The sequence below is a fragment of the Cygnus olor genome, chromosome 3, assembly GCF_009769625.2.
Source record: "Cygnus olor isolate bCygOlo1 chromosome 3, bCygOlo1.pri.v2, whole genome shotgun sequence".
Taxonomy (NCBI): Eukaryota; Metazoa; Chordata; class Aves; order Anseriformes; family Anatidae; genus Cygnus; species Cygnus olor.
Genome location: NC_049171.1, coordinates 11,050,176 through 11,194,354, shown reverse-complemented (window position 1 = coordinate 11,194,354; position 144,179 = coordinate 11,050,176). Strand labels below are relative to the sequence as shown.

At 39.8% G+C, this 144,179-nt stretch overlaps 1 protein-coding gene and 2 long non-coding RNA genes across 5 annotated transcripts; all 3 read right to left on the bottom strand.

Moving 5' to 3' along the window:
* Window positions 1–37,553: 37,553 nt before the first annotated feature.
* Window positions 37,554–73,329, bottom strand: LOC121068182. 3 transcript variants are annotated; one of them, XR_005818681.1, is made up of 5 exons: window positions 71,521–72,136; window positions 63,997–64,133; window positions 63,054–63,151; window positions 38,885–38,984; window positions 37,554–37,867 (listed from the first exon to the last, which is right to left on the bottom strand). It is a non-coding gene; the product is annotated as an uncharacterized LOC121068182 (long non-coding RNA). The 3 variants fall into 3 exon arrangements; XR_005818679.1 differs by lacking the exon at window positions 71,521–72,136 and adding an exon at window positions 65,352–65,670; XR_005818680.1 differs by lacking the exons at window positions 63,054–63,151; window positions 63,997–64,133; window positions 71,521–72,136 and adding an exon at window positions 72,299–73,329.
* A 328-nt stretch (window positions 73,330–73,657) lies between these two features.
* Window positions 73,658–82,170, bottom strand: OSR1 (odd-skipped related transcription factor 1). Its single transcript, XM_040553020.1, has 3 exons — window positions 81,827–82,170; window positions 75,532–76,224; window positions 73,658–74,942 (listed from the first exon to the last, which is right to left on the bottom strand). Exons 2-3 carry the CDS (start codon window positions 76,176–76,178, stop codon window positions 74,807–74,809), a joined length of 783 nt encoding a protein of 260 aa, XP_040408954.1. The 5' UTR covers window positions 76,179–76,224; window positions 81,827–82,170; the 3' UTR covers window positions 73,658–74,806.
* Window positions 82,171–83,117: 947 nt separating this feature from the next.
* LOC121067997 lies at window positions 83,118–85,719 on the bottom strand. The gene is made up of 2 exons (XR_005818550.1): window positions 85,027–85,719; window positions 83,118–84,010 (listed from the first exon to the last, which is right to left on the bottom strand). It is a non-coding gene; the product is annotated as an uncharacterized LOC121067997 (long non-coding RNA).
* Between the last annotated feature and the right edge of the window lie 58,460 nt (window positions 85,720–144,179).

Genomic DNA, 144,179 nt, shown 5'->3' with positions numbered 1-144,179 from the left:
CTTTCAATGCAAAATAAACACTATATTTGGATTACCTACCCTGATTTTCAGACCAACTCTAGCCATAAATCTAAATGCAATTCACAATGCAAGTCATGTCACAGTACCTCCTTCTTGGCTTGAGCCCAGGGGTTCCATGCTAAGTGGTTGGTTAAGTGCTTTGCTGGAGCAGAGCCATGTTGCTCTGCACCTTACCGGATGCAGCCCCAGATGGGTATGTGTGTATCTGTATACACAGGAACATCTCTGAGGTCATCAAGGAATTAAAATTAGACAGTCCACCTACCACAGCCCTTTGAGCTGTGATCCTCTCAAATTTTACAAGCTAAACAGGATCAAGCTGGGTCACATAAGAATCAGAGATATATAAATATCCCTAGAGGATGCAGGGAGTGATTTTAATGATATAAAAGATAGCACTTTTTCTCAATGCACTAATACTGAAAGATAAGTCAGATCCCCCAACCAATTGTGATCAGAAAAGAACCCACAAACTGTTGAGGAATGGGAAAAGAAAGAATGGAGATATGCTCATTTTAATGTCTTAGCAGGATTCTGTTAAGTAAAATTTGCTACCAAAAGTCAAAAATAGATAAATGTTTTCCATTTTATCAATCAGAACTAAAAAAAAAAAAAAAAAAGTATTTGTCCAAATTTTGGTATAACCTTTTCCCAATTTTTTTTATAAACAAAAATATCATCAAAAAATATATTTTTAATTGACAAGCAAGCATGAAAAATGCCCTCATGTATTCATATGAAGGAGGGGTGAAAGTCATCCCAACTCTAGTGATAGTCCCCCCATTTCCAAATTGCTTAAATGAAATAAACAGTATTCACACCTTTTGGATCCAAAGAGTATGCACAACGGTGTTGGGCTCTTTTCAATTACTGAATTTTATTACTTTTTATTTTTAACTTTGAAATTGAGCAATTTCAACGCACAGAAGCAGAAGTCTCACACTACATTTATCAGGTTGCAAGTTGTTTGGGGATACCATCGACTGGAAAACACCAATGCACAGCACCGTATATTTATACCATGCAATACAGTCCAGCCATAAAGATGATGTCAATTTATTTAGCCACAAGAAGCCAATATTTTTAACCATATATATTTAATTCTTCAGTAAGTGGACAAAGAAGGTTCAAGCAGACAGATCCAAGGCTCAGAACCCAAGGTTTGCCACTCACTCTTGACACATTGGGTTTTCTTGCTGGCACAGAGGACAACAGGTTTCCTAGCACAGGCCTCTCCGCTGAGCACCTAGGCAAAGCATGCTCCCTGAAACGTCTACCCAAACCCAACTGCTTAGAATGCAATGCCTCTCTGAGGAACTCTTCAGAGGGGAAATTACAGCAGGGAGGAAACTTTGATGCTTCTTCTGACAACTTTTCAAACAACAGCTTTGGTTTGTAGGCGAGCGAGAGCAGATCAGCATTCAGAGTCTGTGCAGTTCTTGCACGCCGCATCTACCAGCGCCATCTGGTGATGTCTACAACCTCTCTCCTCCCTGCCTGACCGCCCAGGTGAAGGTTTCTAGACTGCTTTCCTCCAACAATATTGCAGAGCTGGGAACAGATTTAATTACACTAAGTTCTATAGTGGACCTAAATGAATGAATATGGTTGGCTGCCAGATCTGTCCCTGCTGTTTTTTGTACCATCTATTGCAATCTTTTTTTTGTTTGTTTGTTTGTTTTTCAGGAAAATAGTGTTGGCAATATATTGCTTCCAAACTAAAAGAAATAGCTGACAGAAATGCAGAAACCCATGATAAATTAATAGCAGCTTATCTTTATTCTGGATTTAGAAACAAACAAACAACAACAACAAAAACTGCAAATGGCTGCCCAGTTCACTCTTGAACATGGAAAGAAAAGGAAAAGCCCCAAAGACAAATTTATAGTCAACTCTCAGGAAGCATATGAGAAGGCCAAACATATCCTGAGACTAGATCATGCCTCCACTGCATGGAAGAACATTCAGCCACTGATCTCGGTGTGAGCTTGTGGGTTTTGGGAACTCCTATCTTATCACTGGTGTTAGCCACAACTTAGGGTGGAGTGGGCATGGATATCCATGTGTCCCTGCAGGAAAAGAAAGCAAAATCTGACTTTGCAGGAAAAAAAGAAAAGAAAAAAAAAAGAAAAAAAAAAAAGGGAAAAATAAAAAGGGTGATGAAGTGAATGAAGATTATACTATAATAACACAAAGAGCTGGATTTCATAAAAGCATCAGTTTGTAAGTTCAAGGCTTGAAACAAGGCTGTTCAGTATAGCCCAGATACAGCTCCAAAATGAATAGTAAGGAAAGGGCATGATCTTTGCATCTTTGCATTTTTCTCTCTCTGTTAATAAATATTGGTATGTGGAATATAAACCTGGGAGGAAAACAATAAAAAAAAAAAAAAAAGACATAACTGCAAAAGCAGTTTCTTAAAAACATTTATCCACCTGGTATACACATAATAAAATCTAAGTTCAGTGGAATAAATTCATTTTAAAACAAACTATCTGTGCATTCAGGTGTGTTATAGGTTGTCTTAGATATGTAAAGGAAGAAAGCTATTTTCAGGGAACCAAGACTTGCTACCTGAAACAAAATAAAGAAATACTGTGGAAATCCCCTTTAATTAATCCAAGAAGGCATAATAGAAATCATATTTATCCATGAGATTTCATTGTAGAAACAAACACTAAAACAAAAACAAACAAACAAACAAAAAAATCACCAGAGTGTTTGAAGCATTGCCTGATTAAGTCCACTCAGGTTTTCTAATATTTAAGTGTTCTTACTGTGAATGAGTAATACAACTCTGACAAAATATATGAAGAGAGTTGCAAAGTATAGCTTCTGATGAACATGTAAACTGCATCGTACTCTCGGACTAAAAGTTGGAGATCTGATCCAGTTCACCTAAATAAACCCTGTCTAAATGTTCTGGGCTTAGTAAAGCAGATTTCCTAGGTTAAGTTGTTATTTTTCCAGAGAGTACATAAGTCACACAGACAGGCTCTCCCTCTAGAGGCATTCAAATGCAACTATTCTTACTACAGATTGTACAGGAAACTCAGGCACTTCTATTAGGAGGCCTGGCTACCTCGAATTTAGGAGCAGGCTAGCTGACAGAATTAAGAGAACCATGAAGAGCAATGGTAGAATGTTCCTGAAGAGCTAAAATGACATTTTAGTGCACAAGTCATAGCTTGTTTGCAAACACGTTTCTTCACTATGGTAACTCAAACATGGTTGCGTGGGACAAGGGAGGTAGGTGCTACAGTACACTCCCTTGCAAACACCTTCTAACTCCTTTCAAAGATCTTTTGAGGTCTTCAGAAGGAAATGAGATGAGAAAGGCAAAGTATTAATTTCATTCTTTTGGCTTTGGTTGAGACTATTCTACTAGGCTGAAGCTCATTTTACCTTCCTGTAGAATTTGTACAGTTGGTCTGTGGAAAATCAGACTCCAACTGTTTTCTAGTCTAACCTCTGACATTGGTGATATTCCAGTCTTACCTGTTTTCTAGTGCACGCTGGAGTACTGCAGGCTGCCCTTCTCAATGACATGCAAGGAAAATTAGATTGTTTTCTCTTGTCCATTTTTATTAGGAAAAAAATACAGCCCATCATGATAAATGCTTGACATTTGTAAACTTTTTTTTTCTTTTTTTTTTTTTTCTCAGTATCTATTCCAAAGGTTTTTCACCTCTTAGCACTGATTTTGTGTCTTTCCATAGGTGGTTTGTGTATTTTATTTTATTTAAAACCAAAGGTGTGGGGTTTTATTTTGAGTATTTGTTTGTCTGTTTGTTTTTCCTAGGCTTCTTATCATTGAACCAGTTGAGTCATGAAAGAAAATCCCTGAGACATCTGAGGTGCATGAGGAGACATCTGAGGTGCATGAGAAGCCACCACTGCCCTTCTAACTCTTTCTGCATCTCTGTATAACTGCAGTTTATAGTTTGTGTGGGGCATCCTGCATTAAACACATTTATGTGAGTGCAGTCCACCTTTGTGGCTGCTAAACTCAGTGTAATAGGAGGTGAAAGATTCTCATTTTGACTAAGAAAGCTGTCGTTACCAATGATGAGTATGTCAGTTCTGGTGGTCCAGTTACACTGATGTGTTGTGGCTTGCTGTTTATTGCTTCTCCAGGAGACAATCTCCCTAGTTACATTCTTTTTCTAAATTTCTTTTTTTTTCTTTTTCTCTTTTTTTTTCTTTTTTATTTTAACTTTTACTCCATTCTTTCAATGAATGGTTTTACACTAAGTATATATATATAGAGAGAGAGAGAGAGATTTTCCTATTTTTAGTTTCAGTAAGAACTGTAGTTGAAGTACTTTAGATAGATCATTTCACAAATGTCAAAAAAAAAAAAATCTGCCTTTTTTTCTGATGGGTTTGCGTTTCATGGTTTGCTGACATTTTTACATGAATGATACAAATGTTGTATCATGAGTTTACTCTTGATGGTTGTTATAGAATCTACATGGGAGAGAGACATCATGAATATTCCAAAGTGAGAAAAAATTAACTATTAGGTATCACAACTCTTCAGAGGAGAGAATCTTGTATTCTCCATTAACTAATTATGAGCACATCTCAAATGAAGCTTTTCTGTGGTGTCTAGTTTCATTTTCAGCTGAGTTTGCACCACAGCCTTTCATCAGCAGCATTAATAAGGCCTTTCTCATTTACACAGCTGTCTGCCTTCACAGTGCATGCTGGAACTTCATGTCTGAAAGATATTTGAAATGTGGAAACAGTCAGCAAATTCAAAAGTTATCAGAGGGGCATCATCAATTACGCACACAGTTACTCACAGGTTTAGGCAACCCTAAAGTAGTTGCCTAAGCTGCCGAGGATGTCCCTGGAGAAGTGTAGGAAACCCCAGAACTTAAAAGGGAAATCCCATGGGTTTAACACCAGAACTTAAAAGGGAAATCCCATGGGTTTAAGCTTAAAATATTCCTACCTCACTTTCCTGACTGGGCAATGTACAGATTTGGGCTTTTCCTGAGGTGTCTGTATTTTTATAGTATTATCAGTATTAGTAACTTATAGTATTTATAGTATTATTAGTAATATTTATAATATTACTAATATTTAATGTATTATTAATATTAAATGCAATTGCTTATAGAATTATTTTTGTCTCCTGCCTCTGTAGACTTCTAGTCTGTTCTAGTTCTTAACACATTAACTTCAGTTCCTCAGCATAAGTGAGGCAGAATTTGGACTGTATTGGCCTGGATCACTGTGTAAGGAAGAAAAGCATCATGTCCCAGCAGCAAACATCTCTGGCAGTGCATGAGCGATAAAATTTGCAAAGTGCCTATGGGAGTTTTTTGGTTAAGAAGAGAGCTGGCTACTACTTTTAGATGCCTGAGACTCAGGCAGGAGTAAAATACATTGGATGCTGCCACTTATCGCTCAGGAAACCAGTCTAGAAGTATTAGTAAAAAACTTATGTTCTACGCATAATAAGCTTTTATCAGATGAGTGAAAGGCTAACACGAAATGAATGATGTTTTTTGAGAGAAACTATAAATATAGAGACTGATTTGACACTGGCTAATGACACATCTACACTGGGGAACATCAGCATGGCTCACAGCATAAGTACTAGCAGACAGCTAAATCCAGCTAAATAAGCATCTAGAACCAGATTTCCCTTCACGTGCTAAATGAGTACATTTCATGAAAGAATAAAGGTGGAAGAGGCCTAATGAGAAAACTTACACTACAAGCCAAGTATTTTGGCTGAAGACATTTAAGAATGCAGTAAGATTATCATTTTGTGACTCCCAGATTTCTGTTGTACATTTGTGTTAAAGTAATCTCTTTCCAGATGATGTACATCTTTTGTTTAAAATCGTTTATGGCTAATTCTTTTTGATTCACATAAGGATTTGAATGAAGAGAGTAAGTAGAGCTGAAGAAATCTTGTGAATTCAATGTCTAGGACCTTTTTTTGTTTCATTTTGTTTTGTTTCCAGGGCAGAGGTTTCCATTGTTTGTATGATAATCTATCTGGAACAGCAGAAGGTGCTTTCAATGAATGAACCACCTGTGCAATATTATAGGAAACAGAAGAAAGATAGCTTTCAACATTATTTAATTGGGTGTGGGGAGGAGGGAGAGAAGGTAGAAAGGCCATTTATTTCTTAGGTAACTGGATGACTTTCTGGGAATTGTTTGGAAACTCTGGATACAGATATGCTATATTATTTCCTCTCCATGTGCACATACAATGTCAGTGAGAATGTTCAACTGGTTCTTCTGTGGCAAAAAGTTAAATTCAGTCTTCAGGCAATCACATTGTTCCTACCACTGAAAATTCCTGTCATTACATGCTCTTGTTTTTGCACTCTGCTGGATTATTTTTAGAGCATAGCAAAAGTACATTTCCAAACCTAAAGTTACAACTGCTCCCTTATTTCCTCTTGTTACCTTTCTCACCAGCTGTTTCTCTTTCTCTCTAGTTCTTCCCTTCTGTTGCTAAGAAAAAAATAAGCTGAATCTTCTCCCAGTTACCTTAGATGAATAAGTAGGCAGGTATCAACAGCTATCTACATATATCACAGAATCACAGAATCACAGAATTGAAGGGGTTGGAAGGGACCTCGAAAGATCATCGGGTCCAACCCCCCCTGACAAAGCAGGTTCCTTAGAGCAGGCTGCCCAGGTAGGCGTCCAGACGGGCCATGAATACCTCCAGAGAAGGAGAATCCACAACCTCCTTGGGCAGCCTGTTCCAGTGCTCCGTCACCGTCACTGTGAAGAAGTTCTTTCGCATGTTGGTGCGGAACCTCCTGTGCTCTATCTTGTGGCCATTACCCCTTGTCCTGTCCCCACAAACCACTGAAAAGAGGTTGGCCAAATCCCTCTGTCTCCCACACTTCAGGTATTTATACACATTGATGAGATCCCCTCTCAGTCTTCTTTTCTCCAGGCTGAACAGACCCAGGTCTCTCAGCCTTTCTTCATAGGGAAGATGCTCCAGGCCCCGTATCATCTTTGTGGCCCTCCGCTGGACTCTTTCCAGGAGATCCCTGTCTTTTTTGTACCGTGGAGCCCAGAACTGGACACAGTACTCCAGGTGAGGCCTGACCAGGGCAGAGTAAAAGGGGAGGATCAGCTCTCTTGACCTGCTGGCCACGCTCCTTTTAATGCACGCCAGGATCCCATTGGCCCTCTTGGCCACAAGGGCACACTACTGGCTCATGGCCAACCTGTCGTCCACCACGACCCCCAGGTCCTTCTCCTCAGAGCTCCTCTCCAGCAGGTCTTCCCCCAGCCTGTACTGATAGTCCCGTTGTTCCTTCCCAGGTGCAGGACTCTACACTTGCTCTTATCAAACCTCATTTGGTTTCTTCCTGCCCATCTTTCCAGCCTGTCCAGGTCTCGCTGAATGGCAGCACAGCCTTCTGGCATGTCAGCCACTCCTCCCAGCTTCGTGTCATCGGCGTACTTGCTGAGGGCAGACACTATTCCCTTCATCGTCGATGAAGATGTTGAACAAGACCGGACCCAGCACCGACCCCTGGGGAACATCGCTAGTCACAGGTCTCCAGCCGGACTCTGCGCCAACGATCACTACCCTCTGAGCTCGGCCAGTCAGCCAGTTCTCAGCCCACCTTACTGTCCACTCCTCTATCCCACACTTTCTCAGCTTTGCTATCAGGATGTCATGGGAGACAGTATCGAAAGCCTTGCTAAAGTCAAGGTAGATGACATCCACTGCTCTCCCCCCATCTACCCAGCTGATCATGCCGTCATAGAAGGCAACGAGGTTGGTCGAGCACGACTTCCCCTTGGTGAATCCATGCTGACTACTCCTCATAACGTTCTTCTCTTCCAATTGCTTGGAGATGGCATCCTGAACAAACTGTTCCAACACCTTTCCAGGTACAGAGGTGAGACTGACTGGCCTGTAGTTTCCCAGATCCTCCTTCTTGCCCTTCTTGAAGACCGGAGTGACATTGGCTATCCTCCAGTCTTCAGGCACATATAATGTGAAGTTATAGGAATAACAGGAATAATTCATTTTAAAGGAAGACAAAATGAAATATTTTCCAGAATCTGTTTAAAAAGCTAGGTTAGAATGCTTTTATTTGGCTTTTGTTTGTCCCTTAAAATCAGCAAATAATAAATAGTAAATAGTAATAAAATAATAAAATATTGAAAATAGTTTAAAAAGATACAATTTAAGAAATGATTTAAAACAATATTTAAACAAAACAAAACAAAACAAAAAGAAGAAAATCGAATGTGCAATCTCTTTCATACCAGAAAATATGTACAAAATAGCACTTTGATTTTGTAAATAGTTTTAGTCAACCACCATTTTTGTGTGTTTATTCCTGGGTTTCTCAAACCTCAGTTGCTTACCTATGGCTTACTTATTATTTAATATACCTATCTTCAGAGGAATGAGGGTTTTTATCCCTCTAAAACTTAGTTAAACCCTGAGCCTCCCAAAGTCAAAACAGAGAGCTTTGTTGACTTTAGTACATCTACATGATGTGTAGTTTTTAAAACTTTGAAAAAAAAAAAATCTTTCTGTTGTAATTTTACTCTTTTTCCTTCAAAAATATATAATTTATAAAGCAGTTGCTATTGCTGTGCTGGTTGAAAAAAATCTACATTTCTCTCTTACTTTCCCTCCTTTTTTAAGCATGTGAATTAGGACAGTTGAGACTGCATATAGTGGTATGATTTCAAACTAGTTAGTGCAACGTAGGCATTTTTGGCAAAGCATTCAGGTAGTAAGCTCAAGTTATTATTACTATTGCTACACATTGGTCTGGTGGCCAGCATGTGCACTGGGGAAATGAAGGGAGGAGTAAAACTATCATGGTACGTGACCCCAAACCATACTTTTGGGGAGGGACTCTTTATCAGGGAGTGTAGTGACAGGACAAGGAGTAATAGCTTTAAACTAAAAGAGGGTAGATTTAGATTAGATATAAGGAAGAAATTCTTTACTCTGAGGGTGGTGAGGCACTGGAACAGGTTGCCCAGAAAAGCTGTATATGGTCCGTCCCTGGAGGTGTTCAAGGCCAGGTTGGATGGGGCTTTGACCAATCTAGTCTATTGCGAGGTGTCCCTGCGCATGGCAGGGATGTTGGAATTAGATGATTTTTAAGGTCACTTCCAACCCAAACCATTCTATGATTCTATGATATGAGTATGTTCCTCTAAGTACGTCAGAGTAGAAAACAGCAAGGGAGTCAAACATAAAGCCTATCCCATATATACCAGGAGGGCTGCATTTGACTTCATTGTAGTTACTTCTGATTTACTCAAGTGTCAGTTGGAGAAGAACCACAGCCCATGCTTTAAAATGTTTTTATATGCTCCTCTGAGTACAAAACTTGGAGAACTTTGTGAAAACAAGCTACTGTTGCTGGTTTGCCAGGTAGGCAACCTCTCTGAGTTCTGGCTGAGAGCTGGTCCAAATAAAATGTTTCTCACAGCTATGACTGCATTGCACTAATTCAACTAGAATCAACAATTACATCAGAAAAATGTGTTTACTTTGGTTCTGGGCCATAGAAACTGGGCCCAAATGTGATGTAGAACATATGCCTGTTGTTCTTATAGGGACAAATAATTTTACAGGTGGACCTCAACATTCCTTCCTTTTGCTAAGTATACTCCCTCTGGAAAAGGACCAGGAATACTGTGTTTATTATTTATGGAATTATACTTAAAATTACTTATTTAAATAGGCAGTGTAAACAGTAACTCCAAGATTAAAAGTGATCAGAATAAGATTTTATTTCTCTCTTTGTTTACAGGTACGTGACCACGATCCTCACATTAAATATGCGTCTGCTTATATAGACAAGAACTGAGATCCTTGCTTACAATGGTGTAAATCAGGAGTAAAGTAGCCAAAGTCAGTAGACTTACACTCATGTACAAATAGCATGGTGGAGTTGGAGTTGGACTCTATGATTCTTGTGGATACCTTCCAACTCAGGATATTCTACGATTCTATGATTCTAGATTACAATCAGTCTTGTTCTTTGTTAGCAAACTCATCAAAGAATCGATCCAGACAGCCAAAAGTGAAGGAAAAGACTGTTTAGCCAGACTGTTGGTTCAGATGTCATACAATATCATTTCAGTCTAGAAGTTTCATCTCTACTGCCAAGGAAATTAAACAGAAACATTACATGATTTTTACTTGCCTAAGTTTAGCCATCTTGTTCCAGTATTGAAGTAGAGGAATTATAAATTGGAGTAATGTTTTAAAATCCTTGACTTAAACTATCTGAGAGCACAGGTCTTTGGTTTATTGGTAAACTTTCTGTCATTAACAGAGGTGAATGTAAACAATCTGTATGGGATAAACTTTACAGAGTAAATATAAACCACTTAGGGGATACATCTGAATAAGGTATGACATGTACTTAAGCCATTATAATACAGCAGCTTTTATTCACATGAAATAACAAACCACTGGATTCTTTAAATTTTATCTTAAAAATAGAATGAGTGATTTAACACTGAGTAGAAGTGAGTCTGAACTACTGCCCACACTTATCCCAGGCTGGAGAGGTTTTCTAATCTGGAGTTTTGGGTTTAATCTATTCAGACAAAATAACGAGAGCTGTGCAAATTAATGCTACATCAAACTTGCATCTGCCTTTTAACTTGGGAATATGTCTATTAGACAGAAATAACAAATGGGGATGTTTAATTATTATCAATGCCATCAGCTCATACAAAATAAAGCAATAAAAACCCATTTAAGTGAAAGAACTGACCAAGCCAAATTGTAATAGGGACACTTCTGAACTTCATCTAGAGCCTTAAATTCAAACCAGAACCTACCTGAAGTTCCAGAATTGCCAGAAGAGAAGCTGAAAGCAGAATTTCTGATGTTTCAAGAGTGGCTGCTTGCATATTTTTTTCCAACCCCACAGTAGAGAGCAAATACATTTAAATAACTCACATGGGCCTTCATGCTTTTGAGGTTCTCCTAGTTCTCCCACATGTGTAGATTCCTTCCATTTACTTCACTAATCATGTGCAGTAGGATCTTAATGACATCACTAGTATCATAAACTAAACGGGGGAAAGTCATTAAAGTGCCCAAAGTGAATTTTAAATACTTACCATTCTGTCCAGACCAAATTCTAATTTCAGTTATACTGTGCCTAGCCTTCATTCCCTAAGCAGTTGCATTTCAATGCAACTTGATTTTAAAAATCTTTTCACAAACTGCTCAGGAGCACTTCAGCACTTGCTGAAACTGATGGAACAGTCATGAGGGTTTTACTGATCTGTAACTAACATAACAGGAATGTGAATTTTTTCATTGATTTCAAATATTACCACTTAGGGATATCCAATTTTAAGATGGATAAGAACCTTTTCTTTCTTTCCTCAGAGAAAGAACTAAATATCCAGGGAGAACATAAACTGTTAAGTCTCCTTTGCTTAAAAATCAGAGCTGTGCAGTCTCCAGGTGTGCAGTCAAATAAGCACTAACATGAAGGGACACTTCCGAGAATGTTGTTCTTCCTGACAGAAGGTGAACTGAGATCCTCCAGTGTAAAGCACGAGAGAAAATCAATGTTTTCATAACTTATTTGCCACCTAAGCTGACTTTTTCTACATTGTATGAACTGCAAAATGGCTTACGTGTTGCTGAAAATGTCTTCATTCTATACATTAATGATAAAACTATAGTAAATGATGTTTGTGTGTTTTTATTAACCCTTGAACTGCTGCTGAGCAACGCATGTGTTTGAACAAGAGTTGAAAAGCTATTAAAATATTTGCTTAAATACTCTACTACAGCCTAAGGATTGAGCTCCAAAGCCTCTGGGATTTGTAGAGACACAAGAAAGTTAACGGAAGTCTGGGAGAGGTGAGTGAGCTGAAGCATACTCCCACAAAATCCTCCACCTCCCTTATCAGCTTTAATAAACTTGCCTCCTACTTTCTGCTCTTGAAATTCAAAGAACACATGCAAAGAATTCACAACTATGTAGGCTGTGTTCACGGTAATCTCATACTTGCTGTATAAACATAGAATCAATTAAATGTCTCAATCGTTTTGGGTTTGTTTGATTTGCTCCAGTTTCACACTTCCAGAGTCTACTGCTTTCTGTAGATTATAGTACACAAAAAGCAAGTCACCTGCATACTATGTTAAAAATTATATGAACTGGGGAACTATGATAATACCTCTGATTTCCTTTATTAAAGTGAAATATTTTTCCTCCTGTGAGACGTATCTTTTCTCATTTTTGCATTTCACATATTTTATCCAGGATTTATCTCATGCCAAACAGTAAAACTGTTCTCAGAATACTGGCTATAAACCAGTTCACTCAGTTCTCCCTTCACCTATGCATGAAGTGTTTAATCACTAACATTCAAATGTTGGAGTCCCATCTGGTCTCTCTGGTTCAATAGATATTTTAATTTTTGGCATTCAAAAAAATACAAACAAAGAAACAAAAAGAAATACCACCGCCAACAAGAGAGATAGAGCCTGTGACCAGGGTTAGGATGCTCATGGATAAGGTGGGAGATGTCATTCTAGAAGCCCACAGGGTGAAGGGAAACCTGAACCTCCTATGCCAGGGGGACACAGTCACAGCTGTATGCATGGTAGGGGCCCTTGTTTGGAGTTCTGAAGGAAGAAAGCCATAGCAACAAGCAACATTTCGTTAAGATCCTTCACCTGTCAGAGCATAGTGGTGTGCTCTGAGAGGCCTTTTAGCATTGTACTTCCCAAAGGATTTAAGAACAGAGACACCTTACTTCTACAGCTTAGATAAGTCCAAGCACTAAGTAGGTGACAAGCTACTCAGTGCTGTCAAAACTGGGCTAGTTCTCTGTGTAAAATCAGCCAAAATTCAAGCCCTAGCATTCATCTCACATGAATTTAGACCTCTTCAATAGATGCCTTCAATGTAGAAACTGACACCTCAGCCAGTCTCCTTCCAGATCTTTTTATTGCCAGTAAAGTCTTATCTGACCTAGTTTAGATATTTACTTTAGGATGAGATGACTGTCACCCCAGATGTGACAGTTTCCCTCCATGGACAAAAAAGGAGTGAGCTCAGATACAGATTTCTGCAGTGCAGATGATTATACTTGGTCAGATGAACCCCATCTCTGTATCTAGAGAATGTTGCACCTGGAGGCTTCAAGATGACCACTTTTTGAATCCTACTTGTGTGTGGACTTGATGTTTAATCCTTTATGGAACATAAAACCTGACTTCCACTAAAGTCAGAGCCTTAAGCACCTTTGAAAATATTAACTTTCTTTTTTTATGGTAGGAGTCACCAGGTGGTTTTGTTAAACATAATCTTATACATTCCTTTTTAGTCTATGAGGAATACATGCACTCTCAAGGAATGTTGTACTGTTAGTTTTTGGTGATTCAGGTTTATGGGGGAGCTTTTGTAAACAACCAGAGAGTTCAGCCTATCTTATGCTCTTTGATTAGATCCAGTTCTTGGTGAGAATTATTTCCGGAGAACTCAAAAGTGGCTTTTGGGTTAAGACTTCTAAATAAGGTTTTGCCTGCACGTAGTCTGTGACCACCTATGTTCAGTGACTATTGTATACAGTATAAATAAATGATTCTAAAATATTCTACATCACTGATTTTTCCCGATAGGAAGATGACTTGCAAGCCTTAATAATCTATCACAGACAAGAAATCGTGTAGTATTTGGGGGTCTATCCTTCCTTTCCCAAATGTGCACAACCACCATTAATTTTCATTGAAATCACTTGAACTCAAATACAAAATAGATGTTAATTTGGGATGCAGTCATTTAATATGAGAACCTTCTGAGTCTTAGAATGAATCTGGGTTGCGGGTGGGTTATTTGTTTGTTTATTTTATTTCTTAATTTATAAAAGGGATGATGGCCCACCCAGAGGAATTTTCCCATCAAAATAGTATGAAACAGAATAATGGAATGCAAGATTGATTAGATTGTGTGCTTGTTGGCAATGCATGCATGTACGTCTTAATCTTAATGGATCATAAAAAAAAATCCTTTCATACGTACCATAATACATGTGCTAACTTGTGGGTTCCCAGCCAATTAAAAGAAATATTCTATGATTTCCAGAGATGCAGAGTAAGAATTTCATACAGCACATAAGTGGGGCCTCTGTTTAAATGCATAAAGATAATTTCTTAATTATGACAGTGATACTCATTAAAAAGCTTTCCAATAGTACATGCAGTTCCCACACTGGTCTCTCTCCCACTGTCTGACAGACAGACAGCTTGGTTACACATGCTCAGAAATGAGGGTGGAGACCCAGATTCTTGGCTGTCTTGAAGTGGCCACATCCTGCCATCTGCAGAACCCTTATGCTATTGGCTAATCCAGGGAAGAATGTTTCTGAGGTGTCTTAAAATATTCCACACCTCTGTGTCAATGTTTATGTAAGGACAAATATTCAAATGATTTCAGGGAGCCAGAAAACAATTCAAAATGTTAAAAGAAAAAGAAAAAGAAAAAAGAGAAAGAGAAAGAGAAAGAGAAAGAGAAAGAGAAAGAGAAAGAGAAAGAGAAAGAGAAAGAGAAAAAGAAATAAAAGAAAAAGAAAAAGAAAAAGAAAAAGAAAAAGAAAAAGAAAAAGAAAAAGAAAAAGAAAAAGAAAAAGAAAAAGAAAAAGAAGGAAAAAAAAGAAAAGGAAAAGAAAAAGAAAAAGAAAAAGAAAAAGAAAAAGAAAAAGAAAAAGAAAAAGAAAAAGAAAAAGAAAAAGAAAAAGAAAAAGAAAAAGAAAAAAAAGAAAAAGAAAAAAAAAGAAAAGGAAAAAAAAGGAAAAGGAAAAGGAAAAGGAAAAGGAAAAGGAAAAGAAAAAGAAAGAAAAAGAAAAAGAAAAAGAAAAAGAAAAAGAAAAAGAAAAAGAAAAAGAAAAAGAAAAAGAAAAAGAAAAAGAAAAAGAAAAAGAAAAAGAAAAAAGAAAAAGAAAAAGAAGAATCTAATTTTTAAGACACATATGATTGCATGTATATTTAGTGGAGAAATTCATAATGTTTCATTTTCCTACTCCCTCTCTCTCCCTCTCCCTCTCTTCCCCCCCTCCCCCCCCTTCTTTTAAAGAACCTTGGAGTTTCTTCTAATAATTTCCTCCTGTTTGTTATCTAAGAATTCACATTATTACTTTCCTACTTTTTTTTTTTTCACCTGCCACAGAGTCACAGAATCACAGAATGGCTGGGGTTGGAAGGGACCTCTGAAGATCATCTAATCCAACCCCCAGCCCAAGCAGGATCATCCAGAGCACATTGTGCAGGACGGCATCCAAGTGGGTTTTGAATATCTCCAAAGAAGGAGACTCCACAACACCTCTGGGCAATCTGCTCATGTGGTCTGTCACCCTCACAGTAACGAGGTGCCCCCTCATATTGAGCCGGAATCTCCTGTGCTTCAGTTTGTGCCCGTTTTCTCTCGTTCTGTCACTGGGCACAACTGAAAAGAGATCGACTCCACCCTCTCAACACCCTCCCCTCAGATATTTATACATATTGATGAGGTCTTCCCTCAGAAGAAGTTGCTTTTGCAATCCATTTCATTTTAGACCTCAGGCTTGGAGCTGGTGTCTTACACCTAAAGACCTTCTGGGAAATAGCACTGTATTTAATCAAAATGAGCCTGGCCAAAAATCCATAGACAGTCTCATCCTGCAGATTATGGTTTTTGTGCCATTTTCGTCTGGGAAAGGTTGATTTTGAGGATTGACCTTCATTGTTTCAGAAGCTAGTATTTTCTCAATTCACTGCTAATGTTGTCTACATAAATTTTGAGTATTCCATTTTGATCAAGCAAAATTCCCTCTGAAATACATGATGTTTTTGCTTCAACAGGTACCTTTGAGCAAGACCCTTAATTAATCAGCACTGACATTTACAAGAATCACTGATATCTGCTATACCAAGAGACTTGGTTTCACTTCCCAGAGGTGAGAGTATAAACTTATTCCATCATAAGAACTTCTGAACACTACCTTTTTCTGTAATGTAGCCCATTTCTTAATGGAAAAATACTAAAGAGCAATGAGTAGTTACAAAATGGCTCGGAAAAATGCAATTCTTTAATATATATATATATTTTTTTTTTTTTCTCTCTAAGGTCCACAAAACTATTTTCCATGTTTTTAAATGCATGCACCTCTTCTGGACTTGTATTACAGTCTATGCTGTAAAGTTGGTTTGAAAGTTACCTACTTAGACTACATTGGGGTCCATTCTGCAATGATTGTATTGCATTACAATATTTTTTCTTTTAATACTAAGGTGGTTGCTGGAAGAATAAAAGCATATACAGATTCCTTAATGTTAACTGAAGAGAAGTGAATAAAAATTACATCATACAAAGTGATCATTTAAGGGTTATATCTGTTGGGTCATAAGCTCCAAGCCATTTCTGAGTATCTTTTGGAGTAGTGCTAGATGTCCTGGGCCAAAACCGTGCCAAGAACTGTGCTTATAATTTAATAGTAGAAAGTAAAACCAATTATTATCATTACAAATAGGTAATGCCAGGTAGAACATCTGTTCCCCAGTTCTAGCTTTGCAAAGAAAACAGCCTTATCTACAAAGAGAATTATTTCTGTAATTAACTTTATTTTCTACAACTGCTTGGGGAGGGTCACAGGCTGCCTCCATAACCTGGGCTATCAAAAAAACTGGAGATCCCCAAATGGACCATCTCTCTGAAGATTTGGAGGTTGGATCTTAGATTTTCTTAAGTCTTGACTTTCACATACCTATGTGACTATCAGCTGCCAAGACTTCATTCCCAACAGGAGGATTTGTATAAACTGCAGGCTGTCCAGGATGCCAAATTCTGGGACAAATTGCTCCCTTCAGAGAACTTTTGGATAGGACAGAAACAGAGGAGCCATGATTGATAATTATATTAAGAAATAATAAGAATAGTTTCTTGGTTGTTTCAGGCTAATAAGTGAAAAAAGAGACTGGTAAAATGTATGAAATCTGAATTGCACCTTCTTCAAAAATAATCAGTAAAAGGAGGTCAGGTGTCCACAAAAGGTTGTGTCGGGGAAAAAAAAAAAAAAAAAAAAGCCATTGGGGCCAAGGAACATCTTTCTTTCTCACTTACAGCCAACCACACGCTTCAAAATCCAGTGATACTACGACTACATCTTCTTTTGCAGCTGCCTATATGCTGTCGGCCAGACAATATATCCTGTAGGGTCTTGTAGTCTGAGTGAATTGTGCTGCAGTTGCAAAGCTCATCCCTTTTCATCTGAATGGTTTTTTAACAATAGCCTCTTTTCTCCCCACTACCCAAACAGCAATATCTATAAACGGCAAATTCCCTTCCCCTCCCTACAAAACCCCAAGGTATCAGAATGAATGCAGCACACATGGTGCTAAGTGTTTTAGAGCAAGAACATGCCTAATACATGCAAATACTGACATTAACCATTATGAACAGACATGATTTATATGCCTGTCAGCAAAACATCAATCATGACAACAGAGAGTCAGCAGCAATATCAACAACAGTAGCAGGAGTGGAGGGTCAGAGCCAAGATGGGATGGTCCTTCCTGGCCACCCAGGGGGAAGAGAAAGAGATGGATGAAGTAGTAGGAATCCCAATACATTATCTTTTAGGGAAAGGGATGGTAAATTTTAAAGCATTTCTCAAGCTCAATGTCTGACATTATTTCTTTGTTAGACGTATAAGAAAAAGATAACCAGAGGGGACATTTGGAAATGCCATCAGAGAAAGGATCTGGACATATCAAAAAGACGAGAGTTTTTTAAAAAAATGACACCGAAGGTATTTAAAAGGATCTTCACAGGAGACATTTTGAACAATGGGAGCTCTGATTTACAGTACAGTACAGATGGCAAGTGTGTTTAACTGTGAAACTATTCTTTACCACTGACACAGAAACCGGAGCCAAGAAAGAAACTGCATCAGAGCTATGTTTGTACAGATTGATTGTACAGCTCAGAGAACGTAATATCTAAGACCATTCTTTGATAACTAACTTTGGCTTCTGAGTAATCTAGAAAATACCAGATCAAGCTAAGAATAGGAGTGGGAACTTGTATTTGGATTTTTTTGGACTTTTGTTGCTGGCAGAAGAAGGCTGAGCAAGAGTAGATGTTGGCTGAGGTGTCAGTATGAACAGTGATGTCTTCTTTAGATATCTCAGGCTCCACTTGCTGTTGGCTGGGACCACTGGATAAAGATGCCTCAATTTTGCTAATAAATTGATACAGACGGAAATTGTCAGCCCTTTAAAAAATCTATCAAGGAGAAATAGAAAACAACACCATATGTATTAAGAATAATTGATTGGGTGCATTTGCTTTCAGATGGGACATACAGCAGAAGTGTTCAGTAATTGTTTATGATTGCCTAGCAATGGGTTGCCTGTCAAATTTACAGGCTCACATGAATGCAGGCAGCATCTTGTCTCAGAACTGGATGGAATGTAGATCAAATGATGAATAAAACTTTTGAAATCAATGTCAGATTCACTACTGACAAGAATGAGACCAGAATTTCATCTAGTTTGTTTCTCCATTTCATGATGCAAAGAATTTGGTTAAAATAGAACTTTGCTTGCATACCCTCAGATCATTATCTTAGAGCGACTGCAGAAGCTGTTGGAATTCCTTACTGAAATAGCACTAAACGCATCATAAATGGATTGTGAACTGCTTGGAGAGACATAGAAAATATAGATATGGAGAAAGGCAAAACAATGGCTTAATTACAAAGGAAGAGAAGAGAATACGAGATTCCATTTTCTGAGAGCAGAAATATCCAAATTCTGCTTTGACATTATATCTTAAGAAATATAAGCAAGTGGAAAAGCAGGCCAAAGAAGGAAGAAATTGTGATCAAGTCACACAGTGCCAAAGGTCTAACACCATATGCTATTGTATGATGCCAAGTATTTTAGAGTTGTTTGATTGATTTATTTTTTTATTAAATATTGTAAACCGTTAGTGACTTTCTGGATTTTGCTCTAACCCTGACAACTGTAGAGCATTTCATGATACTGGATGACAGAGATCAACAAAGTTCAACTGCACTGTTTACACCCAGTATCCGCTTGTTATATACTGTTCTGCAACCTTACATGATTCAAATTAATCCATGTAAATGCAAAGTAAAGTTGATTTCTGTTTCTGTATTCCACTCCTGAACTGCTCTTGAATGATGCGGCACATCTTGATGATTGCCAATGGCAAGATCCATAGTTTTTTAAGGCTACAGGGAATTTTAACTCTCTATTACTTTTTTGATAACTTCTGTTTGCACTAGTGAATATCTCATAGCCACCTGGATCTAATGGAAAGAAATCTCAGAGATGGAGAATTAATGACTTTTGCATGTAAATTTGTTCAAATGTTTAACTGCCTCCATTGTTAAGCCATGTGCACCTTAGTTGATTTGTCTATTGGACTTCTGAGGCACAATTCTCTACAAACAGGATTAGGAATGGAATCGTTGGTGAAATAGTGCCAGGAAAACACACCATGTTGTCAACTCCAATCATGAAGAATACTTTTTTGCCTTGTAATATTCTCAACAGACTTAATAAGAAGTTAACTTAAGCTGCAGTATGATTGCCAGTGCTTCATTTTATTTTTGATTGATCTTTTCTGAAGATTGGATTGAATTAACAGATTCTTTTTCTTAATCTCTTACTTTTTTTCTTTCTTCTTTTTTTATTTTTTTTTTTATTTTTTTTCTATACCTTCTTGGAAAAAAATGCAGATTTTTCCAGTAATAAAATAGTTTCTGTTTACCAACTGAAAGACTGAAAGATAGTTTCTGCTAGTTTAAGTTTTACTACTGTTTTTAAGACTTTCTGGTAATATTATTATCGATCAGATAGTACACCCAGGCAGATTTCAGGGAGTCCTATTAAAACAAAATGTCATTATTTTGCATGCATTCCTCTCAGAAATTTTGCCCAGGTAAAGTGCATGGGAAAGTGAACTAATTTTAACCCTAAAATAAATTTCTCTTTTAGATCAGGAGTAAACCATGTATAACAGAATTTTGTTCAGCTCTTTGAACAACATGAAAACTGAACGTTTTTGGTGTTTGCTTTATTATTATTATTATTATTGTTGTTGTTATTGTTATCATTATTATTATTTATGTGTGCACAGCAAGGTTTGATACTTTATCTATGATTTAACACTCCAGAATCTCAAGGGCAGCAGACTGATATTTATGCTCGTTGAAAAGCAGCATTGAATACTTAGAGACATGGTGACGTGTTTTGATGCAATAAAAACTTTTTTGGACTTTGAAAGTCCACCAGTACCAAGTCAAGTCATTTTAATAGTGATCAGGAAGGAAACATTCTCCTACTGGCTTTCATGACCCAGATAGATGAGACAGGATCACAAAAACAAAACTCCTGAAAGTATGTCTCTAACTCCACTGTAGTGCTAAAAGGTTACCTGAAGAAAGAATTAAGTAAGGTTTTGGGTTTTGCATCCATTTGTCATTTCATCATCCTGGTTTCATCACAAAATATTCAGTATACAATTCAGAAGCCTGAGTTCTCAGGAACAATAGTTAAGGAAGGAACGGCAAAGTAGTAATACAGCTATGTTGGCTGTATAATAAACTCACGGTCATAACAAACCTATTATTCATGGGTCTCTGCACCATGATCTACGTTGTGGACTAAAACTGTAGACCAACTACATCCAGCAAAATTTATTTATTTTTTTTTTTAGGCAACAAACAAGCCGTTATCATCAGTAACCCCATCCTACATTTAAGATAGGATCCAGAAATCAAATAGATAGATAGACAGACAAACAGATGGAAGCATACAGCATCTAAATACTCAGTGAGTAACCACAGCTCTCCCCAACTTTTCACCTGTTCCAAGTCAAAAAAATACCCAAGGTTATACATCACAATTCTGCTACGATGTGAGTTTCAAAGAGTTTTGTAGCTGAACCCCAGTTATAAATCTATCTATTGCTTCCACTCTGCCTGTCCTGCCTCCTTTTTGCTCTCTTTCATAAAACTGGCTTCATCTGGAGTGTATATACACCTCAGTTGCGAGGCCTGTCTCATAGGTTAGGAGCTAATTCTTAGGTTGTACTTTTCTAAGTCAGTTATGTCTTAGGAGTCACAAAAACATACATTATACAGTATTTCCAATATTATACAGTAGTATTTCCAAATAAAGTAGCTAGATTAATGTAATCAGTTGAGCTTTTTTGCCTAAAAAGTTGAAATACCATGCCACACCTACTAGTATTAACATGTTTTCCTCTTTGGTGAAGATATTCTGAAGACCTAAACTGTCTACAGCTGTGGTGATGGATCTGTCAAGTGAAATAGAAATACAAACACCTTCTTCTAGAAGAAAAAAAAAAAAAAGAAGAAAAAAAAGAAACAGCCACATTTGTCTATAATATTTAACCCCAATGTAACTTGCTTTGCATAAAGGCAGCTGCCTAAGGCACCTAGGAAATATAAACAAAGACTCTTAAGAAGGCTTTTCCTCTTTTCTGTCTACATTACAATAAAACTCATTGTTCAGGATTTTTAATGTTAAATTGTTCTGGCAAATCCTCTCTTACATACTTTGAGACTGAGTCTAATAAGCTACTAATTCTTAACAAGGAGATTTTCTCTTTATTCAGTATGTATGAATATTAACTCTCATCAGTACATAAAGAGTTTTCCTGTTAAGGATTAATTGGTTAAAAATACCAACAAGCTTTCTTAAAGCAAAATGAGGGGTTGGTCCTTATAGCTGCAACTGGGAACTATAAAGCAAAATAAAACTCCTTGTATCTGACTGTTGTCATTTCTAAGCACAGACATGACCAGGAACATTTCTGTTTTCAGCTACACCAAGTCTGAGCACTTAGACTCAGTACTTATATCTATGTTATATTATATATGAACTATGATCTATGTTATATTATATTATATTATATTATATATGAACTGATGTAATCTAATGTTAGTCATATTTGCAGAGGTGATGCAGTTCTCCGAAGAGAGGAATCTTCATGAAGGGATTACAGTAATGAGCCATTTTGCCTGCACACTGTTTTTGAAGAGATAAAAAGAGATGGAAAGCACTCTTAGCCATTTCTTTTCCTTAACATATTTTAAGCTTCTTAAACTGCAGACTCAATATGGCTACAAAGGATTCAGGCTGGGGCCTCACTCAGCTTACTTTGTAAAATAAATATAGGTAGAGTCAGACTGAAGAAGAGAGAGGGAGAGGAGGGAAAAGGAAAGGGAAAGGGAAAGGGAAAGGGAAAGGGAAAGGGAAAGGGAAAGGGAAAGGGAAAGGGAAAGGGAAAGGGAAAGGGAAAGGGAAAGGGAAAGGGAAAGGGAAAGGGAAAGGGAAAGGGAAAGGGAACGGGAAAGGGAGGAAAGGGAAGGGGAAGGGAAGGGGAAGGGAAGGGGAAGGGAAGGGGAAGGGAAGAGGAAGGGAAGGGGAGGGAAGGGGAGGGAAGGGGAGGGAAGGGGAGGGAAGGGGAGGGAAGGGGAGGGAAGGGAAGGGAAGGGAAGGGAAGGGAAGGGAAGGGAAGGGAAGGGAAGGGAAGGGAAGGGAAGGGAAGGGAAGGGAAGGGAAGGGAAGGGAAGGGAAGGGAAGGGAAGGGAAGGGAAGGGAAGGGAAGGGAAGGGAAGGGAAGGGAAGGGGAGGGGAGGGGAGGGGAGGGGAGGGGAGGGGAGGGGAGGGGAGGGGAGGGGAGGGGAGGGGAAGGGGAGGGAAGGGAAGGGAAGGGAAGGAAGGGAAGGAAGGGCAGGAAGGGAAGGGAAGGGAAGGGAAGGGAAGGGAAGGGAAGGGAAGGGAAGGGAGGGAAGGGAAGGGAGGGCAGGGAAGGGAAGGGAAGGGAAGGGAAGGGAAGGGAAGGGAAGGGAAGGGAAGGGAGTAGGGAAGGAAGGGAAGGAAGGGAAGGAAGGGAAGGAAGGGAAGGAAGGGAAGGGAAGGGAAGGAAGGGAAGGGAAGGGAAGGGAAGGGAAGGGAAGGGAAGGGAAGGGAAGGGAAGGGAAGGGAAGGGAAGGGAAGGGAAGGGAAGGGAAGGGAAGGGAAGGAAAGAAAGGAAAGGAAAGGAAAGGAAAGAAAGGAAAGGAAAGGAAAGGAAGGAAAGGAAAGGAAAGGAAAGGAAAGGAAAGGAAAGGAAAGGAAAGGAAAGGAAAGGAAAGGAAAGGAAAGGAAAGGAAAGGAAAGGAAAGGAAAGGAAAGGAAAGGAAAGAAGGGAAAGGGAAAGGGAAAGGGAAAGGGAAGGGAAAGGGAAAGGGAAAGGGAAAGGGAAACTTGACCTGCTTAATCAGCACCTATGCAGAGGATGCTGGCAGCTTTTATTGGACTGTAATGTCCATACCTCATTGAAGATAAAAGCAAGAGGCTTTAGTGTTGAGTTAGACCTCCTTCTGCATTGAGCTATCTGCCTGAACCATGCTAAGCCTTAGAACTGTTTACTATAGCTGGATCTACAATACGCTAAGCAGTAAGATGCTGGCACAGGGTTCACAGTCTGGTATGAACACTAGGAAGCCATAGCAATATTGGTCAGTTCTTCATAACTTTGTTTCCCAAATGTTCATAATTAAACAGTTTTTATTTAAGTAATCAGCATGAAATCCTTAGCTTTGTTTTTTCAACCGATATTGTGTTTATGGAGCCAAATATTGAAAACTTTGATACTGAATACCTTGTATGTGTTAATTTTGGCAACCTTTAAAGATTCTGTAGATGCCTTGCTATGTTACCACCACCCACTCTTCAACCCCCCTGGCCATCAGGCCCTCCAAACCACTGGGACATGTTTCTCTTTTAATACTTTCTTACAGTATTTCTCATGAAAATCACAGGGAATCGTGTGTGATTTCAGCAGAGTGAAACTTGATCTCAAAGTGTCTGTAGGACCAGAAGTTTTTAAAGAAAACATTTCTTAAATCTTGTGTTCACTGCTGCTTCAGCAGGCCAGTTAGACTTGATGGGAATTCTAGAAAGCTGTCGCCAGGCATTGCAGCAGGAATAGCAAACAAGGCCCAAAGCAAATAAACGAATGGGTAAAGTGTGGCCATCCTCAGAACCTTCTCACTGATGACCTTCTCATCTTTGCACAGGGATGGTGGAGATACTGGATGAAGGGACTCCGGGTTAATTAGATTTGACATTAGTTAACAGCAGCAATTACTAGAGAGTAATTAATCAGGGAAAGTCTCCAAACAGAAGGAGAATAAATAAACAGGCAGTAACATTCTGATCCATTTACCCCCTTAGATAAGGATGTGCCCCAGGTGTCAGGCTGAGGTGGGAGTAATCTGTCTTGCTCAGTTTCTCCCTGGAACTTGGGTGACTCTTCACACATCCATCTTCCTTCACATAGAGACAAACAAGAATTCACCAAGCCATTAACAGCACAGTTCTTACAAAAAGTCCAGATAAAAAAATAATAATAATAATAAAAACATTAAAATTCCTCTTGCTTACCCAATTTCTTATCCTCAGCCCCCCTCTTTTTTAAAGAGCTCTTCAATAAAGTTATACTAATGCAAGTGAAATCACTTTTCTGTTTTCACTAAGCTAACAATATCCACATTCCAGTAGTGGTGGTTTCTGCATCTACAGGTTGATGACCCGTGATGACTATGGGTTTGAGACCATCTAAGTAGCCCAAATGTGCACAAGTCCAGGGGATGTGATAAGATTATCCTGAAGGAACTGGTGGACAAAGTTGCTAAACCACTATCCATCATATTTGAAAAGTCGTGGCAGTCCAGTGAAGTTCCTATTGACTGGAAAAGGGGAATAACCCCATTTTTAAAAGAGAAAAAAGGAAGACCTATCAGTCTCACCACTGTGCCTGGCAAAATCATGGAGCAGATCCTCCTGGAAACTATGCTAAGGAACATGGAAAACAAAGATGTAATTGGTGAGACCCAACATGGTTTCACTAAGGGCAAATTGTATCTGACAGATTTGGTGGCCTTCTACAGTGGTGTTACAGAACTGGTGGCAACTGACTTCATCTACCTGGACTTGTACATTCAATAATCTCCTGCACAATATTCTTGTTTCTACAGTGGAGAAATATGGATTCAATAGATGGATCACTTATCAAGTAAGGAATTGGCTGGAAGATTTCAAAAAGTTGCAATCAACAGCTCAATGTTGAGACCAGTAACAACTGGTGTCCCTTAACTGTCTGTACTGGGACCGGTATTTAACTTCTTTGTCAGTGACATGGTCGTTGGGATTGACTGCACCCTCAGCAAGTTTTCAAATGACACCAAGCTGAGTGGTGCAGTGGACACGCTAGAGGGAAGGTATGTCATACAGAAGGACCTGGACAGGCTTGAGAAGTGGGCCTGTGCAAACCTCATGAAGTTCAACAAAGCCAAGTATTAGTTCTTGCAACTGGGTTGGGGCAATCCCAAACATGAATACAGGCTGGGTGATGACTGGCTTCAGAGGAGATGGACTTGGGGGCATTGGTGGACCAAAAAAAAATGAACATGAGCCATCAATGTGTACTTGCAACCCAGAAAGCCAATCGCATCCTGGGCTGCATCAGAGAAATGTGGCCAGTAGGTCAAGGGAGGTGATTCTTCCCCTCTACTCCACTCCTGTGAGACCCCACCTATTTTGTCCAGTTCTGAGGCCCTGAGAGTAAGGTATGGACATGTTAGAGTGAGTCCAGAGGAGGGCCACAAAGATGATCAGGGAGCTGAAGCACCTCTCTTACAAAGACAGGCTGAGAGAGTTGGGGTTGTCTAACCTACAGAAAAGAAGGTTCCAGGGAGACCTTATAGTGGACTTCCAGTACTTAAATGGAGCTTTCAGGAAAGATGGAGAAGGATTCTTTATTAGGAAGTGTAGTGATAGGACAAGGGATAATGGTTTTAAACTGAAAGAGGGTAGACTTAGATGAAACAATAGAAAGAAATTATTTACTGTGTGTGTGGTGAGGCACTGAAACAGGTTGCCCAGAGAAGTTGTGAGTGTCCCCTCCCTGGAATTGTTCAAGAACACTTGGCCTTGGTCGAGGCTGTGGACAACTAACAGGAGGTGTTTCTGACCATGGATGGGGGGTTGGGACCATATTACCCTTAAGGTTTCTTCCAGCTCAAACTATTCTATGATTCTATGATTCTGATTAAAAAATAAATAAAAAATATTGTGTTGTGAATAGTAGCCTATAGAAATAGAATAGAATAGTTCAGTTGGAAAGTTGGAAGGGACCTTCAAAGATCATTGAGTCCAACTGCCTGACCTCTTCAGGGCTAACCAAAAGTTAAAGCATGTTATGGAGGGCATTGTCCAAATGCCTCTTGAACACTGACAGGCATGGGGCATCAACCCCATCACTAGCAAGCCTGTTCCGGTGTTTGACCATCCACACAGTAAAAAAATATTTACTGATGTTCAGCCTGAACTTCCCCTGGCACAGCTTTGCATCACATTCCCTCACATCCTATCATTGGTTACCAGGGAGAAGAAATCAACAGCTCCCTCTCCACTTGCACCCCTCAGGAAGTTGCAGAGAGCACTGAGGTCACCTCTCAGCCTCCTTTTGTCCAGACTGGACAACCCAATGTCCTCAGCCTCTTCTCAGAGGACATGCCTCCAGCCATTTCACCAGATTTGTTGCCCTTCCCTGGATGTTCTCAAGGACGTTAGCATCATTTTTATATTGTGGAGCCCAGAACTGCATACAATATTTAAGGTAAGGCTGCACCAATGCTAAATACAGTAGAAGAATCGCCTCTTTTGACCAGCTGTCTACATTTGGTTAAATTCACCCCAAAATGTGATTTGCCCTTTTGGCAGCCAGGGCACACTGGTGGCTCATGATGAGCCTGCTGTTGACCAGCACCCACAGATCCCTTTCTGCTGAGCTTCTCTCCAGCCACTCATCTCCCAGTCTCTACCTGTGTCAAACATTACTCCATCCCAAGTGCAGCTCCTGGTATTTTCATTTGTTGAACTTCATGCATTTGCCTGTCACCCAGTCAGCATGGGCAATTCAGATGTGAAGATTCATTCAACAGTTAACTAGTATCGTCTGAGTTTATGCACTCTCCTGCCAAGGAGTGCAGTAGGGCAACTCAAAATTAACTCATCTTTTGAACAAGTACAGCATTTGATCTGTATGCTGACGCACTTTTATAACCTAGCAGATAGGAAGAAAAGGAGTGCTAGTATGAAGACGGAAGGATATCTGAAACATTAAATTCAGACTAGGATGCTATTTAAATTATTTAGGTTTTGAGGTTCTCTAAGTCAGTGGAAGGAAATTGGCATCTCAAGGTGTTTAAGTTTGACATTTCAAGTAAAATAGGGTGTATGCATCTGCCTTGGACACTGTGACCATGAACCAGCTGGATATGGTTAAGTTACAAGTCACTTAAACTTTCTGAGCCTCAGTTCTTCATTTGTAAAATGGACTAATTGCATTCCACACTTAAAGAGGAAGTTGGATTACTGAAAATGCAGCAAAATGTCTGAAGTTTTCAGAAAACATAGTAGTAAAGATCATAAAATTAGAGAAGATGGTGGCTTATTGTAGATGCAAAAGGTGTCTGTGCATATGGGTGGAGTACAATGAATAGACAACCTTGATGGTATGCAGAGCAAATCACAGCATTTATGCAGAGCTGCATTGTGAGAAAAAGGTCTCAACTTCAAACAGGTTTGGTCACAGCAAGGCATGAACTTGACTGTCCTCTTTTTGGATTCCTGTCAATGTATCAGCAGGGTGCTGATGCACAGGGAGACTTTACTGACTTCCATTTCCATGAGCATAGCCATATCTGTCTCACTCCACTGCATGATTGGAGAGCGGGACATACACAATCAACAATCATTGATTTTATGATTGATCTGTGGTTTTAGGTATAAAACACTGTGAAAGAGATGGCTTGGAGAATTCTTTGAAGTAAAATTCTTTGAAGATGATTTTGTTTTCTATTAAGTGCACTGTAACAGAGGAAAAAATGAACTTTCCTTTTCCTACAGCAGTGCAAGTTGACACTAGGCACAAACACAAAGCTCAGTTTGTTGTTATTTAAACTTCTTTAATCCTGGCTACTGATGCTTGTGGAGAAGGAAGGCACACTTGGAGAGAAGCCATACTTTCTCAGATTGATTAAAAACACCTTTTGAACAATAAATAACTTTAGGGGGCTGACCTTTAAATGCAATGATACTGCAGAGTTCTGCAGTATAAAATAAGATTCCTGTTCCCAGCATTTTTGGACGTTGACTTATCAACTACTCTTTTTGACAAGCTTCCGGCTTAAAGATCAGTTATTTACTTCTTGTCAAACAAGTATGCTTCCAGTAGACTTTACAGGTTAAAAATATTCAAGAGAAACCAGCATATCTTTGCTCAGTGTGTGGGTAACTTTGGTGCTGTTTGATCACATATAGATAGCACTGGATAAATTGCTGGCATTGTTTCTTGTCATCTGATAAAACAGGGCAATAAATTTTACTGCAGGTTGGCAGCAGGAAGAGCTGCTGCAGGTCAGGTCTGAGGTGAATGGTACTTTTATAAGGATTGAAGGAGACAGTAAAAATTAATCAGATTGAAGGATCTGTAGTAATCAGAGACTGCCTAAAGCCAAGGGGTTTGGACCCAGTTTTTTTTTTTTTTTTTCTTGAATAATTGGTTTCTAAACTTGCAGTGAGAATGAGATTGCCTTTTTCTTGATCTGGTTTCATAACTGGTGTCTTCCACATTCAATCCACAACATCCATCAGTCATCATCACAAAAAAAAAAAAAAAAAGGATAAAAAAGAGACAGGATAGCAAGAAAGTGACATACACAAACAAGGAATAAGGAAATCCAATGTGTATAGACATTACCTTACCCTGTGAAAGGATCTCACTCTGCCAGGATCTCACTTGCTTGAAAAGCTCGGCTGCATAAATAAGGAGTCTTCAAATGAAAGATATTGGTGTTTTCACAAATGTTCGCCGGCTGTGGGTGCTAACCTACTGTTACCCAGATGCCTACTGAGTTCTGCTTGCTTCTTTTTCGCAGCCCCACATAAACTGATATAAAAGTTATTGTCAGAAAGAAATTTTAATGTTATTTCCCCTCAGTCCTAATGTATCAAGACCTGAGAGGCCTGAACTAGCTCAGCTCTTCTTCAGCAAGAAGTTTGCTGAAGCCTTTGTGTTTCTATTTAGACACTCCTTTAGCACACAGTTTCCATCATCAGACCTATTGCAACTTAGGGTGAGGGAAGGAAGGACCTCTTATGCTTTTTATGAGTTTCAAATTGTAAATGAAAACATTGATCTCAAGCTAACTGTTGAGTTCAGTGTAACCTACTCTCTCTGCTATAGATGAAAACATTGGAACCGCAAATGTCTTCTATGGGTTACCAGGTTCCATTGCAGTTTATAAAGAAAACACAAACATCATTAAAGCAAAGCATCTTCTTCAAAACTGTTTATTCAAGCTCCCAAGAGTCCTCTTCAAGACCACAAAGAGAATCTAAATTTCAAAGATTAAGCATATGAATTCCAACCTAAGAACTCAAATGCTGCAATAGACCCATTGCTTCTTGTAAGGAATGCTGTTTCACAGAACTGGAGAGCTAATTTGAGCCTTTCAAATGGACATAACACTTACTAAAAGGCAGGCAGAAATTTAAATCCTGTATCAATTTTGTCTGTGTGACATAACTCAGTAATGAATCATTAAGTCTAGAATACTTCAAAGCTAGATCATTATGTTATATACCTTGCATCTTCATAATTTGCAGTGTTCTCTGCCTTTGCAGAGAACAGCTAATAAAAAAGGAAAGTATATCTGTAATTATTTCAAACTTTGACTGAATGATACAGGTTCTCATCCTAGTCTAAAAGAATTTGTAACACCAAGCAAAAGCAAAACTTCTTAGAGTGAAACATCACAGATAAGGGGGCAAATGCATGTCATCCTTGTAAACATTCTCATGATGCTGACGGTAGACATTTTCAGCACTTGGCACAAAAAAATGAGCTACTCTAAAACTGTGATCTGCATTTTCTTGCATACATAGCTGGTGCATTTGAGATAGACACCCTGAAATCTGTTTAATTGCATTAATTGCATTGAAGCATATTTCCGAAGAACAGAAAGGCTATCTATGAAAAAGTTATGTTTTTATGAACAGGATAGTAATTTTTTTATGTACTTCTGACTATTTCAGGTTTACAAAACCACCAAGGAGCCCCATGCTCATATCTACAATGATGCAAGCTTCAAATCGGACCATTTAAAAGAATGTGAAAGACCAGAGTCCTTGAATCTCGGGTACATTGCTTGTTACTATAGGTCTCTCCACTACACAACAGTCCTCTGAAAGCTCTTTACACCCATCTGAAATTTTGCATTATGAAAGGAAGGAAGGAAAGAAACAAAAAAAAAAAAAAAAAAAAGGCTTTTTTTTCATGCAAATATCTAAAATATGTCCAAAAAAAAATAGTAACTTATACTTTTCAGTATTATGATTTTAGATACATTCTCACTTCTCATGAAAGAAGTACATTAATAATCCCTGAAAGCAAAATTCTGACCAGGATGTTTTGAATTTTAATTTGCATATTTTATTAAAATAGAGAATTTAAATGATAAAATAAATATACTTTTTTTTCTGAACTAAAATATTTCATACAAGTTTTTTTCTAGAAATTCTGTGGTTTGATAGACATTCTGTCTACAAATACATGAACTCTACTTTTGTCTGGAAGCTTTCAAAGCTAATCAAAGTTCTGACATTCTGAGAAATTAAAAAATGAACCTCACTTAAAAGGGGTGTGTGTTAGAAATAATTTGTATAATTGTTGTTATTTCAGCCAGCATTAATCTTCATCTTCTTGAGCTCGAAAGCAATTCAGTCTTTTTCAAATTACAGGCAAAGTCATTCCCTGAGCCATGGCTCAGATGTATCAACTTCAGAATGAGGATGTTCTAATTTGAATGTGGAAAAAAACAATCATTACAATAGCTATAAATGGAGGATATTCACATTCATCCCCTTTTGTGTTGATATCTATAAGGCCTACTAACTAGAATTAAACATATTATTTACTAAGTGAAGTTATCAGATTTGCCCACTTTTCTGTTCTCTAAGTGTGCCTTGATCGCTGAAGGGGGGGGGGAGAGAGAGAGAGAGAGAGAGAGAGAGAGAGAGAGAGGGAGGGAGTGAGAGAGAAAAATATAGACTTTTTCTACAGTTAGTTTTAATGACTGGAAGTTGTTTGTGTAACCCTTGAGAAACTTGCACTTTCAGGGTAATCAATCTATTGTTTGGTGACCCCATGGCAAGGTGTTAGCCCAAGGTCAGTGAGGACCAGGAGGGCTGCCAAAAGCTCAGCCATTTTCAGTGGGCTGTGTGAAGCATCCAGAGAGGCAGTCCTCATTCTTAGGATAAGAAACAGTATGGTTTCTATTTCTACCTCAGTGTTCTTTTAATACTACCAACATCTAGGAAAAATGGTGGCTTCAGTCCTTGGGGCCTTCACTTCAATATTTGATTCAGCTCTTTTCATATCCCCAGATAAACACCAGTTCCAAATACTAAACGATTTTCAAGAACCTAATGCGATAGCAAATTTTGTTCACATAACTTTGAAAATCTGCCTTTTTAAGCTCTGTAAGCTCAAAGATTTTTCTAGATGACCCAGTGTCGCTGTAGACGACACATCAGACCAACCATTTTTAACTTATATATAAGCTCAAACTGTGCCATTTTACGATAGTAAAACTGACCATCTCTAGGTTAGACAGTTTAACCTATACAAAACTATTACTGAAATACTTTCTATTGGCTTTTACATGGTAAAACTGAGTAATTTAAATGATGGAAAGTTTTGTTATTTTTCGTATACTGCACAAAACTGTTTTAATAGCTCAAAAGCTCAAAGTACCTATTTAACTTCACCATTTCTCAAATATCAATATCATGGACATTGTAACAAGATAGGTATTCAGGAACAAGATTTACTTTTTTATTAAGAGAGAGAGGGAGAGAGAGAGAAACCCCTAAAATTAACTTCTTATGAAATTAAATTCCATGGGACATTATATTTTAGAGCATTTCAGTGTCTTTCAAAGAATTACAACAAAAAAAAATCAAAATTAATTATGAAAGTAAATTCTAAAATAATTAAATGCTTTATTTGAAAATAACAAAATGAGTACGTTTGATCTTACTAAAGTAGTTTTTTTCAAATAATTTCGTTAAAAACTATTTATTTCTGTAAAACAAGTTGATTTCACTGAATCAGCAATTTTTCAGTGGAAAAAGATTCTGTGGGAAAATTTCCAAGAAGCCCTAGCTGTGTTATCAGTTTTGTGGTACTTGAACAAAATAGCAAGGAGTAGGGGAGAGTGTACATACAAACCTAAGTAATATATTATTTATATTTATTTCTTTTAATGGGACTTTGAGGGGGAAAATATTTTGCTCATTTTTTTTTCAAAATAATATTTGCTGAGATAATGTATGTTATGCTCTGTTGTGTACCAACATTTTTACAGGCAACTCTTTTTAAATAAAAATTATTGATGCATTTCTTGAACTGGCAGGCTACTTACCATGTATTTATAAAATTGTTACTAAAATGCTTGTTCATATTTCCTGCATTATGAGGTTGAGACTCATATGCCCTTACAGATAAACACATACATGCAATCATGAGTTTGACAGCAAATCTTTGAGAGCAAATATATAATGAGCAGTCTTTGGGAAACACTCTGAGATCTACTTAGACGAAGTATTCTGTGAGGGTTTATAGGCGTCATAACATGTCAATGTAAAAAGCTCACAAGAAAAAATAAAGGTGTTGAAATCTATTTGCAAGACAAACTTTTCTTAAGGCAGTGTTGTAACCCAGAGAGAAGAAAGAGTGCATCAAATAACTTTATTTTCCTACAAATGGATTGGCCAGCTGTAACAAGCACCATGAGGTTATTTTTGGAAAGGCTGCTGCATGCAATGCACAGAGTAGCTAACAACTTTTGATCACTACCAAATTTGAAGTACCTGAGCTAGCTCTCTCTCACATCTCCCATCCCATGAGCTTCCTGTTTATTTTCTCCATTTTGTAAATCCTTTAAACATAAAAATAGAAATGAAGAAACAAGTCTAAAAATGTGAGGAAAACACAGGGGGATGGGAGGAGTTTTAAAAAGTTTTTGAGCCAGACACGTTACCACATGGTTCACATTACAGACCAGTGTATTAAGAGTAGACCACCACAACACACCACCACAACACACAGGTGGAAGTGTGAGTCTGGGAGCCATTGAAGTTTGAATACTGAGAATTTTCCCAGTGTATCACAATTACAGAAACATCTGTGCTGAATAACTTTGTGCCTATCGCTGTGAAAATATGGTGTCCAACAGCCCTCAATATTTCTAATTTCTTATTTCTTGTAGGGTGGTCTTGTGTGACATACTATGATCACAGGTTTCAGAGCCATGAAACAGTTTCTTTTTCACACCTTCATTTTACATGTGTGTTTACTGATCCAGACTTCTTTCTGTTTTAACATATACCATGGTAGATATTGAAAAGAAAGTAAAAAATAGTTCAAAAAAAATCTATGTAAGGGGTGGATCCTGTGTTGGATTAAATAGATTTAAACACACATTTACACCAGCTCCAGAATTAGAAACCAAAACAGCTCTCAACTGGTCTAACACTGACTAAGAGAGACAAAATGTGTGATCAAAAAAAAAGCAGGCTTTAAAAAGACAGTGTTTCCTAAGTTGAAAAATATCATGAAGTGACCTCTCTTTTATAACTATGAGTAAATTTTAAATCGAAGATGTTTAGGATAGGATAGGATAGGATAGGATAGGATAGGATAGGATAGGATAGGATAGGATAGGATAGGATAGGATAGGATAGGATAGTTCAGTTGGAAGAGACCTTCAAAGATCATCAAGTCCAACTGCCTGACAACTTTGGGGCTAACCAAAAGTTAAAGCATGTTATAGAGGGCATTGTTCAAATGCCTCTTGAACACTGACAGGCATGGGGCATCAACCCCATCACTAGCAAGCCTGTTCCAGTGTTTGACCATCCACACAGTAACTCTACTAACTCCCCTCGTACTCTGAGGTGAATCCAGTCAGGCGCCATTTTACTGGGGTGGAATTACTTTCCCTCAGCAGCCCATGCAGTGTTGTGCTCTGCACTAGTAGCTAGAACAGCATTGATAGAACACCAGTATCTTGGCTGTTGCTGAGCAGTGCTGAGCATCAACGGTGACTATCCAAACCACACACCCCCAAAAGGCCAGTAGGCTTGGGGTGGGAAAGAGACATTGCCAGGACAGCTGACCTAATCTGACCAAAGGGATATTCCATACTGTATGACATCACGCTCAGCAAGGAGAAGGGGAAAGAGAATGGGACATACACACACACTCTTGATATGAAAGTGTGGGTCTTCTAAAGCAACCACTACAAATACGGAGGCCCTGCTTCCATGCTGTGGCTGAACATCACTTGCTGACGGGAAGTAGAGAATAACTGTTTTCTCCTTTTGCTTCTGCATGGCCTTTGTGTTTCTTTTTTCTTTTCCTTCAGTTAAACAGCTCCTTATCTCAAACCATGAACCTTTTTCCCTCGTTTTTTTTCCCCTTGTTCTTTTGACAAGGAGGAGTGATAGAAACTCCTGGTGGAGCTTGGCTGTCTCCCAGTGTGAAAACACTACACCCAGGCACTTAAGAACATTCAACTGATATGGTTGGTCCTTTACAGTTTTGGTGACCACATAAGGAAAGTCACTACTCCCTCAGTCATGTCCTCCAACTCAGAGGACCGCACAGCCAAAATCTATCATTAATATTAGAAACTGATGTAGAAAAAAAAAAGTCATTAAATGCCTTCACCTTTTCCTTGTCTCTTCTTGTTAGGTGACCTTCTTCACCAAGTATCAGTCCAATGTTTTCCTTAGACCTCCTCTTGTTGTTTACATACTAAAGTATGTAAAAAGCCTTCATTGTTGTATTATACCACACTGGCCAATGTCAACTCAAGTTGAGCTTTGGCTTTTCTTGTTTTATCCTTACAAATGTGAGCTGCAGCACTGTAATCTCACTGTGAAGCCTGACCTTGCTTCCAGAGATCATATATTTTCTTTTTCTACCCAAATTCCAAGAGGAGTTTTATCAGTGATGGCTGTAACTCCCACCCAGGAATAGCACAAAGCAAGACTGTACCAACTAGGGTACTTACAGCTATAAAATATAGCACAAGTAGGACACCCCAGATTTGAGCAATTTCCACCCAGAATGAGGCAGAACCAAGAAAAAAGTTTCTCTGAGATTCAGTATTCACAGAAGCCACTCCTAGAAGGCTGAAAATATAGTGTCCTCTCTCCTCACCTTCTCCATCCCAGGAATACTTTAAATAGCATAGGCTAACCCTGTTTTTGTTGTCATTGAAAAAGAATCATTTAATAAACTACTGAATTTGAGCAAGAGATTCTCATGGAATGAGAAAAGCACCTCCAGAGGACAGTTTATCTTGTCTCTTAATCATCATCATTATTATAAGGTAGAATGCATCAACACCCAAAAGGACTGGTATTTCTCCACTGACTACAGAATGAACATCAGTAACGAGTTTAAACTAGATGCTAACTTTCAAATGGGTGAAATCAGATGTAAAGGATTTTGCCATCAATAATGTTGATGGGTCAAAATTCATAGCAGTGACAGGCTTCTTCAAGGCAGTTCTCCAGCTGTGCTTCAAAACAAATCTCTTCTTTAATATGCTAGTCTTTAGCTGACAGGTGATTAGTAAAAGCAACAGTCTATGTTAGGGATTAGCTCTGCCCTTTTCCTTCTAGAGGCATTCAGCATAATTTTGCACAATGGTACAAGCATGAAGACAGGAAAAGCTCTTCTAAGAAAAGTGATGCTGAGGGTATATCTGGGACAGAATCAAACCATTTGGCTTGCCTGGCTACATTCCTTTCAAAAAGGGGATCTGCTTATTTGCAGTGTATGTACAATTATATATTCAGTCAAATCGAACCCAGATGTCAATAAATGCCCAGATGTTGAGTAAAACAGAGAAAGGTAGCAGAAGTGGAAAATTCTACTAGTGCTGGTAAGCAAAATGTATTATAACTTTATAGAGAGAACTATCGGCCAAAGCAAAACCGAGATTTCGTGTAGATCTTGCATCAAAAGTAGTGTTTAGGATTAATGTAGATACCAAGTTAATATGAAAATTTACATCTGTTAGCATAAAAGAAAAAAAAAAACATTTAAACTAAATTTTTCTCCTTAGTTGAGAGTATGTTCAAAATCTATACAGCAATTAATCTATGAAAAAAGTGCTAAAATGTGACCTACTTAGACATAGCCATAGGTTATTTTCAGAAAGGAGATTTAGTGATGTTGGATACCTTGGGTCTGAAAGTCTTGCTTACCTTACGAGCTTTCTGAAGGTAAGACTTCGGGTTCATCCACACAAATTTCCAAAGGTTTTTCACCACTGCATAGCTAAATCATCTATTCACTGAGTGACAGCTCATAGCTGCACACAAGAAATCTACTGCATCTGATCACAGCTTAGTTTCCGAAGGTTCGCATTTTGGTCAAAAAGCAGTCAATGTCTACCAAATCACTTCCTCTCAAAAGAGATTATTTCCATGTCAATTATGTGCCAAATTTTCTATATGGAAAAGTGACTAGGAGTCCATTTTTTCTATTGACATTTTCCCATTTATACCAAAAAGTGTTTGGCTCCTCATCCTCCTCCTGAAGCTATTTTAATGGAAAGTATGCATAAAAGGCAGACTCTTTCAGTTATTTTTTATGGGAAAAATAATGGTTTTGTAGGATTGTTTCGATTTTTGTTTTGGTTTTGTGTTTTTTTGTTTGTTTGTTAGTTTTTTGTAGTTTTTTTTTTTTCTTTCTCAAGAACTGTTGGAACATTTTAAACATAGATTTCCACCAAACAATCACTTTCAGATGGGAACTATGAATATAAACTTTGGGAATGGATAGTGATCAATTAAGAAAGCTATGAGAGAATTAAAAAGAGGGTAGAATGAAAGAGTTATGCAACCTTAATTATATTTGCCATTGCTCTTTCAGCTATCAGCATCACTATGAAAAAGTAAATTATGAATCCTTTTAACATTAATTTGTATTGTTGCTTCACATTATTCTTGTTTGGCTCAATGAAATAAAAAGTAAATACATAAGAAACTGTGTTTGAAATATTGGTTATTTCAAACTAACGTATTACTAAACCAAGAATATCTAGCCAATAGGAAAATTAATTTGATATTTAGAGTCATTAGCTTCACAATATCCATTCTAGCATTCTGAAAACATTCTAGAGTGATTGTTAGGACAAAATATATAAAGCTGGCATACTAATGGATTGAATGAATGACAGTAGGAAAGTGCACAAGAAGACAGATGAAGTCTAACTGTGCTTTAAGCCTAATGTTTCATTACCTTGTATATTAAATAATAATTTACAGAATTAGCATGAAGAAAAAACATAAATCATGAAATGCATATTCAGGACAAAATATGAGAACATCAACATTATTTAAGAAATATGGAAGCAAAAATAATATATTAAAATCTTGTTTCTTTATAAGTAAGTGAACAAGGAGATCAAAAAACAGGTCTTCTCAGCGCTTCCCTAAATAGTGTTGTGGGGCTGTTTCTTCTATAGTTTCAAAGACAACAAGCAGTTTGACTGATGAAGAGTGCTGTAGGGTTTTCCCTCATTTTCCTCGGTGTAAGGAGTCAGCGGTGTTGGTGTGGGGTACAAACGCCATCTCACACTGATAAGAAATAACCTGGAGCCACAGAGATAACCACTCATGACATCTTCATTGTATAACCAGAGCATAAAAAAATAGTAATCTAAGATGTTTCTAGGAAAGGAAAAACAAAGCGGATACCGCGATCGTGTCACTTCAAGTAAATAAAGCAGTCCAGGACCCAGTCTCTGGCTGCAGGCTGAAGGACGTGGCATGACTCACTCCCACGCAGCTGCACCCCCCCCCCACCGCATCAGGATTGGGACCAGATTGTTCAGGCAGTTCCCCAAACCTTGCCAGGCATTGTGCAGGAGACTGCTCACTGGCCAGAGCCAAAACTGTGCCCAGGACCAGGCTAATAGTTTAACTGAAATTGCATGCAAGTACCCTGGACTCCTTTCATTTGCCAGCACTGACACTGCAACAGGGAACTGCTCTGGAGGAGAAAAGCAGTGCTGCCTCTGCAAAGGGACTTCTGTCTGTAAGCTTTTGTTACTCAGCTTAAAGGCCTACTTCCAGGGTAAAGCTGTACATATTTCAATAGAAGATCAAGTCTCAGCAAGGGTTGCCTGAGTTCTTACTGTCTAATAAAGATTCAGCAAATTTATGTTGTAGTAAAAACAATTGGGAGTAAAATTTCTTTAAAAAAATACCCCATTCATCTGACTACAAAGTGAGTTGCAATAAATACAGTATTGAGAAACAGAGCAGCTTAGCAGGGTTGTAAGTGGTCTCTGCATTCTTGCTGCAGCTCACAGACACACATACACACACATATACCATCTCACTCTCCTCCTCGTGCTGCTAAAAGCAAACAGTGGAGATGATGCACAAACACTGCAAGCACAGATGTGTCCATTACAACCAGCATGAACTGTGCTCATGAGGAGCACTGTCACTTCTGAAAACCCGAGTGTCTCCGGCTGCGAAAAAGCAGTGGGGTGTGAGAACAAAAGAAAAAGATGTTGTGATTAAGGCAGGGCTAATGGTTCATTAACAATATCCAAGGCCTGGCCCTCCAGCTTAGAAGTTGAGGATTTATCTCAAAATTACCTTTTGGCTTTTTTTGTCGTTGTTGTTGCTGTTCATTTCTTTTCTCTGCCTTTTGAAATGGATTTTCAGCTTCCACTCTTGCCCTTTTGCCTGATGGCTCCTAAAACATAAAGTAAATGAAAACACAGATCGAGTGAAAACAATATTTTTTTTCTTCTTCATCTCTTTTTTCATCTCTATGTCTGATGTGGGAGTCTAAGAAGAGGATAGAGAGGAGAGGCAGCATTCCTTTCTTCAAGGATGGCCCTACCCTGTTTTTTAGGGTCCAGCTTGGCAACCTCAGGGCATCCTTTAGAGCAGGTACAGTACTGACCCAAACTAATGATACCACTGAGACCTTTCCAACAATTTAACAATGGCATGGGTGTGTAGCAGTGCCCATTTGGCACTGGATAATTTGCTGTATAGACATGATGTTAGCAAGTGTCTACACTGATAAATGAAGAAGGTGCAGTAGGGCAGCTATCAGCTCACACTCTCCAGACAGTTCCCGGGGATAATTCAGAAATTAGGTTGTGCCAAGAATCATCTCCATGCAGCACTGAAAACAACACTGCATGGGATTTAGCTCCCAGTCTCTGGAGTTGTCCAGATGTCCAGTGTTGTGTTCAAACATAGTTGCCACTCATACCTGAGGCACACAACAGCACATACTTTTATTTGGATGCCACAAAAGTACCCTGCTGATGGGCTGCAGCATGGCATGAAAATTGTTTCAAGCTGTCTGAACCAGAAGAAAACAAACATACACACAACCATAACATAAAGCCACCAAGATTGTACATAATGTCTGGAGGAGCCTCAGGGTCAAGTGCTATGCACTGGAAGGCCAGTCAGTCTGCTACAGGGGGAGTCAGTTGTGGAGAGCTGGTGCATAACTGGGTGTCTGGGTAAAGGATTGCTCCCTGCCTCAGTAACCAGCACAGACAGTCATTGATGCTGGCTCTACAGTTCGCAGAGTTCTGTTCTAGAGCACCCACTAGTGACTCATAGCACTTAAGGTTTCCTTGATGGAAGCCATCTTAGGATGTGGTTTTGAGATGTCGGGGGGGAGGAACCTTCCTGTACTTCCTCAGACACCGGAACGGAAATGCACTCAAGTATTTCCAGGTCTCCTCATTTCTGCCTTCCCAGCCAAAGACATGTCATAGGTCTGGTCCTGGTCACGCAATTCTACCTATTTGTACTGGTAATATAGAATGATGTAGGCAGAGCACACAAAAGCACTAGAGTATTTCAGAAATGATTTTGGAATTCTCAGGGCAACAATGCATGTTGGCAAGGTCATCCGCAAGCTTCAGTTTCATGTGGAAATCAATACAGTGTCCCATCATTGCTGAGAGGATTCTGCTGTAGGTCTGGAGTCACCTAATAGTGGAGATTATCCTCCACTATTGACAGCTTTCAGTTAGGCACATCTATTTCCTTTATGATACCTGGGTTCCGGATGGAACTAACATATAGAGCAGAGAAATCCTAAACAATAGCACATTTGATCTGGGAGTTGCTTAAGCTAGTTAGTTGGGAAGCATTACACACAAGGCTGTATCTTAAATCTCATATTTTATTGTAATCCTTCAGGATATTCCTTTATCTCCTCTTCTCATCCAAAACCTCCTCTGGCAGTTGCCCCCTATGCATTTGCTCTCAGATGTGTTGTGAGGGGACTCCTTTATATACAGTTTTGCACTCCTCAGTACAAGACATATATCAATAAACAAATGAGTCCTGCAATGAGCAAACAGAGGTTGATGGGAGAACTCACTTTGTGAGAAGTTGAAGAAATTAACTTTGTTCAGCCTAGAGAAGAGACAGTTTCAGGTGGACTTAACAGCAGCTGGACAGTACCTAAGAAGTTATTACCAGCAAGATGGAGGCAGATATTTCACGGTGGCACATGGCATGAGGATGCCATACCGATAAATGATGTAAAATGAAAGAGAAGAGGTTCTGACTTTTTATAAAGAGAAGAGATTCTGGTTTTGTATAGGGAGAAACCTTTTTACTAATAAGACAGTCAGGTTTTGGAAGAGGTTTCCTAAAGATGTTCAGTCTCGATCATCAAAGGTTTTAAAGACTTTAATGGAAAAAACCTTGAGAAGCCTCATCTCACCTCATAGTTTACTCTGCTGAGGAGGCTGGACTAGAGGCCTGCTAAGATCCCTTCTGATTTGATTTATCCTATGATCTGAAACTTAGATGTATAAGTCATCATCAGCTTCTCTTAGTCAACGGAGAGAAACAAGCACCTCTAAAGGGTTATTCATCTGATCTAACTCAAATCTCCAGCTTGGGTTGAGCTGGCTTGCCTGTGTAAATTCTTATTTCACTCAGTAAACAGAACCCAGTGTAAGTAATTTAAACTTAGTCACCTAACATACAGATCACTAAAATCTTGTGAGAAATATCTCAGTCTTGTGTCCTGTCCCTTCTTTCGCCTGTTAGGGTTCAAAATTTCCTCTCTAAGGATTGAATCCTAGGCTGCTCCTGGAAGCAATGAGACAGCCACAGGATACTTTGTGCAGACAGCTGTTGTAAGATATACAGGCTATATCTGTATTAGAGAATAAAATGGGAAGAAAGCGCTGGCTAAGGCCGTGAATGACAATTGCTGTACTCCTTAACTGTTAACACCCTCTCTGTCACAGCCATAGTTCCTGCCAGATACCACTCTCAGACATAAATCTCAGTACAGCTTGGGGACAGTGCCCAATAAGCAGTGTGGATATAGCTACCTTGTTTGGGAAAACACAGAAATCCAAGCTGTGTGGATACAAGCCATGCTTCCCCAGCTTGGGGACAATCCCTAGCCTTGGAGTAGGCAGTCTTGTTGCCCTAGCTTAGCCAGTGGACTGTCTCAAACAAAACTGGTGGGAGTGTAATCCTTTCATGATCACCAAACTTCAGTTTATAAAAACTATTTTATTTTCCTAATAACTAAATGACCTTCCTCTGCTAGCTTCATGACTGTAAATTAATACGCTCTGGGATCACTGCCCAGTCACTTCTGCCAACACAGGAGCCATTCCAGGAGACATGTTCCTCTGACTCCCTGGTTAGATTTCAGTATATTTCAATTTTCCATTTGTAGATTATAATTTTTTCCAGCCCATGGTGTTCTGGTAACATACTAGATCTATTGGAAAGTAGAATCAGCAGCAGTTTCCCATGCTAATTCATCTGCCACAGTGGCAGTATCTAAATGTCCACTTGAAATATCTCTGGATAAATAAATCTTGCCCTATTGTAGTGAATTATGTAGTCTTTTTTCTCTTTGCATCATCCTACTTCAGAAGTTTTGCACTAAGGCTGATTCTTAGAGAAAATTTCCATAGTAAAACTGTACAGTAGAGTATTCTGCATCAAAACGCTGATCACAAATGTGAACAATGCATCACTTTGAATCTGATCCTGCCTGATTCTTCTTGTATTTTCAACTTGAAGTTCCTGTGGGAATGCCTACAAGTTATTTTAAGATGCTCCTCTAGAATAAATTAATTGCAGATACAGGCAGCAGATCTACAAGCGCTTCTCAGGCATGACTGGAGGCCACCCTCTCAACTGAGCAGAGCTCTTTAAGCTGTGGAAATGACACCTCTCATTTTAAACCAAGGAAAGCGTTAAGTGGTGTAATGAGTTAGGAAATCACTAAGCTTGCCTGGACATGAGGTGGGTGGCTTTCTTATCATACTTCCCCACCTCTCTTCAACTTCAATGTTTTTCTAGCAAATATATGAGTATATTCAATAATGCTATTGGAACATCAGACAAGTTTCAGATAGATACTAGTGGCATAGAAATCTTCCACCTCAGAGAGCATTTGCTTCAATAGCAGTAATGATGTTAATCGTAGCTAAATTACCTATATTTGAAGTTTGTAAATCATTATATGCGGACTTTTTAAACTGTTTTGCCAGTGCTAATATCCAGTCCTCCCCGTGTGTAATATTTTACAAGGACGGTGGGATAAGTACTTCACAGATCCTAAGAGAAGGTGTACCCCTGCCGCATCAGAAGTTGTGGCTGCCACTGCATTGCATATAAATGAACTGGAGCTGACTCCCTGAAGCTACTGGCACTGATGCACCATTTTGAAAAACACAAGCAGAACTACTCTGCTCAGAGCAACCTTTGTGCAGCTGTGTGGCAGGTGGGGATGATGGCACAGGCCTAGAAGGGTGATAGGATCCTGGGATATTTTGGCACGGTACATGCATAGAGCTAAGTGGAGGAATACATACGGACTAGAGGTTTAAACAGGTTTGACAGAAAGATCAGCCAGGTGAGGGGCATGGGTCTGGAGTCCTGGTTTGGGAACTTAAAGACGACATGGAGTTCAGAAGCCAGGAGATCAGGAGCTGCTCTAATGTTTCTTCTGAGAGCAGTCTTCAAACAAACTCAGTTTGAGAAACTCACATTTTAACTCTCTTCCTCTGAAGGGATCCCATTACTATGCACAGACCAGAACACCAATCCTGTGCACACTCAGCTACAAATCTAGGAGAGATCTTTTTGCCAACATGGGGAATGACCACAAGTGATGCTATATGGGCCTACAGTTTGCATGCTACTGTGATATACTGAATAAATAATAATAAGTATAAAAACAGACCTACATTTTAGCAGCCATATCTCATCTATATTTGTAGATCCGCAGTCATAAACATTATAAATATAGCTGAGATTGTCCAATATGTATTTAATGCAGATATTCCAGGATGCCCATAAAACACATTGAAATATGTGAATTGATTACATAAGCAGCTTTTTTTAATGAATAAGGTCTATAGATTTTATAGTATTTTCTCTCTCTTGAATCTTGTAAAATACATGGAAGTCTTAATTATAGCTGAAGATATCTGAACTATGTTGGCTTTTGATTTTATACTACAATATGTAATTCCTGCTGGCGTAATAAACCAATAAGCTCCGTATTTGTTATAAATGACTTTAAATTTATAAGTCTATCAAAATACCTCCTGGTTCCTGTTAATGTTTAGGAAACATTTCAGAAATATTTCAGGTTCCTGGCTGAAAGAATTGCTTCACTCTTTGATGAGCTTCTGTTGATCCAATGTCTTGAAATAATCAATGGTTATAGGTACTATTTGAGTAACAAGCATGCAAATGTTGTGTTTATATGAGAGATACAGAAGGAGCTGAAGGAAAGTAGAAACCAGTTTGACTGCAAGGACTTCCTCGAGTAAGTTGTTTGGATCTAAGAGTTCCATTATCGTCCAGTTGTAAGTCACATTTTTCTTTGGAAGGTAGGAAATGAATGGACTGCCTCTCAAATATCACCTTCAAATCCCTGCCATTTTGCTAATGGACAGACAACTGGTGACGTTCATGCAGTATTACTGTTACGTGCCTGATTTTCCTGCTTCTTAATGAGATTTCAGCTCTTGCTTTTTGGCCAAATTCATGTCAATACTTATGCAAAATGAGTTTCACTTCTCACTTTGAAGATAACTAATATGTGGATGCTAGCAAAAGGTGTCAAGAGTCAGGTGTTGTAGCTGAAGATGGTTAAAATACATTCCCTCTTTTTCTTTGACAAGGTGCACCTTGACATGGCTCCTGGAAAATTCTGAAGCCGGAAACAACAAAACCCAGAGTGGGAAGGGAGGGCAGTAAAAGGAACTGAGACCCGTTTGCTGATATTATCAGGCTAAATACGTAAAATGAAGAAGCATCTGATTCTACTTTTAAAACTCAAACTTAGAGCATGTACTAGAATAGCCTGGTAATGTTTTATGACAGAAAACCAGTAAAATCTTCTTGTCAAAATACTAAATACCACATAAAGCAGTTACAGATGCTGTATTCAGGTAGATTAGCTAAAACATGGTATAAGCTGTAGTTTCTTGAAATTCTCTCCTGAAGGCAAAACTGAAATGTTCAATGGTTGTTGTTTTGTTTTTTTTTTGGTGGTTTTTTTTGTTTATTTGGCTGGTTGGTTGGTTTTTGGTTGGTTGGCTGGTTTTGTACATTTAGTTGGTTGCGTTTTGGTGATTTTTTTTGTTTGGTTGTTTTGTTTTGTTTTTTAGTTTTGTTGCTGTTGTTGTTCCTCAACAAAATCAGCTTTAAAAATATGATATTTAAAAAGTGTTGTACTTTCTATATTATACTGACTTTTGGCTAGGTATATGTTTTCTATTGAAGTTCACACCATAGTCTGAGACGTTAATTTAGGGTAGGCGTCTACTCTGTCAGCTGTTTGGTAGAATGTATAGACATATCCATTCAAGGCCTTTCATTCCCTGGAAGCCTGAGGAACATTGTGGATATTGCCTTTCAGCACTAAAACTGGTCAGCTTATGGTAGCATTTTCTCATTTCAGTGTCTGCAGGTCCAAACCACAATGATCCACAAGGGGATTAAAGCACATATTAAAGAGGTTTTTAGCCCCTGTAGATTTCTCCTTCTAATTTGCCAGAATTTTATGTACCCCTTTCCTGACCCTAAAAGTTATATTTTCTTCCATCTGGAATGATTGTTTCATGTTAATATGTTGGTTTGAATATAAAACATAGGAATGTTGGTTAGCAGAAAACCTAATGAAGGTTCTGGGGTTTTTGCTTTGGGGGCTTTTTTTTTTTCCTTTAAAGAAACACTACTCATTTGTTCAGGCCAAGAATGTAAGATTTCCAATGTTACTCACGCAAATCTAACATAAAACATGAACATTAGGCAGTAAATCCATGTTTAGGCACCTAAATAAGCAGCCTGATTTAACACATTAGCATTCTGGTAAAAGCCCATTTTTTATTACCAGACCTCTGTCATCTGAATTCAGTCAGACTTATTAATAATTGAAACCCATCTTATAAGAGGGACTTGTGTCTAATATCTGCTGTAACTACCATTATAACAATTACAATGGAATAAGATCCCAGGGAAAATGAGAATTGAACAAACTGGATGACATTTTATGTAGGTACTTCATCTTGGACAGCAGCTTCCATCTGAAATGGCCATTGTAAAATGAACTACACCTCCCACTGGCTGAAAATCCAGTTTGTGTAGTTAATCATGCAATGTACCTCGTAAAGGCTCTGGTAGCTGGATACATTTTTGAGGGCAGAATTTGGTTGCAATGTTCTCTTGTTGAGAATTTCCATTTGTTTGATTTTTTTTTCTTTCTTCTACGTCCTCTACTTATTCTAGAGAAAAATTGTGTGTTTTCTCTTGAATAAATGAAAAACCAATAAACATTAGGCCCACTGAATTTTTAACTAAGTAGTTCTGAGAGAATGAATAGGAAAAAAATACGCACATGGTAAACACAAAAGTGCTTAAGTAGACACCCATATATGGTAATATGTATGGTTTAAATACTAACATATTTGGCAGAAACACATGACAAGAATCCCTGTCCAGAGCCAAAGCCTCATAGACAAAGGGCAGAATTTACCACAAGCTTCCCTATCTCAGCTGCACGCAAAGCACGTTTCTTTTTTGGATGCATCTGGACCATCATCCATTATGCATTCCATATGACATACATCTCAATGGGGTTTACTTCACCTGCTTTCATGAAGTGAACCTTATTCTTCTTGCTCTCATATAATAAGAACGTTTGCTACTGAGTATTAAAATGTGTGCAACATATGGCAGACATCTGTGGTGTGCTGCCATTGCACTTGACTCTCACACAATACAGTGAGCCATCTCTCCTTCCAAAATCAACGCTGCCCCTCTTCAAAACACACCTTCTTTCAGAAACACGAATGCAAAGCAACACACCTCAGTAAACAACGAACACATAAAGAGCTTCAAATATGTCCTGTTCCACTGCATTTTGCTTAGATGCGTCATGGAATAGCACATATATAGGAATCAGTTTTAACTTTGTCTGTTCCAGTTTTCATTCAGTGGGGCTTTGTTTTAACTCCTGTTTTGTTTTCACTAATTCTTTTTTTTAATGAAATTTAAGATTAACAGTAAGAGTGCAGGTCACTGGTAACAGAATGCATTTCCATGGTTCCAATACACTGTACACTACATCAAGACACTGTGCCCACCAGCTGAGACAAGATAATGACAGTGAACTTTGAACTCCATGGCAAGTTAGATGTAAAATGTATAAAAATGCATTCTCAGTAAAAGGTTTAAAGTAATAAAACTTACTTCACATTTGCAATGTCTTGAATGTATGCACAATCTGCTAGTTTGGTAGTTGTGCTTCTTTGGGAAGCAAAGAGATATAATTGAGATCCTTTCATTTTGGATGGGTTCCTGAAGCTTTTTAATTATCCTTAACTAATCCATTTTAAGAATTAATTTACACTGCTTCTCCTGAGCATCCTTATGTCAGCAAGTTCTGACTTGCAGGTATGGAAAGTGTAAAATTTTCTGCTGCTTTCAGGCTGCACTCATGGAAGATGTACGTGCAAATGTCAAGCCTCTCATGCCCAAATGTCAGCATGTGTTGCCTGTGCTCACATAGCCCTGGTGTAATCATTTACATCTGTGCAATATGAGTTCAAAACTGGGGTATTTCACTCTTATTTACTGTCTGGCAAAGTAAAGAGCTTGAAATTACATTTTCTTTAAGACCAATCTAATATACCAGCTAGTATAAGAGTGTACCAATGTAAGGTTTCTCTTATCCCTCACTTACCATAGCAACAGAGACTTACACTTCCTTGGTACTTGCCCAATCACGAACTTAAGGTGCAAGACCCTGGAAAACTAGACCCACTTTGTGCAGAAGCTGAACATTTGTCTTGTGTTACTTTCTTATGTTGTATTGCATTAGAAATGCTTCCCCTGGTCAGATACTAATACGTAAATGAAACGGTATTCCAAATTTATTCATCTTCCGTGAGAATGAAAAAGATATTGAAAGAAATTCAAAACAGACTGAGGATTTTTGAAAGGTATCTTTCAAAAGGGAAAGGAAAGAGTGCCATCACACAAGGCATTTCTAGAAGCAGGTAATGGGCCATTCACATCTGCTATCTGCAGTGAATAACACAACAAGCACATTTCTCAGTGATATCTATAGCTGTAGCACTATCGCCTTACTGTAACCCCATGCAACTTCTGTTACTGCAAGAAGAGGTGATGCTCTGACTGTTCACAGTCAGGAGTAGGAGCCAGGCATGTAAGCATTGCATGCCACGGGGTCTGTTTCAATACTGAAGACTGATGCACATAGACACATGCAGAAATATATCAATCCTTTGAAAAAAACACTGAAAGAATTTCTGGCATTCACCACTATACCTGGCTCTGCAAAGATTACAACTGTGAGCCATGTCGTAGGCGTTGCAGGCATGGAGAATTTGCAATGTATCAAGAGAACATATTGCCTCTATGAAATGAGTGCAGCAATTCAAAGCAATTTTGACTGAAAAGGACTCATTTTAATTTACAGTTATGGCTCTTTCACCATCCCTGAAGTATAAAATTGCCTTAAAATGGATATATGTAATCCTAATCTATCCCACTCTAAGGCACATTTATGTTGCTTAAGTGCAAAAATGAAATGTCTGTTGAATGGCTGTCGAATTATGTGTCCAAAGCACTTACTGAATTCCTATCTTTTCTTTGATTTTAATACTTCAGGGAAAAGTACAGAATTACAGCTTCATCAAGTCAAGTTACAGAAATAGTGAAATATATAGAAATAAAGAGAGAGAAATAGTGTGTACAAAAATGATAAGTCAATGGAAGATATGTAGGGCCAAATCCAGACTCATGCTACAGTTAAGAAGTTCTAAAACCACTTTAAAAGCATGGTAGGAATCAGGACAAATAGAAGAAAAACACTCAGAAAAATTAATCTAGTCTGAAGGAGCATCATAAATTTACTTTAAATTAATCGGAGGGTTTATGATATCATATATTGCATTATTTTATTTATGATAATTTGATTGCATGAAGGAACTGACATCTGAAGGCTCATGGATGTAACTTGAGATGTTTCTGAAGAAGAAAACATTTTTGGAAGAGAAAACAGTGTTTGGCAATTATTTCCCTGCAAGCCAGCAGTGCATTTTGCAGTATCCCAGTAGGCAGCACAGCCATTGTATTGTGGTGGGTGAGAGAGCTTGTCTCAATGACATGAGCTGTGCTGCTTGTCCTCAGGGTAACCGAACAGTCCCTATATCAGTATTAGATGTCTATAGTTTGATGGCCAACTGGGCCATATAATGCAATAGATGTGAGAGAGCCAGCATGGCTTCAAAAAGGGCAAATTATGTCTGATCAATCTGGTGGCTTATTATGATGGAATGACTGCACAGGTTGACATGGAAAGACTGAACGATGTCATCTACCTGGACTTCTGTAAGGTTTTTGACATGGTCCCACACAACACTCCAAATTGTAGAGAGATGGATTTGAAAGGAGGGCCATTCAATGGATAAGGAATTGGCTTGAAGGCCACACCCAGAGAGGTGTAGTTAGTGGCTATATATCCAGGTGGAAGGTGGTGATAAGTGGTGTCCCTCAGGAGTCCGTCCTGGGACCAGTGCTGTTTAATATCTTTATCGATGACATAGTGGGATCAAGTGTACCCTCAACAAGTTTGCAGATGGCACCAAGCTGAGTGGTTCAGTCAATAAAACAGTAGGAAGGGATGCCATCCAAAGGGACCTGGACAAGCTAGAAAAGTGGGCCCACGTGAACCTAATGAGGTTCAACAAGTCCAGTTACAAGGTGCTGCACCTGGGTCAGGGCAGTCCCAGACATGAGTACAGACTGGGAGAAGAACGCATTGAGAACAGCCCTGCAGAGAAAGACTTGAGGGTTCTAGTGGAAAAAAAAGGCTTGACTTGAGCCAGCAGCGCATGCTTGCAACCCAGAAGGCCAACTGCATCCTGGGCTGCATCAGCAGAGGAGTGCCCAGCAGGTCAAGGGAGGTGATTATCCCCCTCTGCTCTGCCCTTGTGAGGCCCCACTTGGAGCACTGCATCCAGGTCTGGGGCCCCCAGCACAAGGACATGGACCTATTAAAGTGGGTCCGGAAGAGGGCCATGAAGAAGATCAGAAGGCTGGAGCACCTCTCCTACAAAGAAAGGCTGAGAGAGCTGGGGATGTTCAGCATGGAGAAAAGAAGTCTCTGAGGAGTCCTGTTTGCAGATTTTCAATACTTAAGGGGGCTTGTAAAAGAGATGGAGAACAACTTTTTACTCAGGCAGATAATGATAGGACAAGGGGGGATGGTTTTAAACTAGAGAGGGAAGATTTAGATTAGATGTTAGAAGGAAATTTTTCTCTCAGAGGGTGGTGAGGCACTGGCACAGGTTGCCCAGAGAAGCTGTGGATGCCCCTTCCCTGGAGGTATTCAAGGCCAGGTTGGATGGTGTCCTGGGCAACCTGATCTCGTGGGTGGCATCCCTGCCCATGGTGGGGAGGTTGAAACTAGATAATCTTTGATGTCTCTTCCAACCAAAGCTATTCTATGATTCTGTGACTTCGCTTTGAGTAATCTACAATGGACAGAGGCATGTACTTCTCACAGGCAACATCCACAGAGTTATGGAGGAGCTAGTACATCACAAATTCAAACCACAGCTTACCACATATTAATCTGCTACTTTAGGCAAAACTTTATTCCTGTTGGTCAGTTAGGATGGTGAACTCTTCAAGTCAGAGACTTTTATTAGATGCCCATTCACTGCCTAACATATTTGAGACAACTGTGTTTGAGAGTTAATATAAATAGGCAATGAAAGAGACCAAATTCATGTTTGCATCCACAATGAAATTCCTGCTCATAAGAAGTAAACAAAATCCCAGACATTGATTAAAGGAATGAGGATGGGTCAGTGGTCAGGTTAGTGGTCCCTGTTAGTGGCATGCCTGCGAGCAAGCCTTTGTCGTTCGGAAGTCTTTGGATGTGACACATTGCACTGTCTCCATTTAGAATAATGAAGATAGGAATATTTCCTACACCTTTCAGAGGTGTGAAGGTTAAATCCAATAAAGAGGTTTATATAATGTGAATATGGGTATCTAGAGGAAACATGGTGTAGACAGGACACCTCTGTAAGTCCATGTACTACCACACACAGCAGAGCCAAGCAAGGAATGGCAGTGCTTTGCGGGGAAAACTATGTGGATGTTGGAAGCAGCAGAGCCATGTTAGCACATTGCTGCACCTGAACCAATAACAGTGGCACCTGAACTAACAGGGCCATGATGAGGTGATCACATACTGAAGCAGGCAGGGTTAGCTCAGTAACTCCACATTACACTTTGTAGTGTGTCCTTCCTCAGAAAAGTCATCATAACACTGCCAGCTACAAAGTGGGATACTTTATCTTTTATTTAACTAAGCAAGGAAGATGCCATCTGTGTTGAAGGCATGGCTGTAGATGGTGTTGTGCATATCAGAATAAATGAGGAATAGCTTCCCTGAAGACATCAGAGTCAGACAGACAGAGAAATAGGGGAAGTGAGGTGTGAATTCAGCTCAAGAGTTGTTTCATTCATTTTTTTTTCCTGTCCCAACTGATGTGTGGAGCGAGTGAATGATGCTTGGCAGCAGACCAGGATGAAGGATATTGAGATCAAAGGAGCACCAGTACACCACTGTACTTCACAGAATAGTGTGTATTTGGCACAGAAACCCCTCTGATAAGCATTAAAAATATCTTTTTAATGGATATTTTATTCTCTTGACAGAGGTTGATTTGAAAGTGACACAAAAGTAATTTATCCTCACATGTAAAAATGCATTCTCCAGATAGAGATAACATATTAATTTTACTCATTCATGTAACACTCTGAAAACTAATCTTAGGTTCCTCCCCCAGTGCTGTGGAAAGTAAAAATTAATTGACTTGGGTACATGGAAAGGAATGAATTTGCATTTGCTTTACTTTAAGATTCTGCTTTCAAAGTAACGAACCTAGGTCATCTGCAAGCAATTATTAGTTTTCTACTACAAATTCTGCTTCATCATGTGCTTAATATGTCATTTGTTCATTAGCATGCTTGTTCATTAATTTCTATTTAACAGCACACTCTGTGGTCCATCATACTAATGTATTTAATTTCTTCAGTCATCCAACATACAGTGCATAATGTGGTCAAAGTTACATGAAAATGATCTTATATTTATACACTGTCTTTCAGACAGAAGAATCCCAGATCAGGTTCATAAACTATCTTCTGTGAATAGGTTTCTAAACAATGGTTTAGTGCAAATGTAATTATGGATCTGTTTTACCTTTGTATACATATTTCCAACTGTTCTTTTTAAACTGGACATGTATTGCAGATATGTCATAATATTGGCTATTTGATCCTTACTTTTCTTACTAATCAGAAACTTTCTTCTCTTCTCCACTTTGAACTTTCTCTTGGTTAATCCTGGTGCTCTTATCAGGGTTTTGAGGCAAGAAAAAAAATAGCAAGAAATTATAAAATAAGAAAATCTGGAAGTGAACACTGAAGAGAGAACATCATGTGCTTTCTTTGCAAGACATCATTACACCAAAGACAAAATGGAGGCCTGTCTTTGAAAACAGAAGACTCCTTTAACAAAGTAGATTACAGTTTAGAGATAGCAAAGACAGAAGGGTGTTAAAGTTACATAGCTCCCATGAGCCAAATTTCAAACACTATTTACACAGCACTATGAATTATCTATGTCTCACGACGCAGAAAGAGGACTCTCTATAAAGTATTCCCTAATCTTAAAGACAGACAGACACAGATCATAAAGCAGTACATTTTTGCAAGATACAGAAAATACAGTTCCGTGATGTGGAGAAAAGACAGCTTTGCTTAGAAGTCAGATTAGCAACTCCAGTTCAGTGCCATGTTCATCTATACATAAATTGAGATAGGTATATTCCCCATTTTTTTGTACAGATGTGTTTAAACACAGGACAGGTTTTTTTGGTTGATTGGTTTGGTTGTGGGTTTGTTTGGTTTTTGGTTTGTTTGTTTTCTTTGTTTGTTTGTTTCAGGTAGGAGATCATATAAAGTATGGTCTACCTGAAATGAACAGGAAAATATTTGGAAGGGAGGATTTCTCTTGAAAAATGTTAGCAACAACAACAACAAAACTTTCATCTATTTTTTAAATGGAAACCAAATATTCAGAAACAAAATAAAACCCCAGAAGAAAAATGTCTCTGTAATGCTTTCTGGGGGCTCAGAAACCTACAGTTCTGATGCCACCTGCCTTCTTTCCCCTAAGACTCCAAAAACAACCAGGCTACGTTTTTCATTATAACCACTTATTTCCTCTCTCACTGATCTGCCATGATGCAGCATGGAAATATGTGGCCACTGTGCTTTTCAATGATAATGCCTTCATGAGTAATCTAAATGTTGGAAAAAAGTAAAGACATGAGACTCCTAACCTCCTAGAAATTCCTCAACAACACTTACCAATACTTTTCTTTGTTTAGTGAGCTACTCTTAAAAAAAAAAAAAAAAAAAAGCCAATACTTTCTATGGAAACCCAACACTTTCAGTTACAGGGCTACATTTAGAGATTAAAGATTTGAATTGATTAGTCTGGGAGATTCTAGGTGAACCATGCAGGGCGATGAAGTTCATCATAACTAACCAACTCTTTCCCTCCTTAATCTTGGACCTGCTTTTATGAGCTAAGTTAGCTGAGTTCCTAGCCATCTAGAGACAGGTTGCACACACACCTTCCCTTTCCTCTACAAGTATTATTATTAGTATATAGGCTAGATAAAGTCTTCATTCATGCACTTCACGTGCATTCTTGATAAAACAGGGTCAGGTACAGGAGCAAGTACTGCCCTGTGACTGTCCCTGCCACTAAATTGTTAGGATGCTCCCATGCAAAGCCTCATGATGTGATAATTCACATTGCCAGAACACAGCTTGGAAACAGCCCACGCCAGACAACACTGACAACTAATCAGCCTGGACACAGCCACTCTTTTTGCTAGGACAAGCCAGTCTGGCCATGTGGACAGAAACTGTGCTCTGCCACTTAGCTTCAGAGCCAGACAAGAAGCCTTGGATTGTTTTCTTTAATAGTGTGTAGTCATAGTGGTTAAATGATTGACCCCAGAGGAGTATCCTCCCACTTTTTATGGTCTTCTGTTCAGACTTTGAACAGACTCTTCAGGAAACACACATTTTAAAAGTTTATTGAATTGACAGCCAAATGACTGTATCTTATGGTTTCCCCCAAGTTTTCAAGTCACAGCTAAGAAGAATTACCCTTTGAGTCTTTGATAGATTTTTAGGTGGCAGTTTTTCATTCTCCAAGATAGACTACAGGTCTCTGTGGTATATACTTTATTGGAGGTTGTGAGTCTATTATTAACCCTTGTTAGAAATTCTAGGCTCTTCATATGTTTAGTTCTGGAGTTCCTCATTTTAATCCAATGTGTCAGGCAACATGATAGCTGTTGCATTAGTATCTTAATCTTCAACTGCTGATCCTACACCACTGTTAATTGGTAAAATAGAGTGTCTCAGCTCTCTAATCTTATAAGGATCTAATTTTTTGACAAGTAGCTTATGAGATATTCATATACATACACGTGCTATATAAAATGATTATAAAATTCTATTTAATGACACTGTTATTTAATGGCACTTTATTTAATGACACTGTTAAGAACACTAAAACAGGCTGCCCAGGGGGTGTGTGGAGTGTCCTTCTCTGGAGACATTCAAAACCCACCTGGAAGCGTTCCTGTGTGACGTGATCTAGGTGTTCTTGCTCCAGCAGGGGGATTGGACTAGATGATCTTTCAATGTCCCTTCCAATCTCTAACATTCTGTGATTCTGTGACACTGTTACTTGCCTGAAGTTATTATTCTATTTGAAGTTAGTCAGTTAATAATGACTTAATTGCATATGAAAGTACGCTTTCTACACAAAAATGTCCTGAAGTGAAGTAAAGGCGCATGTGCAAAGTTTAAATAAGATTCATCTTGTATACACAGAACTTCATAACACGCATATAAGACTCAAAGTCTTCCTTGGTATTTCAATGAGATTTGGACCATTGCTTCAAGTCAAACTTGTATTGAAATGTGTTCCTGAGCAGAAATGGATTTATGCACATCCCTCATTGGTCTGTTCAACCAGCAATTTTAACACTAATTGCTATCAGCATTAAAAGCCCCACTAAGACATTACACTCTGAAATTCAGCGAAGGCTGGATAAAATTGCAGCATGCATTCTTTAAATATTTATACAGTACATCAAAACAAATGAAACTGGAGATTCCATTTCCAGTGTGAGCTGCAACATAGCTAGAATGGGGTCTACTATGTCATGCCACTTATTTTCATTTCTTTGATATATTTTTTTATAATGCTTCTGCTGAATTAGTAATCAGGAACAAGGGACAGAGTCATACTGTTTTAAACCTTCAGTATTCCTAAGAGTAAACAGATACCCAGTGAAGCAAGTTAGAGAGGCCTTTAACCCTATGAATTATTTTGCGAGCATGAAAGTCACTTTCATAGATCAAGTTTATCACGGCATTGAAAAAATGTACGTATTTCTAATTATATTAGACTTTTTATACTTCATAAAAAGAAGAAAAAAAAAGAATCTGCCCTTTTAATATATATTAATCATTTAGTTAATCAGGTCTGAGTGTCTCAGGTCTTAGATACAAAGTATCTCACAGAGATTAATAGCTCTACAGAAAAAAAATTGGCTGTAGAGTTTGACAGTAAGAGTTCTTTTTCTGTTATTTTGGTGCAATATGAATGCAGTAATAGTTACCATATCAGTGACTTCCAAGTGACCATGATATTTGCCAAATATTTGGTAAAGTATTTAAGTAAAATGAAGAATAGTAAAGATTATTCCTGCTAGGCTGCTCTTTCACAAGCTCCTGGCCACTGTGGTCCTGGAAATGTTGTGGTCTGCATGGACAAAACACTGCACACTCACAAGTCCTTGATGGTGTTATCACTTTTAATATAGATTTTTCCATGACTTTATGACATACACTTTCTTTTGCTAAAGATGGAATGGAGTAACCAAGTAAGATCTGGAGAACAACTTTTTACTCAGGCAGATAATGATAGGACAAGGGGGAATGGTTTTAAACTAGCTAGTGGAGATTTTGATTAGGTATTAGGAGGAAATTCTTCATTTAGAGGGTGGTGAGGCACTGGAACATGTTGCCCAGAGAAGCTGTTGATGTCCCATCCCTGGAAGTGTTTAAGGTCAGGTTGGATGGGATTCTGGGCAACCTGCTCTAGCAGGTGGCATCCATGCCCATGGTGGCGGGGTGGGGGTGGGGGGTGTTTGGGGTGGAACTAGATGATCTTTAAGGTCCCTTCCAACCCAAGCCATTCTGTGATTTATGATTCTATGATTCTATGATCTGATCTCAAATGTGAACTAGTATATAGTGTACAAAATGAAAGACTGGAAGAAGGACATAACATATAAAGGGCTTCTGCAAAGAAAATGGGAATAATGTACTCTTCCTTTCCAAGCTGAACAGACAAAAAAAAAAAAAAAAACTATAATGCCACTAAAGCATGGAAGAGTCATGTCAGGCCTCAGGAAATCACATTTATACAAAAGTAGAATAACTGTATTAGTCCATTTAGTTTCTTTCACTGTAGTGCACCACACTGCTCCATGTTGAAATCCATTTTGGGAGATAAGGACAGGGGTGAAATGATGGTCCAGATCTCATTCTTTTTTCACAGGAACTGAGCATTTTCAATGGCAGTAGGATACCTAACTGTTGTACGCTATCTCTTATTGCATGTTCAACACTTTCTATATTAAGGCCCTGAGGCCCTGGATCTCTTTATTTCCTTACATGGGGAGGGAAGCCTTAAGATATGTCTTAATTCAACAGTTCATCTTCTAAAGAAACACCTAGAAACAGTTCTGTTCTAAAGGAACACCTAGAAACTGAGGAGGACTATTCCCAACCTTATGAAGCCCATAAATCAAATGCCATATTTTAGACCATATTTTTACAAATGCCATATTTTTACAAATGCCAAATGCCATGTTTTTACAAAAACATTAAACTTCTAGTAGTTTACAGCAGAAAAGACAAATAGTTTCTTGTAATTTGGTTGATATAGTTACAGTCCACACACAATCTATCCAGACTTACACTGACTGGAAATAACATTTTAAAAAAATCACCTCCCACATCAACTGTATTTTCCCAACAATTTCTCCTGTAGACCTGATTTTAGCACACTGAGACTAAAAGCGCTGAGCAACCTGGGCTGAACTCAACTCCAGTGAAAATGTGTTTGTGCTAGTTCAAGAGCTTATGAACTTGCACAGTCTCACTAAGCCTTTTAGTTCATCCATTTACATGTCTGAGTTTCAAAGAATTTTAACTTTCAGAAACCTCACACTACAAACTCAGAGCTTAACCAAATGCACAAGCTGAATATCATGTTTATGTATTTATTTATGTATGCTTTATTGATTTATTTATTGGTCCTAGAATAGAAGCAGTATGAAATCCTTTTCCTACTACTGGATTTTGTTAATAATCATCTGCCTGAGCCAGGCTAACTGAAAGAATTGCTGAGGTTCACAGTCTATCCAATGAACCTTCCTCTGTTCATTTCAGCAAAAGCCAATAGCCATTTATTTCTTTTCTCTGCTTTCTCTCCCCAGCCTTGTTACAGTATGGTGAACTTAAAGTGTCTCCCTCTGCCCATGATCTGTGCATGCTCATGAAGTTTTTTAGTTCTCAAATTCCTAAAGAAAATTCTGATTTGGCATAGCCTCAAGTTCTTTTAAACACAAACACTATCTCCCTTGCTTTGGCACTCTCCTTGTTTTTTCTGTCCGCCTTTTCCCCTCCCTTCTTCCTTGCTATGTCTACCTTCATCTCTCCCTCACTCAATTCCTCAGTGAAGAAAGCTAACACTCAAAAAAAGTCATGTTTATATGGTAATTATCTTAGCTTAGAGCAATGCTACTGGGCAACATCATAAATAAAACACTTTTCTAGGGCATTGTTAGATAAACTCTACCTTACAATTTCCAAAATTTTCATGTGCTTCACTCTTTTGGAAAATTCTTTTCCTTCATGTCAACAATACCATCTGTTCTAATTTCGTAGGTTAGTAATAATGCTGCTGCTTAAGGCTTTGCCTCACTTTTGCATTGACTTTAGGAAAATTAGAACTTGAGCATGAGAGTTGTGATCTCCAGCATGTAGCAAGTACTTTGGAATGACCTAAATCTTTCTGCAGTAACTAGGTGCTCAGAAGAAACATCTGTATCAACATCAGGTACACCACCACAGACAGACTATGAGCTCCTGAATGATACTTCAGGCAGCACCACTCCAAAACGAGATAAGGCTGTGAAATATACTGCTGAATATAGCTCTGGGATCTTCAAGCCTCCAGATGTAAGGGAGATGAAAAAATAATGTAAATGGATTTTGCCAAGCTATTACACAAAGGTCATGACAGAAAGAGGCTGTTTTGCTCTTTCCCAGTCTTTCTTATGTGTATATGGCCATGCATAATAACCTCTCATTTAGTGAAAAAAAGAGAATGTTGTAGTCCTTACAGAAGAGAATCTCTGCCTGATAAAAATAACTGGTTGAAATTGCTGCTTTGCAGATCTCCACAGCAGTTTTGCCACTGAGCTCAACAGCATGGGTGTTTTCCTCTTTGGTTATGATAAATGAGGCCAGCAGAAAGTTCTCTGAAGGTAACAGTTGTTTATGGACAAAAAAGAACTTGCAGAACATATTTGGTCTTTTCACTAATTCTTCTGATCTGCATATTCATTTACTAAATTAAGCTGCGTTAAAAACAAATCTGCACTTATGCATATTAACGTTAGTTTTTAATAGAGAATTTCCATATATTAAATTAAAAACTTCTCTCTCTTGATTTTTGTTTTTGTTTTCATTTTTCCATAGGGATTACATCAAAAATTTATTATGGTTTCTTTACAGTTTTCAGCATTTCATTTATGTTTGTGTTCAGTGATTTTCATAGGAGCAACTGACAGATACATTCATAATGATTTATGTGGAAAGAGAAGCATAGTCATATTAAGCATATAATGAGGGCCCTGGAACATTAGTTTACATTTTTCTGGCAGTCACAGTGGCTTTGGCAGTGGATTTTAGATTACCTTAGCATTCACGTCTAAAACATATGTGATAACTAGCCTCAGCCTTCATCTTACTGTTGATCTTCTAAAACAGTGAACATAAGATAAAGATCAGTTTTGGTTCTCTTCTCAGCTCTCCGTAACATTTCATAAATAGGTCAGTTTTAGCATGTTTATATAAATTGATTCCCCTTCTGGGAATGCTGGGCTGTGATAAACAGTTCTTTCCAATTAGTTTGTTTTTATAAAAATAGTTGGGGATTACTATTACAGCTAAAAATATTTTAAATATAAGTATTTTCTAAGTCAAGAAAATGTTTTCTGTCTGTTACTTACAGATGAACTGCAAATGCACACTCCTGTTCCCTTCAAAATCAATATTGCAGTCTGTATGCATACAGACTTCTTCTTTTTGACATTGCATAGCAACATGAAGATCTAGACCTGCAACATGGTGCCCACTATCACAAGTCACTGTAACCATAAATGAAGAATGACTAAGGCCAATGAAACTCTCTTGGTTTGTAATCTCTGCACTTAACAAACATCTACATGATCAGACTCTGTTTTGTCATATTTGCTTTAGAAGTCATTCTGTTGGCTTGCAGATTTGTACCTTCCTTTAGATGCCAGTTGTCCTTTTAATTCCCATTAATAATTCATTTTATTTGATTTTGTTATCAGGCCCTTTCCTAGAAACAATTTGTTTTTAAGTCAGGTCAACCGGTGAATCAGTTGCCCTGTAAACTCCTTCAGCAATGAGTAGCATTGGATATATCAGAAAAAGATGTAAGAAATGGTAAGAAATCATTACCTGGGACACAGGGAACTTCTATTGTTTGACCATTACTACCCATCATGATGACCATATCTTTCTTCAGAATAGTTAACAGAATTGTGCTGATAAATTCTGTGCCTTGACACCCCCCTTTTTCATACCATTGCCCGCAGCTTTATGGGAGAGACTGAAGTTCTGAGTGGCCTAGCTCCCCTGCTCACTTTGTGGTAGGTTTGATCCAACAGCAGATGGAATTCCTGAGGCATGTCAATTTAATTTTAGGTTGTGCATGTAGTGCACATGTTGCCAATTACAGTGGTGTATGATGTCTTTCTAGGAAGGAGGTCTCTCTCACACTGGGTGAACATGCTAAGGATAAATTTTGCAAAAGTTATTAAATCTGGTCTCAGTCATGTCTTAACAGCCTGCATAAGGACAGGACCATATTTCAGTTATTTCTTACTGTCTAGAAATAAGAGATTCCTCTCCTGCTTCTCAGATACTCTCTTAGCAGTAATGTACTCAGACTCCTAGGGAATGGAATAAAATCTCTAGGTTTCGGATGGACTTCAGTGATGATGTTGTTATACAGCTCCATCCGAGCACAGAACTTTAGACTTCATTTGTTAGAGCCCTATGACCATAGTTCTGAGAAAATTAGGAAACCCCAAAACAGGCTCTCAAAAAAGTATTCAGATGGATAGATATATGGCATCAGCTACCTAGAGTAGGGAAAAATACAGAATAAGTAGATAAGGAGCATTAGTGTACAAGTTAATCAAAAAACACTGTTGAGTTCAGAACAGCTTCAGACAGCAAATTTGGGAAGAAGGAGAGGGCTAAGTTTTTCTAAACCAATTCTTCTAGCCATTAGGAGCAATGGAAAGAACCTCTGCTTAACAGAGCAAGGCACAGTCTTTTCCAAATAATCTGTTGTGTATTCTAACTGCTGGGCAATTTGGTCTTTCAGATAATTGCATACATTTCTTGTTCTATATTTTATGTTCTAAAAAGGCTTTCCCTGTTTTCCTCTATCCCAACAACTTTGGAAGTCTCCACTTCCCTGTACTTTATTGGCCTAGTCCCACAGCCTTGCCAGATCATTGGAGATGTGACTTCAAAACAAAACTGCCACCAGGCTTGCTTTTAGCATGAGGCTGAAAAGACAGTACAATTAACTTTCTGGGTAATATGTTCATGATACAACACCCATATATCCCAATTTAAAATAGTTTCCTACAGACATCACAAATGGTTGAAACAATTGCATACCTAACGCTGTCATTTCTTTATCAACATATGGGATAAGACATTTTTATGGTATAAAAATAAGTTTTAATTGCTCAGTTTTAACTGTATATTCATAAATTCCAGTGGGTCTCATAGTTAGAGAGCAGTCCCTCGCCCACTTGAACTGCTGGCACAGATATAGCTTCAGAAGCGTATTATCTAAAGATCTAATGTTTTATCACTCATGAGCAGTTCAAATGTTATGCTCAAACCATATATGATTCCCGCTGTCCTGGCCAATCCAAGACATTGAAGTTAGGCTCTTCGGAGTTCAAACCTATAGCCTGAACTTTGCAGTAGGAAAAAGCAATAAATTCATATATGCAAAATGTAACCCATAGTCCAGCCAGCTTACGCAGAAATAGTAGCTACAGAATACTAACAAAAAGCAGAAAGGATTTTCATTTAGATATAATGTGGGTAAACATATGAATATACATATATATAAATGTAAAAACTTATATTGAAAATTCCATCAACATTAATGTATGTTATCTCTTCTTTTCAAATTGCTTTTTGGAACAACAGCTTTGATGTGGACATTGACTCAAAAAACAAATTCTGAAACATCAGGCTTAACTATAAACCCTTCAGCATGATCATGAATTTTGCTTCTGAATACATGTCTATTTATTTGACTCTTTCAAGACACTCACTGGCCTGTGTCTGGAAATAAAGAAAAATAATATGACAACTGTCTTCTGATTTGCTGACATGAGATGAGCAACCAAGTACCATCTAGCAAGCATGTGAGTACCGTAAACTAAGCTTCACCCCTGCAGCAAACACTAACTCTAAAATCTACACTTTCTCCTGCCAAAAGACCCCTTTCCATAAATCCACAGTTTCACAAGAATAAGGGCAAGATACAAAATATGTTCAAGTCCAACTTGAACCTGACCCAGTTGGAATATGAGAAGAGAATAAACTGCCACCCACACACAGTTTGCAAGCAGGAAATAAGATCCAATTGTTTCATTTATGTATATTTATTTCTTTTTAAGTATCTGTATTGTCTATCACCAGAGAAAGGGTGTTTTGTGTGTTACTCTGGGGAAAATGGTGCAATTAATTTTGAATACAAATATACTTTTGCTTTTTTCATTAATTAATCTTTGGGCCATGATTTCCATGAATTTTGCAGCACGATGTATTCAGAAACACCAGATTTGAAAGATGCATATGTGAGTATTTGTGAAACCCAGAACTGCAAAAATATTCATTGGAAGTACTACTCACACATCTAATCAAGAAAAAGGAATAGTGCCAGGCAGACAGTCCAACCAGTGATAGCTTGAAAAGCAAATATTGGCTGTCCACAAACTATTTACATAGCAAAGATCATCTGGATAATATAAACATTTTAATACTCTCAAACAGCATATTTCTTAATTAATTTGAATAATTTTGTATTATGTTTTAAACAAACATTCTGAATATATTCTTTATTTTATCAACTTTTGCCAAACTTTGGCTACAGATTGCTGTATCTAAGTTACAGAAGTAAACATTGAGCCAAATAGTGTATGGCTGGATATGCTGTGAGCACATGAACATCAATAGTAAATGAAAACAGTGGACAACATAAATAAAAAGTTTTGATTCATTTTCTTATTCATCCTCAATCACAAGTGCTGTTGATTTTCGTGTGTATCTTCAAGACACCGTATCTAGAACACTGTCTTCAAGTGGGAAGATACATGACCATTAACACAGTGAGCTCTTTCCATGACACAGATATAAGAAACAAGAAAGGTTTGCAATTTGAGATATTATGATATGATCCATACGATAAAGTAGTCAGACAAGTCTGCAGTGCAATCAGCTCCCTATACTAGTTATTTTAAAGACAACTCGCATTTTGCAGCAAATTCCCCTCCAACAAACCATTCCTCACTTCACATCAGCAGAAAAGGGGGAAGGGTTTAATCATAAATTACTTCCTTCAACTAGTTTGTCAGTATTTTGAAGGACTAATCCTTCCCAGGAATTCCACATAGGTCACAAAAAAAGATACATGAATGCAGCCAAGGAAATATGCATATACCTCTTCACATGTGCATGTTCAGAAAGGAATTTCTGCCATCACCAATGCTGATTTCAAGGATGTCATGTATTCTCAACAGGACTTGGTAACTCTTGCTCCTGACAGCAGCAGTATAAAATAAAACAGAGGTTGATGCATACGATTTTGGAAAACGAAAGACCCACTTAGCATGTCTTAACCACTTTTCTGTATGCTAACATGTTAACTCATCAGACTACCTGACCTAAAGCAAGCCAGAAAAAGTGATATGGCCAATAACATAACTAGGTTCATTGTTAAGAGCCCCAAATTTTAATTAATTAATTAATTTAAAAAATTAAAGATTGCAATGAAACTCTAATTGATACTTTGCTTTTCCTTTTTGTTTAAAGAGAACCAATATTTCAGAAATCAATTAATTTAATAATTTATTAGAAGTCCAATTGGGTGTCATTTTGCCATAGCCACATTGTTATACAGCTGTTTTCTTCTTTAATTATTTTCCTTGTATCTAAAAAACACATGCTTTCCTTCCGAGCTTGCAGAGTTCTGATAATCACAGCAGACCTGTCTTGTGCTCCCATAAAGACTAACATGATAATGCACAATGTTATGATTATCACCACCTGGTAAGGACAAAGAGTAAGTAACAAGATTTAATGAGAAAAATTATTAATACTTTTTAATCAGGCACAGGTTATAAATTCAGGATATGTTGATTCGTAAGTCTTTTGTATGTATGTAGGAAGAAATGCTACAGTATTTTACATACTATTCAAATCTCCAAATGTAGTCAATAATTTCACTATAAATAAATTTAAACTATATTTCTACATATACTATCCTTCAATTATGTGATGCCTTTTTGTTTCTATAAACATGCAAATTGTTCATACAAGGGCATTTCAGTCTTTGAACTTTATGCAAACTGTTCACTTTCAATCTGTTACATAAAATGTGTTACCTGTGTTCCAATACGTCATTCTGCAATGAGTTTTTGGCTATAATTCAGGAAAGCAACCTTTTTAAGGACCAAAATTAAGGCATTTGCAGCTATTTTAATTCAAATGGTTTTGATTTTGTGGCTTTCTGCTTTCATACCTAGATAACATACAAAAAAAAAAAATAATAATAATGTCCAGGAGAGGGGAGAATCTCCCCTGAAGATCCCCACTCACCACAAACGAGAAGTAAAATATTACTTATATTAAGTACTATTATTTTTGTTGGTCCACTGAGATTTTCAGTTACCAGTTCAAACAAACAATGAATAAGCTTTCTTTCCTCAAAGCAACCTTCCTCAAAGCAAGAGACCATATGTGAAGAAAATAGTATCTGTGATCTGAATTCTGCAACTGTTTTTATTTTTAATGATCTTCTTGGAGAGTACAACATAATATATCAGTATTGTAATGACTATAAAACTTTCCACATTTCAATCTAATCTCTGAATTTTATATTGGCATGAAAACCAAATACAGAAACACAAAATGCAGTTGACATTACCTCTCTTACCCCTACTTGAAACTCAGGCTACTTGATCTTTTGTGATACTCCAGCTGTCTTTCTCTATAATTGTGTTTTCATTACAGCAGTTGCATTACATTGACTCATAAGGCTGAATGTCTGAATTAGGATTAGAGCCAAATATAGAGCTGCTGTGCCACAGCTCCCTCAGCAGAGCAGTGAATGATGCTAACTGTATACTTTAATATTAGTGAATCTATGGCATTCATTTATTCATAACAAGACTGTGCTATTGACCTAGTTTGCTCATTAAATTACTGGAAGTTGGAGAACCTAAAAAGAAAATCCTAGAGAGGTTTCATTTCTGTGCCTACTTGGTTGGATCAGTAACTCCTTTTATTTTCATTTCTTTTCTCCTGGCTCTATAACAGGATGAATTTGTTTTAGATTATTTTCCTATTAACTAAAATTTCCCAGAGGTTCCTGGTATTTGCATTCAGCTATTTCAGTAGCAGATATAACATTGTACTGAATACACCATCTACTGAAATGATGAAGTCGTAAGGAAATCAGACACATGTTCCTTACAGATGTTTGACCTAAGGCATACTGGAGTTGCCAAATCCACCTTTGGGTCACACTCTTCTCCATCTGGAGATCTACAAACATTGCGCCAAAGGAAAAGAGTGATTTATAAACTGGGTAGCCCTACTAAAGTTAACTAACAATCTTGAATTTAAATGCCAAAATCAGTGCTGTAAGTGCTAAGAACTTGCAGCCAACAAAGACTTCAGTTGGGACTTTCTGGCACTCCATCCCTGAAAGCTGGGACACTGTGAGTTTGGTGCTTACATGTTAAGTTTAAAAGTGTGGTTTTGGAGTCCTGACTTCTAAATCCATATTCACACCTCCAGGTTTAACCAGTCATCTTTTGATCTTTTGTCTTCCATATTCTCTTCATTGGCAGGAATAGGTCAGAGAAATATATGAGTGCTGCACAGACTTATAGCCAGTTTATCTGCTTGGCTGCTTCGTTATGGGATTGCATGCAAACAGGTATTCCTATCTGGGCTTTTTCTCTTGTTCATTGTTCAGTCTCTTCTGATGTGACTCATGACTCTCACAGGATTGCTACCAATAATGAGAGCTTTACCCTCATGATCAGCTCTATACATATTAATTTTACTTTATCAAGATCTCCATCCAAAGGAACCTATACACTGCATCCCAGGAGAAAAAAAAAAAAAAAAAAAGCATGTGTCATTCACCTGTGACTGAAAAGTCTGTCTCATTAAATTGGCAGACAACTCTATAATAGATGGTTCCCCTTTACAACCACACTCAGAAGCCACAAAATTCCTAATTAATTTAAGATTTCAGTAAAAAAGACAACATTCTTAAACTGTAATGTACCAGAGGAAAAATGCAGGAGACTTCAAAGGTCACAAGGGCTTTGAGCAAATGGTACCCAGCACCAAGTCCCCCCTGCTGACTGTTTTACAAAGGGTGTAAATCTTTGCAGAAAGTTAGTGTTGTTTTCATAATGTGATAATCAGGCTGATACCAATTCAGTGGAAAGGTTGGGTTCAGGGATATAAAATTCTCTATCTCATTTCTCCTTCCATTTTCCTCAACCGATGCAGTTTATTTTATTAAGTTTTATAATTTATATATTTTATTAGGTACATTGGAAAGTTAAGAAAGCTCTGAGCCACTGATTTAAACATTTCCTTTACAGTGCAGGAAAAAGGGAGTTTGATGAAAACACTGTCACTAGATGTTCTTCCATCCCCATTTCAAACACCCAGTTTTCCTTTTTGCAGCACTTTGAAATAGGCTTATTAATCCACCGAGGGAAATAAACAGCTGGAAGTAAACATTTCCCAACTGCTGGAGAAACACTAACTGTTTCCTAAGCCATATCCAAGTGGTCACCAAATAAATGCATAAGGGAAAACCAGTTCTTGGCCTGGATCTATGCCTGTGATAATGAAGAAATAACAGTAGAGGGTTAGCTGAGTCATTCTTCTTTAGGGATCATCAAGTATCCAAATTCTTAATTATTTATTGGTTGCTAAGACCAGCAGCCAACACTGTGCTCAGTGCTGTACATGACAGCCTTCACCACACAATCTAAATTTGACATACCAATGTTATGCAGCAACTCACTGAATGTTCAATAGACATCCAGAAATTCTCTTGGTGGGTGGCACAACCCAGAGCTGTTTGTAAAGTGTTGAAGAAGATATTTTCCAAGATAAGTGCATTTTAAAGAAAAATCCAAAAAGGATAGGCACAATAGGCACCACAAAAATTAACCAGCAGTTCCAAGGAAGGTAATGAAAGGCATTCTTGAAGGTCTATGAATACCACGTTGCACAACCGTTCTGCTACAGATTATGTTATTTTTCATATGCTTTTCAACAATGCTCACACAAAATAACACAAACAGCTGTGTAAAGAAACAGATAAGAACCTGTAAGCCCACAGCCAATATAGACTGAACATAAAAAAAAATTTGCTCTAAGGACAAATATGCATATATATATATTATTTTGAGTGCAATAAGGAATTTCTGTAATATTCAAATCAAACAAATATGAAATAAAAATAAAAGTGTGTCCAGTCCAATTAGCTGTCCATGAAATGAAACCCAGCTCCCCCCCCCCAAAAAAAAAAAAAAAGTCCATCCTTCAGGCCTCATGACATTTTGGTCAGCCACATTAAACAATGAATACATCCCAGTCAGATCAGCTGACTGTCAGACTGGACAAGTTACCAGCATAAGGCCACAGGTGATCTCTGTACACAGGTGAGACAACCAGCAGAGAAGAAAACCTGCAAGATAGAGCTGGCTGTGCCTTGACCTGAAACATTGAAGTGGCCTCAGCAGCCTGCGGAAGAAATGTGGGTGTATTATTTGTGAGGTCTGAGAATGAAATTAATAAGTGAGGGAAGTGTCTGGAAGAGACTTTTCCTGAGCAGAGAAAAAGTCCAATAGCCCTAGATAGTTAAGCATTGTTTACATCCTGGTTAGCTCTTTGAAATGTGGTACAGTCCTTCCTCTGGACTTGTGCCTGACCAGCCTTGTGGCTGTGGTGGGCAAGGAAGGACAGCAGGGTCATGAACACACTGACCACTATGTACTCACTCCCTAAGAGTAGCATTTAGCACACAGACCTCTCCTACCTAGGATAACTGTATCTAAGGTTTGCTTTTACCTATTTTAATGTTTACTTATTGGGAAGTCTTGTCTGTCCTCTGAAACTACACCTGAGACTTTTCTGTAGCCTGGTGCTGAACGCCTGGAGAATAAATAGATAAAGGAAAAAAACAAAAGAATTTATGAGACATATATAAATTGAAATGTCTTCACATATATTTGGAAGAAAGCCATGTTGTGTCTGGACAACTCTTGAATGGAAAAAAAAAAAAAGAGTTGTTACATAGATTAATTATTCACCCAAAACATCTGATTTGAGCAGCCCCAGTTCAAAGCCAAAAAGCCAGAAATGGAAAAGGTTTTGTTTTTCAGTAGCTATTCTGTCAGGAACTATAATGCTAGCATTTAAAATAATAAATAAATAAATAAAGTATATATTTGGTGCAGTATCACAGACTAGCAGACTATCACAGCCAAAAAATCCAGACAGGTCTTCTAAGCCATGAGCTTGACTGATAAAATGAAAGCATACTATCAATTAATATCTATCAGTTATATAATGCTTCTGTAATCAAGAAGCCTATGAATAAGTGTTTATGTGTATTTATATATACACCTTTCAAATTCTAATACAATTCTTCAGACTCTATCAAGCCTTTCAGAGTATCCCTGTATATACCAATTGAACTAATTTCTGTGCACTTTCCAGTATTAACCCTGATTTCAAAACCACTGCAGAATAAAGCATTAAAAAGTGGGGAATAATGAAAAAGAAAGAATGTACACAGATAAGTCCTCATGGAGATCATTTGAGTATGGATATGGAAAGATCTATCTGGGAAACAGGATACAATCTCTTAGTTTCATGACAGCAACCATGACTGAAATGCTTTAGTAACAGAAAATTTGTTTTCACGTGGATTTTGTAAAACAGAAAAAAAGATCTCCACAAAAGTTTGCCCTGGTGCAACTGCAAATTCTATTTTGTTCAGAAGAGGAAAATCTAATGCCTCCCAATACTCAACCTATGTTGTGAAAGCCTTGATATTTACAAACTATTTGCAGGTGCATGCAGAAAATCAAGGCTATCTTGTTGCTCATGTAGGAATAAATCAGTGACCAGTAATGCTGCCACCTTTGTCATGTTTCCAAGCTTTCCATTCACCTGCGGTCACCTCTCATCCAAAGATGCAATACCAATGAAAATACAATGCTAACAGAAACAGAATCAGACCTTGGTATGCATTAAGAGGTCTTAAACAGTGTGTCTTGTCCAAAAGATAATGGATTTATATTTTAAAAGTGCCCAAAGGTCACCTACAGAAGAACTGGTCTTACCTCACTGAGTCATCTAAGGCTAAGGCTTAGGCAGAGAAATCTTCCTCCAGAGGAAGATTACCCAATACTAAAACCATGGCTACAGAGACCCTCTCATCTGTCTTGGTGGAGGAAGGAACACCCCTTTTGGTGATTTACCATGGGCTCATCAGGTGTAACTGGCATTGGAATTACAGACCCAGAGAGCTGATACAGGGAGATGAGAGCTGTAAGTGGCAGAACTGTATGAGCATGATGTGGAATCTAGAATAACTATACCTAATTAAGAGCAAAGCCAAACAACTCCACCACAGCACCATGCTGAAGCCACTGTTCTGCTTGAAAGCCTCATGCCAATATTCCTGAAGAGTGCTGCCCTCTGTTGTGTAAAAATGTCTGCTAGGTACCCATGGCACAGCACTGCATGTACCAGCATGGGCAAACACAGAATTCCATTGAAAACTAACAATATTTTTTCAGTAGCTGAGGTTGATTGTATATACTGCTGGATGCTGAGTGTACTTCAGCTGATCCTTAAGTTTAAATAAGGTATGCCTGACTGTATTAAACAGGTCAATGGTTTAGCTTGTATCTCCCAGACTCAAAAGTGTTTCTTTCTACGACAAGGAAAGCTCCCTTCACTGCTGCAGGTCTCTGAGCAGTTAAATTTGTATGAGGCCGAACTCAGTCCTCACAAAACCCAATTGACTTCATTCAAAAACCTCCTATAAAGATGACTGATGTCATTGGAGTCCCACCAAGGATGAATTTGGCCCATGACATTCCTCCTGTTTAGTCATTGGATACGAATGTAGGGAAGAAATGCATTCTGGGCTGTAGGACTCCATTTCTCAACAAATCTGCCTGCTGAAAAGGAAATACATGTGAACATAAATTTGTCTTGCACGCTCTGTTACATCTCTCAGATCAGCCACTGCTTTCAGCTGTCCAGGTATAGGTTATATATGAATTGGAATAGCTCCTTTCACTACAGGAAGGTTGAGCAGGAGTTCATACAAGAGTGTACCAGGTCTCTCGGGAGCAAAAGCAGCAGCATTATCCCCATTTTACAGATGACAAAACTAAAACAGGGAGCTGATGTGATTTGCTTCAGCTCACAGGTGGTGACAGAGGTAGAAGAGGTATTGAAACTCAAGTACTTATGGCTCCTGGCCACTTAGGCCATGTATTCCTGTGATATACCTCCATAACTTCCCTCTCCTTTCCTCATCTCCCTTCTCCCCTGCCCCCAACCCCATCAGCATTATCTGTAGCCACACAACTAGGAAGTTGGGATTAATCCATCCCCAGAGAAACTGGGATTAATATACAACTCATGCGGAACCTTTAAAAAAAACATGATTTGCAGTCCCCTTTTCAGAGACGTATGTAATCCAAAGCTGAAAAGTAAGCATTTGCTGTTCCAGTACACATTCTGAGAGATGCTTATGCTCTGTTTCATGAATGTGCACTGTGAAGACCCCATTTGACACAATTCCTTCCTGCATCCAGAAGAAAACCAGGCTGAGAAGGCTGTGCAGAATCAGGCTGTTGCAGAGTAGTAACAGTTTATGGGCAGAAAAAGAATGACTGGAATGCAAAAGAAAAGAGAGAGAGAGAGACGTGCCAAGACATCTCTACAATTTCTCCTGTAACTGGAAATGGTTAAAAAAAAAAAAAGACAAAAGTTTCCCTCATAAATCTTGCAGGAATATACAACTCTAGAACTCTAGTCAGGTGCCCTGGTTTTTGCTCTTGTAAACCATTCAGTGATATTTTTATGATGAAAAAGCAAAATTTAAAGCAACTGTGAAAACAGAATCAGCTCTCAGTTGGCAGACTGAGGCCTATGCAAGTTTTATTCACTGCATGAATGTCAAATTAAAACACATGCAAAGAGAGAAAAGAAAAAAAAAAAAAGGAAAAAAAAAGAAAAAAAAGAAGAAAAGAAGAAGAAGAGGGAGATAATTAATCATTTAAATTATTTGTGACCCTGATTCAAAAGGCACTTTTCCCGTATAATTCCCCTCATTTATTTTGGGGTTAGTACGACTTATCTCTTTTGACTGTCGTGATTTCATCTGTTCTTTGCTTTCCTTGGAATTACTGCACTGATACTGACTAGCAAAATTCAAAACACTGGAAGGAATAGGCGAACTATTCACCAGTGAAGCTGAGAGCATGACCACAGAGATAGCCTTTGTTTGCACAAGGAAGAAAAAAGCCTTCTGGGAAGAGGAAATGCTCACACATATACATTTAATATAAATGACATTAAGAGGCTGTGTGCATCCTGTGCTCGGTATGCCCATGTAATTTTAATACATCTGTACATCTGATTATGTCCATTCTTTTTTATTTATTTATTTTTATTGCACATAAAAATGCATGTCCAGGGAAAATCTTGGCAAGCAGATAAGCAGGCTTCAGCCATACAAATGAAACGCTTCTCATGCCCAGCTGGGAGGAGTGGTTTATCCACCTTCACGACCCCGCAGTTATAATGGTTCCCATGAACCGATGACTGATGCGGTTTCTTACCTGTCTCCACGGGTGTTTCGTTATCCCGGTGTTAAGGAGGTGGTGGAGCGACCGTGGGAAAGCCTCAGTGTAGTGACCCTCCCTGCGTTCCTTCCTCCCTCACTTTGGAGCCGACTCGGAGAGCTGCCTCGTAGTCACGACCCCTGAAAAACTATTGGCTCCAAACGGCAGAGCCCTTCATTTTCCCACTCTGCCACTGGACCCTGCGTGCATGCGGGTTCCTTTACTCCATGCCGTAAACGACGCGAGATTACAAAGCGGCCGTAGAAGTTCATCGGAGACTTTCTCCGTGAATCTCCCTTTAGAAGAAGAGAGTGGAGAAAGGGGGAAGCGGGGGAGCGAACCACCCAGACCTTAGGCTGGCAGTTAACACCGTGCCAGCGCCCGGGGCTGCGTGTCCCTTCTCGGAGAGGCGCGGAGTGCGGTGCCTCTGACCCAGCAGCGCCGTACGCCGGCGGCAGCCGGGCTCGGTCCGGCGCGCTGCGTGGTGCGAGCGGACTTCCCCACGCAAAGCTGTGCAGACAGAGACCTGCACGGCGGTGAGGCGGCCGCTCACGCTGGACTTCAGCAAAGCGATGCAGATAAACCTAAGGAGGGCTTCAGAGGCAGAGCAAATCTTCCCTCCCCCCCTTCCCCACTCCCGCCCCCACCCCCAAGAGACGCTGTCGATAAAACGCAGACCGATCCGGATCGACAACGGCCGGCCCGCGCAGCAAAGGGTCCTGTTCGACACCCAGCCCGCGGAGCGCCGCGCAGAACACCGCGCTCCTCAACTCACTGTGGCATGTACACGCTGTCGAAACGCAGGTTTCCCGCAGGCTCGGGTGATTTCCCCTCAGCACTCTCCTTGCCTATTTCGAAAGGTTGGTTCTCAGATGCCTTTTAAGACAAAACCAAAAGCCTTTACGCGGAGCGGAAAGGGGGGTGGCGGTGGGAAGCAAAGCAAAAGCAAGCTGGCTTCAAACTCGGACTGTTCCCACAGCCTCCGAAGCTGGATGGACACAGAGGCGTCATCTCGGTGCCCTGCGTTTCTCAAGGGCCTTCCTACAATGAAGGTGGACTCTGCAACCCGTCCAGCAAGTGCATTTAAATTAATTACGGTGCGCTCGAAACGGTGTCCAATAAATAATAAAAAAAAAAAAAAGGGGGGGGGGGAGGTTTATTTCCCCTCTCCCCTCCTTACATTAAGAGAAATACAACCGCAACTTTTTCCCTGTCGTTGATAGGATTCCTTGACCAAATAAAGAAATATTTTCTAAAGGCAGAACAGGGAACGGGGAAAGGAACCTCTTTGGACCGAGAGGCTTGCGGCGTCAAGCATCCGATTTTCGGAAACGCAAAAGCCGCCAGTGGAGGTCCGTTGTTACTTCGGACGTGTCACCGTGCTAATTTGCAGGAGGCTTTTCTTATCTCGGGGCACTGACTTGTGACAGGAGAAGAGGGTTTGGGGTTTGCCGAGAAGACTAGAAAGGACGGCAAGAGGCGCTTCAAAGGCTAAGGCGGATGCCCCCGCTCTGAGCTCTCTCCCCCGTCTCTATCCAAAGAGGTTTCGCAGTGGAATAAACATCTCTGATCTAAGACAGCTGCCGGGAATCAAAGGCCGCCCCAATAAGCGCTATATCGGCCGAAGATGCGACTGAAAAATGCCCACTCCTGACAAGCTAAGAGAAGGCCGCTCTCCCTGCAGAGCCTTCAGGCTGTGAAAGAAGTAACAGTTTGCCCATTATTCATCTGATTTGTTTTATAACACTTCTGACACCTAATCTTATCAGCTAATACCCAAGATTTAGTTACCCAAGACGATTTTTTTTCCACACTGGAAGCAAAATTATTTGACTCCCTACAGTTCTGTTTACTTTTGTTAGCCTTTAAAAAAAAAAAAGGGGGGGGGGGGGGGGGGGAAGAGGGGAAGAGAGCCGGGGGGGGGGGCGGGGAGGAAAGGGAGGTATAAAAAAGGAGGGGAGAAAGTTTATGCGTGAAGGAAAAATCCAGACTTTCCAAGACTGGTAGAAACAAGCACTGAGGAAATATCAAGCTCACTTGGAAAAAAAAAAAAAAAAGGTTCTGAATATTGATAGAGAGGGTTTGGTAAGGAGAAGATCTGAAACCAAATGAACACATGCAGTCCGTGCAGACGTGCCTGTAAAATAACGATTTATTTTAATACTTAAAAAACACACACAATCCAGTGATAAATGTCAATTACCAATAATCAGCATAAAGTGCCAAACAGCCATACAACTTTTTTTTTTTTTTTTTAATAAACAAAACTTATTGGAATGTCTCTTAATTTGAATACACTGTTCAGAAAGCCAGCATTTAGAAAAATATGCTCTCAGGTTGAGATTTGTTCTGTCTCATTAAGATGCATGAAGACTTTAAAGTACCACTAAAACCACGTTGTGCATACCATCAGTTTGACATATTGCCATCTTTCTTTCCTTTGGGATTTTTTAAATAAGTCCACGAGTTACAAACCTCCTCGCAGCACACTAGACCGCAAGGCAAAAATAAAGATCTCCATGTCCCAAGAACACTGATTTGTCCTGACACCAGTGACCTGAGGGTCTAAGATCTGGATTCATTTTCCATCACTTTATAGGACTCCTCACTTGAGAGTTTTAGGTCATTTCCAAACATTAATTTTCTTCTCCTTTTAAGAAAACAAAATAGCAAGTCGCCCTTCTCCTTGTCCTAATGGTGCTGTGGTGAGAAACCATGGTTTCAGTTCTTAATCATCTTCTGGAATTCTCTGTATTTCCTGAAGTGTAAAAATAAGAAGCTTTATACAGTCAAAAAAAAAAAAAAGTATAAAATAAGAGTTGTTTTTTTTTTCTTTTTCTTTTTAAGTAATACTTTTGGAAGCTACGATTTCAGGTGGGGTGGAGGGTTGTTAGGATTTTCTGTGGGAGTATTTTTGTGGGTTTGTTGGTTTGTTTGGTTTTTTTTTGGTGGGTTTTTGTTTGGTTTTGAACAGATTTCTGTTCAACACGTGAGCACCACCTTTTGGCATAAAGTTTATGAAAACCACGCAAATCACATAGCACTTTCTGCATCATTCGTGTATATTTTAAATGCCAAGTATCCTTTTTACCCATGGCTGAAGAAGTGGGTTGCCAGGGGGGATTTTGCTCTTTTTAAAGTACAAACAAAAACAAAACACAAAAAGTTCTGTGCTCCCATCCTGACAGGGTTTGTTTGATTTGTCTTTTTTTTTTTTTTTTTTTTTTTTTCTGGTTTTGGTGTAAAGTCTGAAGGGGAGGAGAAGTTCATAGAAGCTGGAAATTCAGCACTTAAGTTTGGCAGGTTTCAGTTCCTTTACTTGCGTGTGCAGTGTCTTGTGGACAGCTAGCGTTCTGGACTGGCAAAATCCTTTCCCACATTCTTGACACTTAAAAGGCTTTTCTTTAGAATGGATATATCTAGGAAGAGAAAAACAATCGAGATGTCAGAAACAACTGGCCTGAACTCAGCAGTGATCTTACTTGATGGAAAACACGCTGGAGATTTTTACACCTACCACTGAGACCGAGAGCGCCAGAGTGCAACACTAGGGTAATCAACTGTTTGTGTGTGTGTGTGTGTGTGTGTGCGCAAGAAGAGAGGGTGATGTCAGAGGTGCACAAGGGTGCCTTTCTTAGGGACAAAGCTTCCCTCTAACTTTAGGGTCACCAGGCTTCATGTCTTCATGACACTTCTGGATGATCACAAATGTAGAGTGTTATAAGTTATCACAAAGAGGGTACAAGATGGTGCAAAATGAGGGTGAAAATGTCTGTGGAAGCTAAGGAGACTGTGCAAGTCATCTCTGCAGGGTGGGTGTGTACAACAGGCTTGTCTTACAAAGTGACTTGTCTGGGTTTCTCTACCAGCACTGAATAGAGAAAAACCTGGAAGGAACACTGCCGTGTGACTGGGGACATGACGTTTCTAACAAGCACCTTTATGACTGTAGGTGGGTAACCGAGAAAGTACAGATACACAGGGAAAAACAGCAAGGAGAATAGTTACCTGTGATCCCTCAGGTGATCCTGTCTTCTGAAGGCCTTGTGGCATATGTCACATGTGTAGGGTCGTTCGTCAGTGTGGGTTCTTTCATGGATCAAAAGGTTGTAGGACTTGGTGAAGTGCCTGCCACAGAATTTACACACAAACTCCTTCTTGGTTTTAGACGGTAACCTTCCCCGTGTGGGTTTCTTCTCTGGAGAGAGTTTAGTCACCTCAAGTAAAGACCCCAGCCCTGGGGGGGAGCCCTGGCTGTCCACCTGTCCCAGTTTAGAGTGGTCCTCTTGTGTGGCAGCCACTGCTAAATTGGCAAAATCAAAGCGGGGTTTGGCTTTGAGGGTCACATTAGTGGCCTCTTGCTTGGGCTGGATGACGTGTGGAAAGAGTGGGAAGGTGGGCAGCTGGAAACGTGCATCCACTAGGCTCGACACGCTGGGCACCTTGGAGAAGGAGGAACGAGGCAAATGCATGGCTGGGTACCCCAAAGTCCACTGGTGCAGGTGTACGGCGTGAAGGGCGCTGAAGCCATAGAGGTTGGAGAGGTGATCAGAGGGCACAGCGGGCAGCCCATTGAATGCTTGCAAGAAGGAGTAGTTGGTGAGCTGGAGGGAAGGATGGATAGGCACTGGGGCCGGTAGAGTCTTACTTCCCATGGTGGCTGCTTGGGACGAGGATCTTGGGAATAGGGGAGGAAAAGATCTGGAAAATAAAGATGGGGAAGAGAAGAGGAAGAGGTAGATTTATACAAAGCAAAGGGTATTTCTCACCTCATCCTTTATTAATACCCCTCTCCAAAGCCACAGGAAGAAGTTGCTTTGGACTTGGAGAGGCCTGACCGGTTCTTGGCTGTGAGTGTATCCCCATGGGTCTCCAGAGTCTCCTTTTCCCCGTCCCTCACACACAGAGGGTATGCCCCATCTACAGTCATTCACTCCCTCAACAGCACTTGTGTGCCAGGTATGCCCCTAATGAACCTCTGCACTTGGACAGCAAGAGGTAACATTTTGGCCCACATAGCTAGATGTTCTCCCACGAAACTAAAAATCCCTTACTAGGTGTCCCTCAGCCTTTCTAAAATGGTAGGATTTTGCCCACTTGGTCTGTCTCCCAAAACTGTCTATCCCTGACTGTTGAGTATATGTAGGGAGCGGGTGCATAGTTCACTGTTCTTGGTTGCTCATCTCCCCGTGGTCTGCCCTCAGCTAGGCCTCTGCCTCCGGGGTGGTGGAGGCAGTTGGGTGCTCAGAACTGCACATCCTCCCTCATTCGAACAGAGAAAATACACTGAAATATTTTGGGAAAAAAAAAAAAAAAAAAGAAACAAACAAACAACAGCTCTCCCTCTATATACTGCAAAAAGAAATGAGAAAATGCTGCTTCTGGGTGACAAATCTGAAGTGCCATTTGCTCTCCCCAGGGGGAAGTGCCTGGCTTTAAGCCCATGTCCTAGTCTAGGCAGTCGCTTAATTAAAGCCCTTCACAAGGGAAAAAGACAACGGCTGGAGGGACCCTTCCTGCAGGAATACCCAGCCCACCAGCTGCAGGGCCGCAGGGCCACAGCCCTTCTCTTGGCTGGGTGCCACCACTTTGCTCTATGTCTCAGGGACCTGCCAAGCCCCCAGCCTCTCCTCTGGGCCAGATCCCTACCCATTCCACCCCACAAGGCGGAGGGGAAAATGCTACCAGACAGCAGCATCAAGGCGCATCTGGCCCTGCCTGCAAACTGAGCCCTCAGCACAGCCCTGGCTGCTGTCATCCATTTGGCAGGAGATGCCTCCTTAGGGCTGGCAGAGGGGACAGAACCTACCCTTTTTGTGGTGTGAGAGAGCACCCATGGGTTTTAGAGGCACCACATCCCTGCGCCCCAGGAAGCCTCTTTATTCCACATCCCAGAGCTTATTCTTGTTTCCCCCAGTGATTTCTGGGATTTGCCCTCAGTGGGGCTCCTTTCCTATGGGATCCATATAGAGTGCCTACAAGTGTGCCCATATGATTCTCCATAGGATCCCTGCAGGATCCACACAGGGTCCCGTAAAATCCCCTCCAGGGCTCCTGCTGAGTCCCTTTAGGATCCCTGCAAGATTCCCACAGGGTCCCTGCAGGATCCCTGGGGCATTCAGCCTGGGGCGGTGCATCCCCACATGAAGAGTGAAGCCCCTTTGGAGAAAAGGAGGCAGCAAAGTGCTGCAGAGCAAAAATTGTCCACCCGGGCTGGGGAGACGGGGGGAACAGGAGAGAGAAGCACTGGTAGCAGAAGAGGTCTAATGACCAGGGAAACAAATCTGATTTATATGTGGGCTGTAGCCTGGACCGAGGAGCTGTGACTGGGAGGGTGTGAGAGCAAGAAACTTACTCTGAGCAGCTCTGTACACCAGGTCCACCTTTCACACCACTTTACATAAATCAGCAGCAGGAAGAGAGACCCAAACCTTAGAGGAATTCCATCGCAATGACCCAGAATAAGAGAGTGTGACATTTTGCTTTCTTTAATTGGATACAATTTAGATAGTAGCTGATCAAGAACCTAACACATTACATTCTCCTCCCTCTTGTCTTTATTTTATTTATTTTTTAACTGTTTAGGGCTGGTGAACCAACCAGTTTTGTTCTTCAACTGGGGAAATGCTTTTTGTTTTGTTAGTGCTGCCCTTACGTTAGGTGTGTCCACTTCGCAGCACCAATGCCTCGATCGATGACCCCAAGAGCAAAGTACATGGAAAACACTCTTGTCTGGGTACCTGAAATGTCTGTTTCTGTATGTCACAACGGCTCTGTGCCTGTTTTCCTGGCCAGGGACTCCTAGATCTCTCAAGCATGAAACATGCTATTGCAAACTGAGTTAGTTTCTGGAGTTATTCCTGTCTTTCTTTGGATCCACAGAAAGCATTTAATTTGGAATGTACAAGCAAAAATCTATTATGCGAATTAGTATTAATTCTTGCCCGATAAAATTAAAAATAAAATAAAAATAAAAATCTGTTTCGATTTTCCAAATGAAGAAGGGGATAGAAATCAAAGGGAAATACAGTTGAGTGGTAATAGCATCCAGTGCCCTCGCTTTTTTTTTTTCTTTCCTTTGCTAAAACAGTTCTATTAAAAAAAAAAAAAAAAAAAAAAAAAAAAAAAGATAGAAAAAAAAAGGAAAAGAGAAAAGCAAAATAAAGAACATAGGAGAAAAAAAAAGGGGGGGGGAGAGAAGAAATAGAAGGTGGGAGCAGAATGTTCATGTTACTACAAGTTTCTTGGCACTCTTCCAGAAATGTAAGTAAGATACACTTTTGCTCTGTGCGACCGGGATAGTCAAAAAATATAGAAGCAGAGTATTTCATAGTATTTCATAAAGAAGTCCCCTCTCTTCGGGACATCAAAGCGAGTGTGTTTCACAGCGCAGTAACTCTCCGCTTTCCCGCTTGCTCGCAGAGAGATCAGTGTTTCTTTGATTTCGGTGTCACCTCCACCTTTAATTCAGTTTCATGTAAACAGATCGTTATCGGGGTTTCTTTCTCTTTTTTTTTTTTTTTATTTTTTTAAAGAAGACCCCACGAGTTCTCTGCTTCAGTTCGTCCATCACATTAAAACTGTGCGAGGTTTTATATTTTAACACAAACTTGCTCGGTGAGTAATTAAGAACAAACCACTTGTGTTCTGACTGAAACAAAACCCACTCATGCCAAGATAAATTTATGCTGCAAAAATAGGATCATAAACTTGAAAGACTGCATCTGTCTCCAGCTTTCTTACCCTTTGTCCTGTCTGAAGATACGGTAATGCTATTGTCCAGTTGCCATTGTTTTAAGACCATCATAATCTTAACCTTCCAGACTACATTCTACCACCGCTATATGCCAAAAAAAAAAAAAAATCCAGCCGGCTTTAGTTGGTAGCATAGCAAGAAGTGAAATTAAATGGATTTTTAGGTAACTTTGTGCTAGCCGATATTTTTCCTTTCTACCTTGAATTATCAATTTCCGATGTGTCCTTTGAAAGGGATATTTGTTACATTAAATACCTGACTCATAAATAATGAGGTTTGCTAATTAGTTCCACATGGGAGAACGGAGGAGGTAAATTACCCTGAGAACGTTGCTTATTTTTACAAACATGATAAAGTAGCGGGCATAAAATGCTGCATTCCTGGGATAGCCTCAAACTAGAGCAATCAGGTTCATCTGTCAAGAAGAGTCCCCCTGTTTTGCCAGACTCCTTTAAAGTCTGGTAGCCCTGTCCCTTCGGTTGTGTCGCATCGCTGTGCAGCATTTTGCCGCCAGGTCGGCCACTTACTTTGTCCCCTCTGGGGGACGAGATTTTCCCTTCCTATCAGTTTAAGCGATGAAATAGAGCTTACAATTTATCTGTGTTTGGGAAAGTAGCTAGAAAGGGAATGAAATTGCCCTTTCGCTCCGCATTGTTCGAGTGTGGTGCTCTTGAGGAATACAGCGCATTGTTCAGCACAGTTTTATTCAAAGTATTAATGAAGTGTGCAGAATCTATTAAAGCGGGTTTATTCGGGGCTAATTGAGCGTGAAAGAGTTAATTGCTAACATTAATGGGGACTGGAAGGACTCAGTCAGCATGTGCCTTGGATATCTCCGCTCAATCCTTATAAAATCATCATTCACATTTTATCACGAAATCAGTGTTGACAAGTTTCGCCAGACCACCATTGCGAATGCTGATGAATGCGGTGGATCTTAGCCTCGCAATAACAACAATAATAACCAGGGCCCGACTGCACCAGCGATCACCACACTGCCCGGGGCAGCCTTCATCCAAAACCAAACCAAATAATAGTAACAATAATAATAATAATAATTAATAATAATAATAATAATAATAATAATAATAATAATAATAATAAAAAAAGCAAACAGGGTCCCCATCCTCGCGGGCTGGTGGCTGCGAGGGCCACGGGCGGGAGTGCAGCTGGGTGGGTGCCGGCGGGGTGGCCGCAGCGGCCAGGCTCCGCAGCCCGCTCTCTGCAGAAGTATTTTTAATTGGGTTGGGAGTTTTGTGTGTGTATTCTGTTCACCCACCCCCACGCACACCCCCCAGTACGGGCTTCATTCTCGATTTCTCCCCAGAGAAACGCCTGGTGCCTCCCCTACGCACGAATAAAGTGTCCCTCCTCTTTCCCGGCAGCAAACTTGATTTCTTCCCTCTGCCTTCCCACGGCCACAGCACGCTCTGCCACGGGTGGCAGACAAAACCCTTGGCGGTGACACCTCGGCGGGGCACCGAGGCGCATCCCTAGGCCCTGCAGACCGAGGCGGAGCCGTCCCGGGCCACCCGGTGGCCGGGCTCCGGGAGGGAAGCTGCACGGCGCCGTCCTACCGCTTTCGGGTCCCGAGCCCACCGCTGGTTTAAGGGATGGCCCTTCTCCTCCACTGACTTGGGTCGTGCTGAACTGGACCCACTGTGCACCTGTCCGGGACACGGCTCTCAGCCTCCCGCCCTGCTTGCATTTTATCGGACAATACCCGCAGCTTGACGGTATTACGCTCGATTTTTTATAGTTTCCCTCCCAAAAGCCAGGAATAACAACTGTACCCTAATCCTCGGCTTTGCACTGACAGTTTATAGGCTCGGCCTCGGGAGAAGCCCAGTTTCTCCCTACATAGAACTTGTTTTGATCCATTCAGACAAATATAAACATTAGATCCATTTTTGTTATGGCCTTGGGAAGAAACAGGGAAGGCTTCTCAGACCCTAAAATACTAAAAATTGAGTAGAGAGAAAGAGGGAAAGAGAGAAAGAGAGAGAGAAGGAAAGAAAGAGGAGAGAAAGGAGAGAAAGAGAGAAAGAGTGAGAAAGAGAGAAAGAGAGAAAGAGAGAAAGAGGAGAGAGAAAGAGAGAAGAGAGAAAGAGAGAAAGAGAGAAAGAGAGAAAGAGAGGGAGAAGCTGAGTGTTTAAGTCCATAAAGGACATTCAGACTTTCAGACTTCTGGTTTCAGACTTCTGTTTTGCAGCTCGTATGTGTCATTTTTAGCTCGGGTCAAAAACACTGCTCCTCCGCAAGGGGGGATAAACAACTTTGAGAGGGGAAGACAAATCTTTAAATAGCATCAAAATATCCGAGCCCCATGTGAAGGCTTCCCCCAGCCCTCCGCCCGCCCCAAGGAGAACAGTCCTCCTCACGTGAACCAGAATCTCCCCACTTCTGCACCATCCGGAGGATGATGAGAGAGGACGGGGGGAAAGAAAGAAAGGAGGGAGAGAAAAGGAGGTGTTTGGATCGATATCCCCAACCCCCGAGTCTTGGCAAAACAAAAACCAAACAAAACGAGTTGTTCTTTTTATTTACCTAATCCCGATCTGTGCTCCACCGCTGGCAGCAGTTAAAAGATCCTGGGCTAAATTGGAGCTGGTAAAATAAAATGATAATAAAAAAAAAAAAAAAAAGAAAAAAAAAGTTTGTCTAGGTCAGTGTCTCTGCTGGCCCTGGGGGGCACAGCTCTCTCCCCACCCCACCCCACTGCTCCTCCAGCGGGTACAGGCAGATCCGAGCGAGCAGCGGGGCCAGGTGTCCAGGTGCTCTGGCTGATGGAGACGGAGGTGCTCTCCCTCCTCCCGCTCCCGGCGCCGTGAGCGTGTGCCGGAGTGCAAACGCGCCCGGGAGTAGCCGAGCTCAGACTGAACCGATCCCTTCCCTCCAGCCTCCTCCTTATTTCAACCCCCCCCCCCCCCCCAGCTCCCCCCTCAACCTCCCACCAGACTCCGGGCATGCGCACGCAGGGAGAAAGTTTCTGGCTGGGAAGAACCAACTTTTCAACCCCGCTTCTCCTGCAGGCGCTCGGGGCTCGCAGCCCGCAAACGTGTGATCTCTTCCCCCCCGCCCCGGCCCCGCTCCCGCAGCACCCCCCCCGGGGCTTCTCCCGGGGCTCCGCTACTCTCGGGACCCCTCCGCGGAGCGGATAAACCCGGGAACCCCGGAGGGGCACCGCGTAGCACCGCGGAGGCTCTGGGATGCGCTCCCCGGAGGCGCTGCGCAGCCGCGCTGCTTGCGCCGGGGCTGCGCGCCTCTCCGCGCCGCTCCGCACCCGGATCGCTGCGCCCCCTCCCCGCTGCCCGGCTGGACACGAGCGGCCGGGATCTGCACAGAGAGGAAAAAAAAAAAAAAAAAAAAGGAAAGAGAAAAAAAAAAAAGGAAGGAAAAAATAAATAAAAGGGAAAAAAAAAAGTGGGGTAGAAGGAGGGAGGGATCTGCTCCCTCTGGGAGGATTCATGGGGTCGCAAGTTGTTGTCCCCTTCTGGAGCCGTCCGCAGGAGGATCCCGGGAGGCACTTACCTGTGAGGAGTCCACCCCCGGGTTGGAAGCGCTTCCCCCCGCCCCAGCCTCCTTCCCGGTCCCCCTTTTCCCCCCCGGCACCCCTGACCTCGGTGCCTTCCTCCCGTCCCTCCTCCCGCGGCCCGGGACCGTCTCTCCCCGCACCCAGGCGCGGATCCGCGGTGCGCGGAGTCCCGCGGAGCCCTCGCTGTACGGCCCTGATAGATCCGCGGGGATCTCACTTCCCGGGAGAAGCAGGCAAAGCAAAACAGCCCTAGAAAGAAAAAAAGGTTAAACGTGCTTTATGATTAATCCTGAGGCCATAATCTCCTTGCTTATTTGTTTTACTGTTCATCCATCCATTCACACTCCTTTAGACCCGTGAAGGGGGAAAAAATTGCTTGGGTGTATTACATTGTCCCGAGGAACCAGGGTAATATAATACGTTAGCGAAGACAGATCCGTCAGGATAACATGGTACCGTGCTCAGGGACTCGCGCGTGTTTTTTTATTGTTCATGTCACTGCTGTTGCACTGATTTTTGCCCCTCTAGAAGGAAAAGCAAACAAACAAATAAATTAATAAAATAAAAAGCGGCAACAAGAAAGCAACTGTCCATCGCGTTATCATCCTGGAGAATAAGTGTTCATAAACACGACGGCAGAGTGGAGAAATAAGCCCTAGCACTGCAATTTCATCTCCAAAACATCCCAGTTTCAGGGAAGAGTCTGGGGTCCAACACTGCTCGCTGCTCTGGGCAGGCGAGGAGATTTTCGTTCCCTTCTTTTGTAAACGAGTGGCATTTTTATGAGGCAGAGGCAAAGCAAAGACGTTTCCCCATCTCAGCTTCTTCAGTTTTTTCTCATTCCGTGCTGTTCTTTCCTTTCTTTCTTTTTTTTCTTTTTTTTTTTTTCTAATTTCCTTTATTGTTTCTTGTCCCCCCACCTCCACCCCTCCCCAAAGCTCGCACTTTTATTTCTATTCTGGGGATCGAAATGTCGGAAGTGTGATCCTGTGGCCGAAGTTGTAAGCCGATGCCTTCGAATAAGTTTGCCTTTTCAAAAACAGTTTTCAAGTCCTGTTGTCAGAACACGAATGTAGGATCCCCAAGTGTCCCTAAGGCAGGAGTCAGACAGGAGATACGCCCTTCTAACTGGACATTTCTATTTTCCCAGAGGAAGACTCTCTCTTTGTATAGCTGGGGGTGGGCGCTTGTATTAACTAGAAAAAAAACATGCAATTCTCTTTATAAAAGTAGCAGACGAGTTGAGAAGGTAAACACAACAACAGCAATGATACCTGCACGTGCTGCCTGCAAGGGAACCAAAAAAATGCACTTCCAGTTACAGAAACCGTCACTCCGGAATAAATACTTAAACAGAGAAATAAAGGGCAGTAAAAGATCTCGGCGCATGGGGGGGGAGGGAGACGCAGAAAATTATTCCCACGCGAAAATATTTTAAAATCAAAGCGGATCGTTAGGATATTATTCCGCCACAGAGTATAACTGGAAGCTGTAGCTGAAGGCTGCCTGGATAATGTATAGCCTGATATATAGGTATTTGTTAAAAAATAAAAATATTTGGACTTGTCAACCCACTGGCGTTTGAACTGAAGTTTCAGGTTAACTGTCTTGTTAAGTGCATTTGGTTTAAATATCTGGTGTTTAAGTTATGAAGGGTATGATGTTCCAAAACCTTTATTCTCGGATGGATTTTTATGATGTCCCTTGCTAATTTGCATTATGTCAACTTGTAACGGTGGGGAACCTAATACCGGGAACGGGATACAAAACCACTATTAGCACTGACACTCAGGGAATACGTTGCGCTTTTCCACAGCGAAGATCTGCTGTCGATTAGTAATGTTACAACTTCAAGAGACTCGTAAAAAGTGAAGGCATCTGCTCCCAAATCCAGCCACGTTTGTAGGATTTAGACGTGACAGTGAAACCCAATTCGTTTCAAGAGAGATCTGCGAGGTGATTGGGGAGACCGCAGCCCCCAACCCTTTTTCCACCTCCATCCCCTTCCCAAACCCATCCCCGCCTCCGTCCCCATCCTGCCCCACGTTGTCTTCCAGGTGAAGCCCCCCCGGCTGAGGGCTGCGCCCCGTTTTTGCGGGGAGCACCGTCCCGGCCGGTGCCGGGGCTCCCTCCCCGCTCCGCTCCTGCAGCGCCGGGGCCAGCGCGGAGCTGGTGCCGGTGCCGGTACCGGGGGTGCAGCTTCGAGCCCCACCTGCGGAGCAGACGTGGGGCACGGGGAGCGCATCCGAGGGCATTTCTCCTTCCCTCCCGCACGGAGCCGGCTGCGCTCGTCACCTCGTCTCCAACGAGTTTGGGGTCCGAGGGCTAATCCTGCGCAGCGCAGGTACCGGGGGTCGCTCCTCCTCTGGGTTCAGCCCTCGTGAATGCCGGGCATTCCCGGATTCGCCCTACACGCGTGCTGTGAGGGGGCTGAGCAGCCCCACTGATGCTCCTCTTCCCTCCCTCAGCCGGGGCACCCGTCTTCACCTTCGGGACCCGCTTGACCTTTGGAAAAATAACGATTCTCGGCCCCATCCCGTAGCCATGTGCGGGATAAAACTCCCTTTTGCTTCTCCGGGATTTTCTACCCACCAGGGAACGGCGCTTGCCCCTCGGAAAAGCTTTTATTGAGCAGAAACAACCATGCCACTCGCGAAGCATCAGCCGCAGGCGCCTCGCTAGGCTCGCAAGGAGGAGCGGGTCCGGCGGGGCAGGGTGGGGACATTTTGGTTGCTCGGAGGGTTTCAAGGGCTGCTTCGCCTCCCCGAGCCCAGCAAACATCTCACCCCCCGCAACGCGGCGGTGGGTGGGGGATGGCCGGTCAAAGCTGCCTCCGGTCGGCAGCCCTGCAGTTCCCAAACCTCCCGGGGGAAGGGAGCGGGGAGCAGGGCAGAAGCAGCCGCTTGGGCTCGGCGACGGCTCCAAAACCTCCCCGCTCCCGGAGCTGCCCGGAGAGGGATGGAGCCAGCCCCGGAGGCAAAGAGGAGGCACAAGTGCACCGCAGCGTTCCCCCGCCTTGTCCTCATGCCTCCCCGGGCAAGCGTCCCCAGGAGACCAGGACCTCTTTTTCTCAGTGCCACCTGGGGCACATATATATATACACATATTTCTACTCTGCTTCGTCTTGCCGGATTTTTTCCCCCCTTCCTGCGGTTTTGCTGTTGACCGCGGTGAAAGATTAAGTGTGCGGGCTCTGACCGCCCCCCCGGAGAAACCGGGCTCCGATTTTCCATCGGAGAAGGGAGAGGCAGAAAGGGCCAGGAAGGGAAAGGAGCCCATCGGGGCTGAGCCCGCAGCGCCGGAGCGAGGGGGCGGCGGAGCCCGGGGGCTCCGGTACCCCCCTGCCGAAACCGACCCCCCCTCTCCCCGACCCCCGGTTGGCCGCTCAGGTCCCACGTAGCCTTATTATTTTAACTGCTAATGACAAGACACGGAGGAATAGCAGCAAACATCGCGGGTGGAAGCTGCTCCCGCGGTGCAGAGTACGTACCCTTGTGATAGCAACCCCCGCCCTCCCAAACCCAAATCGGTACAGACGAGGATAAAGCGTTCTTCTGCCAACTTTTACCATTTTTTTAAAAAAACTCCTAGGGCTCTGTGAAAATCAAAGGCGAACTTTGGAGCATCTCCATTTTGTTAGCGAGGGGGAATTGTCGTTCGCTTGATTTTTAGCGCAGTGCTGAGATGTGACCCAGCGCGTTAATATATTGCTGCCCTTCGCTAGCGAGCTACTGCAGACGGGGAGCGATCCGCCAGCGCTTAAGCAGCCGCCCTGTGAAAGTCTAAAGGGGAGTCTGTGCAAGGAGTTATGGCATGGCACGGCCCCGTGCCCCCTTGCATATCGGGGGCTGGTCACCCAGCAAGGGCAGAGCTCTGCCAGCAGCTTTTGCAGACTGGGAAAGAAAAGCCAGAGCACGGAATGGAGCTATAGGGGATTTATCCTCTTTAAGAATCACAATGGACTTCACAAGCAACTAATTAAGTGCAAAATCTCCCCCCACCCCCACCCCTTGTTTGCAAAGTGGTGTGAGGCGGTTGTGTAAATGATTCCACTTTAACTTCCAGCCCCTTTAGATCACTAATAATGCCGTGGTGGCTCTGCTCACACTGCAGCAGTGAGAGTCAGCATTTCCATTATAATTTCCTATTTTCAGGAGTTTTTACAGTGGTCATAAAAATTCAATCCAGGCTCAAACTTGGCATCCTAGGGCTCCTCCCAGGAGTCATTTCTTTTTGTTGTATTTGAAAGAGGAAACCATTTATCTGTTTTTACATTACAAGAGAGCAACAAAAGGAAGCGAAAGCAGAGTTTGGAGGTTTTTGGTTTTTTTTTTGGTATTTTATATTGCTTGCTTTTGCTAAGCTTTACAGTATCTGCCATAGATGTTAAAGGAGTACAGTACACAATAATCAATAACACGTGAAAAAGCATCAGGTTATAGAGAAGCCTGAGTCCACAATCAGTACTGGTCATAAAATACCTTTATCATTCTAAAATTCTTTGCTTTTCTAAACTGATAATTTGCTAGAAATATATCCAAAATGTAACTTGATGCTGGGGGTCACTTTGATTTAAAATGAACTTCTCTTTTTGGAAAACTGAGAAAGTTTATGTACATGCTCATATTTAAGAAGAATTTCCTAAAGGTACAGATGTTTTCACTGCCGATTTTAGGGGTCTATCCTCCAGCCCCCTCAGTGCAAGTATATGTATAACAGTCAAATAATCTTTGGATTTAGGTGTCCCTAAGTATTCATTTATATGATGGATTGTAATGGCTATATGGTTCCCTTGAAACCATTATATTCTATCAGGTCAAAACCAGCTTCTTTAAAAAGTTCATTTAATGCAAGGGTGGCTGGAATGATTTGTGTACACTGCATTTGCTTGCATGTAATTCCCATATCTGCTGGAAAATGAGTAAGGATTTAATGACCCCACAGGAACCAAAGGTTTTGGTGACATGAGCTAAGAATGGGCCTATGAGAAAAAGACCAGTGTGAATTGGGACACTCAAGTGGAATGCCAGCAAAGCCTGGACATCACATCATTTTGCTCTGGATTATGCCTATGCCACATGTTTTACAGAAAAGCCCTTTCTCTACTGCTGTGATATATACATTTCTGCTAGCCTGGAAACTTGGTAGGGGTATCCTCCCACTCATCAAATCCGGGCTGGTCTATGGAAAAGGATCAAAAAGAATGATAACTCACAGAGGTGAAAGAATTTTTTCTAGGTGGTAAAATAATGGAATGCATGGAATTGCATACATAGTTACACACACAAATACACATGTAGAAAAGGAAATTGCCTTTGTATGCAAACAGAGACAAAGATAAAGACAGACAGCTTTACAGTATACCTGATAGAATTAGGGGTACATGTATATTGATTCAGGGAATGTCAGCCACTTTTACCTTGTGATTTATTATTATTATTGTTTTTAATATCATGTGATATGATAAGGCTCATATTCACTATATTTAACAATTAAAGGAAGACTCCATAATATGGGGGGAATAAAGGCAACATTTGCTTTTCGTGGTCTGCTAGACCCATGACTGAAATCAGGATTCCACAAACTTTTTCTTTCCTTTAGAGATTTCATCAGAGTGACATTGGGCTAGCAACCTACAACAGATCCAACACTTCCTGAAGGTAAAAGAAACTCATTCTGTGACCTCTCTGCTACCTGTGTATCAGTCTAGAAGTGCTGCTTTTCCAATAACACTGATGCTCCTATTTTAGGAGTATGAGCTCCCAGAGTCTTCAGAGGGTGGAAGTAACTACTAATTCCAGCCTACCTCGAGGTCTGATCTGATTCCCACTCTGCGAAGACATTATTTATTTATTTATTTATTTATTTATGATTGACCATACACAGGCATATACCCAGAGACAATGGTACCTATTTTAGGCATCTCAGCTCATTACCTGAAGGTAAATGGGGCATATATATATATACGTGTATATATATTTTTTTCTCTATTACTGTTCTCATATCAGGCTTTGTCTTCAGTAGTTAATAAAGTATATACCTGTGGTAGTTGATAGATGATACAACAATGTGCCAAGAATCTTGTTACCAGTAAAAAATGCAACTTTTTCTGTGCAAGAAACATTTGGAGAACTTTTCCTAGAACTTACCACAGCAACACTTTTAATGGCAGCAACTCAGCATCTGTGCATCTCCTTTGGGCTTAACAGGACTGGAGACAGCAATACAGACAGGACTCCAAGTTTTATAACCTAATCATTTGAGATCTCATTCTGGCTTTGCTCACTGCATAGAACCTGGGATAAGCTGTGAAACAGGGCTCTATTTTCAGTCAGCTGCCAGTACTTATATCTCCTCACCTGCATAGTCTGGGTGTCAGAGCCCAAAGACAATGGCACATTCAGTGCACATGCAGTAGAAGGGGGGGAGATTACACCAATTTTTGTACCACAGAACTCTGACCCCGTTCCCAGTGCTGTGAGCATTTTATTTCCATGTCTTTGATACACCAGCTGCCATGCCTGTTCAGTTCAGTGAAGAAATGTGCAGTGCTGAAGACTATGAAGATTTTGTGCAAATCTGTTCCGCAGCCTTGGTCTGGCTCTTGGGAAAGCTCCACTGGCTCAGATCTGTTGACCCACAGGCTACTGCTCAGAAAGTGGGTGACATTTTAAATATCCTGTGCCCACATCTTGAAAAGTCTTCAGGGGAGGCCAGAACTTTGTCATCTGTGGAGTTCAAATTTAAAACTTTAAAAACAAGTGTGGGACATTGACTACCTCAGTGAATATTTGGGACCACCACAATTTCACCTTCTGTATAGTAAAAGAGGAATCCCTTGCAAGATTAAAAGATGCATGGTCTGGGGCCATCTCACCTGCTACACAAAAATATGTAGTCAATGGCTGGTGATCAGCTCCAGACCCTATCACTGCTTTCCATTCAATAGCTGCGGCTCTGCAGCTAACCTGGCAGAGGCAACGACCAACCACTCGTAACGAGGACCTTGTTAATCCAGAGGAATCTGTCCCCAGTCCTCTAAACCACATCTATGCCCCCTATATTTTCTGTAACACAGTTACTACCAGAGGCCTCTTATCTCCAGACGTATACACTGCTGGAATGACCTCATGACTTTGCAGCAGTTGTGGGGTTCCAGTTTTCCTCCATACAAATCTATATAAGTTTTTATGATTGACTACAGTGACAGTAATATCTAACAACTGTATCACCGTGTCACCGTAGATTCAATCTCTTGGCTTGTACTCAGTGGAAAGGCATTATTTTAGCAGAAAATATTGTTGTGACTAATACAGAACTAGTGTTTGACTAAAGGATATATAAATAATGACCCAGCAAGAATTTTGTTATTTAGAACAACCTTAAATTGGGGTTTATTGGTAATAATATACGAAATCTGAATTTTAGTTATATAATCACTAACAATATCTTTTCTGTTTGTAGCAATTTCTAAATATATAACAGCACCATAGAAAAATCATATACATTTTTTGTTTTGGTTTGGTTTTAGATTTAGCTTTTTGATAGGATACAAATTCCTACTGAAACTACGGGGAAATAAGGCTGAGGGATCAGGTAAAAGTCACAAAAATAAAATAAGTTAAGAGGCAAGTCAGAAAGACCAGTTTCTATCATACCCAGCTATGCTTAAGTGTTAGAGATAGAGGTCATCTAACAGGGAGGAGGGGAGGGAGCTTGTGCCGTCAGGTGATCCTAAATACCAAATATGCTGTAATACCGCAGCCCAAGGGGAAAGTAAAGTCCTGACAGAGTTTCAGCCCTAACCAAGAACTTCCTGCTATTTGCAGTTTAAGGTCAGGCCTTTAAGGTTGTTTTCAGATAGCCCTTTGTATGCAAAAACTGTAGGAATATTACCGTTAGGGCACTACACAGGACCATAAAATCCTCTATTAAAGTGCAATTCTGAAGAAAACTCGCCACCTGCTGGACAAAAAGCTCATAGTTCTGAACTTTTCTAAACAATATTTGCTAAAGTAATTATTTATCAGTTTACAGCAGCTGAAATCATTCAGGGTTCACTCTCTCCAGTTAAACCACTGATTTTGGGAGCTTCTGCTTTTAAAGAAAAATATTTTTCATTTGAAAATCTCTGTGACACTGTTTTTTGCTGGTGTTTAAATATAATACTAATCAAACATTTCTGTATGAATAGTAGTCTCTAAAGGTTTAAATGGTTTCATAAGTGTGAGTTTTGTTAACTGCTATTCTAATATGTATATATCCTCTTTCTTTCCCTTATGATTGCATCAGGAATCTTTGTGGTTTCCTTTGTGATGTTTGTGTTGCTACGGAGTCTTTTATTTGCTGTTACTGCTTTTATTTACAGTTACTAAATAGTAACTGGAGATTCTGACATCTCATTAGAAATATTTCTCATTCCTGTAGTGGAAAAGGGTACACCTCTCAATGCTAGATCTCACCATCTTATGACTTACCCTTTTCCATATACTTTTTGGTAAGCAAAACTAGACTATCTAGTAGAGATAACAGATTTTGAGTGTGCGTGTCTCAGTTATGTAAGTTATGTAAATAATGTTAATTTTTTAACTTTTTTTTTTTTTTAAGTGTCTGATCTACAATCAGCTAAGCCAAATGAAAGTTCCCATTGATTTCAATCAGATCTGAGTACGTTACATAATAACCCACAACACAATGAATGCATTAGTCAGAGCTAATATTGGGTTCACAATTTATTGGTGAGGATTGTGAATGCACAAGCCACAGAAACAAGTTTCACACTCAGAAAGTTCTGAACTCAGAAATAGGGAAGGTGGTGAAGGCTGGATTCTTCCAGACTTGGTGACCAAGCATGCTGTGAAAAGGAACAGCACTCAGTCCAGCATGTAGCAGGGTACAGGAATTAATCTGCCAATAGAGCCAACAAAGCAGAGAAGGAGAAAAAAGTATGGACAGGTCTCCAAAATGGAAGTGAATGATAGAGAAACCCAAGAGACTATTAAATATATATATATATATATATATTCCAATTTACATTACATTTTGTTTCAATTCAATAGTTTGCACCACAAAACTGACAAAGGTACCAAAGCTCAAAAAGAAAATTTGTAGGAAGCAGAAATAGTGGAAGAATTATCATAAAATGTAAGCATATTATCGAGAAGCTAAAATAGAAATATTGTCTAGAAGAGCTAAAAGAGTTAAAAGATAGTCTTGTAAGTTCATTTAGAGAATGAAAAAGTAGTCTAATAAAAAGATGAAGTGAGAGAACTCCAAAATATCAATTTCTGTTCATTTTGCTGTAATAAGAATGATCAGAGAACAGACTAGACTAGACTAGACTAGGCTAGAATTGTTCAGTCGGAAGGGACAGAAAAAGATCATTGAGTCCAACTGCCTGAACACTTGAGGGCTAAAAGAAAGCTAGAGCATGTTATAGAGGGCATTGTCCAAATGACTCTTGAACACTGAAGGGCATGGAGCATCAGACACATCACTAGGAAGCCTGTTCACATGTTTGACCACACTCACAGCAAAGAAATTTTTTACTTCCAGTCTGAAGCTTCCCTGTTGCTTTGTTACATTCCCATGTGTCCCTGTCACCAGTGACCAGGGAGCAGAGACCAGTATCTCCTGCTCCACTTCCCCTCCTCAGGAAGCTGCAGAGAGCACTGAGGTCACTTCTCAGCCTTCTTTTCTCCAGAATGGACAACCCAAGTGCCTTTGGCCTCTCCCCACAGGACATGCCTTCCAGCCCTTTTACCAGCTTTATTGTCCTCCTCTTAATGCTTTCAAAGACATTAGCATTCATTTTATATTGTGGAACAGGAACTGCATGCAGTATTCAAGGTGAAGTCACACCAATATTAAATGTAGTGGGAGAATATTAGCAGAATACACAAATGCAGTTGAAGCAACTAACTGGTATAAGGTGAATGTGTGCTTCTCTGACCAAGAAAAAAAGGGGGCTATGAATCAGGAAGCTTGAGATTAGGTCAACATCTTCCACCAAATTTATCTGTTTGAATAACTTAATAAATTCTCTGTTCTGGTATATCCATCTGTAAAAGGTAAGTAAAAACACACACATAATTTCCAGGGATTATGTGAAGAAAAATATTAGGCATCATATTTCACAAAGGGTAAAATAACTGCTAACAGTCTGTATTTTCTTTGTCTTGGCCTTTGTCTGAGCTACTGCTGTATTCAGTCCTGAGTTAGGCACAGTGCAATTTTTAAGAAATTTGTGGAACATTTGTCTGGAACTGTTCGTGTTTTCACAACACCTTGCTGACACAAACTAATGATAAACTGTTAAACTTCTGGCATCTCTTTTGAGGAAGGTTTAGGGCAGGACCAGAGATGTGGATTTCTTACTTCAAGTGTAACTGAAAGAGGGAAAAAAAGCAGAGGAAAAAGCAGGGGTCTCATGCCAAACTGAATATAGGAACCTGCCTTTTAGAGAGGTGACAGTGGTGCCCAGAGAACAGGGATTGTTGGAAGTGCTAACTAGCTGTGATTTTAGTGTCCTTGAGCATTGGACCAAACTCCATCAGAGTCCTGAGTTAAAGTATATCAGGGTTTGAATGAGACGATAGGTCACAGAAATCAATTACTGTTCAGCAACTTATCAGTTATTCTGTGGCAATTACATGCATGCTTTAACATGTTGTATAGAGGAACTTTAGCTTTAATTTCTACCTTTCATGCTTTTACTTGCAGTATACCTGTATATGTCACAAAACACAAGGAGACCAATATGGCAAAGCAGAGCTGTAAAACAGATGTTGTAAGCTCATATCCTGGAGGTAATTTATCCATATCTTTGTCCTGTCTACATCCAAATGCTAGAGAAAGAAATCCAATACAAAACAATAACATAGATGCTAGGAACATTTGTGGACTGCCAAGAAAACTTTAAAAAAATTCTGCAGAATGAGACCTAAGACCTGAGTAAGAGCATCTTGTATCCCAGATGAGTATATCCAAAATTAAGCTAATGACTATCCTGAATAGCTTTCTCTACTCTGACTCTGACGGAAAACAACTATTAACTTAGGCAGCTGAAGATATTATATACCGCTTTGAGCTAAGAGTAGAGCCTCAAAATTGAGCTTTACCTCTTCACTCAGTCAGACATCATGACTTTTTCCAAAGTCTTAATACCTTCTTATCATTATCATCACCTGCCAGAGAAGAGGGACAAAGCTGGATTCAGGTGCTCCTGCTTTCCTCAGCTGTGGATAGCTGTCCAAGAAAGAGGTCTACGCTTATATTCTTGATCTCCTCTGGAAACAGCAGAAGCCTTGAAGAGGCTGTCATTTAAATCATGACTTTTAGCACAGTCCTTAGGAAAGGAAAAAACTAAAAGATACAACTGAGCCCTGTAGTTATGAGAATAATGTATGGCTAGAAATGGGACTTGAATGGTTCTTCTGAGGCAAGGCAATTTGGTCCTCTGCTCTCTGGGAAGACATTTTTTGTATTGTCTTCTCAACTTCTCATGCATCATTGTAAGGCCACTGAGAAATGTTCTGGGGCTTTGTTTGTTTATCCCTATTAGAAAGCCACTGCAGACTCTAACATCCCACATCTTACATCTCATGGTCAATTTCATATACCCATGTGTTCTTGTGTTAACTTAAACTCTTTCTTCTGTGGTATTCCTTCCTTTTTCTTGACTTTTGTATCCTAAGATAAACAAGCCCTGTTCAGAGAGATGGATGCTTTGAATCCAACTCCCTTTTGATGGACCTTCTCTGCATCTGTATTATTTTGAATTTTTACGTAGGCAAATAATGTAAGTGCCAATAGTACTTAGTTCTCAAGACATGGTTTCATTCAATGTTTGCACGTGCAGTCCCATTCATTCATATAAACAGGGTTTATTAAAATATGCCATCTCAAATATTGTCACCTTTGGAGAAAGACTGTGCTATTTACAAACCAGTGAATACAGTTGTACAATTTAACTTTTTTTTTTCTTCTCCTTTTTGATTGACCTAAACAATGTAGTTGGTTACAAATCTGCTTTCTGAATAGATGCATCCTGTCATTCATTGCACACCTCAGTACTTGAAGCCTTTCAAAGTACAGACTGCCTGAGTCTCTTTCCTTGTAACAGAGATCTTCTTGAGACTCTCTCTGTTTGGCTCAAGGGAGAGGGCCTACTGGGGAAAGAGAGAATGGAAAGGTTTATGATCTTCAAAGACAAAATCCTTATTGTGTCTGACAATACCTGAGCTCCATTTCTTCCAATGAAATCCAGACAGGGACCATGGGAATCTCCTACCCACTCAATTGGGACTGGTCACGTTTCCATCTGGGAGCCATTAGCCTCTTCCAGTAACATTCACCTTGAACAGTGTAAGGCTAGTTTTAACGAAGAGGACAACTGCACCTGCTTCCTCTCAGCCAACAGGGCAGCTGAGCATCCAGATGTTTGTAACTGTGGTTAATTTAGATGTTTTCCATCTACTTCTCACAGGAACTAACAGTATTGCATTCCAGTGACCATACAATCCTGGCTTCCTGTCTTACAGGACTACAGTATCCTTTTCACCCTTTTTGTCAGTGTCAAAGACCTTCACATTAGATTTTTCCTCTGCAGCAGAGTCTTTTTCTTTCTTTCTTCCTTCCTTCCTTCCTTCCTTCCTTCCTTCCTTCCTTCCTTCCTTCCTTCCTTCCTTCCTTCCTTTCTAAAAAAAGAAAATTAGGCAGTTTTATTTATTTATTTATTTATTTTGTGTATTTACTTCCACAATTTAGATTTTTAAATCCAGTGTTTAAGTCACCTATAGCTAGAATTAACTGAATTACCATATTGCTAAATGCAAAGGGAGTGCTGAGGAATAATTTACTGAGTTTAACATTTCAGATCATATGAGACTGTCATATATCGCATATCATGGCATTTTATTTGCTAATAATGAATAGGAGCTCTTCTTGTTTTTGTTTTATTTTAAATTATTTGATACACAATATTTATTATTATTATTATTATTATTATTATTATTATTATTATTTGTGGCTGGTAATGGATTGCTTGCAAACTATTTGCAATGGAGACTGCTTTTTGTTTTCACACATTTATTAATTTTCTTATCATACATAATTGTTCTACTTTGACCTAATACATTCTGTTAGAGAGTTCAGCATGGGCATGTAATCTGCAGACATTTTACAGTACCCCTACATGTCCTAGATTTCTGTGCAAACAAAATTTCACTCTCCAAAATATTCGTTCAGAATAAAGTGAAGAAAAGTTCAAAGTGATTAAAATCTTTAGACAAATTCTTATCAGATATTATTTTTGCATTATTTGGACTGTCTGACTTTGACTGTCAGTCTGAAGGTTCACTTCAAAGTAATTTTCTGAAAAGGAGTTTTTCCTCAGTCTTTCTGACTCTACCATGCTAATTAACATTGAATTCTGTTGAACTTAAGTTCTGTGTCCAATGAACTCTGCACAGTGAGTTTTACCACTGATACATGCACAGTGTGTAGTATTGTTCAAATAAAACAGACACAAAAGAGAAATTAGCCAGAAGATATATATTTTTAAGTTTGTTTTAAACTTGAGTTACCAATAGAGTTATCACTGGTAATAACTAACAATTATGACTGAATTCAGTTTTCTGAAGAGGAAGTGTGAAAACAAACAAACAAAACAAAACAAAACAAAGGGGAAAAAAAAAAAAGAAGGAAGAGCACCATCTTAGTTTTAGAAATCTACAGTGTGAAAGTTTGCCTCTTAAGTAGGCTGTTTTGGAGCCATTGACAAGAAACAGGCAATTCCAGAGTGCTACTCATCTAACCTATATTAGACCCTATTTCTTTAGCATCTGCTGCACACAAATACACTCCTGCTATATTTGGCACAGAACCACTTTCACAAATTGCTTGTGGCCTTCAGGCTTCAGACCTTCAGGATGCAGGGTGGTAAAAAAGATAGCCCCATCCTATCCTCATTTAGTCTATGGTTTCTCTGTTGATGCTTCCAGCAAGCTTTGTCAAGTAATACCAGTGGGTGGGGTGTAGCCTTTACAGTGCACAATCCTGTCTGGTAAGACTTGGCCTGAACCCACCAAGTCTGTTGATTTCATGTTTAGTTAAGTGAAGGTGACGTTACAACTTGGTGACTTCTGTTAACCATATTTTTCCAAATAACATATGAACATGCTTGAGCCTTTTAAGTTTTATTAAAGAATAATCATTTGAAGGGGTTTTCTTTTTGGCAAGGATCACAACCACCATTCACTCATCATGAAAACGGAATTAATCGGTATAAGGACAGAACGTGCAGAATTCATTATTGAAAGGGGTATGTATTGGAGCTGGGAGGACGGGTGGCTCTGGCTAACCTTTTTTACTAGCTTTCATAGTCAAGAAAAGAAGTCCAAGTCATATTTCCTTCCTGTGCCATCTGTTCTTTGGTTATGCATTTTCCATTTAAGCAGGTACAGATTTCCTGGGAGGATAGAGTTGAAGAGGAGATATTAAACCTTATCTCCAATTCCTTTCTGTAGCATTGGGCTTCTCTCACTTTCCCAAAGCAGTAAGAACAGAAGTTTTGCCATCATAACATCACAGGAGAGGAAACAAGGTGTTGGAAGGAGGGGGAGTCTTGCTGTAGTCATGGTAATTAGGAGCAGCCTCATTGGATAGACTGGTTATAGTCATGGCTGAGGTTAGGATCTTGAGCCATGGGCTATGTTGCTTTCACAAGCCCTGCACTGGTTGTACATATGTCACCATCCTGGTCCGATGCCACTGACTTAGGGGCTGTATTTAGTCCCATTTAATGTTACAGAACAGCACTTCTTAAAGGTGTTAGAAACAAGGATCAAAAAGAGGGATTTCCACAGTTCTCAGGGAACAGTTCTAATACATGATATCTTGATAAAGCACCATTTGTGGCTACACAAAGGTAACACATCTTTCCTTCTTTCTTTGCCAGTTTAATGCTTTGGGTACTTTCCCACAGGGTGGGAACAGAAGGTTTAGACTCCTTCAGGCTGAGGTGTGTCTGAACCAATGTTCCAGCTAAAAGTAGCACACACACACAAAACAAAACCAAAAACAAAAACTAACAAACAAACAAAAAACCACTTCTCTAGTTCCCATCTATGTTTTTAAAGTGGCTGTGTGCTGCATATAATAGGTCAGGCTATCTCCCCATTCAGGTCTTACAGGTCCTAGATCTTTTGTCCATATGTCAACAGCTTTTAGGCTGGACTCAACACTCAGTTGTCCTATTTAAGATACTAACTATGTCTTGGTTACCTACAGAAGCACTCCAAAGTCAAAAGATTGATTTTACTTGCTTCCAGAGAGCTGGAATTACTCTCTGAATCTCTGAATGTTTAGTTGGAACTTATTCAGACACAGTCATTCTGAGTCTCGCTCTTATTTGCTGCAGGAATAAGAGGGGAAAGGTTTTCTTTCCTCAATTCTAGGGCTATTATAGACTTCCGTTAGTTTTATTCTTTGTTCCACTCCTTTTGTTCTTTGCAATATCATGCTCAGTGTCCCACAATAGCTATTCTGTTTTACACTGTTTGCCTTCAGTGGGCTATCTTTGGCAGACTGTTTCTGCTAAGGCAATGAAGAAACTGTGGACATGCTGAGGAAGCTGCCTGTGATGGGAGCAGAGTCAAAGACAATTAAAGAGAGAGTTTGTGCAGAGATTTTGTAGCCAAGTTTGGTTAATGAAAGTGTTTACAACATGAATTCTCTCCATCAGTCAGGGGAGCAGCTCCCTAACAACCATGTATGTGGTAGAGAGTAAGAGACAGATTTGTGTTTGTTTTAGGCTGTTTGCACAGAATTTAGTACATCCAACAGGTTTGATGGTGTATAGGGGTAAACTGTCATCCTTTTCTCTAGTACACTGGGTGGACTGTACCTGGGATAGAGGCTGGCCCATACACATATGTGCTAGGGAGTATGGCTAGGGAATGTATAAATACAGCAGACACAAAATTTGAGATCTAAAAGGACAGATTCAACGAAAAGCTCTTCACTTGGCAGCATTATAGTTTATAAGCTTGTTTTTCTTGGGTCATTGGCTTTTTTAAGACCTGAAATACTATAGAATGAGTATTCTTTAACATACTTCCATCTGCTGGGGATATGCTTATTTGTAACATAGATTTTCCAGTAAGAGTGGAAATTCAAAGAGAAACTGGGAGGAAAAAAAGTGATGAATAATCCAGAAAAACATTCAGGTGTCTAACTGCCACTTTTAGACACCTAAATGCAGCTGTAACTCCAAGGTGCCTGATTCAGTGAATCCTGGAGACATCCAGGTTTTTGTCAGTAAAGTGTATCCATGCTTGCATATCTCTTTGCACACATGCACAGCTCCCAGACATTCTTTAATAAATATTTCTTGGAGGAGGGTCTGGAGCCCAGCTTTTTCAAGTTAATACACAGGCTATGTCCCAAACCAGAATGTTTTATCAAGCAAGCTAGAGAGAGAACTTCAGCCCACATTCACCTACAGAGCAAAGGTGCCTCCTCCCTGGAGTGAAATATTCTGATTCAGATTCCTGTTATAAATTAGGAAGAGAAGGATACAATGCTTTCATACCCAAAAGAGTGGTCTAATTCCTGCCCTGATGGTCATACTACCAGTAGGTTATTCCTTGTGAAAAAGACACAGTTTGGGCTACGCACATAATTTCGGGTGAGTATTCACAGCTGTAAATCCAGACTTTAACTACAAATGGGGTAGGCAGCCATATAGGGAACCAGCTGAAGGCTGGAAGCAAATACGAAAGCAATGGTCATTCTACCTTCTTTATGTCAGAGCCCAGCCATCAGGGCTTTTCTCTTCCCTCTGTTTTGTTTCCAATTTCCTTTGTTCCCTTCCTCAACAAACGAACCCATTCTCATCTTTGAAATGACATGTCTCATTTGGAGTAAGCTTCTGAGAAACCTCAAATTGGTTCTGTGGTATGGAGGGAGGGTATAACTCCCTGATGTGGTGGAAGAAGAAGCCAACTTCTTTGTAGGACTTTTTCCCCCTTCCATTAGCCAAGGCAACTATGCACAGAGGACAGTGTTTTCTTAGTTACGTGCATAGGATCATGATGCTTTTTTCTCAGGCTAAGGGTTCCACAGAAAGGCAAATTACTTATGATGAATATGGTGCAGTGCTCAATATCCATCTTTAACCAGAAGAAATACTGCTCAGGAAATATATATATATATATAAAAAGTCATAGCAAAATCCATCAGTATCTGAGACACAGGACCCATGGAGGATCAATGCACTTACTTGTATCATGTATCCTTTATTATCTTAGATCAGCAGTTGGGGAGAACACTTGAAAGCTGTAAGAAATCCCAAGCAGGAGGAATCTGAAGTATCAAACTTCTAAATGTAAGGCACTAAATCAATGTCAGTCTGTATTAGTAAATGAAAAAATCCCAAGGAATGCCCACTCTTCTCTTTCCCCTCTCCCCTTCCCCACACGTCCCACAGCTTTGTACATAGACTATGGGCAGTCCACTGTTTTTGGCCCTCTCGTCTGGCCTGTATACTGAGATAGTAAACACACACATCCTATACCTGGAGCATGCTCAGTGCTGGGTCATGGCATCTGTCCGCTGTTTTCCCTAGCTTACTCCTGCTCCAGGGACTTAGATTTCCCTGGTGCTATGTCCCTCTTCTGTTAATGTAAATGAGGTTTCCTGCCTTTCTTTGTTGAAACAAGTCCTTCTAGGTTTTGAGGCTCTGCACATTCATAAAATGGTTTTGTTAAGCAGGGAGATAGTTAGATAGTTTTGATTAAAATCAATAGGAAAACCAAAAACAAAACCAAAAACATACATTTGAACATTTATAAAGCTTCATTCTTGTTTTTCTTGCTGCAGGCTCCTCATCCTCTTTGAAATAAAAGTTCATCCTCAAAATGCTCAAACAGCAAGCCACATTTTCTGTTGACTTCATTTGTGACATTTTTGGCTTTAAACTTTCTGTCTCTTAATTTTCTCTGCTATAAAACAAATTAATAAAGGTTTTGTTTTTGTTTTCTCTAAAATTATATTGAGTCCTGTAGTAATTCACAGAACAATTCTAGTTCCCCTGAGCTACAAATATTTTGGCTAAAGAAGATGTGTGATTTTCAGAGGTGCTTGCCTAACAATTTCTACATCTTGGCCTCCTGTGAGGTGTGTTGCGTTAAGCACCACAACATGGACAAACAATGACATGCAAAATGCCATCTTTGCTATATGTTTAATAGGAAAATACATCTGAATCAATAAAAGGTAGCAATCTTCTGTATAATGAGGTCTGATATTGAAGATATATTTTTAATTGACAAAGATTCCACAAAAAATATGGATCCTTACATACAGTAAGCATTACATCCATCCCTTCAGAAAGAAGTTACACATGCCGATAATTGTAATCCAGCAAAGCTCTCGTAAGTAAGATATCACTTGAACTGAATACACCTTGTGAGGGACAAATCTCCTTCAATAAGTGAAGACTGAGAGTTGCCTGTACAAAAAATGGTTAAAAGAGGCAGAAGGGCTGTAAGACAGAATCAGAGAAAGCACATAATCCCAGCTTGATGCAATTACTCTAACATGAATTTAAAATAAAATTAAAGTTAACAGTTTAAACTGATGTTTGAGGGGTTTTAAAAAGATTTAGTTTCCCTTGGAACCACTATGTTATTTGAGCCACTGTAATCTCTGAGCACAGTGCTCATAACTTCTCTCAAGCACTGTTACTACTAGATTATGCCCACAGGTTAAGTTACAAATGTCTAAAAACCCTAAAATTATTAAACCTAGATTAAAGTGTTCAGAGAATATGGTGTTATTTTAGTCTCCTGCCATATCCTACATTTACTATAAAACTGTTATATTGGCATTCTAATAAAATGTCATAAAGCAAGTATGTAAGGAGGTGTTTTGGGTTTGTTGCAGTCTGATGGAAGCCAAGTTAACATGGCAACCAAAATGTGTAACAGAAACACTTAAATGTTTTTCATAAACTGCAAACCTTGTAACAGCCTGAAAGAACGTTGACTACTGGGCAGTGCATTACTGAAGATTACTGTCATATATTCTTGATGCTTCACTTAGATATTTTCTACAAAACTCAGAACTTAATTATCTGAAGTAAATATCCTACTTTCTTTCAGTCACACTCTTACTTACCTGAGCTCACAGGTGTCCCATGAACTCCAGCAGCCATATGTAAAGAGGAAGGAATGGATTGTTACTTAAACATTGGGAGCTAAGCTATCATGCTGACCAGCAGAATTAGGAAATGTAGACTTGAAGGTACCTATGAGATCCTCTGGGTTGATCTGGTTTTCTTAAAATGCCTCACACCTTGAAGAACATGTTATCATAAATGATATGCAATGTTAACAGAGTCTATAATGTCTGTAATGCCTTATCTGCAGAATATGTGCTTATTATATTTCCTATCTGTAATGCACTTGTTCTTTGTTCTGGTACACAGATGTTTAAAAGTTCTTTATTTAACCTAAATAAGTAAGTAAATAAATAAATAAATAAAAAGTCTCATTATTAGGTCTCAGTTGTTGTTCACAAAAATAGAAGGGTCCAATGAAGTCTGCACTATAGAATCCTGGAGATTTACAAGCAGAATAGAGACAGTCCACCTCGACTAACAGGTCATCTCAAATTTCAGGTCTGATACACCTAAATCAGCACTTTATTCCTGCTATCAAGGAATAAACAAGTTTACTCAGGCTCAGTTCTGAGAGGAAGAAAATGACTTGGTGAAGTTCTTTTCACCTAATGAACTCCAGATGAATGCTTTAAAAATGCTTAGTGCAGTTACCTGCAATAAGGTTATTATTTTCTCAGTGGTGAATTTCCCAGGAGCTTATAGAAACTTCCATTGAGAGTATGAGTAGGCAAATCAATGTATCCACATACAGCACAGAAAGTTACAATAAGAAACTATATGGAATTATAAAAGAGGAGTAGGGCAGGAAGAATGCTCTGTGAAAGAAAAATTCTAATACTCTCTGTGGGGTTACATTCTTAAGTGATGGGAAAGAAAAGATGCAAGATGTTACTCTACTCTACTGCAAGAGGCTGTGTGGTTATTTAAAGACTGATCAGAAGTATGCATAATAATAATAATAATAATAATAATAATAATAATAATAATAAAGCAAGCATCTGACCACACCGTCAGGCAATACACTTTGCATTGGCCTGCAAGGTTTGGGCAATCTGGAGAAAAACAGCTCATTGTGAACCACTGAGATGCAATGAGAAAAGATCTTGAGGAATAGAAGGAGGTCTAGTAACCCAAAATAAATAAATGAGAATAGTTAAAATATTTGAGATATACAGCTCAGAACTGATTACTATTTTCACTGAACTGAATTTGATTTTAATAAAATCGTTTCTGCTGAAAGAGCATTCCATAAACATTCAAAAATATTTAAGGTTTTTCTTATTGTATATTCACACACAGACACACACACAAAAATACTACTAAGCTTCTCAATTCCTGACAATATTTAGAATTAGAGAAACTTTATTGTTTTATTTGAGAGTACACTTCTTCCACATTAAAAGTATCTTTGGTTTGAACAAGAAGATGAATAATCAGTTATTCATTGTGGCTTATTATTTTTTTTTTAAACAGGAAGAAAAAACAAAACCTGAAAAGCAATAGTTGATACAATCTAAGTTGCAGCTACAGGCCTCAGCAACACAAAAAAAAAAAAAAAAAAAAAAAAAAAAAAAAAAAAAGAGGTGAGTAGGTGAGTATAGGCAAATGACTTCAAAGTGAGCAGATTTGTTCTCGCTATGGGCATACAGCTCCTGCTCCCTTACTCCCTGCCTGTCTGATGATAGATAGACTTTGTCTGCGTTAAGAAACCTTACATGACACATAACAAGAAAAGTGCAATCTTTGTGTAAATCCAAAGACAAGACTGAAGGGACATATTTTATGCAAAGCCTTTAAAATCCAAACAAATTCAATTACATTCCAATTGTTCATAATACAAAGAAAAGAAAAAAGAAAAGAGCATCTGCAAGCCAATCACATCACTAAAATAGAAGTCGTAAAAATACTGCTGGATGAAACACATAAAGGCTAGGGAGAGCCTTCTTCCTGTTAAATCTACTGTATTCGTTTCCATACAAAGAGTAGAGAGGATCATTTGTAGTTCCATCCATGCCTCACATAGTCTCATGGAAATTATCAATGAATGTGAAGCGTGGCATCGAAGTACGTAAACATTTAACAGAGGTCTGGCTTTCTAGCACTGATGGGCTTGGTATATCTTCTGAATCATTAATGGTTAAAGTGCATTGCATTTGAATGTTCATTTGGCTAGCTCACAGATATCACTGTTTCTTTTGGTACAGCTGGCAGAACATGTAATTCCCCTTATTATCAAAATGTCTCCATTTCATGAACTATAAACCTCTGCTGATATAACTGGTAGAACACACCATGAGATAATGAATTATGGTCTGTGATGCTTTAAAGGTCTTTCAGCACAAGTCCTCATCACTACCAAAACAGAAACAGTCATGGGTCAAAGTAATTCCAACTCTTTGTTAGCTCAGATGACAGATAATGTAAGTTCCATGGTGGGAAAAAACTATGGTTCATGACATGTTGAACATCATAGTCAGGAACATTTACAAATTCTGGTAGCATAGATATTGGAGGCACATGAGTAAAGGACTTTGAACATGCAACAGTTAAAGATGTTCCTGTCAGAGTTTGCAGTCTTTATAATAATAAATAAATAAATAAATAAATACACAAATGTTATTAAAAGTTGATTAAAAAGAAAACAAGTACTGAGTTTTATAAACCTGACCAAAAAAATGCTGGTTTGTTTGGCATAGAGCTGGAAAGGAAATGACACTATCAAAGAAGACATACTTGTGTAATTATGAGAATTTTCCCCCAGTTTCTAGTAGACTAAAATTTACTAAGTAAATGGGGTGGAACATGGATTTCCCCATACCCATCAGGCTCCTCATGAAAGGGTTATTTACTTCAGTTGAATAGCTAGGATCGTAAGGAAAAGAAATTCCTTGACATGAAAACAAATGTCAAATAAATATTCTTGAAAATGGCTATGTCATTGAACAAAAGCTTTAATTTTGATAAATCAGCATTTTCTAGAAGATTAAAATTAGCAAGGAGGAAAAAATCTTAGTCTGCTCTCATATGGATGCTTTTGATCCTTGATATCAACCAAGTGTAAGAGATATTGTCATGAAGGTGGGGTCCTGGAAGTAAACTGAAGGAGATTTCAGAAGAGTATAGTGAGTTTTCTTTATGGAGTGAAGTTGTGAAACACACTGGTATTATCTATTGTTTTTAATGAGCATAGTATTAGGTACTGTCTTTGGAAAAGTTTAACTGGAGCAAGGGATTTTGAATAAAGCTCACTAATTCCATAATCTACATAACTCACTCACAAAATCTGTTTTCTCTGCAAAATAACTCTGCTATTCTTGGACTTGAAGACTGAGAATGTATATCAGTCTTCACAGAATCATAGAATGGTTTGGCTTAGAAGGGACCTTAAAGATCATCTAGTTCCAACGCCCCCTGCCATGGGCAGGGACACCTTCCAGTAGACTGAGTGCGCAAAAAACTTCTGGTGCAATAAAGTAGCTTCAGTCATGTTTTGAAGTAACAGAAATGTACTTCAGCAGAATGCAGTTAGTGAATCATACAGATCAAAGACATTTCAGACAGACATCTAATGCATACATCTGACCAGAACAGGTTCATCTATATGTGTGGTACTCTCTAAGTTCTCCATCACTGCAGAATTTCACAACCTTCTCTGGGAAAGAAACACGAAGACAGCCAATATTTCTCATTTACTGATGTAAGACTGTAAACATTGTCATGTTTGTTTTTTAATGTTTGAAAAGGCAGATGCATCCTATTCTTCTGTGACCTTTATGTTATTGGAAGGATCAACATGGATCATGTTCCAAGTCTGGAACTTAGGATGCAAAATTGTATTTGCTGGCTCAGACCCCCTTTTCAATATGACTTTGGGTAACTCTCTTTATCTCTGCAGTGCTTTTTTTCCTCATAATTATAATAATGTCATACCTCCCTGTCCCTCCTGGAAGTTATGAGACATATTTCTCCAGGAAGCCCTCTCCTTCTTCTCCAGGACCTAAAACCCCATTTTGTCAAGAAACCTTTAACCATTAGCCATCTTTCCTTAGAGTTAATCTTCCATGTTTTGCCTTGTGTTTGGTTTTGGACTTTGTAACTTGCCCAGAAGGTTGAGAGAGTCAATCTGAGGGAACAAAAGAAAGGAAATTTGAAAAGTAAGCTTCTGCTAGAGTTGTTCAGGAAAAAATGCCATTTCAGTTTAATAGAAATGCTTCAAGGAGATTTACCCATTGTTGCCAAATTTCCAATAACATCCTAAGACTTCTCCTGTAAACTCAATCTTACCGTTGTTCATCAGGCCAGCACAATGCCAGGAATACCAACATTTGAGATTATTTGTTGTACAGGAGCCTGGCTCTTTGGTCATACAGGAGGCTGTCTTGGGCCAATGACTTAAAGATTTCCAGGATATTTCCATACTAGTAAACTAAACTCAAGCATAAACTCAAATGCTTGAACTCAAACATTTTGCCATGACCATACACACAGCTTAATGGCTGGCATGCTCCCTGGCATGGTTCTGGCCCACACTCAGAAGTATTCTCCCACACAGTGCCCACATGCATTATAAGGGGGTTTCATCAGACAGGAGCTGCTCTCAACTGCATGTATGAAACCACTCAGTTTGGGAAATTCAGATTTATGGATGCAAATTTTACCAGGACAATTAAATGCTGGAGAATGGGCACTGCATCATTTCATTTACAAGTAGAGATGTAGTCACAGATCTGAAGGCCAGGAGTAATCCAGCTTGACTCCGAGACAGGGACACCACCAAATTAACCAAGAAAAATGTCTGGGCTTTTGTAGCATGCTACTTCTTCGAGGCAATTTTTCAGGTTCTGCACCATCCTACGTATTCAGTCTAGAGAGGGATGCTTCATAAGGGGGCGCTGAACTGCCATGCCAAATTGGAGCTGTAGTTGGGTTAGCAGCTGTTAACATCAGGTTTAATTTAGATTACGAGATTATATTTCTAAGGTTCAGCAATACAAATAGCAACTGTAGCTAGATAAGGAAAAAAATCAGAGCATAACAAGTACAAGTGTTTCTAGCCTTGGTTCAGACCAGACTGGCATTCTAATTTCTAATTATTCCATGAATTGTGGAAGAGACGTTTCACAATAGATAAATTTATAATGCACATGCACTGTGGAGGGCCTTCCACATAAAAGTCCTGTCAGGTCCCATATCATACCTGAGAGTTCCAATTCAGATTCCTCCCCTCATATCAACTTTTAAAGCACTACTTCGTGGGGAAAGAAAGTTAGTCTCTCAGGTAACCAACTCCCAAACCGCTTAGGTCTTTACAGGTTAAAACAACACCTTGAATACAGCCCAGAAATTTACTGGCAGCTATTGCAGATTTTGGAAACTGGGGTGGGTTTTTTGTTTTGCTTTGTTTTGTTTTGTTTTGTTTTTAATGTCCTCTCTGCATGATGCTCCACTTAATAAACAGGTGGTTGAATTGTGTACACTAGATTCAGATGCCAAATGGACTCAAGATGTAGCCTCACACGGAGTGCATTAGAGTAATGTAACCTTGTGGTAAGAAAAGTATGGATAACTTGAGCAGAGACCACATGTGACAGGAAAGGTTGTGCTCTTCTTGCCAAACACAGATGGAAAAGGAAAAAAAAAAAAAAACAACCACAGCATCGACAAGTTGCCCGAGGTCTTAGGACCTGAATGTTCAATAGGAAGCTGGACCTAAGTTCTGAAATAAAGTGCTTGGATTCTCTAGTGTTCTGGAGCAGGGGAATGAAATTTTGTGACACACTCACTTAAATTGAATAATGGAAGATTTCAAGACAATATAAAATGAATGATGTAGTTTGTAATACAGCCTTTGTGTTATTTATTCTGATACTAAATTTAGTGTTATTCTGCTTCTATGTTTTCCATGAGGAATGTGCTCACTATTTTCAATTCATAAGAGAGCAAGTTCATCACTGAAGTGGGAACATGAGGTTTGGGAGAATATGTGGGCTGCTGAGGATCAAGGAATTGTGGTGTGAAGTGTGGCATTGCTGTACTAGCAGGTCACTGCTGCTAAATGAGTCAGCAATGAAAAAGTTGCAAGTGTAGGCATCTTAACTGTCAACCGTATCCTTCAGAAAAGACTAAGACAGGGGATTATATTAGGATCATTGCATTGGTACATTTCTTCCACATTTTGTCCAAAGTTCTGAAAGATGAAACAAAAGAACAAAGATCTGGGGTGGTGGCAGAAATTCAGATTCTTCAGCAAAAAATCTAGCTAAAGTATCATGAGATGTCTAAACCTCAGATAATCAAAAAGATGTGAATTTGTTGATCATCAGCATTAAAGAAGAGTAAAATTGTGGAATCAATAGTCATCATTTCACCTTGCCCAGCTCTTTGATAGCTTCTTGCAAAGTGCACCTAATCTCATTTTTGTGTTTATGTCAGTTTCTAATAGTATATTCCTATGGATTTTATCCCTCTTGAATACATAAAGACATAAACAGATTTCCACCAAACACAAATTTAAACTGTCTCAAAAACTCTGGTATCATTGTAACATATGTAGCCTTTGCCATTTTTTTTTCAGGTTCTTTTCAGGGATATAAACAGTCATTCAAAACTTATGAATAATAATTAAACAAACAAACAAACAAAAATCTTCCATATTCAAAGATAAGGGAAATATTTGCTAAAGTATATAAGCAATGTAAGAATATACTTTTCATTTGCCTATGTGTTGCAGGTATCTTGATGTCTATATCCTGTTGTCTTTACTATTGTTTTGTATACTGTATACTCTAGAAAATATATATGTAAAATATAGTCTCTATTTTACTCAAAGTACACTGACACTGAAGGCTATTTTAAAAACAATCACATAAAGTTTTATTAAATTACTGGTACTGTCAGTTAACTGATTTTAGCCACAAGGAAAATGAAGAGTGGCAGATGCAGAGGTCTCTGCTTGCCCAAGAAATTATTTATCCATGGAACTGCTGTGTAGGTGCATTTCCTACACTCCTCATGAGAAACCTCCTCCTTTGAAAGAAAGCTATTTTTGTCTGGTGAAGGTTTGTTCAACTTCTGTACCCGGTCTCGGTGTGGATGGGGGCTGACATTGCCATCAAGGGGGCTAACTGCAGGGTGCTTTGATAAACTCAGTTTATTCTTTTATTGCTTTAAGTATTGTAGTGAAAACAGGATTTGCATGTCATTTTTATTATAATTTGGTTTCCTGTTCAAGCTAAAATAGCTTTTGAAACTGCAGTTTATCCACTCGTGAACTAGAACAACGTCTTGTAAAACTGTGCTGGGTTTACGCTAGTTTCCCTTATTTGAAACATATGCAGAAACTTATGGTTGTGATCTATGATTAATACTGTATAGGCTGGGTTAAATCTAGTTGGAACTGCTGGGTGTGACCGTCACTCTTCATTTAAGATAGTAGAAACAGTCTCATTTATGATGTGATACCAGTATTCAAACTAAAACAAAGGCACACCCAAGGCCACTAAGGAATTCGAACTATCTTGGAGGAAGGCTTCACTGAATATTTTTTAGAAGAGTATGTATGTACATATATATGTATGTCAGAGAGAGAGAAATAAAGTGCAGAGAGCTCATCATATGAAGTCTTTCATGGCAAAGATAGGGTAAAATATCCCTTTCTATTTCTCTCCTCTCCTATCTGCTTGCTGCCCTCCACGCACAACCTCCCCTCCCCTGGACTTAACTATTCACTTTTCCTATTGAAGTGATTTATGTGGCTGCATTCTCAGGCATATTTGTAAATCTGACTGAGAATGAGGAACAAGACAAGACAGTGACAAGAGGAACATCACTTGTCACTGATCTCCACTTGGACATTAAGCCATTGACCACAACTCTTTGAGTGCAACCATCCAGCCAATTCCTTACCCACCGAGTGGGTGGATCCTTCTTTACCCACCACTGCTGTCATATCTGTGGAGCAGTTCACAGGAGAAATTATCTTCTTATACTCTGGGCAAAACCATTACCTCAAATTAAAAATTAACATGCTAATGTCATTACCAGATTTGGAGGGGAGTGGAAATGGCCAGGCTTTGCCTGACTGCTACCTCCAGGAGACCTCCTGAACTCAATGAAGAGAGGTGAGCCCTTGTTTTGAATCCATCTTTTCTCTGCTAAGATGCTATTGACAAGTTGTCCAACCTATCTGATGTAATCCGGTGCCTGGAAGTGGAATCTTTCCTCAAATCTCACCTCTATAGTAGGAACCGAGCAGCTCCACAGAGACCAGCAGAGAGTGTGCCAATGACAGTCTGGGGAGGAAGCAGGTGTCTCCCAAAATTATGTGTACCTGCAGCGGGGACAGCAGGTGCAGCAGCATATTTTTCCCTCTGATGTTACCAGATATAATGCTGAATATCGAATGGGACAGGTTAGTTTAAGCCAACCAGTCATACATAAGAGCATCTAAGTGACTGAAAGGCCACAGGCACATAAAACAACAACAACAAAAACCTGCTGTGGCAACAAGTGCTTCCTGTAGCATCATTGCCTCCTATTTTTCCTTAGGGTTGTGTCTGACATGTTCCTTCAGGGAAATTAAAAGCTGAATGCTTTTTCCTCATCCCACTGAAGCTCTATGAAAATAATTCTAATAATAAAAGTATGGAAGGGACCCAGAGACGGCAGAGGACTGACAGATAGGATCAAGTGCTGCAGCCTGAGGAGAACAGCGGCTGCTGAGCAATCTCCCATTTTGCAAGTGATTCCTTGTTCATAGTTCCATATGACTCCTTAACTAGTGCTTCACTTAACTGAGCGGTATTCTGAATCTACAACATATATGTTTCTTAACCAAAGTAAAAGAAAATGCCAAGTCAGACACCCTAGAGAATTAGAGAATCATAGCATGGCTGAGGTTGGTAGGGACCCTTGGAGGTCATGTTGTCCAACACTAGTGTTCAGCAGTTTGTGCAGGGGCCCAGCAGTTTGCACAGCAGTTCACATGTTAGGGGACACAGGGAGGGCGCTGAAGCTCTGCAAGCTCAACCAGGGAGAGATGGTATCCACCTGGCAGAAGGCCACAGCCTCTGAGCTCTGCACCCACCACAACCAATGCAGCTTCCCAGACAGAGCGCTGGGGGGAACACAGTGGTACCTAAGTGTCAAGTTGCAAGGTGTGCCCAACTCTGACACCAGCACAGGGTGCCAGTCATGAGCACACCACTGGGAAGTATGCACAGAGGAACTCCTCTGCTTACTGACAGAGCTCTGGGAAGAGGTGAGCAGGTTGAGGAGTAACAGGGAGTGTGAGAGGGAGACAGAATACTGGAATCTCTCCCTACCTTCCCTGAGATAGATCCAACAGGATTCAGGATATAGAGGATTCCCTATCCTCTCTCTACCTGGCAGAACACACTGACTCAAATGATAAGGGGCAATGACGACAAGTTCCTGCCCCGTGCAGCAGGCATGTCTCCTCAATGACTACCCCACCTTCCCAAGAGCCCTTTTATAATAGGTATAAGGCTCTGCAAGTGGAACCTAACAGTAATGAGAATGAGAGTACATCTGCATTGGAGGTGTTGTCAAGGTTAAGTCGGCCTACACCCTTTGTCAAAATTGCTTCCACAAAGAAAAAAAGACAGGTCATTGTCATAGGAGATTCTCTTGTGAAGGGAACATGTGCTGACAATGTGTGCTTGCAGCCCAGAAAGCCAACCACATCCTGGGCTGCATCAAAACAAGTGTGGCCAGCAGGTGGAGGGAGGTGATTCTCCCCCTCTGCTCTCATGAGACCCCACCTGGAGCACTGTGTTCAGCTCTGGCGACCACAGCACAAGAAGGACATGGACCTATTACAGTGAGTACAGAGGAGGGCCACGAGGATGAACAAAGGGCTGAAACACCTCTCTTATGAAGACAGGCTGAGAGACCTGGGGTTGTTTAGCCTGGAGAAGAGAAAGCTCTGGGGGAACCTCATTGCAACTTTTCAGTACTTAAAGGGGGCTTAGAAAAAAGATGGAGATGGACTCTTTGTCAGGGAGTGTAGTAATAGGACAAGGAATAATGTTTTTAAACTAAAAAATGGTAGATTTAGCTTAGCTATTAGGAAGAAATTCCTTATTTTGAGAGTGGTGAGGTTGAAACAGGTTACCCAGAGAATTTGTGGATGCACTGTCCTTGGGAGTGTTTAAGACCAGGCTGGTTGGATTTTGAGTAACCTGGTCTGTCGGAGGGTGTTCTTGTCCATGGAACGTGGGTTGGAACTAGATGATCCTTAAGGTCCCTTCCAATGCAATGGTGAACAGAAGGCCCAATATATAGATTGGATCCACTTAAGTCTGCTGAGATGTGAAGAGAAAGTTTCCTACCCTGGTGAGACCCTAAGTTTATTATCCTCTTTTTTTTTTTTTCTTTTTTTTTCTTTTTTTTTCTTTTTTTTTTTTTTCCAGGTAGGCAGCAACGATGTTCCAACAAGAAGTTCAAAGACAATCAAGAGAGACTTCTGGGCCTTGGGACAATTGGTTAAGAGATCAGAAGCACAAGTAGTGTTATCCTCTATCCTTCCAGTTGCAAGGAACAATTAAGGGAAAAACAGGAAGAGCCAGCACATAAATATCTGGTTCTGAGCCTGGTGTCACCAGCAGAACTTTTTTTTTTTTATCATGGGTAATTTTACACAACATGAGGTCTGCTGGCAACAGACGGGGTACACCTGTCTCAAAGTAGGAGAAAGATTTTTGCACAGGAGTTAGCAGGGCTCATTGAAAGAGGTATAAACTAGATTTGAAGAAGGAAAAGGATAAAACCAGGCTCACTAGAGATAAGCTTGGGGGTGGCATGCTAATGTTTATGTGATGGTGTGCTAGCAAGCTCTTTAATAATCCCAGTGGAGGTAAGGGATGGAGAGCCATGCAACAGCAAAGACACAAGGGATATTGATGATACAAGGTTTCTATTGATTAGAAACCATGGAGGTGCCTGAGAAGGGCCACACTGGAATTAGGGTTTCTCCCCTGAAAAAGGCAACAGGATCACTAGCCCAAATGAATTGCATCTACACCAATGCACACAGCATGGGCAACAAACAGGAGCTGGAAGCCATTGTGCAGCAGGAAAACTATGATATAGTTGCCATCATGGAAATATGGTGGGATGACTCACACTACTGGAGTGATGGATGCAATGGATGGCTATAAACTCTTCAGAAAGGATAGGCTAGGAAAGAGAGTCTGTGGGGTAGCCCTTTATGTTAAGGAGTGTTTTGATTGTCTTGAGTTTAATAACAGTAATGAAGAGGTTCAGTGTTTATGGGTAAGATTCAGGAGGAAAGCCAATGAGGCAGATGTCATACCGAGAATCTGTTATAGACCTCACAACCAGGCTGGCAAGGCATATCAAATATTCTATAAGCAGCTGGGAGAAGCTTCACAATTGCTAGCCTTTGTTATCACAGGGGAATTCAATTTACCAGATGTCTGCTGGAAATTCAATACAGCAGAGAGGAAACAGTCTAGGAGGTTCCTGGAGTGTGTGGAAGATAACTTCCTGACACAGCTCATAAGTGAGTCAACTAGGGAAGGTGCCCCACTGGACCTTTTGCTTATGAACAGAGAAGAACTTGTGGGTGATGTGAAGGTAGGAGGCTGTCTTGGGCATAGTCAATTTTGGTGGGTAATAAATTTGTCTGGGATTTCTCTATGTCTGGTAACCCTAACTAGCTGGACACCTCAAATTCAGTTGCTGTGCAACCAGAAATACATGTGGGGTGGAATAGCTAACTGTGCCTTCATTTATAGGAAGAATGAGGCTTAATGGCTCCATAGTCACTTTAAAACAACACAGTAAATACAATGCCTCCAGGAAGTATCTGTCCTTCCTAAGCATCCTGAGAGCACACTGTCCTGAAATACCAAAGTGAGAACTATGAAAGTGAGAATTATGAAAGGCAATTTTTGATTGTAACAAAGTCTCTTCAACCCAGTAATTGCTTCTGATAGTAGGGAATGTCTAGAGAACAGAGAAAGTACAGAGCAACATGAAGTGCTCTTTCCCCAGTAAGCCTCCTCCAGTTCCAGCCACTGAAGCATTAGGAACTTCCCAGAATAAAAGTAATATCTTTGTGCTAATATAATAGTCCTTGTGGCAATTATCTTCAATGGATGACTCTCATCAGTTTTTGGTGTGGCTAGCATCCTGTGACTATGAGTTCCACTGCTACATTTTAAGTTGCATGAAAAAAAATGTTTCATTATATCTTGACTGTCCTACCTGATAGTTCAAAATCTGATACCTCTATCTCTTGTAACCTGAAATATCATGAAAAATCATTCCTTTTCTACAGCACTCATCATTTTATACCCCTACATTTTACACAGACCATGATTTTATGTCCTCTCTCACTGATTTTTTTCTAGGTTAAACTTTTCATCATAAGATTGCTATTCCATATCTCTGATCACTTCTGTTGTCTGTGTTCTACTTAGTTTTCCCATGACTTTGGGGGGATGCAAGACCAGACATAAATACAATTCAAGATGGGAAGTCACTATGCATTTATTCAGTGTCAGTGAAGTTCAGTAGTGAAGTTCCATTACTTTTATCCTGAGTGTCACAAGTTCATTTTTAATAAACTGCAAGTTGATCATCTCTCCCTTTAGCTCTTGACTTGATGTTCTCCTCAATCAGCTGAAGAGCACATCCTCTCCATTTCCTGCTTTCCTCCTATACATTCAATTCTCTTTGTCCTTGCCAAAAGCACCTTTGATAACATCAGTGCTGAGACTAGCACTACATACACTGTCTGGATCTGGTTGACGCTAAGTGGTCATGCACATCAGTATTCCTTTCTAGGAGGAGGGTAGATGCTCAGGCTGATCCTGGAGAGAATTCAAATCCAGCAGACCTTTTCCTTCTGGATTCTGTGTCACACCTCTTTGTAATGGGATTCCTTTCACTCAAGAGGAGCCACTACCCAAGAAGCATGATTCTGTACAGTTGCTCTGATGCAGCTGTTGCCAAAATATAGCAGTAAGCTTTGCATTCAGGTTTTGAAACATTTTACATTAATTCTCACCTTAGTGATTTTGACTTATCCATCATCAAGACCACCACAGAGAAATAGTGATTGGTAATTGAAATATGTGCCTGGAAAGCCTTGCTTTATTAACCTCATGTGTTCTGGGCAAATTCCAGGTCAGATAATTACATTCCACCCACCATAAATTCTCCCTGTGATTCCATGCGGGTATGTGTTAAGGGCCAAAATCAGGCTGCTGGTTAAGGTGATTATTTTTTAAAAATCTTAACCAAATGGAAGAACCAGACTGGGTAAAGAGTTTTGTAGATTATTCAAAACTTCCATTACTTGGTATGAGGTTATACATATCCTATTCAATTCAGATCAAATACACTTTAAAAATCATATAATTGGAGACATATCATTCTGGTTACTACTAACTGGCAGGACAGTTTCATTCATTCTTCAAGAGATTGTGTTTCTTCCTCCTTTTCATATATATATGTATGTGTGTGTATATATATATATATATTATTTTTTTTTCCCTGCAGAAAAATACCTCAAACTAGCTTTGTCAGCAACAATTTATCCAGTAACACACAGTGGGTTTCCAGTTCTCAGAGGGCTGTGCTGACTCCCAAGTGGTATTTAATGCAATTATCATTTATTCTATTTGGATTTTAGTATTAAAGAGGTGCATTTTTTTCATAACAGCTTTGCATATGTTCCACATTAACATTCCAGTGCTACCCAGTAAAAATAGTTGGCCATCTGCCCACTTTTTAAAGTAAATTTTTGGTTTACTATTTTTTAAATTTGGATTTCTAATTATAGTTAGCTTTTCATAAATAGTTTAGCAGAGCTGGAGAGAGTGTTAAGTGCTGTGTTTCTGAACCTTTTCTGCCTAATAAGTAACGGTAACCTGGCTCTGACACACCTCAGCTATCCAAATTCCTCCAAAATCCGATATATTTTTGTAATTTCCCCTTCTTTGTTCTGGAGTCTTATGTTTTCTCCCTGAACTTTCTCAGAGGAAACATCCCTCTTACCCTTGACCCTGGCAGCAAAGCTTCATCCTTTCTCTCTGCTTGCCTCCCACCAAATCAGCTAGTGTCTTCAGCTGGACCTGTGGGCTGTCAGCTGGAGAGCTGCAGGTACTATGTCATCAGAGAGCTATTCTTTGATGATGTGGTCAGCCTTGCTATGGTTTCTAGTAAACCCGTCTTGGCAGGTTCATCTTGCCAATGCGCCAGCTCATACAGCTGTAATTATAATTGAATCCACAAAGTTAGATTTAGTCTTCCAAATCCATATATCAGCCCTAGTTACTGCAGTTTTCTGCTACTTAAGCATATTTAATTTACAAACTACTGTGCATATTATATTTCCAGTGGCTTTTGAAATGTGTGGAAGGGTGTGCATTCAAATCAGAGGTATAAAAATGTAAGCAACCACACACAGAAAAAAAAAAAATTAAAAATGTATTAGAGCATCAATGATATAGGAGGATATATTACAACTTTGTGCTGTAATATTTTGAATGTATACCACCACTCACAAGGGCATAGCAAAAACTGGGTGACACTCCTCGGGAATGCCAACCTGGATACCTTTAAATAATTCCAGCTTATTTGCCAGAATAAATACTGATGTTCCTAGGAAGCAGTGTGAAAGCACAATAGTGTGTGGTGGTGAATCATACCTTGAAGTTTTTCTTTGGGGCACAAATGCTTTTCTGTGACCAGCGGGAAACTTGAAAAGCCCTCAGTGGTCCAGAAATTTTCTTTTGCCAGTAGAACTCTTTTCAAGGCTTACACTGAAATGCCTACTGAACCTCCTCACTCATAGCCTTCAACAGGTCATGAGGGAGCAAGCTTTGCTGTTGGTCTGTAACCTTTTCTTGCAAGTCAGCTACATGATTGCTCACCATTTGCTTTTATGATCACTGTTCATTAGACATACTGAACCCAAATTTTCCATCTATGGGAATTTTTTTTTTTCCAGTAACCAAAAATCAGCTAATCAGTATCAGTTAATACATCTTCATTCTTAAGTTTTTAAAAGCACTACACAGATTGGGCACACGTATGTATAGATATATTTGTATTTAACTTTTGAAATTGCCTGTTCCTGCCATTTCCTCAAAATGTTCCTTTTATTATGATGTGTGAGTTCCCCAAAGGATTTCAGAATAATTTATTTCTGATATTTTGATATGTTCTTTCATTGCAGCTGATGTTCTTCAATTCTCAATTCACTTTAATATATATTGATATTCAATTCTATATACTGAACACTCAGTCTGGATACTGTTTCCTATGATGTCTTATTCCTGAGAATTCTGGTAAGACACTTCATTATAGATCTTAATGAAAAACATAAATTAACTAAGGATTAACTAAAGGCAATCACATGAGTGTTCTGAAATCCCTTTTCTTTTTTTCATCATTTGCGATTTCCCATTTAAAATGTTTTCTGACTAACCCAACTGCTAATAGTAACAGCAATAGAAATATTCAAAACTTTTCATAAGGAATCAAGTGAATAGAAGGATGAGGAGGATATGATCACAAATTAATAGCTGCTCTTCCAATTTTAGAACTCACAATGGAAAACAAGCACAACTAAGATCTATGATTAACAAAGAATGGGAAAAAAAAAATCAGAAATGCTATTGGAAGGTCTACTTCACTGCCATCTGGAATACTGGCAATGTATTTCAGAAATTATATATTTTCTTTTAACGAAGGCAACAAACCATGGAGATCTTTATTACCTCCAACTCCTCTACTCCAGTGGGACAGGATAGCTAGCAAGCTACATGTGGGAAAACTAAAATGACAAAAGTTTTTTTTTTCTTTTTTTCTTTTTCCTATTATAACAGAGGATGGGTAAACAGCTATAGTATGGTACCTGTCACTGGAGTCCGAAATTAGTAATTTCACAAGGAGTTACAGTGAATCTCTAACCAGTGTATACTAATTAACAGAGAAGAAATAACCCACAATGTTCTGTTTAAAGGTATCTGTATAGTAATTTCCTGATAACATAGCTGCCTGGTTATGACAGAGATTTGTAAGCACACTAAACTTGATCCAAGCTGGGGAGAAGATAAAGAAAGAAAAACAAAACACACTGAGCTTCTTTTCTTTCCTAATTCAGCACTTCGAAATCTTAAAGAAAGTTCTGAGAGAGTCTGTGGAGGTGGTTGTTAAATCAGTATGGCACTAATGTGTAAATTTACAATTCTAGTAAAAGGCATAGAAGAAAAAAATATTGTTAGGTTCAGCTACTGGGGCACACAGAGGGATGGAGCCTCTGTCCATACATCTAAGAATAACATGGAGACATGAAGCTTTGGGGATTTCCTGTCACACTTTGCTCTCCCACTCTTAATCTCCTGAACCATTCACATTTCGACATAAGCCTGATTCTAGCATGTTCTTTCAATGAACAAACCCTTAAGGACCATAGTACTACCAGAAATTTTCATACGGTAACTTCAAGCACATTTTCCTCTCACATCACTCCCTGCATTTTACACTGCTTCTTGGCATATGCTTCACACTGCAAAATTCATGAGTGCCCATGAAGGAAAGGCCCACTGGGGCTGGAGGTCTCCTCCAGTCTGAACTGAAGGAAAATGTCCTGTTGATCACTTTGGTGTTTGTTACCCACTGAAAATAAGTTGGGCTGGAAGTGAGGATCTTGGCCTAAATATTTTGCTTAATTTTGCTCAGAAACCATAGGACAGATCTCCAGTCATATGTTTGTAGCCATTCTGTCAACTATGAGAAAAAGACCACCTTCTTATTCTATGTTCTAGCAACAGCTTATGAGTGTCTCTGTTGATTAATGCATTTTTAATAAGTTTTCATTATCATTTTTTGTGTACAATATGATTTTCCATTTCTTCAATTTTGTCCAGTCTATATAATTCTGAAGCTGTACAACTGCTAGTAATTTTGCAGTTTTAGAACAATTAAAGAAACATTTCAAATTCTAAAAGGTTTTCATTTTTTCCTGCTTTAAACTCTCATTCAACTGTGTCAGATATTAAGCTGTTGTTTTGAAGATTTTTCTTTAACATGTGTACGACTTACTCTCGTTTTGTAACAGATGAAGTGCACTTAAAAACCTCAATACCTGTGCAACTGTAATGTCTGAGCAATTTCTTAATGAAATTCATATGGAATTTAGCAACTCAAGCCAGATTTGTGTCACAATCTTTAACATGTTCCAGTTGCATGAAATACTAATTAAAGGCACTCATTGTTAACTGATATAAATAGTCCCCACTTAGCCCATTATAGGTATGGGTTGTAAAACAAACAATTATGTGACAGATGATACATGTTAACACAGAGAAATTCTGTAATGACATTTCTGTAGCACTGTAACCTCTTCAACCACCATGTGTTCCACATTACAGGCTAAAGGGGGTGCTGATTGCAAAGGTGACGTACTTTCCAGTTTGTGACTTTTCTTCTAAGAATAGAAATGCCTTAGAGCACCTCTGAGTGATTTACATTACAAATTTAGCTCAGGCAATGAAATCATTAATGCAAGCTTGATTTTAGCGGTTACATGTGTTTGCTATTCCATGCACTAGTGCCAAACAGTTGAATATGCCTACCTACCAAACAGTACCCTACCTAGAAACTGGCTAATCCAAGCAAATGCTTGTCACCTATTTACCATTTCTTTCATCCGATACCCATTTTCCCATCACTCTGCACTAAGAATATGATTTGGGCCAAACGGTAAACTGATTTTGGAATGCCTACATATATTTAAAAAATATGTAATCAAAACTTCCACCTAATCACGGGATAGGAGCAATCTTCTGGCATTTGGATAAGATACACAGATTATTCAATTAGTCAAAAATGGTGTCTGCCTTTTCACTAGCCAACATATCCCTGTAACATTAGAAGCAGGTGGCCTCCTTACTAAAAGCTCAAACATGCAGAAGTTGCCTAGTGCATTTGCACTGCCAAAAATATGTATTTTCACATCTGTGTATGATACTATGTTTAACCCTTGCAGCTACTGAGTTTTAAAGCAACAGAAGAAGAAATGACCAAGGTATATGTGTTTTCAGAGGATAGTGAATGAAGAAGGTGACCAAGATCTACAGACAGTATTATGAAAATAATGTCTGTTATTTTCAGCCATGACTTTCGAAAGGGACTGCTAAAGACGGGCTCTGGGAAACTAAGCTTTTTAAAAAAATCAGGACACTCATATAAATGCTTGTTTGGGACTCAGAAAACTTTACTTTTGACACCTAATTTTAAAAAAAATCTTGGCCTTTGTGAACAAGACAAAACTACCTCTTATCAGACACCTGTCTCCAAAACGCTCTCTCGGAGATATATTAAACAATGACCAGGCCCAGACAAGCTATAATATGTACAAGACAAAACAAAAATTTTGCTAGTGTTATAGCAATTGATTTTCTGCAGAAAGTGAAAAATAAAAGCAAGAGAGAATGGATGATGCAAAACTTATACGTTAAGGGAAATATCCTTGTCTTGCATCACAGCTAGTAACTGGCCCAGATGGAAAGCATTGAGCTCATCACACTTGTCCTTGGAGGAACTTTTTATCTAGATTTGGATCCAAACTTTTTGGCTTAGAGCTACCTTTTGATAAAAATGTGGAAAGTCCTTTGTGAGACCTCACTCGCACAGTTGATTGCGAGCTTTCCAAGTCTGCTGGCCTATCCTCTCTGACAGTACAGACTCCACCTATTCAATTCTAGCAGAGACCAAAAAACAGCATTTGAGTTTGTGTCTTACAACTGAGAATTAAGATAAATTTAGGCAAAGTCTGTGAAAGAACAGAAATATCAGAATGTAAAGTCAATACATAAAGAGGTTGCTATTTGGAGCTGTCTAAGCACTCTGGAAAGACTGTGAATAACACTAATATCTCCATGGCTAATTTAAGGAGAGAAAAAAAAAAAAAGTAACACTCTTAATTCCATTTTAACCCCTGCTTAATCTTGCTAACCTCAAGCAGACCCACCTGAAATTTTACCTAGCAGTCAGCAGTCTAATCCCAGAATGTCTAATCCCACATTTGTTTCTGGAACATTTGAAGCCATTTGGATAGGACACTTGGATGATATTATTGTCCAAAAATGGGGATGTTCTCACTCATTGGACATTTTCCTAACCCTTTTTTAGGTTTTTAGAACACAAAAATGATTTACCCTAGAAATGTCAAACTTGATTCAATGCTTGCTTGGCAAAGAGACATGCTTTTGGAGCCTGTTAGAGGGCTTAGGTGGGTAATTGTAAAGTTATTGTTAGTTTTTTCCACACTCATGGCATACAGTACATGGCCAGCTTGTGTTAATAAATACCTGTTGGGTAGATGTGTGGTTTATAAAGGCTTGATCCAAAGCCCACAGAAGTCAATGAAAAGACTTTTCTGGCTATGAACAGGCTTGGAGTCAGGCTATAAATGTAAATGACAGGATGGAAGAGAATCTGTCATGGGAAAAACAGAGTGGGAGAATCATGTCTCCTGCAATGCTTGTAGTGTTCATGGGCAAACAGAGAGCAGAGAAAATGGGAAGACACCCATTGTCTGTAGACATCATGTATTAAAGGGTCCAAAGAATGAAAAAGAGAAATGGAGTCTTGAGTAGCAGGAAATCCTAAGGACACAATGAGATTAAAATGTGGTTTGAACAGTAACAGCTAATGCTGATTAAACATTTCTGACCTTCTGCACCAATGAGGAAAAAAATTTTAAAAGTAGATAATCTACATAAAGTCTTATTCTTGTATGACTAACATATAGATGTTCAATTCCTCTTGAGCAATATATATGCATTTCCCATGCTGGACCTGTTTCACGTGAGTGTGCGTGTTGATGTGGGGACTGTCATAATTGTAATACCCAGCTGTGGAAGGAAATGAGCCACAGCAGTAGGTCACCCTCAAATCCAGCTGCATGCCCAGCCACATCCTGCAATAGAGCGCTGGAGCCCCTGGGAGCCTCTGTCATCACCTGCCTGAGAGCTGTTCCCATGGCCACCTTTCTTCAGCTCTCCAAGGCATTCGTGTGCATCTTGTGGGTCCTGGCAGTATGAAGATTTTGGTAGGCAGCTAGGAGGGTCAGAAAGGTTGCATACCCACTACTGAAAGCACACGTTTGCTCTAGTTTCAGAAACTAGGCAGACATCTGCAGAATCAGGCTGTGCAAAATCTCCACAGCAGGGTAAAGATCCCTCCCATCCCCTCTGTCTTTGTGCAAAGTCCTTTTTGCACAGGTCCTATGTATGGAGTACGTATATCTATGTATCTTTGTATATCTATGAAAAAGTACACATCTCTACCCACTGCTTAAGACTTACAAATGGTCTGCAGTTTGTCCCAGTAAGTTATATATATGTGTATATATATGTATAATATTTCTCTGTATTTGAATAGCTCTTTTAAGCAGGCAAGACACAAAGGTTTTCCTGAGCAAATTTTTGTTTTGCTGTGGGTGTGTGAAAGCCGAGCAGTAGCTGTTTGGTAGTTTGCCACTCAGAGTTGAAAGTTCAACAGCCACCTGTGTCACTTCTCTCCCTTTTTTTTGGATTGAAAGGTTGTTATAGGAAAGTGTGTTTGCTTTTTCTTTTTTGGTAGGACTAAAAATGGACGGGAGCGTTGTCTGTGAGAAACTTATTTCCTAGTGTAGAAAAGTAGCCAGTGGGCAGCCAGATGGCATCGAGCCATCTAGAGGTTGAAGGCCATTGGACAACTGTATGGGATTTGTTTCTCACTTGATATGTTTGGTTTTAAAATTATTTATTTCTGGAGTAAGTTATAGATATGGAAAGGGTTTTACCTAGGGGACAGTTGTTTCCCCATCCAGTTCAAACCACAAACAGACAGAAAGCTGGTCACTGGCCAAAGTGAAAGGCCAAAGGCAAATTGTCCCATATTTATCCTTTATTGGGTCAAAACTCAAAAGCTGGATGGTGATGGCAGTTCATAAATATTTCACTGCTCCAATGAACAAATGAGATAGAAGGACATTGCATGTCAAGAAACTTGTTGACTCTTGCAGAGCAAATATCCAGCTGGCATGAACACCATTATTGCCCTGTCTCAGAGCTGAAAGGCCAGAGACAAATGGTGCCAGATTTGTTCCTGGTTTAGCTAAAATAACACAGGAATCATGTTTATGTTTTGATTTTGCTGTGGTGTTGCCTGTGATCCTCCACTGGCCATGTGATCTTGACCTATTAGTAAGAGGAGACTCTAAACTCTCCAGAGAGAAATGCTGCCTGAAGGTTTACAATTCCTCTTTCATTCAGGCTTCCCATTCATCTCATATATTTTATCCTCTCTTGTGTTTGCAAGTGCTTGGGGAATCACCATGAGATTCTTTTAACATAGTGTATGGGATCTGATCCCATACTCACAGCTTTGGAGAACTGTGTGTCAGGTTCTGTGTAAGTATAGATGGACAAAATACTACTGAGATCAGTGAAAACAAACCCTTGTGTGTCATGTAGGTAAGGATTGCATCCTGACCAATGAAGTTTTCATCCTTAGACAGGAGCTGTGGGCCAACCTGCTTGTTTTGCAATAGTCAATAAATGCCTATGGCACCTCCTTGTACATATCTGGAAGGGTTAACTCTTCAAATGACTGCCCCTTGCTTGGGATGAGAGATAAACAGCCAAAAAAGAATCAGCTATATGCTTTCCATAGAACATGCCAATAGACAACCATCTGGCTCCTGGTCCTCAAGATGGCTCACTGCCCAGCATCCTTAGTGATCCAGCAACACAATGTTTTCACAATACCTGAAGCAATACAGTTAAATTTAGATTCTGATCAGCCTGGCAGGCTGACCTCATTAAAGCAAAGGGTTACAAGCATGCCAGCTGGTCTCCTGTGACCAGCTCTGGCTTCTAGAAGGCAGAACTCCTTCCAGTGAGCACAAATCCTCAGAGGAGATGGGTTGACTAAGGCCGTGGGTTTTCACTTATCCGTGCAAAGGAGCATGGCAAAATAGATTTCCTTGGCCCTGCACATGCTTTACAACCTAGTTCCAGGGCAACTCAGACTGTGACAGAAGGAGCTTCCAAAGGCACTGTGGTGGTCTAGTTTGGTGTAACCTAAGAAGTCATCCTCTTCAGCTCTCTGCCCCCAGCTCTCTGCTGGAGGTTTCCATCCCAGCAGCAGTGGTGGCAACAGAAAGGTTAGTGTGTTTGGTTCCCTGGCAACTGCAGTTGACTGTCTGGTATATCAATTTAAGTCACAGTCGAGTTCAGTTTGTGTTAATGAGCATGATGATCTGTGAATTCTGCAAGCTGAGGAGCTCGCTGTTCTGCTGCAGCTGCTGGGGAAGGAGCAGCCACTGGCAGTGCTGGAGGTGGGCAGGTGGGAGAGGGAAGGCTTTTGCTCACTCCAGCCCAACTTGCTGGAAAGGATGTAGTTCCTTCAAGCTTCATCAGGATTTTGCTCGATTGTATTTACTGAGAGCAAACAAACAGGAAACAAAAGAGAGTTGTGTGAATGCACGCTCCCATCTGTGCTGGCCAGAATGATTGTACGGAAGCACAGAATAAAGGACAGCCACCAGTCAGGGGATGCTGAAGAGAAAACTGTCAGCTGTTGTTCATTTGTCTGTTCTCAGAACATGGTATATTAATGCCTTTCAGTTTATGCTACCTTAAATCTTTTTATCTTTTTCTCTTTTTCTCCTTCTTCCCTGTTCTCTTTTTCTCCTTCTTCCTTTTCCTTTCTTTCTTCCTTCCTTTTTCTTTCTTCCTTTTTCTCTTCCTTCCTTCCTCCCTCCCTCTCTCTTTCTCTATCCTGGTATTGTCAGGATCTCTGAAATGGACAAAAAGCTATGTATACCTTCAATTCTGACCTGCAAAATCCCTACTGGATCCAGTTTTGTACTTGTCCTGAGCTGAAAGCAAATTAATCTCTCCAATTTTTAATTCCTGGGTGACCTGGAAAATGTGACTTGATTAAGCTCCAAGGCCAAGAAAGAACACATTTATTGAAAAAAACTGGTAAAGGGTCTGCTCTATTTTACAGAATCATAGAATCATTAAGGTTGGAAAAGACCTCCGAGATCATCCGGTCCAACTGCCCCCCTACCATCAATATTACCCAGTAAATTATGTCCTTAAGTACCACATCCAACTTTTTCTTAAAAACCCCAGGAACAGTGACTCTATCACCTCCTTGGGCAACCCATTCCAATGCCTGACTACTCTTTCTGAGAAGAAATTTATCCTAATAAACAACCTGAATTTGTAATGTCAGATCAGCTTTGAAAGTCAGACTTTCAATATATACATGAAAGATATTTCAAATACTGATGCATTAATGCAAGCTACAGAGCTAAGTTTCATCTCATGGGACAATTGGAGCCAGGTTCTTTTCTAAACAAAGGGAAAGAACAGCTACAGAGCACAACAAAAGTAGGACACAAATTCTTAAGTAGCTCAGGCCCTACATATATGTAGGAAAACTAAATTGATTGAATAACAGATTCATGTCCCTAAGCAAAAAGAAAAATATTTATGTTTCTTGAGTTCCTTTGTATTCAATCTTATATTTTTCATCTGAGAAAGGTAATAACAGGTTTTTCCTGTGACAGGTACTATGCATAACTGTGATAAATCAGTAAATGCAAGGACTTCTTGAGAACAGTAAGCAGTATTACTGGAGGCTAAAGTGTCTGCTATAGATTCAAGTGTTACCACAAGATTTATATTTATGATTTGCCACAAATTATTCTGCATAAAAACACTAGACACAATCCCCTCAGTGCTCCCTGAAACTTCATCAGCTTTGGGACTGCGCTGAGACATAGACTTGGACTGCAACCCAGGAATAAAAGTTGTGGCTTGGATCTATATCTGTATGTACCTAAGAGAAGGACTGAACCTTGTGTATCAGTACATGAACAGCGTATGCATTTTACTTGTCTATGTCCTCCTCACACTCTCTGCTATCTCTGTCAGCTTCCTAACTCTATCACCTGGCATGAATGCACAGCACACTCTCATGTCACTTAAATCACCGAAAGCCGATATGACTTTTTTGGTCAAGTGCGCACTAACTCATTTTTATAAATAGGAACATGAACTGCTGTTTTACAGACTAAAAACCACAGCTGCAGGCAAAAGACTGCATGCTACCTGAACTTTGGTTACTAATCAGTTAAAAATAGATATTTGCTCCTTCTGCATTTACTTAAGTTTTCTCTCTATTAGCTAATGTGTATTGATGGAATCTCATCAGCTTTTTCATGACCATTTTGAGATGTGTGCTTGCCAAAAGTGTTAAACTAAATTCTTGCTCTCTAAACCAATGTACAGCTGAGCTAAAAATGTCATGTGCTGGCTTTAAAACAAAGCAAAAATGAAAACTGAGTTTTGCTGCTGCATTCATTTCAGATCTCAGGATAACTTCCATAAAGGGTATAGGTCAGATTCTTAGCACGTTGAAAACTGCATAGGTCCACTGATTCTCATGAAGGTAAGTTGATTTACAGCAGTGGAGAATCTGGCCCCAAAAACTTGGGGCTATATATCTATCTCATGTTATGTTAAAGTCCCTTGACCTCTTACTTGATTGCCTTGCTCCAGCATGTGATGCTAGTGTAGGTAAATTACACTTCTGCTGGCCACTAAGCTGGCTGTTCGAGCAACATTAATAACCTCAAGGCTTCTAATTTTCTTACCAATGCTTACTAGACCCCCTGTGCAAGCCTCTGGGGCTGCTCTGACAATAATCCCAATATATTTTGTTTTGAATGAAAATAAACTTTATTGCAACTTGTGCTGGAGGCAGACCCACGAGCCTACTCTCTAGAATGCCTAGTAGGCAGCTGTGTAATCATTAGCAATACTACAGGGAGCAGCACTAGGATCAGTTCAGAAGGGCTCTTCATCCAGCTGGGACTATAATTTACAATGCCACCATCACTACAATAACAAGGTAGCAGAGGGAAAACACTCTGGAAGGGGTGGTAGTGAAATTCAGCCATCACAAGGTGTGGTCTTTGGGGCAAAACCTTTAATTGGCAGAAGGTTCACTGACTGCTCTGGTAACCTCAGACTTTCACCTTTCATTAAATTTAAATCTACGATCAAAATGAGCTTGCAAAGGCATCCACATTGAAAGATCTATCAAGCAGTGCCCCATCCTTCCACGCAGAAACAGAGAGATTCTGGTGTGCTGGGCCCTTCACTTAACAGGTTCCTCTTCCCCTTCTGCCCCACCATCCTGCCCACTCCACTGCACTGGGCCTGCATCTCTCCTTCCCTCACAACAAAAGAAGCAGCAGAGGCTGTAGCAAACAATCAAATTCTGTTTCTGCATGGCATCCAAATATTCCTACTTTCTCCTTTATTTTAATGTAGTACATCAAATTTAAATCTATTTTTTTTCTTGTTGTAATCAACTAGCAAAGTTCATTATCAGTGACTTGTCAAAAAAATGCTATAATCTGATTTTACAATGAAAAACATGATGCTGAAGAGGCACAAATTTTATTTTGAAATCTCATGTGATCACATGGGATCACAGGATGTTCCCTGACTGGAAAAGCATAAACCACAGAGCAGGATTTTCTCTTTCTTCAAATGTATTCTGTATGTTGTCTTCACTGTTAAACTAAACCCTATCCCCGTTTGGGGAGCTAATTACTTGAAATTGAAATTCCAACTTGTGAAAATTGTAAGCCCTTTCATTCCCCTATCTTCCTGAAAGTCCACAAAATGGTTTGGGGTTTGAATGAAGGATTGTTTCTTTCTTTCAAAGATTAAATCAGCTTAATTTGCTTTTGTGCAGATCAACTTTTTTTTTTTTTTTTTTTTTTTTTTACTTTTTTTTCTTTCTAGAAAATTCTCCTCAAGCCTTTTCCACCAGTCAGTGATTCTTCCTGAACTCTCCTGTGACCCCTTGAGCGGTCATGACCCGCAGTGTGAGAAGCACTGCCAACATCCAGGCAAAGCAAAGGCAGAAAGATAGGAACACACACAGATGCAATCCAGGTTTTTAGACTTGTGGAAAATGTCTTGAAAAAGCCACCCAGCTTTACCACCACCACATATCCTTATTTAGGTGACTAATCTTATTTCTTTTTTAAGTTGATTTCATGGACTGACAGCATGTGATGGTGAATAACATCAATGAGGACCTTGAGAACCATCCTCAGAGCATTGCCACCTTTGACAGCATGTTCTGCCTCTGTAGTCAGGCCACAAAGAAAATAGGCCTGGTCAGTAATACTGCTGTCTTGCCAGTTCCCTATCTTAGTTGCAAAAGCCCAGTTCAGCATTTCAGCAGGTGTCTAGGAAAGGTTCTGGAGAGGCCTTTGCCTTGCAGGAGGTTAAGAGTATCTGCTTTGATGACAGAAATATCAGGTACAGTAACACTGGAATCCTTATTTTGTAATTGAGAAACTCAAAGAAAATAATACATTCATAGTTTTCCTCTAGTGCCAGAAATGTGTCCCTTCAGAGTTGGAAAGGAGCCCATGCTAAGAGGAAACCCATCATTAGACAACACATGGTTTCCAGAAGAGCATTAGGCAAAGCTGCATCTAAATCATACATTTTAATTCAGTAAATCAAAGCTTGTTTTATCATCTGCCTCATCACTTGTTCATGCTGCTGCACTGAACTGATTTGCTGGTTTCCTTAATCTATTGAATGACCTCAGTTATGTCTCAGGGCTTGTGCATTTGCCTAGCTTCTGAAATGATCACACAAGGTTGGTGATATTCACCTACTTTCTAAAGCACTGAGATGTCTGACTGGAAGTCTGCAAAACTATAGGTACTGGTCTAGTTCTGCCACAGACATGTCCCTTGGTTTTGTCAAAGCCTCTTCATCACTCCAGGTCTCAGTTTACCTAGGTAAAATAAATAAATAAATAAATAAATAAATAAATAAAATCTGCTTTCTTCTTATAAGATTAAAACCAACCAACCAACCAACAGGTCTGGGTCAACCTGTACCTATGGTCTTGATGTGAGAAGACTGGTGAGAATCTACAGCTCATTGGTGATGGAGAAGCTCAGATTTGACCATGATAGTGCTTACAGCTTTAAAACCAATAAACCACGGATGAGACTTAGTTTTTATACTTAACATACTTTTCTTTACACTGGAAATAAAGTTGTTTAGCCCATCAACAGATCACGGCAAAAGACATTTGCAAATACTGTCTATTACTATGTTTTGTTGCAAATTCAATGTAACTAAATGTCAACTATTAACTTTCACAAACATTCACAAAGATTAGGGTCACAATGGAGATGGTCTGAAATTCCTCAAGCATATGAACCCCAAAGGTTTTCATGTCAGCTGCAGAGGTTTAAGCAAACTCTTCAGGAACAGGAAAATAGTTGCCTTATAGATCTTCTTATCATGCCGCCCCCCCCCCCCTTTTCTTTTTTTTGAAGTGTGTCATACTCATAGAAAAGGCATGCAAACCTGTGAACAGAATTAAGGACTAAATCATTCTCATCAGTCTTGAGGGAATCTATGGGCAAACGTGTTGTCCCACTTCGCTGATAAAAGTTTCCAGGCAATGTCATAATATAAACCTTGTATATGTTAAAATATCTGATTTAGATGACACTGCCTTGATCTTTCCTAACTGATCAGGGAAGCTACAAATAAGTTTTGGTTATATTGTTCTGATGACTTCAGCTATAAACCTATTTGTGACAAAGATTTAAAAACTGATGCTAAGCTCATTATCATGTTAAAAACAGCACTTTCTAGTCAAGGCAAAGCTTGGAGAAATGCTTTGCCAACTAATGGAAAAGCAGCTTACAGCGTTTGAATTATGAAATCAATGCATACTTGGCCCTACAGAGTTTCTTCATTTCTAACATAAGTTTTTCATTAGCCCAGATTTTTTCCTAGTTGAGTCTTATTTGATTTTTATGGCCTGGGGTCCACTCACACATAAAATGGGAAGTGGCATAGCCTTACTTTTGTCTGCTGAAATGTGAGATAAGGTACTGTATAATGAATTTGTCTTTAGAGTTGCTTGGATTTTGAAGTTATATTACTAAACTTTATGCCTTGGCAAGTCGTTAGCAAATTTCACAAACAAGATGGTTAGATCCAATGAACAGGTATCTGAAATGGATCAGTTTATGCATCCATATATGTAATGGAGAATATAAACAAGGCAACACAAACTAAGCTCTCTGGAGTTACCTGAACAGCACCAAGATGAAATCTGAAGGAAGGCAACTTAACAATTCCTCACCCAGGAACAGGCCATTCCTCTGTCCCAGTGGATTGGTGTTCAGGTGAGAAATCATGGTTAGCTACGACAACCATTTTTGTTTTTTTCTTGAAAATAAGAGGACACAATGAAAAACTGATTTAAAGGCTGACTGACTGATTCCAGGACTAATCAAATTTTATGGTTTAAGAGTTCAGTCTTCAGGGTAGATCTAACTTGCATTGTTGAAATCTTTTGGCTGAACAAACACAAGGTAATTTACATTTGAAATAGTGATCCTGTACTAGCCACACCGATATAGTCTTGTCATTAGACCTCAGTGATTACATGTATCATGACACTGTATGTCTTCTCTCTCTCTCTCTCTACTTCATCTTAACCAAGCACACATATATATATCAGCCTTCAAGCTTAGTTACGTCCTTAACTTTCAAAATGTTTGAATCTTATCATTTTCCAAGGTCCCTCCACTGAGAAAACAGTCCTGTCTGGAAACTCTTTAGGTACCTTATTTGGCTGATGTGGCTGGTGGGATCTTCAGAAACTCCAGCACTCAGCACTGTTAACAATTTATTAACTCTTAGCTAAAATCTCTTAAGCTAAGCCCACAAGCCTACTGTTTCTTGGCTCAGATAGATCCCTACCTGTAAAAAGTCAGAGAATCATAGAGTTGCAAAAGACCTCCAGGATCATCAAGTCCAACCTTTAACTTAGCATTGCCAAGTCCACCACTAAACCATATCACTAAGCTCTTTTGAATACCTCAAGCAATGGTGACTCAGCAACTTCCCTGGACACCCTGTTCCAGTGCTTGACAACCCTTTCAGTGAAGGAATTTTTTCATAACATCCACATGAAACCTCCCCTGGAGCAACTTAAGGCCACTTCCTCTTGTCTTATCACCTGGTGCTTGGGAGAAGAGACCAATCCCCACCTTGCTATAGCCTCCTTTTTGGTAGCTGTAGAGCACAATAAGGTCTCCACCAAACCTCCTTTTCTCCATGTGAAAACAACCCCAGCTCTCTCAGCTGCTCCTCATAAGACTTGCTCTCTAGACCCTTCATCAGCTCCATTGCCCTTCTTTGGATACACTCTAGCACCTCAATGTCCTTCTTGTAGTGAGGGGCCCAAAACTGAACACAGCACTCAAGGTGTGGCCTCACCAGAGCTGAGTACGGAAGGACAATCACTTCCCTGGTCCTGCTGGCCACACTATTTGTGATACAAATTCTTTCTTTGTTGCTAAATTCAGCATGAATTCAAGTTGATTAACTTCAACATTGTGGGGGAAAGAGGGGAGGGGGTCTGCAGCAGTCTCAGCTGCAAGTGGTGACCTTTTCCACTGGTGCTTACCGGTGCTGTGCTCATCTTTTATTCTTCTGTGCTCATCTTTTATTCTTCTGGCTCTGGTCTAACCTTCAACCTAATGGCAAACATTAATCTTAGGAGTATCACAATATTTCAGCTGACAGATGTTCATTAATGAGCACACTGTTGTAACCTGCACACAGAAAAGAGAAAGGAATGGGCACCCACCCTAGCAGTGACCTAGCAGCTGAGGAAGAGCAGGTAACCATGGCCTGACTCTCTAAGTGTTTGTGCTCCACCCTGCTCTGCATCTCCTATGACCTCAGCTAATCTGTTTGACTTAAGACTGCAGCTGAGCCCTCACTCTGACAGGCAATGATCTCAGCTTAAGGCAGTTAAAAAAAAAAAAAAAAAAGAAATAAAAAAATAAAAAAATAACAAGTGATCACTTTCCCAGCTGAGATTAAGTCACTTGGACCGGGATTCATTTTAACCAGTATAAATGTGTACATCTCAGCTAGCCTCTTTTTATAGACAATGAATAGGTGCTTGTAAGGTTGTCTTTAATGCATTTTCATGTAGATAATTGAAATAGATACAATACTCCACGCCATAGACATCTGAACTGAAAGAAGATTAATGGGTCCTGTATGTATGCTAATGTAATATCATTTTCATATTTTGTTTCATCATTAACTTTAGCTATCTGATAGCGTATTAGTTGCACAGAATAACAATAACTAGATCTGAGTAAAAGGCAAGAAAACATGGAAACATTCTATGTTCCTGAAGGAACCATGAGATTTTTCCTCACAATCTGAGTGAAGCAAAGAGGGAACTGTGGTAAGACACCAGAGGGGTGTCTGAATTGTCTCTCCAAATGATATATTTATGAGACTAAGAAGAATTAAAGCACAGACTGTAACCTGTAGCTATGCAATTCATCTTGCTTACATCAAGGCATCACTGTATTTGGTTCAGAGCTCTTTGTGTGTGCCAAACTGGTGGCACCAGCTGAGTAACTCTGCAGTGAAGACACGGCCTTAATAAGTGAGAGTTTTGCTGCTCTAACCGCATCCCACTTTCTATTTTTTTCACTTTTTATTATCATCTGTCTTGAATCATTTCCTTGCGGGGAACTTCAGCTACCAGTGCTAATCGTGTTACACACAAGAACTCTCATTGGTGCCAACACGAAGGGGAACAACATCTTTTTTTGTTAAAATATTAAATTTCCCAGCAATATACGATCAGGGCTACATTTAAAGTTTATCTGACTCACTCTATAGCATGAGTGACCTGATGCACATTTTTACCATCAATAAAAAGCTAAAATTAACATATTTGGAACTTCAAGCAACAGTTGAAATCAGAAGACAAGACAGAAAAACAGGTGAAAGTTAACCCTAATACTAGGATTAGTAATAAAACACAGTTGTCCAGTGCTGATAATTTATTTTAACATCTGGAAGGATTTGGGAGAGTTAAAAAAAAAACGCAAAAAACACTTGTTTAATGTCTGATTTCCACTCTACCTCATTTGCACTCATACATTTAGAAGTTTACACAGTTCCTTGTTGGCTCAACTAGGTTTCTGAGAAACTTGCTTTTCTGAGAGAGTGCAGGGGCTGTGTCTAGCAAGAACTTCACAAGACATTCTGTGTCCTAATTCCCTTGTTTTTCTTCATTGCATGGCAAAAGACAATGTGCAGCATGAGTTAATCCAGAATCACGAATCACAGGTTATTTCTCCATAGCTTGCTTCTTGCCAAAGAAGTCCATTCTTAACACAAGACAACCCTAAAGAAGGAAACAAATGTGTCCTCGCAAGCAGATGAATTCCTGACTGCAAAATTGGAAACAAAAAAATGAAATATGAAAACAGAAACTTAAAATATATCTGATTCCAAAGTTCCTTTTTCGCTGTTCCAGTATCTTGGCTATGATGACTGCAAAGGTCTGGCAGTATAACCTCTATCCCTCTTTCTTCCTTTATTTCTCGCTCTTCTTTCTTCAAAGGCTGGCCTCACCTTGGAAAGCTTGCAGAGCTTACATTTTGTCTTTCTCTGTAGTTTGAGATACAGCCTGCTCCTTCTCACTCTTTTGGCTTTATTCTGGTGCATACCAGCATTAAATGTACATGTCTGAAATGGATTCTTCCCCTACCACTTGGAGCTTTAATAAGAATACCTGACTGTTTTGATTCTTGAACACTTTCTTTCTTCTGAATTCATAAATACTCTTTCTGTGACAACATTTTAGGGTTGTCCTGACATTTTATAAGTCATGCATCAAACTGAAACCATCCACTGTACATGTACCTTTTTTTGGTTCATTTTGAGATCTTCATAAACTAAACTAAAAAAAAAAATGAAATCATGGTTTCTATTGTTAGAACATTCTGTCCCTCTGTCCCTTGTCTTCTTCATGTCTTTGAGGAAATATGCTAGCTAAGCCATGTCCTCTCAATCATAAATACTGAAATGAGATAAACTGAAGAAAGAAAAGGGAATGAAATAGGAAAGAAGAAGGAGGTGGTCCATTTTTCTCCCCATCAGTTAAATGTTCTCTTTCACAACCAGTGCCTATCGCTTTTGAGTAGCTAACCGTACTGGGAAGCTGACCATCTGAATTGTCTCTTTTACATTAGTGTATTTCTTTATGTGAGTATCAGTTCACCAACCTAGAGGGGTCAGATGAATGCCTTTGTGCAGTAGAAGCTCTTCCTGCTAAAGGTCAGGGCTGTGTTTTCTTCAGTTGCAAAATCTTTCCCTTTTCACAGAATCGCTGACTCACAGAACGGTTAAGGATGGAAGGGGCCTCTGGAGGTCATCCAACCCCCCTGCTCAAACAGGGACACCTATAGCAGGTTGCCAAGGACCACATCCACATGTGTTTTGAAGATTTCAAAGGAAAGATACTCCACAACCTCTTGGGGAAACCTGTCCTGGTGCTCCATCACCCACATGGTAAAGAAGTGCTTCCTGATGTCTACATGGAACCTCTTCTCTACATGGAACTGTTCCAGTTTGTGCCCACTGCCTCTTGTCCTGGCACTGTGCACCAATGAAAATAGTCACTTTTATGTCATTTAATAAGCAATACTGTTCATCATAGTGAGAGAATGCAGCACAAGATCTGTTATTCATTCTCTCCTGCCACTGTTTCACTGGTCAAACCTTAAGGAAATTCTTGACCTTCTTATTCCTCAGTTCATCCAAAGAACCATTTAAGCTGATATAACTGGTGTTTAAATCATAGAATCATAGAATATCCTGAATTGGAAGTGACCCAAAAGGATCATTACGTCCAGCTTCTGGATCCGCACAGTACTACCCAAAAAATCAGATCATATGTCCAAGAGTGTTCTCCAAACATTTCTTAAAGCTTGGGGCCACGACCACCTCCCTGGGGAGCCTGTTCCACTTTCCAAACACCCTCTTGGTGAAGAATCTTTTCCTAACATTAACATCCAGCCTAGTCTTCCCCTTCACAGCTCTCTGCCGTTCCCTCAGGTCCTGTTGCTGTCACCAGAGAGCAGAAATCAGCACCTGTCCCTCCATTCCTCTTATGAGGAGGCTGTAGGCCACCATGAAGCCTACACTCACTCTCCTCTTCTTTAGGCTGAACAAGTGACCTCAGCTGCTCCTCATATATCTTGCCCTCTAGACCCTCCACTATCTTCATAGCCCTCCTTTGGACTCTAATACTTTTATGTCTTTCTTATATTGTAGCACCCAAAACTGCTCACAGTGCTTGAGGTGAGGCCACACCACTGTAGAGTAGAGTGGGACAATCATTTCCCTCTATCAGCTATCAAAACTCTGCCTGATGCACCTCAGGACACAACTGACCCTTTTGGCTACTTATAACCTGTTTCTTTATGATGTCTGTGGTGCTTAAACTGTCAAGTTTAAGCTTGTGCCTTGAGATTCTGATGACAAGAGGTAAATTTTGAAGAAAAAAAATATAAAAATCCTTAAATCTTACATATGAATAACATACACCAGAAAATACAATTAAATCCTGTGAAACTGCTACTAACCATTACCAAAAGTTATGCTTTGTTGAATGACTTCTTCTGACCAGTGTTCTTCAATGCCTTTACAAATCTGACAGCTTGGGAGGAAATCTCCTGAAGAAAAATCAGATTGCATATTGTTTTTTCACTACGCATTTTCTATCTGAGGTATACATTTTTACTATTTTGATACTGAAGGCTATACCATCTCAAGCTTCTGAACTCCATTCAAAGAGAGGGATAATCAGAAACAAATACAAAGTTAAATGACATATTGGTTCACCTGGGTAAGTCTTGGGATAAAACAGATTCATTCATTATTTAGCCTTCTAGCTTTTTTACTTTCCTATCCTATCCTATCCTATCCTATCCTATCCTATCCTATCCTATCCTATCCTATCCTATCCTATCTTAATGGAGCTCTGAGAACAATAATAAAAAGCCAGAGAATGCCTAAATGTGTATAGAAAAGAAGTTAGCCAGTTTAGTGTATGTTATAGTATATAGATGAATCACCAGAGCTGTTATCAGTACTGACATTCCAATGCACAGTCACTAGCAATTACAGCTAAGATGACAAAGGACTCAATCCATTGGAAGAAATGGAAATGCACTCATAAACTACAATTAACTTAGACAAAAAACCTTAATGTGCATGTAAATTATTTTACCTTTGTAATCCTATTTCCTTTCAGAGAAGAATTATTCTCTTTTTTGATTCTCTTCTTCTCTATTTGTACTGTTTCTTATGACTGTGATAGTACATAACTAAAAACTTTATTCCAAGTGTCATACCTCTTTAGTATGACATAAGATTACTGGCAGAATGTAAAAGATAGTACTGATACACAGCTTTGCTTAGTGTGGTGCAGAAGTTTCCAGACTGGTAAAGTGATACATAACAGCAGTAGCTGCCAGCTGTGTCTAGGTAGAGGCATTTAGTCGAGCTGCAGACAGATCCTTCAACTAAGTACTTGAGTGTAGAAACATCTTGGCTCTCCAGCTTCTGCTAGAACCTAGCTATTTTCAAGATCTGTACTCCCGCCTAGGATGTGGGAGCAGGTTCAAGAGGCAAAAAGCCTCTTGGAAGTAAAGCTTTCCAAGGTGAAGTATACTTTAGGTGCATTAGGAGATGGGTTTGGGTGAGTGCAGTTGGTGGTACATGGTAGGCATATGAGGAGATCAGAGTAGGGGTACAGCTGGGTTCTCAGTGTGTTAAAGCTCTGCCGTTTCAACTGAGAGTAAGAGGAAACCAGCAGAAGAAGATGGAAACATTTCTCCTGGTGCTCACGTAGGCTAGAGCTGGAAGCTATTTCTCTCTCTTCTTGTGCTTCTGGTCACCAACAGTGATTTTCCAGGAGCACAGGATTCATCTCACCTAATTTTAACATCTACATATCAGAATTATATGAAACTCCATCATTTAATTTTATGGAGAGCTGGGATGAAGGTTTCTTCTGTTTCTTTCTGGGTGGGTTCACAGCTACACATTTTGCTTGGGTTTTAGGTCCAAACAAACTCAAAATCTCAAAATGAAACACAGTCAAAACTGCCAAATTTTATGTGGTTCCTTGTCAAAATCATGTGAGAATGCAAGGCATAAATTAGCCAAGGTTCACTGAAAACTGGGCTTAAGGTTCACTCAGAAAGTCTAATATTTTTATTAAACATGAAATCACGTGAGTTTTACATAGTTTGGAGTAACATAGAATATGTTCCTTTTGGTTCCATAAACCTCATTTTAGTACCTCATTCATCATTTTATCTGACAATTGGTCTCATTTGTGTTTTCCAGACTGAACACAAAATTCCACTGAACTCGGTGATAATTTGATTAAATCCTAAGTATCAGCTTCAGAGTTGGATTCACTGGGACAGCAGAACAGAGGGAGAATCTCTTTGACTGATCCCAAATCCCTCTAGAAGCTCCATCTCTCTAACTGGACTATTTAAGAAAAGCAAATAGATCAACAACAACAACAAAAGTGTTTTTTTTTTTTTTTCCCATCTTGCTTCCTCTTGAGTGTAGACCCTTCAGTTACTGTATCTTAAAAGAAAAGTACTTAGAGGATATATTTATTTACATTTATCATAGTTACCTGTTATGAGTAAGGTACACATTTTTTTCTTGTATGATATAGCAGATAGTCACTTCTTTGCCATCCACATAATTTTATTGTTGAGCATTTAGGCAGTGCCATGCATATCTTCCGATAAGCATCTAGCGCACTTCTGCAAAACACTGTGAGGTGCAAAGGAAGCAGAGCTTGATAAGCTCATCATTTATGGTTTATCTTATGTCAACAGTGAGGGATAAACATTTTTTTTTTCCAGAGTGCAACTGTGCAACTCATTTCATCCTAAAATATGTCCAAAATATGAGGCATTCATTGTCCCATACACGCGTATGTCTCTGTATGTGTCTCCCTTCTCACTGACATCAGAGGGAGTCACAACAACTTACATACTACATAGATGTTTCAAATCTAAATATCCCCATTTACAGTTTTCCCTGTAAGGGAAATGTGTCTTGGTATCCAACACTTCATTTTAGCTAGCTCTATTGTTTCAAGGACTATTCTGGGTAAAAGTCTCTTTTAAGACTTTTCTTATGTACTGCCCATTTATGTGTTTTCAGAAATCTACCCTGGAAATAAATTAGGAGAGAAAATACTTATGTTTTTGATTAGCTAACATTGGGAGTGAAATAGTTATTTTCCCTACTGTTGTCTGTAATTTTTCTGTAATAAGTAGCTCACATGCAGAAACACTGGAGTCACTGAGAACATTTAATATGATGACCGATTATTTAAAATATGCTGTGAAACACTTTGGGTTTAGAAACACTTATGCCCTGAAGACTGTCATGAAGAATGGCTGCATTCCACAGCAAGAACAGTGTTTGGAAAGCTTGGCTCACTCCAGCCTGTTCACAGTGATGATAAATTGCATGTATTGTATACTGTATGGATTATATTTGTGCAGGTGTTTTTGTTTTGTTATCTTTTTACATTAAAAACAACAAGAACAATAACAAATCAACCCTCCTGCACATTTTTTTTTAACCACTGAGAACATTTAGATCCATTCTTTTACTATTTCAACCTCTAAGGTACAAGCAGTACAACAGCTACGTCAGTTTTGCTATAGATTTTCTGATCTCTTCTGTCCCTGAGTACCCTGCTCTGGCATGAAACTGGGAAAACTCCAGAATTACTTAGACCCCAGTGTTCAGAGTGTTAACCCAGCAAGCTCTGTGCAGCCTTTTGCCTCTTCCACTGAGTGGGAGGAAGGAAGCAAAACTGGGTCACCATGTACTCTTGGTAGGTCAGATTGTAGCTTCCAGGCTCTCACATTTACCAGGAACTAAAACAAGGAGCAATTTCTTGGTGACCCTTTTTTCAGTGAAAACTGATTGCAGTATCACAAGTAAGCTCAAAGACTTCCACGATACTGATCTCAATAGAAGCAGCTTCAGGAAGGACATATGTGAGTGAAAGAACACACAATCCTCTCTCTCATTTTCCTCCTCCAAATATTTATTCCTTTATTCAGAGGGAAGCAGTGATAGAAAAGATCATGGGTGGGTCATCTATACTATCCTGTCTTCATCCTAAAGCCAGTGTGAACCTTAATTTGCTCATCTGCTAGTTATTGTTCTCCCTACTTGTTTGTGTAGGATTTTCAGGGAATCATTTATCTATAGCAACTAAGTTATTAGGTTATACCTAAAAAAGAAAACAAACCAGGGCCAAGTATGGCTTGACTGTATCTTGACACATTTTTCATCCAGACTGGCTAACACTGACCCACTCTCTAGTTGGAGCACGGTCAGCGTAGACCCACTCTCTACATGGGCTACGTATTATCAAAGTATGCTGGTTTGGAGGCAAAGGTGTGAAGAGAGTTTAAATATATCAACATAAAATATACGCCAGGGTTAGACAATGGTTTCTGGTCATTTTATTTAGCAATATAGTTATAGTCAAAGGGTTTTATATGAAATGTCCATTTCCCACATAATGCAAGACTCAGTAGTTAATGCAAGACTCAGTAGTGGTACAGACAGAAAGTTTGTGCAGATGCACACAATCAAATACACTTCTCAGAAACTAAAATGTTTCATTACAAACTTACCAGCATGAACTTCCTCAGAAACATGTTGAAATTCTTAAAACACTGTTTATTTCCTTTCCAGGCAGAAGCAGAACTTTAGGGAACATAAGATGCAATACTTCTGGCCATGTAAAATAAGTGTTGCAAAACTGAAGATGATCCAAATGATTTCCTAAAAAAATGTTCCCTGCTATGCATTTTGTCTGAAATATTTCATCAAAGAGAAACAGCAATTTCTCTTACAGATTAGACAACAATTAATAATGTAGTAAAAGAGCTTAGTTTTATTCATTTTCTCATGCCCCAAAACTGCAATGAGCTAACTGCATTTTATCTCAGGAATATAGTCACAGAGCATTTTTTCGGTCATATGAAACATATTCATGAGGCTCATGTACTTAATTTTTGACTCTTCTCAAACTGAAAGTATTGGAATTGTGCAAAAGCATATGCTACACAGAAAGGCATTGTCAGAAGCAATTCAGTTATGGAACTTTTTTTTTTTCCTCCACTAAAGCCATTAGCACTTAGTAATACAATACAGTCCACTGATTCTTCTAGGCAAGAAAACATTGGTAGGCACCAATATTTTTGGGGTAGTAGAGTTAAGTGAGGGTCTCTAACTTCAGAAGTGATGCTCTTGACAACAAATATGAAAGTGATTTTTCTTCAGGAAGACTGTTAGTACTTCATTTGAAAGGGAATTGTTACTTACCTCTTGAAGATGCTTCATTGTGTTGAATCTGGCTATAAGCATTTCTGAGCAGTGGAGAGGTAGGGCTTAAGTCACAGACTCTGCTCCCACCCTCTCTCTCCTAAACACTTCCACTAGATTGGGCAGATTTATGCTCAGTACTCTGTTTTCTGAAGCTGCTATTGTCTCTGTGCCTCACAAGGTGAAGCCCATGTAGCAAAACTGCGGTTGTGACTTCCACTCACCTGCAAGGCACTTGGAAAGCTGCAAGGCACTGTGTTGTGGAGTTGTCTTATCCCTTCCCTTTAATAATAATAATAATTATTAATAATAATAATAATAATAATAGAATCTATTAGGCTCACTTTGCCTTCTGTTAGAGCACCTGACATGAAAAAATATGAACCACCACAAAACTGCTCAGTAAAATAAAATTCTGAAGACTGACACACAGAAACTCAACAGAGTATGTTTCATTTACCATACAGAGTTCATAAATCCTTCTCTGTACAGTAGTTTTCATGTGATATCAATAGCTTTCACAGGCATGTACCTGTAGCAATGCTGATCTATCCAGTTTGGAGCAAACTAATCTATAATTGCAACGTGTCTAAGAACATGGTTATCTGCCAAGTAGCTGTCACTGAAAAGACCTCCATAAACTATATGTAGAATAAGGTTCTGCTCAGCATAAGTAGGATTATAACATCCTGGTCCTTTATGAAGCCAAGTGACAAAAATAATAAAAGTATTCTGAGTGAACAGGCTCGAATTTTGTTATCAGATTCTGCTTGCTGTGATAAACAAACCATCCCATTTGTAATTTGTAAATGAACCAGAATTAACCTATTCGGATACATAGTCCTATAACTCAAAATTGTCTGCTATTTATTCTTTCAGAGCACTTTGTGACCTGGGTTATGGTGGGACATAACATATATGGATGGTGTTTATGTCACAGTCTGTATGGAATACAACTGAAGAACTGAAGGCAAACTTGATTCAACTAAGTCTGAAATTGGGGTAAGCCTGAAATATGCTTTTTAGGAAGAACAGTTTAAATGCTAAACAGAAATGCAGTGTCTCCATGAGGCTGACCTAATAAACATTCATAGAATTATTCTAATAATTTGGAGACTTGTGGGTTTCTCTTTAAGTCATGTATTCCTATACATGCTTCAGCCAGATAAAAAAATTATATTTAATATACCTAAGAAATGATATCAGGAAAAAAAAAAAAAAAAAAGCACACACTGACTAGCTACAGCCAAAAATCCTTGAAAAAATTAGCAAAGTAAAATAACATGTGCATTATACTGGGGTATTTATTTATTTTTTTAAGCTTGATTGGTTAATACAAAAACCTCATAGATAAGGTGATTACAACACAGGAATAGCAGCCAAAGTCCTGACACAAACCACTAAAATCCCCCACCTCACTTTCTTCAAGGTCAGCATCATTCCCAAGCCAAATTTCATAAAAAGGATATACTACTGGAGAACAGAGCAGTGAGAAAGGAATCACTGGAGACTTAGAGTCTGGCAACCAAATTCCTGGAAATTCTTTTGAAAAAGTGACTAAACTGGAAGCTGAGAGAGGCCTTCCTGAGCTTTAAAGGGGTCTTGTATCATGGGCAGTGTACTCATCACAGAAAAGCAGATTTTTCTATATGTCAGTCTTTTTTTTTTCTTTTTTTTTTTTTTTTAATTAAGAAATTACAAGTGAACCTTGGTCTTTATTTAAATAAACAAACAAACAAAACCCAAGCATTTTTTGCCTTTCAAAACTGAATTTGTCTGAGGTTCACATCACCTAATTTTAACATGTGTCAATTAATTGTAGCTCTAGTAGCATGGCAAATGCAAACTGACTAGAGCACTTTAATATGTCTGTGCGTGGCACATTAGAGTGTAATGTTTGAGAATAGGGGTTGATTGGAATTGCAGATGAAAACCAAATGAGAACAGGCTTCTCTGCAGAGGCATAGCCCCTGTTGTTCTGCCTTGGTCACACTCAGGCCTAGTTCAGACACTCAACAGTCTAGGTACTGTATATTTTGTGCAAGGTATCCAAGATATTGCCACCTTAGTACAGAGTTTCACAGCCTATTTTGTCTCTGACCTTCCTTTAGAAGAGTGGCCACTGAAGAATCTCATTGACAGCTCAGCTGTCTTGAAATCCTGAGTGCAATTACGGCTGTCTCAGACTAATAAACATTGTGTGATACCTCTACTATGGAAAAAGCAATAGTAAACCTGGAATCTCTCCTTCCAGTCCAGTTCCATACCATCAGCTGTACACACTCCGAGGAAATGTCACACATTGCTCCATCCTTGAAGAATCCTGCCAAAGATTAACAAGACATGCAGTAAAATAACTAAAAGCCCCATACAAAGATCATGAATCTAGCTTCAAGTCTGAGACTTTACCTGTAAAATCTGTTATCCCAGCTTATGATGATGCACTAGGAACCCAGGCCAGGAAGCGGTGCACAAAGAAAACTTCTAGCTAGATTCATTAATAGCTGGTTGAACACAAAGTATCTGCCACATACGAGTACTGGTAGATTTTACTACAAAGGTCAATGAATATTATGTGTAGATTAGCACTTCAGAAAATGGTAGCAAAAGCCAGCTTTTCCTGACAGGCTGGGTGAGGAGTTTCTAGCAGAGACATCAACAGCAAGCACTCAGGCTCAGTTGAAGAAGGCACCAGTTTCCCTGGTCCACCATTATACTGAGCTAATGAAGTAACTCATTAGCATGGGTATTTTAGCACTGTGCCACTGCACTGAAAGCAAAATTCATTGCCAGTAATCTTCAGACAATAACTGGGTGAAATTTTCAGAGAACATAGAAAACATCCTCAGAAGACGGGCCGGAAGCTTTTGAAGGCAAATATTTGAAGACTGAAAAATCAATCCTGGGAATGACTGAGACAAGTGTTGTAAACAATGTATACTCCAACAGGGGGACTTGATCTCCCTTGGGAATGATGTATAGGATTAGTTTACCATATATACTTGACCTCTTGCTATCAAAACACAGAACACCTAAAGTCTATTAACTTCAGTGTAAAAAAAATGTAATGATCGAAAAAAAGAAACAACTGAGGCATTTCTGACACCTGAGGGGTCCAAGACATCCATACAGGGCAGAAGGAAATGGCCCAAAACCTACAAGAAAGGTACATCCATCTGCCACAGGAGGCCAGGCAGGACGCTCTGGGACACCTAGTGTTACTTTAGAAACCTTTTGTGGTGGACTCACACTGGTAGACAGCTAAGCTTCACCTCACCGCTCTTTCTCTCCTCTTCCTCAAAAGAACAGGGGGAGAAAATATGATGAAAAAAGAGTTATGAGTTGAGATAAGAAACAGTTTAGTTAAAGGGGGAAAAAAATGGCACATGGAAGCAAAAGTTGAAAAAGTAGAAAGCAATTATTCTCTACTTCCCACCAGTGAGCAATGTTCACCCAAGTCTGAGAAGCAGGGCCTCAATACTTACAGCAGTTGCTCAGGAAGACCAATGTTTTCATAACTAGAGTTCCCCACAGGCGGCAGCTCCCCCCAGACCCCCTGCTCCTGCGTGGGCTCCTCTCCACGGGCTGCAGCTCCGGCCCAGGGCCTGCTCCACCCGGGGCTCTCCATGGGCCGCAGCCTTCTCCAGGCCACATCCACCTGCTCCACCAGAGGCTCCTCCATGGGCTGCAGCGTGGAGATCTGCTCCATGTGGGACCCATGGGCTGCAGGGGGACAGCCTGCTCCACCAGGGGCCTCTCCACAGGCCG

Excerpts from the sequence above, each read along its gene's own strand:
- OSR1 (XM_040553020.1), bottom strand. The coding sequence starts at position 76,178 with ATGGGAAGTAAGACTCTACCGGCCCCAGTGCCTATCCATCCTTCCCTC. Across the intron at positions 74,943-75,531 it reads GATCACCTGAGGGATCACAG|ATATATCCATTCTAAAGAAA; the intron begins GTAACTATTCTC and ends TTCTCTTCCTAG.